Raw genomic sequence first — 142,993 nt, 5'->3', positions numbered from 1 at the left:
ATTGATCAGGTATGTTTTATGGATTTATTTTTAAAAAGGAGAACGCACCTTGATTAAACTGTGCTCTCCTCCAGGCTTTTCAGTGGACCCTCCTCCTGAAGTGGCATTAATTGGAGCTTAAAGGCAGGGGCCTGGCTTCCCCACCACTTGCTCCCAGAACTGGAGTTAACCAATTCCGTCGCCTTAAGCTCTTCACTTAATCTTTCAGCAGCCTTTGTGAAGAGAGGATAATGGCCATTCTCGGGGAATTACATGGCAAATTAGCTCAGGTTTGTAAAGTGTTTTAGAGATGAGTTCCCATCTTAAATCGCTTTGTAATTTTTGGTGTGATTTAAAGAAATAATGAGGGTGGTAATTAATTATCTTAAGTGTGGTAAAAGAAAACAGAACTGAAATGTGTGGAGTAAAAGCTTGGATGAGGTACAATGGCTGGGCGAGTGAGAGCGGGCACGGATGAGAATAAAAGTCAGATGAAAACTTTAGGGTGTGTATCCCTTACCCACACAGGGGCTTCTTTTTAAGTTTTAATTTTTTAATGTATTTTTGAGGCTGAGCAGGAGGTGAGGAATCTTGGCCAAAAAGACAATATTCTTTGCAACATTAATTAGAATATGAATAAGATGGTGGAAAAGTCCTGGAAAACTGAGGAATGATTTTAGCAAAAGCTCTTCCGTTTGAGACGGTGAGCTGACAGCGTATTGCCAATTATGTGAGCATCTTCCTGCAGATCCCAAATAAAATTCTCCAAAGCTGACTCAACCACATTTAATTTAAGGGGGTGGGGGGTAATAGTACTCTGGTAATTTCTAAGGCTTAAGAAATGAACAGACTAGATCGAAATACTGATTAAAGTCAAACAGTTTTGAAATAACTTCTAGAAGCAAATGTTACCAATTTTTACCTTTAAAAGTCAGTTGCTTGTAGCAAATCAAAATATATCAGAGGGGAAAACATATGTTTTTTGCATCATCAAAAGTGTAGGCAAAGGAAAACCTTAAGGAGTTGGAGAGGGGGAAGGGGAGGGGGGGACTTCCCCCTGAGGCTGGAAGGACCTTCTTAAATGCTGACAAAAGGCCTGTTTAATTGTTTAAGAAAGTAGATTATGTCTTTGATTTTTTTGGAGGAACCCAAGCTCGAAATCAGTAGTGAACATGTGGTTTATGTTGCGTTCACGTCAATGCGATTCGTTCCAGGTCCTGCATCTCCAGCCATCCCGTTGCTGTCAACACCGGCCTCCGACGGAAAGGAGTCACGGGCTCCCTATCTCAGGAGCAGAAGGTGGTACCCAGGACGTCCTGTGACCTGGGCCATGCCCTGTGGCGATGGCACCCCCCGCATTAATCCTCTCCCTTCCTAACGTCACAGGAGACCTGCCTGCGCTGAGCTGTTGCTGAGGAGGTGCAGAGCTGTCAAAGGCAATTCCTGTAAAATAGGGTGTAACCTTCCAGCCCCAGCCCCTGAGACTCAGCCCCAAGGGGTCCAGAATGTTCATGTGCCCAAGGACACTTGCTGCCCATTATAGAGGATTAGTGGGGGTCTGTCTCGCAACTACCTTCTGGCTCTGGTTTTGTTCTTTTGAACATTAGCTTAAACCTTCCCGGGGTTCCTCCCAGGTTTACAGTTTTCTTGACCTTGCTCTTCTGTTTTAATGAACAGCGAGTGGAAACGCAGCTCAGGGTTAGGAAGTGCTATTCGCATATTTGCTGGAGATGTTGTTTACATGGCTCTTTTAGATATGTCAGGAAAGGCCAGTTTTTCAAAGGTCATGGGCCTGTAGCTTTCATTACATCGTGAATGAAATGGGCATGTCGGTGGCATGTGCCTCGCTTCAGGAATGAGCTCCTCGTCTGATGTTCTCTGTCAACAACGGCCGATCACAAAAATAAAAAGAAAATGTATGTATGGGGGGAGAACAGTTTGATTCCAATATTTCTTATGGTTCTTGCTACTGAATGCCTTGTCTCTGGGGCATAGACTTGTGGCTAGTCATTAAAGAGAGTCACTAGTATATAATGAATATTAATAACTGTAAAAGTTTAAGTGTTGAGATAACATTAGGGTCCAGTATGACGTATATTTTAATGATCTGACATCTTTCACAGTTTGGCTTTTATACTAAAGAACTTGGCCAGCTGGGATTTTGTCTTTCTCAGAATATTTTTATGTGTTTTACGTAAGCAAATGGATTTGAATTGCAAGTTAAAACTGAATTCAACTCTGGAAATTCTTCACACTTTTTTTAAAATCATTAATTCTCATTCACCGATAGATTCCCTGAGCGGTCGGTTGGGAGGTTAAGGCTTAGTTGCCTGAATAACGTGCAGAGACAGAGGCAGGAGGGGCCCTCAGTTTGCACACGGCCCCCAGCTCAGGGAGAGAAAGCTTGCTCTCACCCCTCAGTCGCAGCTTAGACCCTTGTCACCTGACTAGTTCCTTTAATGTCAGCGTCACATGTTCTCATAAATGTAGCCATTGGCTATCGATGGCAAGAGAGGTGAGATGCTGAGGCTTCCATTTAATTCAGCTTCAAGAAATATCTTTTAGTTATTTGTTTACTTATTTTTTAATCTTACCGTAGGATATATTATTTTTATTGATCTGAGAGAGAGAGAGAGAGGAACATCAATGTGAGAGAGAAACATTGATGGGTTGCCCCGTGTGTCCTAACCGGCAATTGAACCCACAGCCTTCTGGCGTACAGGAAGGTGCTCCAGTACACTCAGCCAGCCAGCCAGGGCCAAGCACTGTCTTTTAAAGCCAGACTTTAAGTGTGGTGCCTTAGCTGCCCGGCGCACACCGTCTAAGTGTTGACCACGGGTTTGGAGGCCACGTGCTGCTTCTCTGTGTCTTCTGCAGACGGGGGTTAGCGTGTGCCCACCACGCTGAGGTGAGGACCTAGGTAAAGCTGGCCTTTCCAAGGGAAAATCGCACAGTGCTTGACATTTCCCATTTTAGTTTCATCTTTACGTACGTGTGTTACTGTGGGTTATGAACACTTGCCCGTATCTCCACTGAGTTCCAGCCAGTCACACTCCTGTCCCCTCCCTGGGTAATTTGTAGTGGACCCACCGTGGGTCAAGGGATGAGCTGCTTGTGATTAAAGCCCTCTAGATTTTTCTCAAGTAAACAGTATGAATCACTTTTGAAGAGAGTACAGTATTATCTCAACTGAAAGAATATATAATTCAAAATGCACCCCTATGCTCATTGCAGCATCATTTACAACAGACAAGATATAGAAGCAACCTAGGTGTCCGTCCACACATGCGTGGGTAAAGAAGCGCTGCATGGACACCGTGGAATATTATGCAGCCGTAAAAAATACTGAAAGCTTGCCTTTTGAGACAACATGAGCCCAGAGAGTGTTAGGCTAGTGAAATAAGTCAGGCAGAGAAAGACAAACACCATGTGATTTCACTCACATGTGGACTCTAAAAAAATACAAATGACTAAACAAAATAAAACAGAAACATACCCATAGATATAGATATAGGTCGCAAGCTGCTGGCTGCCAAAGGAGGGGGGTGAAATTTTTTAATAAAAAGAGCATAGGCCGATGAATTGCTGCCTCTGGGAGCTGTGGAGATAGGAGGCTGTGGATCAAACAAACAAACAGACAAACAGACAAACAAAAATGTGGGAAGAAGGCGGCTAGAATAGCACGGGAAACTGTCATGACAAAAGAAGAGATTACGAAAAATGGAACCAAATTCCAGGTTAGAGTGAGTTGTTTCTCGGATGTGTCTACAATTTGTCTGAGAGCTTGTGCACCGTCTATACAAATATATTCTTACCACGAGAATGTCATTTGTTCGTGGAAAGTGGTTGCAGGCAGTGGACCAGCGCGGGGGCCCTGGTCCATTCTCGGCAGCTGCTTTCACAGTTTCACCACCGGCGCACGGAGGCGGCCTGGGCTGGTGACTCACGGGGGACCCCAGGATTTGGAGTGGAAAACAGAGAGAGAAAGTTCCAGACTGAGGGCTGCAGATGAGCAATGACAAGGACACAAGAGCGGAGGCTGCACTGTGAGAAGATGCACCTAAGGGACAGGGGAGGAAATGGAGAGAGGGCTGCTTGGGCCCGCGAGAGAGGGGCTAGGCCCCCAGTCACGGTAATGCACGAATCCTTCAACGGCTATTAACACGGTGTTTACAACAATGTAACGGAGGAAGGACGGATCTGGGAACTATTTGCCATTTATTTGTAAAAAGATTGCTAGAAAAGACGAGGTCCCCTCCACACTCCTTGTCCCAATAGCCTGACACCCGCATGTGTGGAAGCCGTTTCCCTGGGTCCTGGGAACTTTGGGGAGTGAAGGCTGTGCAGACTTCTAGAAGCTCGAGCTCTCCAGGGAAACCCCCTGGACGGCAGCCGCAGGAAGGGCCCTTGGGGTGGGTGTTTAGATGCCGGCCCATCAGGTCAAGTGCCATATTTACTGAAATTGCTTCCTGTTACCTGGAGGGAGCAAGAGGAAGAATTTAGTTTTAAAGTGATAAAAACTTGCCCAAGTCTGGTTTCAGTGACCTAATCTAATGGGCGGTTTATTTCTGAAAGAAAACCATTCACACAAGCATAACAAAAAACTTAATCATTGCTTTTTTTACACCACCAAGCAAGGTTTATTTTATTGAAGTAGATATGGAACAGCACACTATAAACAACACGCTGTGCGCTGTGCCGTTTCCAAAGACGAGCAGTTTCCCTCGCTGAATACTGGGAAACGTTCACTGCTGTGTTCTTCCAGGAGGGGCTGCGCGATTTTGTGCTTAACACTTTTAGGACAAAAAAAATGTTTGCAGATGAGTAGAAGAGAAAGCACGACAAATCACCAGCGGCTTCACACGCAGTCGATAGAATTGGCAATCACTTTTTGGTGACTTTTAAAAAGTGAATTTTAAAATCGTTGCACGTTTTACACATTGAAAGGTTTTAATTAGCACAGAAAATCAGCCTCAAAACTTTCTTCAGCAAGTGTGCCGTCAACTATGGACTGGAAAATAGATGGGCATAGCGGCTTTTAACCGCCCAGCTGATACCTTCCATGGGTGCTATGGTCTGTATAATTCCACATTAAAATAAAAACGCGTGTATTGGAAATGAAGCTATCTGAATAAGTAACTTTGGGATTTTGCACTTTTAGTCCTTCGAACGATGGGTGACATTTAGACCGTTGGGAAGAAACCAATAGGCACGAACTTGGTAAAACAACACTGAGCTGTGGATTTGTGCACGTGAGGGTCTGTATTTTACTTTTTACGAACTTCTCTGAATCCAGGGTGGTGACCTAACAGAGACAGGCGCTGGCACCTTGGCGGCTGGCGAGGAGAGAGGGCAGGCCCGGCTTGCGCGGAGCCTGGCAGGAGGCGCCTCTCGGTTTTTTTGTGCGTGTAAAGAGCAGGGCGGGGCGGGCTGTGCGGGGCGGGCAGGGTCCAGGGAGGAGCAGCCTGAGGCTCGAGTGAGCCTCGTGGGTCAGGGCCGCACGCCCCACTGGCGGAATCCGCACGAACGCACCTGCCGCATCTCGCGCGTGCCTCTGGCACCTCAGAAGCCCGGGGAAATTTATTTTCAGAATCTGTTTGACTCGGAATGTAGAATTTTTTTTCCCTTAAGAAAACCCTGACACTCGGTCGTGGCTTCAGCAAGCGCTCACGGCTCCTCCTGAGCTTCACAGACGCGCGGGCCCGTCTGCGGCGCCCAGGGCCGTGGCCGCAGGGCCAGTCCTCCGGGTCCTGGCCAGGTTTCCCCAGGGTTAGCACTTAGTGTGGATTTATTAAATCCACAAGCTTAGAGATGGGCTGCGATGGTTTAGGAAACAGATGAAAGACAGAAATTATAGTATTCTGACAATAACTTTATTAAAAATCCATCAATGTTTCATTCATTACATGAGAAATGTACTTGATACAGCGTATTTGGTTTAAATCCTTTCTCAAATCTTCATCACCAGATTAGCTCCACAAAGATATTGCATTTTACAAATTCCAGGAGATTAAAAGAGGGCAATCAGACTGGAGAGAGAAATGCAATATAACTTGTTTCTCGTACAGGATCAGATTTTCAAAGGGATCTTTTTGGTGAAGTATCGTTAGGGTTAGTTGGGCTTAATATCAGGATCCATATTATGAGCCACATTACTGTGGCCTGAAAGAGCTTCTATTTCTTCGAAATGCAAACTGTTTAGTGTCTATTTATTGGCAGGTTCTGATAAATGGTCCCCGACGTGCTTCAAATTTTTCTTATTCTATTCCTCTCACTAGAGACAGGTGCTTATGGCGACTGTCACTCACACTTAAGTGACGGAGGAAGGGCAATAGGAGATGGTGGTACTTTGTGATCTGTAAGCCCTGGCAAACTAATACAGTGAGTAAAAAAAAAAAATTGAAATCAAGAAATAAAAACGTACCGATTCCTGGAACCTGCTAGAGTCATTCACTTTTGGAATTCAAAGGTGGCTTAGAGACTGGCGGTCCAGTTCCCCCGCCCGCAGCAGAGGAAACGGCTCGCAGAGAGCACTGCCCGCAGCTGCGCGAGGCGTGCGGGAAGCAGGCAGGCCGTCCCTGAGGCTCCCGCTCCTGGTCTTCTCTCAATCGGTTACCGCGTTGGGAGAGGAAGCGCCTTAGAACCAAAGTCCAGAAAGGCTGTACGTAAAGCGGACGGCGTATGTGCTATTCGGCTGAGACAGGCTATTTTCCTGGGAAGATCAAGGAGAGGAAGTAAGGTGTGTGTGTGTAGTCTTGTCCGTGTTTTCTTCAGTGTCTACGTGTGTGGAATCCGCGACACTGGTAGGCAGAGCGGTGAGAGGAACCCATTTCAGTGGAGCACCCTGGGGCGGGGCAGGGAAGCGGGTGACAGTTTGGAAAAGGGGAGGTACCAGCGTGAAGGCCAGATCGGGTTTTTCTGGAGGTTTCCTAGTAAGTAGCCGGGGAAAGCTGGCAGAGGCCCCGCTGCCAAGACGCAGGGTGCGGGGAAGGAGGCCATGCTGTGTGGACAAGCGACACCAGACCTCGCTGGGTGCGGGAATTGGCTTTGATTCTGGGCCCAGGTGTCCCTTCTGTCGGGATTCATTCCTCTTCTCCCCGGCAGGAGGTATTTGCCGATGGGTAATTCAGATTTGATTATAGTAGCATCTGGGATCTGCTATAATTGTTTGCCTGCTTTTGGTTTCTCAAAGCTGGTTACTTAAGTGGATACATAAGTGCTTATGCATGGATGTACACAGAGAGACCCCCAAGTGAAGCCCCCAAATATTATACATTTGTTCAGAAGGTGTCAGTCTAGCCCTGGCTGGTGTGGCTCAGTGGCTGAGCACCATCCCATGCACCAGAGGTTGCAGGTTGATTCCTGGTCAGGGCACATGTGCGGGTTTTGGGCTTGATCCCTAGTAGGGGGCATGCAGGAGGCAGCCGATTGATGTCTCATGGATGATTCTTTCCCCCCGCCCCCTCACTCTCTTCTTAAAATCAATTTTAAAAAACCCCAACTTTTTAAAAAAAAGTATCAATCTATTCTAGCTGATCTCATGCCTTTCTGAGCAGTAGAATGTCATGAAAACATGAAAAGTAAGCTACAGTCCTTAAGGGGGTTTTGTTTATCTCTGTACATCTATAAGGGGGAAAATATTTTTACAGTTTTACATTGTGTAAATACTCCTCAGTAGTCATTTAAAAATATATATATCTTTATTGATTTCAGAGAGAGGAAGGGAGAGGGAGAGAGAGAGAGAAACATCAATGATGAGAGTCATTGATGGGCTGCCTCCTGCACCCCCCTGCTGGGGATGGAGCCAGCAACCCGGGCATGTGCCCTGACGGGGAATCCAACCTCGATCTCCTGGATCTTAGGTCGATGCTCAACCACTGAGCCATGCTGGCCAGGCTCAGTACCCATTTTTTTTTTTTTTAAATATCTTTATTGATTTCAGAGAGAGGAAAGGAGAGGGAGAGGAAGAGATAGAAACATCAATGATGAGAGAGTCATTGAATGGCTGCCTCCTGCCTGCCCCCAACTGGGGATCGAGCCTGCAACTCGGGCATGTGCTCTGACCGGAAATGGAACCCCGATCTCCTGGATCATAGATCAATGCTCAACCGCTGAGCCACGCCCAGCTGGGCTCAGTAGGCATTTTTATTACATGGGCACTAAGAGTTCTGGCAATGTCTGTGCACACACTTTACGTTTCGTGTGCCACCTTTGCAGCTCTCCTCAGGAGCCACTTAGAGCGTGTCAGAGATGTGCCCTTTCTTCACATCCATGTCAGTCATGACAGGTGAGGTGTTAGTGACTCGATGATTTTTTAAGTTGCTGTGTGAGGAAAATAACCAATCTTTGAATCAAGGACTAATTGAACTCAAGGTAAAGCAATAATACTCTTTATCAATAACCGCTCTGTCCTGCCTCCTACCCCCCCATTGTCAAAGATGTCACAAATATTAATTTATTCTCATTTTTTCAGACTATTATCTTTCTCTTTGTAAAGAAAATATATGGGTCAACTTAAACCAAAACTTTAATCTTGCATCCGTAATTGCATTTGCACCTACAGTTCTTAAGGCCTACGGTTTCCTGGACGCCGTATGTCCACTGTGACTTGCACGCTGGTGTGTGATGCGTTTAGGAAGGTGCTATGCTCTGTGGAGTTATGGGCCCAAGTCCTCGCATCTAAGTCAAATTAAAACTGCTCACAAATAACCGAGAATCAATTTAGTCCCCAGCGTTTATCTCTAAGTTACAGATGTTTTCTTTCTTCATTTTTGTGCCTTCAAATGTATTAGACTCCTCGACTTTACAATCGGAGTTAAATAAATCAAGGTTTCCATGGGGAAACAGCAGGCTTTCAGCAGCTGCAAGCTTCCCTGCATCGGTAAATTGATGTTTATTCTGGAGTAAAACAGTAATGTGGGGCCCTGGGCCGAATTCAGAGATAAATGGAATCCGTTTAATTGGGCGAGTTCAGCCTGGGGTCCTCTGTCCTTCATAAAACTGCACTCGCGGTTTACGGTCCCAGCGAACCTCCGAGCCTGGGTTTCTGGCTGGGCTCAGACTGGGACTTGCCATAGGACTATTCAGAAACAAATACCCCGACCGGGGGCAGTTCATCTCTTTATAATGGGATGTTTAATTTTACAGGGCCTAGAAATATTTGTCAAAGAGGCAAAAAAGTGGTTTTTCAAAGACCTTTGGTCCTTGGCTCTTGTTTTCCAAGGTAATTAATGTAATAATGTTTCAGTTCCTTTGACGGGAAGGCAAGTGTTTTCGGAGGCGGTTCGGAGGGAGGCCGAGGCTGTGTCCAGGTGAATGAGTCCTGTTGGACTTAGGGCTCTTTACTTGTTTTCTGCCAGCCCCCGGGCCGAGTGTTTCTCAGGCACATTGGCTGCGGACTGGGAGCCCACAGATAGGCCCACCCTCAGGACACGGCTGAGCACGGACTGTGCATCTTGTTCTCATTAAACGGAAAGAGCAGGAAACTGGCATTTTTTGAGCACCAACTATGAACAAACAGTACTCTGTGGGTCACAAATATTAATTTATTCTACACTCTTTCTCTGTATCTCTCTGTATCATATGTCTATGTTATTATAGATCTATTACAATATATATGATTATTATTACACATAATGATATATAATAGTATATATAATTATATTTTATTATATATTATATTAGGCTTCGTATACTAGATTATATATTACATTATCATACTGTATAAATGCTGTCTATATTTTACTATATATTAAATATAGTTATATTACATAGATTATAATATATACATTAGCACCCTTATTTACTGGAAGAGGAAACTGATGACAGACATCAAATAACTTCCCCACGTGGAGCTGGACTCTACAGCATGACCTCTGCGGCTCCGAAGCCTAGCCTCTTTTCTTTCATTTTCACCTTTTAAAATTACATCTGTAATGAAAACCCCATCATCCTTCCTGGAAAAATCTAGAATACTACGGCTGAAGTCCCTTTTAAAACCAGCTTTGATTCTCCCTCCCTCGCCTGAGATAAACCATTTTATAACGTTTCACGTGTATTTTTCAGAACTGTGCTTACATACGTGTACCCATAAAATGTGTAGCACGGCTTGGTGTGTTTTGTAATTTTTCATACGAGTGACACTCTGCCCACGTAATTGTACATGTCGCTTTTCTCGCTGAGCATCATGTACGGGGGACACTGGGGTCTCCCCGATCTGTTGAACCTGCTCTGTCCCTCTGTGACTCTTCATAGTTGAATGTGCTGTTGCAAATGACAGTGAGCACGGGGACAGCACATTCCCCTCGAGCGCGGGTGGGAGGGTGGGAGCCTGTAAGCAGAACTGCTGGGTTCGAGTGTGTGCTCTTTTAGGTTTAATAGATACTGTTCAATTTCTCCCCAAAGGGCATCTCCCAGTTCACCCTTGCACAAGCTGAGGGTGCGAGCACCCATCACCCCACACGCCCGTCACCAACACTGGGGCCTGTGCTCAGCGCTTACATTTCTGTGTAACCGATGGGATAAGATGTGATGTCACATTGCTGCAATTTTTCCCCCTGGTTACCATAGAAGTTAATCATCCTTTCAATGGCCATTTATATTTCCACTCCTATTCATTACTTTTTCATTTCTGTCCATTTTTCTATTAGGTATTTGCCATTTTCTTACTGATGTTACCTCTATTACAAATATTTTTCTTAGTCCACAGTTTGTCATTTAATATTGTAATAATTTCTTCAATTGTTCAGAAGTCTTACATTTTTTAAAATTTATTTTAGAGAGAGAGAGAGATTTGCTGTTCCACTAATTTAATGCATTCATTGGTTGATTCTTATATGTGCCCTGACTGGGGATCGATCCTACAACTTTAGTGTATCTGGATGATGCTCTAACCAACTGAGCTACTCAGCCGGGGCCAGAAGTCTTAAATTTTGATGTACTCCACTGTATTGTTATTTTACGTTAAACTTTTTATTCTTGCCCTGGCCGGTGTGGCCCAGTGGGTTGGAGTGTCATCCTGTGCACCGCAAGTTTGCTGGTTTAATTCCTGGTCAGCGCACAGGCCCCGGGTTGCGGGTTTGTCCCCGGTAGAGGGTGTGCAGGATGCAGCTGATCTATGTTTTGCTCTCACATTGATGTTTCTCTCTCTCCCCCTCCCTTCCTCTCTCTATGAGAATTAGTAAGAAATATTTTTTAAAAAGCATAGAAATACAGTGGTGCCTCAGTTTGCGAGTGTGACCCGTTCTGGAAGCCCGTTCGGGTTCTGAAACATTCGAGACCCGAGGGACCCACAGCCCACAGTCGGGCCTCAGGACTTTGTCCTCAGCGGAAGCCACGGGGCCTGTTCGGCTTCTGAGGCGGGTTCGAAAACCGAAGCATTTCCTTCTGGGTTTATGGTTTTTGTGACCCGAAAGCTCGTCCACAGAGATGTTCGAAAACCGAGGCAACACTGTACTAAAATATATCACATGTAATACAGATATTTCCAAAAAAAACTTTATCATAAAATCACTCACTCACTCACTCAATAATAACATTCTAGGTTCGGATCTTTTCTTTTCCTTTGCCAGTGACCAGTTTTACGGTTTTGCTTCACTGCCCTCCCGTGTCCAGTATCGCTAACGAGAGGACTTGTGGGAATCGGATTCTTGTCCCCATGAGCTGGTGTCCCATTCCTCTCTCAGGGTGATTTCTTTGCTCACGTCTTCTGAATTTAACTCTGATGTGGGGAGGTACTCAGTGGGCCTTTTCAATCTGAGATGCTACAGCGGTCACAAGATCGTCTTGTTAGCTCCTGACAAAACCAGCTCTGCCGACTCAGCGTCGGTCTCTTTATGTGGGCAGCACAGGTAAGGAGATCTTATAGATTTTATTTACAAAATTTAGTCCTGAGACAAGAGCAATAGTACAAAACTCCCTAGTTTATAAATAAAGAATGATTGAATCCAAATCGTGTTTCTGGCGTATGGAGTAAGTTAAGATTACTTGCTTGGATGGTGAAGGCTTTTTAGTAATATTTGTGGGGACTTTTTGATTTTTCCAAATAGCTCCTTTTTTCCCTCTTCTGATGAGACCCATCTCCCTAAAGTTTGCATTTCAAGAGATGGCTCCCAGGTCCTGCAGAAGACATGGCAGAAAGTTTACCTCAAAGGTACAGAGAAACGGTACATTTTTTCCAAGGAGTTTCGGGGCATAGCTGCCCATCCTCAGAGGTCTAGGGTAATCACTCTGTATGTTTTCTTCGTTTTTCCTAAGCTGAGGACAGTCCTGTTCCCAACGTCCTTCTATTTTACAACGTAAGAAGCCTGGATGCTCCCGAGGGGCTGACTTGTACTCTCACTACATTTGCTTCCATTTGCTTTATTACATCAGGGAGATTTCCCACCGAGATGGAGAGCAAAAGATGGTGTTCTAGAGTCAGAACTGTGTGTCTTTGGGATGTTTCAATAAACTATTCCACAAAGGCTGCCGAATGTTTTCTTTCCTTCTGGGCACATGGGTCCATTGTAGCTGAGGAGAGAAGTCCCCTCAACCAAGTTTCTACCAGGTTCCGAATATCAGCTTCCAATCAGGCCAACTTCTGACCATTGGGCTCCTTACTTAAAAAATCCTCTCAAATATCTTAGTATCAGGCTTCAGCCAGGATGGACAGTAAATATTCCTGGCAGTTCTGAACATTTTTTAAAATTAAATTATTGTTTTCCCTTTTGTTTTAAATCAAAATATGCTTATCAAGCGACTTGAAACCAAAACCGATAATCCTTTTATGACAACCGTGGATGCAGAAGGCATCTCCACAGAGGATGTAAGGATGTGGTCCTCCCAAGATCCAGAGCAACCCCAGGGGTAAAAGGAGAGTCACACAATCCCACTGCGAGCTGGTAACAGTCGGTAGGATGCTAGGCCTCAAATAGGGTGCAACACATATTTCTGACCCAGCCATATTTTTGGGCCCCAACCTGAACACTGAGTTACCTGCACATGCCAAGCCCGACAGCCTGCGCAGGCAGAAAGCCAAGCCTAGTCCTCAGGACACAAACTAGACAAACAGGAAGCAACAGCTGTCCCTTGGAAGGAAAAGATCAATAACCAATGGGCTCCCCAAATCCAAACTCACAAGAGTCACAATTCAAAGAACTGATTCTTACATGTCCCTCAGCTCACCTGAACTTGGAAAGGTCAAGGTGGACGACCTTCCTGTCTCAGCTGGCACCAGGCAGAGAGCCAGCAAACCTGTGACAAATTTTTGTGAGTTTATTTGAGCCTAACTGTGGACAATTGCTGGGAAGCCAAACCTCAACGGATTGAAAGAATGCTCCCGAGAACGGCAGTCTTGCACCTTGCTTTACAGATTACAATCAAAAGACGAGATGTAAGTGGGTGACATGAAATCCACTGGTGATGGATTAGGGAGGCGGGAGAAAGGAGAGTGGGGAAATCTCTGGGACGGGATAAAAAATAAAATGATAGACACACTTCTTTTACTTAGGTGGGTGCTGGATAGTTAACAGTCAATAATTAACTTGATGACAATGAGGGGCTTTGTGGTCTCTGCAGGGCCATGCCTGGGCTTTGAGGGGTCCAGAGAAAGGAAAATTACTGACATTCCAATGATATGTGATCGTAGATGTAAAAAGACAATAGACAGGCTCAGTTAAGGTAAAGATTGACCTTTGTCAGGGGAGATACCAGCCTAGGACATGACTACCCACCATAAACAGCTTTTAGTTGAAAAGTTTTAATTTGAGACCATCCTTTGTGGTTACTTTGGGCCTCTGAGTTTGCAAGGCTGCCAGGCAGGCCTCCCCTGAGCTTGTGAGGTTAGCTTGCCGGCAGCCTAGAAAGCGACCCCAAATCTAAGCCTGTGAGTGCCTCCAGGTTACGAAGCCAAAGCACCAAGGACACTAATCACAAATCGCCGAGTAAGCTTCAACTAAAGCTGCCCCTGAAGCCCTAACCTCACTGCCACCTTTTCTCCCCCAGGCGTCCCCAGCTCCTGTCAGCAGCGGCTCCTAACCACCGCTGGTTTGCTGCTGCCCAAGGAGGATCGATTTTTGCTCAAACTCTTTAAAAAACAACTACAATATGCCTCAGTTTATCTGTTAGCGGGCGTCAGAGCAAGAAAGGATTCCTTCCTTTTCACCTAAATTGGAGGGAAGGAAAAATAAGTTTCCCTCTGCCCTTCTGAGTTCTTGGCTGAGACGTTAACGAGAGACAAGCAAAAGGAAGGGCATTAACACGTCCACCTCACGTCCACGTGGGAGACACCCGGGGAGACTGAATGACTCTCCAGATGGCCCAAGCCTCCACCTTCAATTCCATCTTCGGCAGGAGACAAAAGAAAGATGTTCAGGGAGGAGTCGAGAAGCCAGTTAGGGGAGGTGACCCGGAAAAGTCTGGGAGAGAGCCGGGTTTGTCATGCAGATTCGGTCCCCGGCCCCTTCGGCCGAAGGAGTTTCTCAGTCACCCTTCCTTCCTGGTACCGAGAGGGAGGCGTCTTACAAATGGAGATTTCCTTTATAGATGTAAATTTCCCCACAGAAGGGTCCCTGCTGCATTTTCAGAGCTTCTCCTGCGTCTGTTGTTTCTCAGAAGAATCAGCCCTAAATAATTCTTTGTGCCCCAAAGGGATATTTTTGGGTAGTATATCCTGCCACCCTTCAGTAGGAAAAAGCCAGAGGCGGCTGCGAACTATTGAGAGACTGTTATAAAACATTAGAGAAATGACACAAGAAAGGTAGAAGTCATGCGTGAGTAACAAGTCCGTGCTGTATGCCAGCTCCCGATCACAGTGACTGGGGACCCGCCTGGGGGCCCTTCGAGCTGTGCAATGCCTGGCCAGCCTCTCTGAACTGCGCCGCTCTCCTTAAAGTGGGGTTCTAGATAAATGAGATAAAATCAAGACATAGTTGCGATCTTCAAAGACCTTGAAATCTAATTAGATAGATATGAGAAACACACAGATCCCCCCCCCCCCCCCCCAGCAATCCCAAAGGAACCGAAGACAAACCACTGCTATGTGCACAGCAGGAGAGATTGCCTTCCATTGTGATCAGAAATGGTCTCGTGGAAAAGATGACACACAGGTTGGCCTGTGAAGGATGATCGAAGTTAAACAACGATAAAATACTAGAGAGGGCATTTCAAGCACTGGGGAAAACGTAAGCACGACTTTGAGCCGGGCTTGATAAAGTCCGAGGGAAGAGAGGCGGAGTGAACGCGACCGAATGGGGGATTCTAGAAGAACAGGGGAAGGCCAGGTGGAAGGGGCGGCTGGGGCCAGACCGTGGGCAGCCTTTTGACTTCGGGGTAAGGATTTTGGGATTTCCACTTGATGAGGGCTATTCATGCACGCAGATGTCTGCAATGCACTCAAGCGGGGAGAAGCTATTGTAATGCTGGGGGGCTTTGAGGGTCTCCACTCTGGGTAGTGCCAGTGACACCGGAAGGGGCAAGACCCGACTGAAACAAGTCTAAATCCAAGCCAGCGGGTAGGCACGGGCGGAGCCTGTATGCCAAGTGCGGGTGTTAGCAGAACTGTTTCTAGACCTGGATGACTGAACTTATTGGGGCCGTGTCACTAAAGGTCTAAAACAAACTTTGGGGCCATGAATTCAGTGAAAAAAATGATTGAAATCAGTTTTTCTTTTAATGGTTTAGTTTAGTTATTTACTCTTTGTCTCTATTTTTAGAACCAATGGTAGAAATTATCTGATTGCAACTGATAAAACTATATTAATCTATATTACAAGGATCAAAACGGTCCTTCCTAGTACAGGCAACGGAGCTTTTTCAGATTTCACTTCCGAGTGTCATGTGGAGTGTTACTGGGCTAGGAAATGCTTTTCCTTTGAAAAGTGATGTTGGCATGAATGAATATTTTTTGAATGAAGGAAGCACTGTTTATTAGATATGTTCTTTAAAATAAGTTAGAGCTCTTCAAAGCTAGTTAAATTAACAACCTCTTTTAATTGAATTTTGTTATATTATGGGGTTTTAATGTCTTCCTTTTGATAGCCCTACAGTTGCTATATAATCAGAAGCGTAAGAAATATTTTACTTACCCTGCAATAATTTTAAATTTCGTGGGTCACATTTTCTCCCCTCAGATGTACTTTGCGTAACTCCCACCGGAGTGAGTGGAATGTGGTTGACTATCTGAGGGCGAAAATTGGAATCACATTTGCAAAGATAGTGACTTTTTCCTGATTCATGTTTTATTGAGAAATTGGACATTTAAATTGGCTAGGATTATCTGTAATAGAGTATTTGAACGTGCTGCCATGTAGACAGGTTGGGAAAAGAAGAAAAATAATGTTTTACTGCAAGTTGCTACCTTTCAGATTTTGACTTTCATTTCCCATGAAAAAACGTAAACCCGGAGAATTAAACACCCCCACATTTTCCCTATTGGGCTGGAAAGTTGAAAGCATTGCACTTGCATGAGTAAAATATTTTTTATAGTATATAATAACACCGAGCTGCAGGAGACTGGCAGGAAAAGGTAAAGAAAATAGAGGCGAATGTGTGTGAAATATGGGGCCCAGGAATCCAAAATAAATGAACCAAATAGTTTTAAGATTAACTCATATTTTTTCATTTCTACATTCTCATTGTGTGAAAACTATTATGAAGATTTCAAGCAGGTTTCTTTTTTTGGTGTTGACTTTAATTATCTTTTCTAAATATTAGCATAATGGAGTATGTGTACCCAGACCAAATTCAGCCTTCGGTAGACAGAAGGGGGTACATTTTGGAGGGCAAAACGCAGGTAGAGGTCATTCAGTTCTACGGTTGACAATTAATTTTGGAGGAATTTTTTAGTACCTAATGAAAGATTTGTTCGAGACGATGGTGCCCCTCCTCTCAATGAGAAAATCCTCCTACCAATTTGCCATGTGTCCAATTTACTACTTGTCCACTCCGTGATGGGTTCCCGTGTTTGTCCATGTATCCGGAGCTGAGCTGGGGTGTAAGGAACCAGTTCTGGCCCCTGCGCACCCTCCCCTGTGTCTGTCAGGTTCCCCGTGTCCCTCCCAATTGTCCTTCAGGAGCCAGTCCCGTCTTTCTCATGCACTTGGCTCAGACACAGTGCTGATGCTGGGTTGTTGTAGCTGATGCGCAGAAACGGCTTCGGTCCTCCCCCTGAGCTCTGCGAGGCCTTTACCGTGTCTGTGCGAGACCACAGCGCCATCTCTCTCGTGGCTGCTCCGTGTCTGTGTCCCCTTCTGATTAGTAAGCAGATGGGAGGCCTTCTCCGTGGTAGGGAGACTTTGTTTCCCCACAAACTCACTCCACCTCCAGGCTAATTCCTTGCGCCTGGCACATCGCTGCAGGTTCTATAAATACGTGTTGCAGGAACATATGACCTTAGAGATGGATGACCATAAAGATTATTTTTTACATGGACATCACGTTGAGTTAATAATTGAAGAACTTCCTTTGAACTTTTAAATAAATTGGCAGCGTTGTCATGGACTGCACATGACGAAACCTGTTAGCACCCTTTACCTGCGGGCAGGTGTGCTTTCCCCTCCAGCGGGAGATGCGGGTGGTCTGGGGGCCCAGAGAACCGAGCTTCCCGCACGCTCTTGCGGGAATCGTCAGGGGCCTGCTTGTCTCTGGAAGCATCGCTGTCCTACAGCCAGCAGTGTCCAGATGCGAGCACTGGCATTCTTGGGGGGCAGGGCTGGCCGGGGAGCACCATGTGCCACGATGCAAGCTCATGACTTGCTTCTGGTTCATTATGGCAGAACCCAGGCGGCTTGGCGAAGAGCATGGACCTGCGACCATGAAACCGAGCCCTGACCCGGAGTAGTAATAGCAATAACTCCCATTTATTAGGAAACAATTCTGTGCCTGGGGCTCTGCAGAGTGGGCATTATGACCCCCGCTGTAAGACAAGGAAACGGGTGTTAGAGTCGCTGTTCACCTTTTCTGTGGTCTCACGTTAATACTTCTCAGAGCTGTGAGGCCAAAGCCATTCTCCTGGCTTCCCAGGCCCTGCTGCTCCCGAGGCTCCTCACCGTCCAGCAGAGCCCAGAGACGGGGGAGCACCTGCGGACAGAGCCCCCCGGCAGGAACGACGGGGGGACCATCCTGGCAGCTATGTCTGGAGAAAGAGGTTTCCAGAAGCCATTTTTGTGCACAGCCTGTATGATTTAGCACAGACTCAGCATGGTCTGTGTGAATTTTTAAAAAGTCTTTTGCTTCCTTCTGGTCTAAAGTTCTTCATGGTAAAATTTTGTAGAAACGTTCGGAACTGATGACTGGAGGAATCAGTCCGATGCCAATTTTTTCTTCACAGCTGCCTAGTGGCCTTCAATAAAGGGAGACGTAAAGCGACCCGATTCCTCAAAGCGAGCAGCAGCGCAAGGGCGGCGGGCCGTAGCTCACGGGGGAAACATCTGACCCAGTGGAATGAGAGAATCTGTTATTTTTGCCATATTGGATTATTTAAATTTTTTCGGTATCTTTTCTCCAGAGACTACACCTGTCACACAGCCAAAATTCTTCCAGTTTGGTTTCCCATATGCTGACAAGTTTCTTATAACAAAGGACTGAAGTCACCTCAGGGCACACAGTCCTAGTCACTAACAGGATGGAGTGAGAAGCTCATCTGTCTGAAGATGAAATGCTACGTGAAGCTTCCAGCTGCCAAACACAAGAAGGGGACAATCCGTAGAGAGGAAGCCATAGGGAGGCCCCGATCCAATGAGAATGAGGTTGCTGGCTGTGTACGTGCCCTTTTTGTTGAGAGCTCATCAAGACATCAGCACTCACTGGCATATTTACTTGAAATAACATTTTCTATGGAAGAAGTTAGTTCTTGTCTCTGTGCTAAATAATTAGTAAGACATTGTTATAATAACTATTATTTTTACTCTCTACATAGTTTCAGAGTTTATAGAAAAGGCTCACTTAAACTAAGATTCTTCCTTACTCATTTGGAAGGGTGACTTAAAAAAAAAAAATAGTTGAGCCCTGTTTAAATAAAACCACCTATTTTATTTTATTTTATTTTATTTTATTTTTTTAGTATTTTATTTGTTTTTGTCACCATTTTTTTTTAATAAGGGAAAAGGGAAACTAGTAAACAAATTGTGATGTTTTGACAAACATAGGAGCATTGGCATTGCCTTTTTGATTAATTACCAGTTCTTTCTAATATTACCATTTCTGTAGATTAAAAAATGTGTGGATGAGCTAGGCTGTAGTTATAAATAGGTCAACCACAAAAACCACAAAATATCTGCCAGATTCAAAGAAACTTTCTGTAAAGATAAGGTCTTATCTTGCAGTCCCTCTCTGCAGAGGAGACAGCCTTGAAGAATCACAGGACTCCCTCTCCTCTTAGGCACAGTTGATTGGACCAGACTGGAGCATCTGACCATGACCTTGGCCAATCATATTGTCTTCCTGGCTTTAGGGGAAGAGTTGGAGGAAAGTTGGGGGGGGGGAAGGGAGTGAGAGAGAGAGAACTGGAGAGCCCCATGTGTCCTGGAGCCTCTGCTAAGCCTGGAGGGAAAGGTCACTGGAAAGTGAGCGAGTCTGTCAGCTGGATCTAGAACAGGGGACACTGCAATCAGCCAGTCCTTAGTCTGTGTCACCTCCACCACTTCGTGGATGCATGAAACCGCCTAAGATCCATCACCTCTCTGAGATTGTTTCCTTGTGTATAAAATGGGGCTAAGAAAATTTACTTTGTGCGGTTGTTATAGTTGGGCCATTAGGGCTTTAAGATCCAAAGAACCCTGACCAATCTCTGGAATACATGAGACTCAATTCATGGAAACTACTATCCTTGTTGGTTCCCTCCAGCTTCCGGTTACCCCCTCCACGCTCTCTCTACCAACAGTGCTGACATTTGGGGTGCGATGACCACTGATTTGTGCTTCGGTTTCCCTTTTTATAACATTACTCACTCTAGTCCCACGACTTCTAGGTTTCTTCTAATTAAAGGAAGCTACGATTCTCCTCTGGGTTCTGTGCACGAGTCATTGGCGTCATTACTTAAAACGAAGAGGTTCTGGGAGATCCAGTGCTCGGACTCCTTCAGGTGTCGGGGCACCTTCGCACGGTGCTCAGGCTACTGTGGAATCCACGTGAAGGAGAGACGGTCTCGGAGCCAGCATCCAACTTGGAATTTTATTTTCAAGGCTTTTTTTCTTTCTGTGAGTCCCACCAAATAAATCTTTATCTTTTTCTGCTCAGGAAAGTTGGTTTTATATCCATTCACTACAAAATCCTTCTGACTCTCAGGAAACTAAAGACAAATAAGCCTCAGTGTTTCTACCAGCCTTTTATTCTTACAGGACGGTTGGAAAGAGTCATTAATAACAGACACAATCAAAAGAATGTGATAGTATCTGGGGTAAAATAATTAATATAGAATTATAATTCATGTCTTTCTTGTAATGAAAAAACAAGGCCTGCACCAGTACACACACTTAATTCAATAACTAGAGCTTGCTTTAGGCATATCAATAAATAAAAAAAATTCTGTCAAAAGCAAACTTAAAAGGAAGGAGATATGAGTCATTTCTCTTGTGTCAAGTAGCACAGAAGTTTCTAGAAGAAGTAGATCAGGAGCATGGTAGTGCTTTAATGTCAATATTTTGATTTCTTTTTTTTTTTTAAGGTTGGGTTTAAACTCCTGATATAAAGCAGACTTTTAATTTCCCATTTTTCAGAGATAATACTGAAAGGTCACTTTCTAGCTTTTAAAGTTTTAAGAGATGACTCACCGTAACGCCACTGTCTTCCAGATTTCAAAATCAAATTTCCGGCCCCTCTTGTGCCTCTCAGTTTGGCAAACATGTATCCGTGTTGCGTGTTGTAACAGAGATTATTTTTATTGCTGGTTTCCACATTTTAGGTAGTGGATCTCCAGCACACTCCAGCAACAGAGAAAAAGAACATCACATACTTCAATGAAATATACTGTTTGCTTCATAAAAGATCGGGAAAGTTTCTCAGCTTATTACTTTCAGATTTATCTTCACCAACGGATTTATTTTTTTAGTTTCCTTATTAGTAACGATGACTACATTCGGAAAGATGAGCATTCTTGAGCGAGCTGGCAACTTTGTTCCCCAGAAACACAGTATGCAACCGACAGGGAGCTAGGCCAAGGCCAGGGTCATCAGGGAACAGGGACTGTGTCAGGCTAAGACCTCTCGCTCTCTCTAGTGGTCAAAGCCGTGGACACTTCTGTGCCCAAAGAGACATGGCAGAGCATTGGACTGAGAAGCCAGTGTGGCTTCAGGGCAGCAGCTGAACGACAGTCTTTTGATAAAGTATCGTGTTCCGGGACAATGCCACGGGCCACCCTCTGGTCTGGTTCCACTGGCCCAGTGGGCCTGGCCTGGCCTGGTGTCAGCACTGGGCTAAAGGCCCCAAGGAAGGGCTCCTTAGTCCAGATTCTCTGAGGTACAGCAGTGAATTCTGGGCTTACTATCGACTAGTCTGAAAATCTCAGCTTAGCCTCAAAATCCACTTTCAATTAATAAATATTTATTGAACACTTATTATGTGTTTCAAGGCCATCGAATTTCAAATTTCCCCCCAACAAACTTTGTGTGTATGCATTGATTCATTTCCTCCAACTGAAAGTTGGATAATATCTTCAATGGTGGGTCAGAAAGGTCAAAACTTAGAGAACCATTAAGGCATGGTTCCTCTCACCCCTGGCAAAGCTTCCCTGAAAAATCTGCTTTAAAAGCGGTCATTTGTTCAATTCTTTAAAATCTCCAAATATTGCCCGGCCGGGCGTGGCTCAGTGGTTGAGAGTCGACCTAGGATCCAGGCCATCGGGGTTCGATTCCTGGTCAGGGCACATGCCCGGGTTGTGGGCCCGATCAATGACTCTCTCATCATTGATGTTTCTATCTCTCTCCCTCCCTCTCCTTTCCTCTCTCTGAAATCAATAAAGATATTAAAAATAAATAAATAAAATCTCCAAATATTGCTATTATTGATTTTCCTCATAATGCTTAAAAAAACTTTTTCTAAACTTTAATAAATTCTTCTGCTTAGGAAATTAGGAACTGTTTGTGTTCCATGGCCTTCCTTCGTCCTGAAGGAATCGTTTCCATGGTGTGTGCTGTGAAAAACATGAGGACAGGCCCCAAATGGAGTCACTTATGCTAAGCCCTGCAACCAAACTCAGACTATATTTAGAGTCTCGGCTCTCCTAGAATGGACTCCTACCCAAGCCAATCATGACTTGTCTGACCAGCACTAGTGGGGTCATCTGCCTGACAGAGCTCTGCCCTCCCCTAAAAGAAAGCGACCTTGCCCTAACCAACCTGCTGTGCTGCCTGACTTCCCTATTCCCGCTCCCTTCTGCCTACAAAAGTCTTTAATGTTGTAAAGTTCCTCCGAGGGCCTATCTGCCAGACTGGATGCTGCCTGATTCATGGATTGTTAACTAAAGTCAATAAGATCTTTAAAATGTATTCAGTTGAATTTTGTTTTTTAAGGGTGTGGCCTTTAATTTTGCCAAAGTTATCATTTTATGGGAACATCAATGGTTTCCAAGAAAAGGCCTCAGGTAGAAAATTATCAAGAGAAAAGAGCAGAAAGCTCCTGGCGGGTCCTGAAGGGTGAAACAGCCCCTTAAGTCTCTCCTGAGCACCCCACAATACCCGCTAACTGTACTAAATACACTGAACAAGGCTGTGGCTGGCTTGGGCCTTCCCTGCCACGTCCCACAGCCCCAGGTCTGCTTGCGAATGTCAGGTCAGGAGAGTTTCAAGCAAGAGGCGACCCAGGAATAGGGTAAATCCTGAGAAGGTTAAGTACTAACCAGGGGCAGGCACACACAAAAAAGTAGTTTCCACGCCATTTAAATAGTACTTAAATAGTTGGCGATTTTGAATTAACTGGAAATGGCTTGGGTGCAGGGGGTGCGCCCCCTTTCTCTGTAAGTTAAACAACCTACTTATTGGCCCCCGAGGACTCCAACCCCCTCGAACAAGCGTGAAAACACGAAGTTGCCCCACTCGGACGGGAGGACCCCCGCTTCCCGGCCCCCAGGCGTCTGGAGCCGCGCCAAGCTGCTCCGGAGGATGCCCGCCTCGCCCGCGCCCAGGAGCCACCCCGCCCGGCCTCGGGGTTTCGGAGGCGCGGACCCAGAGCCGGACGGGCGGGGGCGCCGGGCGGCCGGCGGGGGGCCCGGCCAGCGGGCTGCGGGCAGCGCGCCCGGGCGCGGGTCCGAGCCGCCACCTCGGGGCCAATCAGCGCGCGGCGCCCGGCGCCCCTGCCCGGCCGGCCCGCGCCCCCGCCGGGGCGCACAGGCGGCGGCTGGGGCCGAGCCAGGCCGGCGAGGAGGGGCCGAGCCGCGGGGGATCCTGGAATCGGCGGGGCGGTGGGGATTCTGGGAGGAAGGCTCCATTTTCTCCGGCCGCCGCCGCCCCTCGCCCGCACCCCAAATTCCCAGCGCCGCCCGCCGCGGCCGGAGAATGCTGGGCATGTACGTGCCGGACAGGTTCTCCCTGAAGTCGTCCCGGGTGCAGGACGGGATGGGGCTCTACACGGCCCGCAGAGTCGCAAAGGTGGGTGACCGGCGGCCCGCGCGCCCTGCCCCCCGTGCGCCCTCCGCAGGCCGGGCGCCGCCGCTTCCCGCCGGGGGGGGGGGGGGCGCGGGGCGGCCGGGGCGCCGGGGGGAGGCGGGGGTCCCGGGGGCGGCCTGGCCCGCCGGCTCCCGGCTGCAGCGCCACGTCAGTGCCGGCCGCGCCCGCTCCCGCGGCCCTGCGGCAGGATGTCTGTCCTCCCCCTGCAGGAAGTGTCCCCGCGCCGCCTCCGCGCCCGGCTCCGCGTCCCCGCGAGGGCTTCGCGGGCGGGCGGGGTCCCGGTGCGCGCGCGGCCCGCCGCCCTCCCGCCGCCTTCGGGGAGAGCCCGCGCCGCCCCGCGCGCGCCCGGCCCGAGTCGTGCAGGCGCCAGGAGCGCTTCCCCCGCACGTCCTGGGAGGTGCCAACTGCAGGACCTTTCCTCCGCCTCCGGGTGTTCCTCTGACCGGGTCTCTCCTTCCAGAAGGACCGAGCCCTGGAGCCGGCAGGGCGAGCGCGCTGCGCTGCACGCACGGGGCCGGACCGGGTCGCCGGGGGTGAAAGCGCAGGCCGGGGAGCAGACAGGACCGCGAATCCCAGCCCTTTGGACTGGATGCTCTTGAGTCATAGCCGTGTCCCAGGATACGGAAAACCTGGGACCACAGAGGCAGGGGCGAGGTGCCCAGGGTGGTGGGAGCCAGTTTACTGAGCACATACTCTGCGCCGGGCGGCACCTGGTACGCCGCCGGGTGAGAAAGTTGCCGAGCGCGCGCCGAGTGCGAGGCGCGGGGACAGGCACCGCAAGGCCTCCTTTCCCGCTGGGCTAGTGATTCCTGCTTCAGGTCCACGGCTTCTGAATCAGGAGCTCATGTTCTTCCAGATGGTTTCCTGCCAGCTTCCCAGCACCCCCTCTCCCCCAGCCCCTAACAGATATTTTAAGAAATGGAGGTGTGGGCAAGAGCAGGCTTGTGCAGGTTATGCATGCTCTCCAGAGGGTCAGGGAAGCCCAGAGACCAGGATGCATCCTGAATATAAACCTCCCCCAGCCCTCACCTGAGAGCAGGGAATGAGGTGGACAACTCCTCAGAGGGCCTCCCCAACCTGACCTGACCTGAAAGCGGCCTCCAGGGCATAACAGACAAAGGAGCCCACATCTCTCTCAAATGAGAGTTTGGGAGACCCTCAGAGGTGCACACCAGGAGTGAGCACTTTACCTGAGTTGGAGGTGTACTGAATAGATGCTTTTGCCAAATGGATGAATGTGAAAAATCAACGTTTTTTCAAAGCAGAAGTTGAAATTCTGCTTTTACTTCTTTTTCACAAGATATAAAAATGTCCCAATGGATTTTTCTTGAAGATCTCAGGCCTAAATGTAAACATTTAAACATTATTTTGTTTAATGTTACTAATAGCAAGATACTAAAAAGTTGCACGAATAGTAGAATTATTACATAATTCCTATTTTTTTACCTTATATTATTTAGGGTTTTAGAAATAACTGGATAGTGCACTCTCTTTTGATATATTTATTAGTTCCAACTTATTTTTCCACATCATTGATTATTTGGAAGTTTTTATTATTTTGGGCATAGAATGAACAGCTTCCAAAATCATCCGAACACTGCATTTGGCTATTGCAGTACCAGATACACACTTATGTCTTCTTGGCTCCTGCTCCTTCAATAAGTAAAACACAGATTTCATCCAGTCAAATCTAGAATGCTTACCTATATTTTAGGCAAATGTGCAGATGTTTGCAGTGAATCCAAATGACATTCTGTGAGTGACAGATTCGTTGTGATCATAAGATACTGGATCATAAGGCCATTGGTCACAGACAGGTTTACTGGTGCCAGGAATGACCATGAAGTAGGCTCCCTCACCCTTGCCTTCCCCAGGCTGAGGAGGGAACTGAAGCTGGATTCAGATTTGAGCGGTAAGGCCAACGCTGAGTACATGTTCTGCCTGTTGCATATAGGTCCTTGATAACTTACCTGTACTAGGCCTCACTCTGGCCATAAATCAAGGGGTCTGAGAAGAGACTATTTCAGCAGTTAAATTAAGGACCTTAATTTAAAGTTTTCATATTCTCTAACCAGGTTTTGGAATAGGTCACTTTAGATATTTATGCTGGTTTTACAGACGTTTAATCGCACTTTCAAAATGTGTGTGCGCGTCTAACACCTCTGTCCTAGAAAAAGAATGTAATGAAGCCACCTGTTGACTTCAAATTCAGATGTGTCCTGAGGTTCTGAGGTTCTGGATCTTGCTGGAGGCTCCACCCCACTACATTTACCAGGTTGACTTGGGATTCCCTTACCAGTGGGACCCCTGAATCCTGTTCTACACCCCCCCTTTCTGCGAGGCCTGCCTAGAGCGGGGTCCCTGCAGAGAACTGCTGAATTGCGGGCTCCCTCAGTCCTACAAGGTGTTTCCTTGGCGGTTACCTTCTTTTGCAGGCCTGCTGCCTCTCGTTTGGGGGTGGGGAAGGGTGAAATGTATGTAGCGACGAGGAGGACTTTCCTTTTCTTTTGCTGCCGTTTTGGAAATTGGATGAGGAGCGGCATCTGGTAGCTAGTTCCCTGTAAGCCATGAATTGTTCTTGGAGAAACAATCGATGAGAGTCTGTTGGGAAGCCCTTCGGTGGAGCAAGCAGCCGCAGCTCATTCGCAGTCAGGTACACTGCAGTTTGCTGGTGACAACAGTAATAGAGTGGACACTTTTCATGCCATGTGCTGGCCCCTGTGCTGAGGGTTATCTCATGAGCACAGTTTAATGCTTCAATGAAGATATGGAATTATAGGTTACAAAGTATTATGCAGATGAAAATAAATATTGGTTATTCAAAGCTAATACATTAAGTATACGTACAATACAAACACTTCCCTACATTACATTATTTATATCATGATCATTTTTTCCCTGGCTGGCTTATCTTTGGGGGACATGGTCCAAGACCCTGAGTGGAACCTTGGATAGTACTGAGCCCTATATATACTGTGTTTTTCCTGCACATACACACCTATGGTAAAGCATAATTGATAAATTAGGCACAGTGAGAGATTACCAACAATAACTAATAATAAAATAGGGCAATTTTAACAAAATACTGTAATGAAAGTTATGTGAATGTGCTCCCCCTCACCCTTCCTCCTGTGATGCCTACCTGGGGAGATGAAGGCAGGTGGGTGACTAAGTCCTGTGACCCTGAGTCAGGCTGCTTTGGCTTCTTTACATCTGTAACCAACACTCTCAGCTTCTCCTTGGCGTGTCCAAATCGCCAGCATCATTTCTCTGTGCTCAAAATCAGGGAGACCTGAACACAAGCACTGCGACCTCACAGTCTGTCAGAACCACGATGGCTGCTTGGTGGCTACCAGCTGGGGTGTCTATAGTTGGAGACACTGGCAAAGGGGTGATCATGTCCCACCCATAGAGCAGGACTCATAAGCTTGGTGGCTACCAGCTGGGGTGTCTATAGTTGGAGACACTGGCAAAGGGGTGATCATGTCCCACCCATAGAGCAGGACTCATAAGATCTCATCGTGCCCCTCAGAAGGGTGCCCAGTTTAAAATGTGTGAATTGTTTATTTCTGGAATTTTCCATTTCATATCTTGGAACAGGTTGACTGCGGGTAACCCAAGCCAAGGACAGTGACACCGAGGGACAGGGGAACCACCGTGTCATGAATCAGTGCGTGGTGGTGTTTGACATTATGCTTGAGCCCAGAACGTGGAAAGGCAAACCATAGGTGCCTTCAAGCTCCCGGTGCTGTGATTTTACGGAGAGAAGGAAGGAGAGAAATACGCCGCTGCCCACCTTCCCTCCCTTTGGGCCCATTGCAGGCTGTTGGTTTTCCTCCCCTCTGACTTTGTCATTTGTTGCGGGCACTGTGCCAGGCACTAGGGATACAGGTGAGCAGACCGACAAGGTCTTTGTCCACAGGAGCTTTGTCCTGTGTGGGGAGCTAGGTGGTAGACGAGTAAAGGAAGCTCACCAGGATCCTCTGCGCGTGTGGACTGGCTTTGCTGGGCACCGAGGCAGCGGTGTTGCAGAATTACAGTCGTGTTTTGTCCGGTTAGGGAGACGGGGCGTAAGCAGTTCCCATGTAGTCCAGCTAGTGCGGTGATGGACGACATGTGAGATAAGGCCACGGGAAGTCATTAGAAAATGCTGGAGGTTCCTGGAGGCTCTGGGGGATTTGAATTTCATGGGGGCACATTATTAGTATTAATACTGCCCCTATTACTGAGCGCTTGACCTTTATAGGCAGGATTTTACTTTACTCTTTCATTACCACTGAAGTAGGTACTGTTATTACACCCTTTCTCAGTGAAGAAGTCGAGGCAGAGAGGCTGGCCAGGGTGACGCATTGAGTGTTGCCTGGGTGACCCAGAATTGGGTGGCCCTGTGATGCCGATGTCAGTGAGTCGGCCCGGGCTTTGAGCTCTCGGTCAGCTTGGATGGAATTGAGTATTTCCTAGGTAGAATTGTTGGAAACCCTTGGAAATTATGGGCAACCTGAAAACATCATACACAGTCACATGTCTGAAGTCTGGGTTTTCTGTTTACTGTGCACTTGCAGGTGTTGTCTCATTTATTGTACGCCAGTCTCTAAAGCTTTGATATCGTGCCCGGTTTACAGATTACACACTTGCTCAATTATTACATCTTGTCAAAATGTTTGCGACCGCCCTATGTTGCCCTTTACATTTTTTCTGATTTCCAGCTCATTCTTCATAAGTGGGCTGAACCTTACCTGATCTTCAGGTGCATTGTTATTTCCCTTTATATTTAGAAACCTTTAGTGTTCATACCCTTAGCATAGCTGAGCTGGGTTTGCATTTTTAAATAGAACTAAATACTAAAAGGGAAGCTGAAGAAAAGCAGAAAAGGAAATAACTAAATATAAATAATACAATAGGGCCTCTCTCCCAGATATTGGGTGCTTGATTCCACCAGCAGCAACGAAGGGCATTGCTGAGTCCCAGGTGAACTTGGCTGAGCTCACACCAGGTGCCGTGACCCAGCTGGGTCCCTCTGTTCCAGCTTCCTTCCCTCCCACCCCTGCCTTCCTGCCTCCGGGGCTCCTGTGGCCATGAGCCCTCCGGCTGCTCCCACTACCCTGGGCCCTTCTCAGGAACAGGTGCAGGTTCCTCCTTCAAACTTGCCACATCCTAGGTGGTTTTCAGGGCAGAACTTATTGACAGCCCCTCGTATTGTTTCCCTGTCACTGCTGTACCAAATGCCTATAAGTTCAGTGGCTTAACACATGTCCTGGTTCTGGAGAATGTACATGGAAAGTGGGTGGGCAGGCAGATTCCTTCTGGGACTCTGAAGAGAGGCCCCCCTCCCATCCTTGCCTGTTTCCTGGAGGCTGCCCGAGGCCTTTGCTCAGGGCGCACACCCCCAGCCTCTGCTTTTGCCCTACTGCTTCCTCTCTGAGGATCCTGGTGATTATTTGGGCCACCCAGTCAGGGTAATCTTCCATCTCAGGACCCCTAACTAGCCACAGCCAGAGTCCCTTTTACCACGTGAGGCCACACACTCCCAGGTTGTCAGGATTGGGGTGTGAACATGTTGGGGGCTGTCATTCATCCTACCACAGCTCGGAGGTGCAGTTCTTCCTCGCCTAGATTTTGTGGGACATTTTACAGTGACTAGCTAGGGTGAGTCCCCACCAACTGGTCCTGATCAAATGTACCCACTGCAAGCCTACCGTGTGCACGAATATTCCGCGCTGCTTTCAGAATTGGCTCAGGCCGGGCGGACAGGGCCGGTGTCAGGCGGTGGCGCCTGGGTGCCCGGCCCTCTTGCCAAGAGGAAGATGGTATGTACGTGAGGAGTCGGAGGAGGAGATGCTGATGGTGTTCTCAGCCGTAGTGAGCAGGAGACTTTAGCAAACTCAAGTGCACAGTCTCCTGCTGCAGATGAAAACCCTGGAGCCAGAGCAGCGGCGCGCAGTCTGGCGCTGACAGTGCCTCTCGGGCGCCTCGCCCCCCACGGTACCTGCGCCCCCACAGTACCTGCGCCCCGTCTTTCGAAGCAAGGCCAGCACCTTGCTAAGGCGTTTGTGGTAGAGACACGCGGTAACAGTACCTGACTGACATAAAGGTTTAAATTTGAATCTTTGAAGATACAATAAGCTAAAAAAAAAAGGCAAGGTGGAGAGGGTTCGAAAAACACGGGAAAGAGGAAACTTAAAAGGAAAAGTAAGTAGAGGCATAGAGGAGAAAACACGCACGGATGCTCGTGCAAGAACACGAGCTCAGCTCGGAAGGTGACTCGGGAGGAAACGGCGGATCCGATGCAGGCTGCAGTTCGCCCGATGTTTGCCTGTGTTTCCTGGGGGCTGATGATAAGGACCCTGGAAACAGAGGGAAGCAGCCACCGTCCCGGCCACCACAAGCACTCTTTTCTGTACTCAAAGGGGGTCACTCCAGCCAGCTTTGTATGTCCTGGCGTTATTACAGATTTTTTTTTTTGTTTTTTAAAAGTGTGACTAATCCGCTTAAACTAATGTTTCCTGAGAAACTTCATATTTTGTTTATTCATGATAATAACAGCTACAGTTAATTCTTTCGACAAATACTTATGGAGCTGCTGGACTTGCTAGGCACTGGGCTGGTTGCTAGTGACAAGGGTGAGTGACAGAGCCGACAGCCACTGGCTGCGTTACAGTTTGTATAAGCCCTACACAAGGGGCTAATTATTGTCCCTGCTTTATGGATGAGGGAACCGGTTTGGAGGAATGTTGTATCAATATTAAGTGAATTGGTCAGAATTGGAACTCAGAGCATTCCATGTATACTTTTCCGCAAAACAAAACCCTTCAGTTTTTCTCTACTCTGAGGAAGCACTGTATGCTGATATACCAAATCCAGACACCCACTCAGACACTTTTAAAACATTTTACCAAAATGAGATAAGAGTAAACTCATTTCATCATCTGGCATTTCTCACTTAACAGTATCTTTTGGCTTGAAATTATTATTATTATTTTAAATGTGTCTGTTGATTTCAGAGAGAGGAAGGGAGAGGGAGAGAGAAATAGAAACATCAGTGATGAGCGAGTCACTGACCTGCTGCCTCCTGCACACCCCCTAATGGGGATCGAACCCGAAACCCTGGCATGTGCCCTGACCAGGAATTGAACTGAGATCTCCTGGATCCTAGGTCGATGCTCAACCGCTGAGCCACACCAGCCAGGTGAATTAATTATATTTGATGACTGAATATATTTCTGTGCCGTGGATGTGCCATACTTTTCCTTTATCCAGGTCCTGTACACGGTTATTCGGGACACCTTTACCTCCAGGATCTGTGTGAGCCGTTTGGAACATACTAGTGAACCAAATAGAAATTTTGCTGCTGCGGAGCTTGCGTTCTAGTGAGGGCAGAAAGTAAACACTGAACGTACCAGGCGAATTTTATCCTGTGCTAAGATGTGATCAGTGCTATGGAGCAAAGAAAAGTGGAGCTGGGTGTGGTTTGCTTGGCAGAGTGTGTGGGTGTGCGTGGGGGATGCTCTTATAAATGAGGCCCGGTCAGTGCTCCCAAAGCAGGGGACAACTGGGCAGTGACTTAAAGGTTGAGAGGAAAGTAGCCAGAAAGAGCACTCTAGGCAGCAGCTAGAGCAAGGGCCCTAGGAAGGGAGTTCACCTGCTGTGTCCAGACAAGGAGGCCCGCGAGGCTGCAGTGGGTGAGCCAGGGGCCCGAGTCTGGGGGAGTCAGGGAAGGGAGGGGTGCGAGCAGTGGAGTCACACCTCTCAGGCCCTTCAGGCCGAGGTTGGCTTTTCTGGGAGTGAAACGGGAGCCACTGCAGGACTGCAAGCCGAGGAGTGACGTGCTCTGTCTGACCTGAGTTTACCGGGGATCACTGGTCGGCTGTTGACAGGCGCGCCCGGGGCAAGAGGGTGAACTGGGGGGCCCGTGAGCGTTCTGCAGCAGTCCACGGGAGAGGGGTTGGTGGCTCAGGCCAGGACGCTGGCAGTGCTGGCAGACGGTGGTCACAGAATATGCTGCTGAGATATGGGCGAAGGAAAGGGGAAGGTCAAGGCCATCCCAACGATTTTAGCTCGTGAAATGGGAGGGCCGGATTTTCCAGTTCGTTCCTCAGCCCCCTGGAGAGAGAGCCTCCCACCAGTTCTGGGCGGGACCGAGGCTTCCCCTCACCCAGCCGCCCGAACACGCGAGCCCAGTGGTTGCTCATGAGAAGCGAGTAGCGTAGGGTGGGGGTTCGGCAAACGGTGCTGCGTGCAGGCCGCCAGGTACCCAGAACCTTCCCTTCCTCACAAGTCCCCCGCACTGCCCATTTCATATTCATGTCGTACGTGATGCGTTTCTTAAAGTGTCCTGGGCACGGGTGCGTTTCTTTTCTGTGACTCCCACCAGCACAGCAGAGTAGCAGAGGCAACTACAGTGACCTAAACCTTCGGGACCATCTTCTCTTCAAAACACGTTGGCAGTTGGGCCTTGCTGTCAGCTCAGTGGCTTAAAACGTCAGGGTGGGGCCCGGCCAGGTGAGCTCAGTGGTTGAGCGTCGACCTAGGATCCAGGAGATCGTGGTTCGATTCCCGGTCAGGGCACATGCCCGGGTTGTGGGCTCGATCCCCAGTCGGGGGCGTGCAGGAGGCAGCTGATCAATGACTCTGTCATCATTGATGTTTCTCTCTCTCTCTCTTCCTCTCCCTTCCTTTCTCTGAAATCAATAAAGATATATTAAAAGCAAACAAAGAAACAAAAAACAAAAAACACGTCAGGGTGGGAGACTTTGCAATTCGCCTGGCCTCAGGAAGGCAGCTTTAGCCCCAGCCCTCAAGCTCTTATTCCAGGTGGAGAGAAAGAGGCCACCAAGGCTTCCCAGCTAACTTCGCTCTCATTGAAGAGCTGCCGTGGTTTCTGCTTGCGCGTGTGGGCTCTCCTCGCTGTCGAAATGGGAAGGTAGGACATGTGGTTTTTCTACCTGGATGCATTGGTACCCTGAACATGCTCAGCGTCCCAGTGCTAAGGAGAGTGGGTGTAGGGAGGCAGTCACAGTGGGGAAGGAGGATTGGGGATTTTTCAGAATTGCACTTGTAGAACTGCACTTCGTTGAAGATCTAATTGTATTGCAAGGGAGCACGCATTTTACCATTGAAATACAATTATGTTCCAAGTGGGGACTCTAGGCTCCTTCTGTGAAAAGTCATCATTTTACATATAAATGATTCAGCTGCAGGTCGATTCACTTTAATGTAGTTCAGCTATATGTATATATTTTTTATTTGCTGAACCATTTCAAAGTAAATTACAGCCTTTATGACAATTTACTTCTCAATATTTCAGCATAAGGGCATCCTAAGTAACCATAATACCATTTTAACATCCAACAAAAATAACAGTAATTTCCCAGTGTCCTCTAATTCCAGCCCATATTCAGATTACTCCAGTTACCTCCAAAATGCTTTTATAGCTTTTTTTTTTTTTTGAACCAGGATCCAATCAAGGACCTCCTATTCCATTTGGTTGTGTCTATCAAACCTCTTTCAACAGCCTCCCGTTCCTGGTCCCTTTTTTCAGTCACAGTGACTTTCTGAGACCAGGCTCTTGTTTGTCGAGACTCGCAATCTGATTGTTTCCAGGGCTTTATTAACATGTCTCTCCATCCTCTGGATTTCTTCTCATCTGGAAGTTAGACACAGATGATTTTACCTTTTGTCTGTTTTTACGCACTGACACTGTGTATTAACTCTTCTTCCCATCCCGAGTTTGCTTTCTCCATTGCAGTAAATGGTGCAGCCTTCAAAGTGGGAACAGGAGGGAACGCAGGAAGCAGACACCTCCCTTGCACGCGTTTTATCCACGTGCTGGGCCTAGGCAGGCAGCAGGACCCCCAGGTGCGGGGTGAGAGACAGCCCGGGGAAGAAGTCTGCACGTGGTCTCGCTCCTGGCCTCTGGAGGAGCCCGGAGTCAGCCTGTCTGGTGCCCTGGCAGGCGGCGGGCATGAGGGCTGGAATGGTTCACTTCCTACTGCACTGAAGCAGGGGGTGCGTCCCGTCTGGTCTTCCCATGATTAGTACTGTGGGCGCTGGGTTCGTCTGATTTTCATATTGTAAAGGTGCCTTGTGCTTAACCAGTAATCTGTGAGCTGACACTGCACGGATTTCTATTTCACTGTCAATCTTTGGCCCAATGGTCTTAGCATCCATTGCTAATCCTTGGCTCAGTTATATTATTACGAATTTCAAAATGGTGATTTCACCCAAATGCTCCTCTTTTACTTGTAAGCTGGCACGAGGCTCCTCCATAAAGAATTTTCCTTCATCGCTCGCTGCTGTCTGGTCCTGCACTAGGGTTATTATGAGAAGGTAGGACACATGCCTGGTTCTTTCTCTCTCATTATTTTAGTAAGTTGTTATCCTCTAATGATGGCACTTGAGCGTTGGTTTTTTTGTGTGTGTTTTTTTTTAATTCTTTCTCTTTCTGACAATCATTATGGACTTAAGAACTTGCCAATGCGTTCCAATCAATTACACTGTTGTCAGATTCTTAAACAGCTCTAAACTTGGCAGATGGGAGCTCTTTCTAATAGAATTTAAGAGCTAGAAGAAATCTTAGAAATAGATCCCTAAGTCTATAGGTGAGGAAACTGAATCTGAGAAGTTTGTGACGTCCTGATAGGTCACTGCTGATTAATGGCAGACAAGGGTTAGGACTTGGTCCTCTGGAAGCCTCTGCTGGTGCAGTCCCCACCCTTCGAAGGGGTAAACTGCACTAAATCTTGCTTTCAACTAAATCTTGCTAATTATATTGAGCAAAATAACAGACAATGGCCCACATGTTTGCAATCACACATTTCTTGTTTATTAAAAGTTATTGTCTAGCCCAGTGGGGGGTGAATTGAATGGATTCATGATCTGCTTTGTCCAGAAACAGAAGAACAGCCGGGTTGTAGGCTGGGCATTGGGCGAGGCCAGTTTGGGACAGTCTGGTGTCTGTAGGTTGAATTTGTTTTGCCGTCACATTTTATTGGACCTGCACCAATTTTGAATAGTTGGAATTTATCTCCAATATAGAAAAGTAGGGATTTTGCATGCACACTTGAGTCATCAGCTTCCCTAAAATACAGGGTGTCCCAAAAAATGTATACACAAGTCAGTGTTTATTAACATACAGTTCATTTTCAAAATTAAGTGAGTTATCAGCTGTTAAAGTGTGTATACATTTCTTTGGGACACCCTATATTTGCAGCTATCCGGTAACATTGGGCCCCCATGGTGACAGGGCAGCTTTCAACCCAAGTGGAAAAACTTGAAGTGGGCATGGCCTAGGAGCCCCCCCCCAACCTCCCCCTGACCTGGCCTTGGCATACTTGTGTCTGATGTTCCCTCCTGCCCAACCTTGTAAGCATTTGAGACTGTGGCCCTTGAGATAGTCGGAAGGGAGGAATTCTAGGAGGGCTGTGCCGTGAACTCGCAGACTGCAGGTCAGATCAGTAACGCAGGCGCATGGGAACGGCTAGAAGATGGTAGAGCTGGCACTTCCTGGGCTCCTGTGAGAGCTTCAGCCGCTTAGTCCCAGAAGGTAACGCCAACAGTGACAGGAGTCAGCTGGAGAAGTGTGAAATTTTCAAGAAGCTGGCTTGAGACATTGGTTTCCTTCCTGTCATTAATTATGAACCTCACCTTAGGTGTTAATATGGTAGGCACATATATATGTACAGTAAAGCCTCGATATAACAGACTCATTCGGGTGAGGGGGTGTCCGTTAAAGCCCAAAGTCTGTTACATGGTAAAGTAGGTTTTCTGAAAGTGTATGTTAAAAAATTGACAAATTAGTTTACGTGTTTTTACTTATGTAGACACATTTGTATAATTAAAATTAAGTATGTACGAAGTTTAATTTCACAGAAAAGTTTTCTATATGTATTACAGTAGTTTTAAATTTATATTGAATAGGTCTAGTAAATGCCTGCATTCACCAGTCACTGTGAGTAAACAAATGCACTCGCTGGGGTAGGGCTTAGTGCACAGGTGAACTTTGCCACGCACACGTTAAAACCTGCAGAAAGTCACCCCACCCACAACAGAATGAATTACCTCTCAGGATGCGGTGTGATTTCCTGCTGATCATTCACTGAACAGTCTTTACAACTGGTGACTCTTGATTTAAATATGTAGGCTATAGTTGTAGATATGTAATATTTATTTATGTCGGCGAAATTACGACTGTTTTTTTCCAACATATAGCCTTTTTGCTAAAATGTGTTAAAAATAACAGTGAATTAATAACAAAAAAAAATCCTATTAATTTAATTGTAAGCAAATCTTGGTTCAAAGCATTTTAAAATTAATAAGGTGTTAATTTTCACGTGACATATGGACCGGAAATTTGGTCCGTTAAATTGAGGTCTGAAAAATCCAGGGTTTACTGTATAGATGTAATTTATATTATAATGAATCATATAAAAACTTTCATTTTTGTAGGTTGAAAATGGTCTAATTTTGACAATTTCATATGTTTTAACTAAAAGAAAAAGTAATTATATGTATAATATATATAAAGTGCCCCAAATCTCCTTTTCGTAGGTGTGTTACCCAAATTGGTTTGAAGCCCACTAGACAGAAGGGGCTTACTCTGAGGTTAGAATTTCCATAGGAAGAGGTTAGTGAATAAAGCGGTATATACAATAAAATTATAGTGGTAAGAAAGTGCTGCTTGTATAGTGGAAACCACAGTGAACAGAGTTGGAGGAGGGGTGGGTAGCAGGTGCCGGACCCCTTTAGGGGACGCTTGGGAAAGAGTGGGTCTGGTGAGGATAATAAGATCTTCACCTGAAGCCAAATACCAGTTTTCATTTTCTGCTGTCTCTCACCACCAGATGACGAAGAGTTGGCTATTCACATTTTTATAATCTTGAAGCCACAGAAACTCCGGTGTATTTGATCAGATTATCCTCACGCACTCACTGTGCACTTTGAAGGCCCTCTCCTCAAGTCCGGAGAACTAAACGTTCTCATACATGCCTCCTCTGTGTAGGTTTTTATGTCCACTTTTTTTAAAAAAAATATATCTTTATTGATTTCAGAGAGAGGAAAGGAGAGGGAGAGAGAGAGATAGAAACATCAATGATGAGAGAGTCATTGATCAATCCTGCAACCGGGCATGTGCCTTGACCGGGAATCGAACCCTGATCGCCTGGATCCTAGGTCAACGCTCAACCGCCGAGCCACGCCTGGCCGGGCATGCCCACGTTTTTTCCAGCTGTGGAGGTAGCCTATTGGTGAGTTGTGAAATTAAGTCACTGGGTCAAAACTAGTATTTTATCAAGAGTGATTGAAGTAGAGTAGGCAACATGGGAGTGCATTGTACAGAGCGAAGGGAGTATTGCTTCAGGAAATTTCTAGTCTAGTTTTATATGTGTGTGTGTCTCTCTGTGTATATGTGCATATGCTCGGCCGAGATGCAAAATGTATTTCTTCCTATGGGTTGAGGAAAGAATGAAAGCCGGATTTCTCGTAGTTTGGGTTACGCTAGAGTGATTGCCCGCTGTGGAGAGCGAGGCTCTGAAATCAGGGTTTGCTGCTGCTTTGAAACAGTCAAAGCTGTAAGTCCTCTAGGGCGTGTATTTGGGTTTCCTCCCTCTCCAGTCTTTTGCGGAATTTACCGACGCATTGTTTTTCCTCCAGATTTGTAGATCGGTTGCACTGGAAAGTGTGTACACAGATGATCACCTGCAGTTGTTAAAGGCCGAACACGTGACCAAGGGGAGTGAAAAGCTGAACTATTTCATGAATTCATTACCAAGACACTCCTGTTTTTTTTGTTTTTTTAAAATATATCTTTATTGATTTCAGAGAGAGGAAAGGAGAGGGAGAGACAGAGATAGAAACCTCAATGATGAGAGTCACTGATCGGCTAGCCCCCAACCCGGGCATGTGCCCTGACCGGGAATTGAACCCCGATCGCCTGAATCCTAGGTCGACGCTCGACCGCTGAGCCACGCCCGGCCGGGCATACACTCCTGTTTGTTGGCCTGTCTTCCAGCTTGGCCTCATCTTCCGTCGGTTTCCCCATTCAGCGCAGCCGTCAGGTCAGCGTGTTGAGCGACTGCTGTGAGCAGGCCCCTGGCGGGGTAATGACTAAACTTCGTCCACTGGGTCCTGTGCTTATCTGCCAGCGTTTGAGGGGTGGCCTGGGGAAGGGGACAGTGCCTGAGCCCTCCACCCAGAGTAAACCACAGGTTCCCAACCCTTTCTCTGATCTTTGTAGGCGAGTGACCTTAAGCAAGCAAGTGGTTTAAGCTCTTGGAGTCCCAGTTTCCTTCATCGTTAGCCGGGGCATCCTCACGTAGGATTGTTTGGCGTGTGGCACATAGCTCAGTAGATATTAACTCCCCTCCCTCCCCTTTCATTTCTTGTATAGCTTTTCATAACCGCCATTCAGTACTGGTGAGGTCCCCTGGTCAGGTGAGACCCCCTTTTATAGAAGCGTCTTTGGGGCTGTGTGTCCTCGGAGGAGTGATGCTGGATGTCGGTGTCAGCGCGAGGTGGCCCCCGAGGCACGGAGGCTTCCCGCTCTCTGCAGCCTGGTACCCGAGCCCTGGGCCAGTCCCTGTGTGTTACTGTAGAGAGCCGTGTCCCTGTGCCTCGGCGTGCCTGTGCGGGGCTGGTAGTCTCAACCTGAGGAATCTCGGGAGCGTTTTTCTGCCCCCAGGTTCACATTAAAGACCGGTCCTGGCTCTGCCATTGTCCTTGGCTTAGGCTTCGCAGGCCCTTTTCTTTGTCTGTAAAATGAGGGGCTGGGTCAGCTGGTTGTAATTCCTTTAAGCTGTAACATTTTCCTGTCCCAGGGGCTGGGTTTTCTGTTGTTCATTAAGCAGTTTGTATTCCTTGAAACGTTGGTGGAGGTTTTGGTGGTGGCTTCTCCTGCGCCTCAGTGGGAAGGGCAGGTTCTCCTGAAGACCAGGCGCAGGCGGGCTGGGAGGGGCCACCGGGGCCGTTCCCCTGCACACATCTCTACGGGACATCTGGCCGGCAAAGTCCACCCCACTCCCGCCATCTCCCCGGTCCGTGCTTCGTTGCCTTAGTGAGAAAAGTGTCCCTCACCCGTTGACCTGCCTTGCAGGTCCCCCCAGGACCGACTGCAGTCACTCTCTGTGCACCAGGGTTCTCGCAGCTCCCCGAATGCCCCTTCGGGAGCCTTTGATTTAACAAGCCCAGGGCCCTGACCCCCAGGTCCCATGCAGGTGGGCTGCAGGCGGGCACGCAGGATCGCTGCTTTCCGCTGTGCCCCTTGGCTGTTTGAAGATTGGCAGGAGAATTTAAACTTTATTTATGAAGTCTTCCTCTGAGAATGGCAAGCCTACTTCTTTCTTCTTCATAATTGGGGTGGACTTAGGACTTTTATGGAAACCAGGCGATCTTCAGCCTGGTGGGCTTGTCTCTCACGCCAGGCAGAGCCAGTGCTCCTCATTCCAGGACCACTGGCCAGAGGCAGGGACTCAGCTGCCTTGGGACTCGAATGTTATGCAACGTAACCCTTTGATCTTGGCTCCTGTATTTTTGGATTCAGGATCTTAGGCTAAAAACAGATTTAAGTTGGATTTCAAATATGTAAATGTTTTGTGTTGTATAAATTAGTTAATATTTTAAATGTGTCTCAATCATGGGGCATGAAGTTTCAGAGAAAAAAAGTTTTCCAGAAGAGAAATAATAGCTTATGTTAAGTAAGTGGATTGTCGAACTGATGCCTTTTCGCTGAATGGTCACTACTCAGGGTGAGAAGTTCGGACCGTTCGCTGGAGAGAAGAGAATGCCGGAGGACCTGGACGAGAGCATGGACTACAGGCTGATGTGGGAGGTGAGGATGGGCTGCTGTTTTAAATATTTAACGTATATTTCTCTTTATGCTGTTTAATGCATTCCCAAGGTAAGTTAATATGCATGGACTCCAGGTGACTGTTACAGCTTTTTAATGTCTCGGTTTAAGGAACCTGAGTAACTTGAAATTTTAGCATTGGAAGAAAAATACAGTTGAACTATCTTACTAGACGACCCCAGGACTCTGTAGTTTAGGTAGTTCATCACTGGAAACGAAATTTTCCGGGCATGAGCATGTTTGGATTTTCAAATAAGCTTGTGCTTGTACTGGATTTGGGATTAGATCACTGTACCTGAAACGACACGTTTCCTTCATTTCTATTTCCCAGTTGTAGTTCCGACGTATAGAAACAATCCTGAGCTCCAGGTCCGAGTGAGAAATCGCACCTTCAAATGTACCTTCCTTGAAAAACATGGTGCATGTGTCTATCTCAGCACAAGGACATTAGGGAAAAAACCAAACAGGATTTAAACTTTGCTCATTAAACAGGTCGTGCTGTTTCTTACTCTCCAGTTACGGTGTTGTGAGGATTCCAGCTGTTACACATTGTGGGCCACTCGAGGTACTCGGAGAGCAGTCTGCTTCCCTGCCTGAGCCCGACGTAATGGCAATTTAGAAGTTTTACATTTGTTTATTTTTCTAAATCTCCCCCCTTGGGGACTGATGAGGGAAACTGTATTTTTGATATCTGAGGCCAGTGGAGTTACCGGGCAGCTGGTCATTACAGTCTACTAGGTGGCTGCATATTACATAATGCAGCATACTAAAACTTCATGGCTTTGTTTACTTTTGCCAGCAGAAAAGATTTTGTGCCTCTGGCTAAATAACATGTTTTCAAAACTGTTGCTACCAAAATATATGATTGCAAGATTTGCAGGTGTTTTTGTAAGAATTGTTAATCTCTTATGATTATAGAAAATTATTACTTCAAAATAAATGTACATACCAGGTGAGCTGGGACCCTTATGGAATTGGGCTTTAAAACAATAAATAGGGATTTGGGGGGAACTTCCTTCCCATCTCCCCTTCTCCTCTTCGCTTACACACTGGGGTGGCTCCTCTCTCCTGGCTCCAAACCAGGGGAGACCTGGTGGAAGCGTAGTTCATGGCTGCAGAAAAGCCGGACTGGAGAAAGTGACTGGCTTCCGAGGCCAGAGTGTGGACCTTGTCCTCTGCTGCTTCTTTTTTTGAATCCTCACCTGAGGATACTTTTTCATTGCTTTTCAGAGAGAGTGGAAGGGGGGGCGGAGAGAGAGAGGGGGGTGCAACATCAGTGTGAGAGAGACACATCAACTGGTTGCCTCCCTCATGTGCCTCGACCGGGGCTGGGGAGCGAGTCTGCAGCGGAGGTCCGTGCCCTTGGCTGGAATAGAACCCGGGACCGTTCAGTTTGCGGGCCGGCGCTCTAGCCACTGAGCCCCAGCGGCCAGGGCTGTACTCCGCTGCGTAAATCTTGACCTCTGTAACTCGTGCGGCAAGAGCTGGGCCTGCCAGGTAGGTTCTGAATGTATTTGTCCATCCCTTGCGTGGAAACTTGTGGCCGGACTCACATGAGGACTCGAGCGAGCCTGCCCAGGGTCAGTCCCGGAGGAGGCACCCCGGGGGGGGGGGGGGGGGGCTGGGGACAGAGCCGTGACGGGAGGCCCTCAGCAGTGAGCTGAAGGGGAGCCCAGCGTCCACTCACTCTAACTCAGCCCTCACGGAGGAGACGGGCTCAGAGAAAGGAGTGGGCTTCTGGCCCGAGAACACGGGCGTGGAGGATTCGCGCTGCTTTCCTCTGCTGCAGAATGAGGCCGCTGCTGGGAATTCTTCACAAAGCAAAACCAGGCCTGGTAAGTGAAGCATGAAGGCGTGATAGGAAGGGTTAGCAAGTTGTTGTTTTGGTGGATTCTGAAATGTATGTGGAAATCCAGAGGACCACGAATTACCAAAGCGGCTTTGAAGTGAAGGGATAAAACCGGAGGACTCAGAGTGCCGGATATCATGGCTTATTATAAATGAATTTTAATTTAATACTGTGGTGTTGGCACAGGGATAGACAAGTAGCATTGTTTTTGACAGAGATGTCATTAACAATATGGTGAGGAAAGGACGGCGTTTACAATAATAGTGATCCTTGTGGCTAAAAAGTATTCTGACCTCTAACTCACATCACATATAAAAATCAGTTTAATATCAGTGTAAATGCAAACATGTCAGGTAAAAACAATAAGCCTCTAGAAGGAAATGTAGAAGATTTTAAGGTAGGTGGAGGTTTCTTAAACAGTAAGCAGTACACACTGTGAAGGGGAAAATGGTAAATTGGAGACCAGTAAAATTAAGAACTGTTTGCTAGAAGATACCACGAAGAGCATGAAAAAGCAGGTAACGGGGAGAAGAGATTCCTAATGCATTTGTCTGCAAAAGGATTTGTGTCCAATATATATTAAGAACTACGAATTGATTTCAAAATAGAAAAATGGGCAAAACACTGGATCAGGCTCTTCCCACAAGAGGATATCCAGACGGCCAATAAACGTGAAAGAGGCCAAGTTCATTGCCGCCTGGGACATGCAAACAGCAGCAGAATGAAGGCATCGAGGGCATTTCATCCGGAGCCCGATGTGGTCTGTTGCCTGGGCGAGGAGAGCCCTGGGCCTGCTGTGCGGGGAACGGCCGAGGGAGCAGGAGTCTGCAGGGGCCCGGGCAGGCAGGCGTCGGTTCTGTGGTCGAGGAGCGATGCGACGGTTGCTCGGCCTGGGCCTCAGCAGCGCGTTGGTGAGAAGTGGCCCGTTTCTGGTTGCGAGTGGTTGGAGGTAACGCACACCCGTGGGGCTTGCAGATGCATTGGGGTTGAAAGAGAAAAGTCCAGGACGACTTGGAAATGTTTGGCCTGAGCCACCTGGGTGGAAGGTGGTGACGCATCTGAGATGGGCAGTTGGAGGGTGAGGGTGAGGGGGTGGGTCAGTGAGGGGACTGCTGCACCCTGACCTGAAGACAGGGCGTCTTACTCATCTCTGCTTCGGGGTATCTAGAACATCAATATAATTGGATAAAAGTGCGGGTTATGTCCTAGTCAATAGTTAATAACTCCTTGATGTTCAATAAACATAGTGAATAAATGCATGTTATTTCTAACACTGGCATTCTTAGACAATGTAAAATTTAAAGGTTAAAAAACAACAACGGCTTATCGATTCCCTTAGTACTCTGCTCCCTTGGGTTTCCTGCTCTGTGGATGTTTTGTTTTTTGTGAAGATGGTGATTTGACTGGAGGATGGTTTTAGAGAAGCTGATCGGTTGGATATTAAGCTGGACGTTTTGTTTAGATGTTTTCCTCTCTCTTTGCAGTTATTTTGTGATTACAGCTGCTCTGCTGTTTGGGAACTTGATTCAGCACCAGGTTTCCAATGTGTTTTAGTTTTTGGGAAAAATGTTTTCAGTTGTTTAAAATCTTTTATTTTCCGTGATTGTTTATGGAAGTCTTTTTAGGTGTTTGGAACAAAGAATTGTCTTCACCAAATGTTTTTCTTTTGCAGACGATAACATTTTGCTTTAGGTTCCGAATGGAACCACTTAGTGTGGACATCAGTGGGCAGATACCACCCAGGAGGCCCCGTGGAATGCCGGGAGTCCCCAGGCAAACCCCGTGGCCGTTCCTCCTGAGCGGTCCTCCGGGCGGGATGAAGCAAAGCGGGGGGGGGGGGGGGGGGGGGTGCTCTGTGTCTCCTGGAAGTCCTCCATTGGTTTCGTGGTTGTCTTTTTCTGCTTTTCACAAGAAGGCTCCTACCAGAGTATGTCAGCCGACTTCAGCCATGCAGTCAAACCTGACTTATGATTAGAGGAATCCTGGGAATCCAGGTCAAGTAGTTTAGTTAAAAATACAAGAAACACAGCAACATCTGCATTGTTGGAGAACTTTCACTGTATTTGTGGCCCTGATCACAACTTACAGTGCTATAGGAATTTTATCAATAGATGCATTTGACTCCAAAAAACAGCAGCCTCATCCTGTTTAAACAATGAGGACTATGTAGAATAAGAGGAAATTCAATAGTGTAGCGGGCTTCAGGGATGGTTGATTAATTAGCATGATGTTACCCACTGTCTTTCCTCCTTGGCGCTTTGCTGACCTTGGCAGTGGCTGCTTCCGCAAGCTGGTGTCAGGTGCCAGGCAGGTGCAGACAAGGCAGTGTCCTTAGGGCCCAGGATAACTTCTCCAGAGCCCTTGCTTGCCTTCTAGCACATCTCAAATACAGGGGGGGCCAAAGTAGATTTACAGGCGTTCATATGGAAAATAATACAGCAATGAATAAATAACACAAGAATGAACTGTGTTTCGCCTACTCACAAGTGTAAACCTGCCTTGGCCCCGCCTGTCCACCACAGAGTCAGTCTTGACCTGGCAGGCAGTGGGGTTGCCCTGTCCCCGGCGGGAGAGGCCTGGAGCTGGGGAGGGCCTCGTTTAGGGGGGGAGGCCACGGGAACAGTTTTGTTCTCTGGGGAAGTAGGATGGGTGTCTGCTCCCGGGCAGTGTGCGCTCCGTGAGGATGATGCATCTGTTGCTTGTTTAATCAACAGCTACTGTGTCTTGTGCTGGGTTTACCTGGAGAGAGACCCCACCTGGCAGAGACGGTGAAGCTCAGTGTCTGGAAGGAGCCCCGGGTTTGTGTCTCATTGTTTCCCTGTTCCCCAGTGTCCCTGTTGGGGAGCCTGGAGAGCATGCCTGGTGAAAGTCTGTTTGCTTCTTAGAACCTCCTAGAAGAGCAGCGCTTCTGGCGATTCTTTCTAAGGATGGGGCAGGTATTTCCAGTACAGAGAGTGTGAGTGGAGGCAGGGAAATGTGGGTGAAGGGAGATGCGGGCATCAGCAGGTCCTTATGCTTCGGAACACTCATTTTCATTACGCGTCACCTATGACGACGTGATGCAAACAGCAACGGGCAGGAAGTTGAAGTCCCACATTCTTGTGACTCTCTCTTGCAGATCACTTTGTGCACATTTCCTGGCATATTTAACACCAACAGGAACTATATGAGTTTTGTCTTTATCTTATTTCCACATAAGCATAAGAAATGTTGATATTGCTTATCTGGCTTGTGGTCACTGAGGGAGCCATCTCTTCTCCATAATAGTTTACACAAGAGTGTCGGAGGCCTTTGTGAATTTTTTATAGTGGCTTTATTGAGATTTCATTCACACACCATAAAATTCACCCTTTAAAATGTATAATTCAGTAGTTTTCAGTGTGTTCATAGAATGTGAGGTCATCACCACTAATTTTAGAATATTTTTATCGCTCAAAATAAAAACCCTGTACCTATTAGCAATTGCTTTTGCATATTTTATGTAAATATTACATTTTTATATAATACCTCATGTAAATTACATTTTAAAGAGCCATGCTCCTCTAAGTAATTTTTGAACGCGATATTCCCATGTTTTCCTCTGAGATGTGACTTTGGCTCTGTCTTCCTGCATGGCCAGCTTTCTCATGGAGGGGGATGAGCCCCTGCTAACCTGGCCTGGCCCCCAAGACCACCACCAGCCCTGCTAGCTGCTCAGCCCAGGGCCCGACGGCCACCACTGCGCTGTTGGAGTTGGCATGCAACTCGAAATCTTTTCCCCGTCTTTGTTTTCATCTGTTTTCTGTATTTGTGTGGTGTCGGCCTTGGCTTTCAGGGTGGCCCGACCCAGGGCCCTGGGTGGGCCAACAGGAGATGATTGACCACGTGCCTTAGGTCAGCAAATTTGGTCAGCGGTCCACTTCAGATATTCCCACCAGTTCTTCAGGGGGCCAGCCAGTCCCTCTTGACGTCACCATAGGCTGAGAGCCCTGTGCATCTCTGCCCAAGAGAGAAGGGAGCTTGTCTGCCGTCCAGCAGTGGGACCTCCCGCCCGAGAGCCTGCAGGTGACATGCGCCCTGCTGCACAGGCCACACTTAGAACAGGAGTCTTCTCCTCCCTCCCTACGGGCATTGCCAGAGCCTCGTGAGCAGTGGCTGGCATCTCGGCCCACGGAAGGACATATTCCTCCTGTCAGGACCAGAAGCTCAGCTGCTTCAGAGAGACAGCAACCTGCAGCCAGGGACCAGTGTCCTCAGCACCCATGCTCCGCAGTGCTGTGTAGGGAAGGGACAGCTTGCGTTGATTGCTTTGACGTTGGCTAGAATTTTCAGAACAGTGAAATAACAGTGGTAGTAATGAGCAATCTCGTCTTATTCCTGGTTTTAACATTAGTGCTTGTGTGTCTCACCGTTAAGTATATTGGCTCTGATTTAAATTGGCTATGGTTTTCATATTAAAATAATATCTTTTATTCTTAGTGAACTAAGAGTCTTTATTAGGAATGTGGTGAGAAGTGAAACCAGTCAGATGGAGTTACTTCAGATGAGGTTTCTTTGGCTTTAATCTTCTCTTGTGATTCTGAAGCAGAAATCCCATTTTTAATTATACGTATTTAATCTTGATTTCATCTAATAAGTAAAGACAGAAAGAAAAGATCACATTTCACTTCTCCTGCTCCTGCTCCCACTTTCCAGGCTTTGTTGATCTGGGGTTAAGTCATTATTACAGACTTCACATATTAATCTTCTGTTTCAATAATAGAATTTTTTACTGTTGGGATTTTTGAGTTCCTGGTTTTGACTCCTTGGCCAATTGATTGGGAAAATCTTCATTAGTGAGAGTGACCTAAATCTGGATAAGCCTTTTATAAAGTACATAACATTTTGCAAGGCGTGCGTCAGAGCCTGAGATGCCGGAGGAGCTAATCGAGCACCTATTTAAATCAGATCACGTGCCCAGTCTCTAGGAAAGTATGTGCTTGGGTGCTGGAAAAAAAACAAAAAAAAGCTGTTCTTGCAGAAACTTTGTGTTATTTTTTGAGACATCATGGAGAATAGAGAAAATGATGTCTCCGGGGGGAAAAGGTAGATTTTGGAAATTGCCAAGTTCCTCAACGATTTGAGTGAAATACCAGACACATTGAGAGTGGTTTGGAAAGTGCTGACCACTGGAAGCCCATAGGATGTAGCAGAGTTGGAGGTAAATCAGTAATAATTTTCAAGCCCGTTAGAGCCCCAGGGACATAAAAACTTTTGATTTGAGTGAAACATTTGACAGTGGCTGGGATGGTGACTTTGTGCACAAGATGGTGACAGTGCAGCTAGAAGGGTGGACGGATGGCTGACCGCTTATAAGCCAGAGTGCTGCGGGTTTTAATCAAAAGGTAGGCTCTGCCTTGGCTCTTCCCGTACAGTGTTTTTATCAGAGACTCTTGGAAATTGAGTACACGCTCAGTCAGATCCCAGGTAGGTAGGAGCTGGGGGCCAGGTAATATTTATTCACTTCTTTTATTGTGGTAAAAACCATAAAATTTACCATCGTAACCTTTTTGTAAGGGCACAGTTCAGTGGTGTTAAGCATGTCGACGCTGTTTCGGAGCAGGGCTCCGGGAGTTCTTCATCTTGCGAATCTGCAACTCTGCACCCGCTGATCCGCTTTCTTTGCCCCTGCCCCCAGGCCCTGGTAACCGCCGTTCTACGTTCGGTTTTTAGATTGGGCTGATTTGGAGACCTCATATCGATGGAAAATACAGGGTTTGTCCTTTCCTGACTGGCTTGGAGTAATGCCTAATGTTTTCAGGGCTCACCGATGTTGTAGCCCGCGTCGCGGTTTCCGTCCTTGGCCGAGGCTGCATGTTGTCGCAGGGTCTGTCTGCCCGCCCCGCTGCCCCGGACACTGGGGCTGCTCCACCTCGCGGGCATTGAGCCGGGTGTGCGAGTATCTCCTCGAGACTTTCTTTCAGCTCTTTGGGCGCATACCTACAGGGGGACCCCTGGGTCACACTGCGGGATCTGTTTTGAATTTCTGAGGAACCTCCCTCCCGTTTTCCACAGCGGTTGCTCCGCTTTGCAGTCCCACCAGCGGCGCCCAAGGCTCCGATTTCTCTGCACCCTCGCCAATACCTGCTGTTTTCTGTTTTTTGTTTCTTTTAAATAGCAGCCATCCGGATGAGTGTGAGGGATCGATAATATAAGATATACAGCCAGTATTCAAACACTGAGTAACTAGAGTGATGCTTACGTGAGGAAATGAAGCGCGGAGAAATGTAAAGTCAGTTTCCAAGTTGAAGGTGGGCACCGGTTTTGACTCGCAGCAAACGCCTCCAGGCTTACGGGACTTTTATGGACATTCTGGTCAGCAGTGTGGCTTGGTGGCGAGACCGAGGCCCCGGCTGCAGTCAGAGCCGTGGAGTGTCGAGGTCACCGGAGAGGAGGGGCGCTCTCGCTGCCGCTGCGCCGACTGGACCAGCCTCGGCCGAGTCTGGGCCCGGCCGGATCTGGACGCTGGCAAGCGGCTGGCGCGGCGCCAGGAGCAGCTGAGCGGAGGAAGGGCCTGGAAACCCGGGGCAGGGGCCGGCGCACAAGCAGGTGTCCTCTCCATGGGGCGGACGGGGTGTCATGAGGGGGCCCGAGGCCTGGCTTTCAGTGAGGACAGAGCACCAGTCATCTCGGGGACGCAGAGGCCAGTCCACTCAGCCCGAGCAACCCGCCCGGCGGGCCCTGGGCTGCGGGTCAGCACGTCGGGGCCTGCGGCTGTGCTGGGGGACAGGGCTGCTCGGACCCGCAGAGGTGCCGGGGGCTGGGCGGCCTCCTCCTGCTGCTCCCCCTGCTCCTCCTGCTCCTCCTCTTCCTCCTCTTCCTTCTCCTCCTGCTCCTCCTCTTCCTCCTCCTCTTCCTCCTCTTCCTCCTCTTCTCCTCCTCCTCCTCTTCCTCCTCCTCCTCTTCCTCCTCTTCCTCCCCCTCCTCCTCTTCCTCCTCCTCTTTCTCTTCCTCCTCCTCCTCCTCCTCCTGCTCCTCCTCCTCTTCCTCCTCCTCTTCCTCTTCCTCCTCCTCTTCCTCCTCCTCCTCCTGCTCCTCTTCCTCCTCCTCCTCTTCCTCCCCCCGTCCTCCTCTTCCTCCCCCCTTCTGTGGCGCCCTCTCCGTGCACAGTGCCCCCCTGTGGAGTCTGGGGCTCTGTGCTCTGTGGGGGTCCCCTCACCCGAGCGTGTCCCTGGCCCACTGCAGGGATCCTGCCGCGTCCAGGCCTCCCGGGTGCGTCGTGAGGGTTCGAATATTTTCAAGGGGGCAGTGAGGCCCCAGCCTACCTTGTTCAGCCTCCGCATTCGCCGTTTCGTTTGCTCGCCCCTCCAGGTGTGTTTTCCCGCGTGTCGGCCTGTCTCCGGATGCCAGCGTCCGTGGACTCCGCTCCTGCGGCAGCGCGGGTGCGTCTGTAGGCAGGGTCGTTCGGCTTGTTTGCCAAGACCTTTGCCTGCTGCTACGCAGCAAATGAAACGCGAGCGCCGCGGGCCGACTGTGAGTCCGAGCAGCTTGCTTTGTTTGGACCTGAGTATATAAGCTGTTGCGTGGTTACTTAGTTTTTGGCCTGTTTTAGTAACAAATTGTAGTGCTAATTTATATTTAGTATAAAAAAGTGGATTTAATGAATTTTTTCTAAAGTTACGTAGGGTATTTTATATAAGTCAAAATCCACTCTCGCACATGCACCTACTTTGCGTTCACTGGACGCCCTCCAAGCTGCTGGAAGTTTGCATCGATTTCTACCTGAGGAAGTCCGCGTTTTCATTTCCCATAAAGAAGATTAATGTTTGCGGGCTTGAATAAATTCCCTTTAATGATTTCGCCTATAATTCCCTTGCTGCATGATGAATGAGTACTCTGAAAGTGCTTTGTTCTTTGAAGAATTTTTAGGACGGCTCAGATAATTAATGTTTTGATGTGCATATTTGTTGCTTTTTAACTTTTGATGAACGAATCATGTTTTTATTTTATTTTAAAGGTTTTAAATTGAGTTTTAGAGACAGAGGAAGGGAGAGGGAAGGGGCAGGGAGAGAGAAAAATCATGGAGAGCAAAACATTGATTGGCTGCCTCCTGCATGCCCCCATTAGGACTCGAACCCACAACCCAGGCATATGCCCTGACCCGGAATTGAACCAGCAGCCCTTCAGCGCATGGGATGATGCCCAGCCAACTGGGCCACGTCGGCCAGGGCACAAATCATGTTTTTAAAAAATCGTTCCTTCTGACAGGCCCTAGAGATCAGTTGAAACACGTACATATTATTTTCTCATTGAAGATGATAATTTTGTATTTTTCAACCCCAGACATTTCAAAACCCAAAGGAGGGTTGTATTGACACACTGCCCAGGTCTTGCATTCGGCCTCCAGTTTGCGTATTAGTGTCGATTGCAGGTGAGCAAAGGAGGGCTGTGTTCTTACGTGTAGAGGAGACTGTAGGTCTTGGTGCTCTGAGCCTGTCTTGAATCTGTGGGCTTCATGCCAGGTCAGGGAGCGGTGGGCGATGTTTCCACCAGGATGCTCCTTTTCAGGAGCGTGTGTGACCAGCACTGTCACAGAGCGCCTGCTGTCCACGCAACCCACCAGACTCAGCACCGTGAGGATCTCTGTGGCAGGCCAGTTAGCCTGTTTTTCTTGAATTCTGCCGCGTTGAACCTTCCCTGGGAACCGCCGCCGACCACCTGCCCTCACTTCAGTATATTCATCTCATCTCCATGGAGCAAAAGGACCCTGATGGGTTGTCTCATCTCTCATTTAACCTCTGGGGTCAGAGACACTCACCTGAACACCTGAAATCCAAAAAGCCCTGAAAGACACATTTCTTTTAAAAATAACATATTTAGCAGCAAACCCTGACCTTGAACCTAAGTGAGGCTGCTTCGTAGCCTTTTGTTTTCTTCCCCCCTGGAGTTACAGAAATGGGAACGCGTTCGGCTGTGGATGCCGCTCCAGCCCTGCAGAGTGTTACGTAAACACAGGCTGTGCACTGTCACCTTCCTCAGACAGGTTAGGGAGTCCGTTCTCCACAGCAGCGGGCTGAGCGGTTGTGATGTGTAGGAGCATTTCCCGTTCTGTTTACGTAGAAGCCCGAGAACTACAGGCACATCTGAAGGAGAGAACCATTGAGGGCAAGTGTAATAGGGTAACAGTGCTGAGTAAGGCGGTGGGTTTTAGAGTCAGGAAGGGGCCCTTTGTCAACGAAAGTAAACGTCATGTGTGTTCATGAGACAGATGTGATAACACCCACGGGCACAAGTTGTCCTGTCTTCCAGGAGTTCACGGCAAACAACATGCGGGCATTGTCCCCACACACCCAGCGAGACATTTGGAAGGTGGAGTCATGGGTCCAGGGAGTGGTCATTAGAGCTTAATACTAGGGCATTTATTTTGTTGTTAAGCCTCCCCCGAGGATATTTTCTCCATTGGTTTTCAGAGAGAGTGGAAAGGAGAGAGAGAGAGAGAAACATCGGTGTGAAAGAGACATCGATTCATTGCCTCCTGAACATGCTCCGATGAGGGGAGGGTTGGTGTGGGGAGTGAACCTCAACTCAGATACTGCCCTTGGCTAGGAATTGAACCCGCAGCCCTTTGGTGCTTGGGCTGACACTAACCACTGAGCCACACCGGCCAGGGCAATGCGAGGGCTTTTACATTGCCCAGGACAAGTTCCAAGTTCTTCTCATTCCTGTGTAACAGCTGCCAGTGAAGTGAGATGCCTGTGTACAAAGAAGGTGCTTTTGTCACTTTGTGATTTTATTTTATTATTTTTTATTCTTTAAAATATGTCTTTATTGATTTCAGAGAGAGGAAGGGAGAGGGAGAGAGAGAAGGAAACATCAATGATGGGAGAGTCATTGATCGGCTGCCTCCTGCAGGCCCCCGACTGGGGATCGAGCCCTGACCAGGAATTGAACTGTGACCTCCTGGTTCGTAGGTAGACACTCAACCACTGAGCCGCGCTGGCGGGGCTGCTCTTATTTTTTTTATTGTTGACAGTTGTCACTTCGTAACTTTAGATGACTTCTCTTAAAAGGTAGTTTGTTGCAAAATTAAAAACACTCTCTTAGGGAAAGTCCACTTTAAAAAACTCAAACCAGTGTCACATAATACCTTTTGAGTGTCAGTTTCCCCAGCTTTGTCTCTCGGTTGTGTTCTCCACCTGTACTTTTAATGGTTTCTTGTGCCTTTATGAGATGAAAATGTAATAGAACAGTATTTATGGTCAATAGTTTCCTTATGTGTTAAATTCTTGATGTAAGTTTGATATCTCTATATACACTAGTGAAAGTATACTCAGGCAGCCCTATAATATAAAAAACTTAAGATTTGGAGAAAACTGATGAGATGGGAACTGTAGAAACATATATATTTTTTAATCTTGTAAGAGGAACTGATTATAAATAATCAGAGCTAAAATTCAGAAAGAACATGTGCAGATCCCTTTCCTACTCATTCCCTCACCTTCCTTCATTTAATATGACTAAATCCCTTACACGAAAAGTGCGTCTATCTTTGACTTAAAGGCTTTTGCATTTGCATTTTTTTACACAACATGATGTAGGTTATAAATCATTTATCGTGGATTCTGAAGGGAAAGAAGCAGGGACGTGAGGACCTCCTGGGTCCCACAGCTGCAGGGACTAGAGTTTTTCGGTACCCGATGGGCCCAGAGGTGGGTGCCTGCACCGCCTTCCCATAAACTTAAGCAGAAAGCCAGTCAGGCCCCAGGCTTCTGACCTGTAGACGATGGGATGAGAATAGCATTGTTTTAAGCTCTTCTGTTGGAGGTAATTGTAGCACTGAAGCAACCCAATGGTAATGCTGGTTCTGGAACTGGGAGTGACTGTTGTTGCCTATGACAAATTACCCCAAACTAAGTGGCTTAGAACAACACCCTTGTTCTTTATATTGCAGTTCTGTAGGTGGGACAGCAGGCGTGCTGGCCAGGCTGGGTTCTTACCTGGAGGCTTGAGGACAAGTTTACTTCAAGTTCCTTCAGGTGGTCGGCTGAATTCAGCTCCTTGCGGTTGTAGGACTGAGGTCCCTCTGCTATTGCTGGCTGTTGGCCAGAGACTGCTTCATTCCCTAAATCCCTCAGGGGCCACGCTAAGGCCGTGTGTGACCCATCCACCTCAGCAGAGGAAAATCCCCCTCCTGTCGACATCGTCTCATGCTTCCAAGCTCTGTAACTTCTCTGCCCACTGGCCAGAGAAAACTCTACTTTTAAACAGCTCCTGCAGTTGGATTAGGCTCCCTTAGGGTAATCTCCCTTTTGTGATCCAACAGGATCATAGGAATGATACTCCTATGGGTTCCACCCACACACAAATAGGAGGGCATCCACAGGAGTGATGGGTCATAAGGAGTCACTCTCACAATTCTGCTCACCAGGTGGCACCTGGTGGCCAAGGGTGTAGGTATATTGAGGTAAGATGACAGGGGGGGTCTGGAACCAGATTGTCTTGGTTTAAACCCTGGCTCCAATGCCTTACAAGCTTCAAGACCTTAGATAAGTTATTTGTTCTGTTTGTGCCCCAGTACCCTTGTCTGTTAAATGTAACACCCACCTCATAGGTTTGGTTAGAGGAGCAGATTATATAATACGTGCAAACAGCTTGTCAGCACAGAGCTGATATAACATGTTAGTTATTGTGACTATTACTGTTCTCTAAAGCAGGCTCTCTTTGATGTTTTAGTTTCTGTAGAATGAATTTAACCAAATGAAACCCACGCGTATGTTTAGTAAAAGTGACATCATTGTGATGGAAATGGGAGCCCTTCGTCCTCATGGCATTGGACTCACGGCAGCACCTCTCTGGCGGGAGTGTGGGCACATCCCTGCTCCAGGCACAGGGTGCGTGTTCTTAGGTGGTCTGGCCAGCCGTGTGTGTGTGCACCTGTCTCAGCCTCAGCTTAGTGGTAGTGATGCTGTGGGTAGAGTGCCCGGGGCGCTCACCTGGCCCCCACAGGCCTCCCCCAGCCAGAGCCAGTGCTGCGGCTGGAAGGGCCCTGTGGTTACGATGCCAGATGCTCCTCAGCAGCAACCATCGTGAGTGGTGAGGGCACCAGGCCTTTGTCAGGCACGGACACTGGCACTGCAGCCAGAAAGGCCCATGTCAGCGCTCCCATCACCTGTGCGATGCTGCTGCTGCGGGAGAGGTCGAGGGGCTGAGTGGAGGAAGGACCCGTCGGGAAGCACCTTGTATGCCACACTGGGGACTGTGGGCCCCCGGCACGCAGGGCAGCTTCTCGCCAGGCGCTGGTGTGAGGAGGTGGGCAGATGCCCAGGAGAACTCGGGGCTGTGCGAAGGACGGGCTTGGAGGCAGGTTTGGAGTCAGTGTTGAAAATACTCAGTATGAAAATGCTGTTGATACTCAGGTGCTAGCCACCATCAGACCATGCCCCACATCCAGGAGCTTCTCTTAACGCCTCCGCCAGGACCTGGAGGGAGCTCCGGTGGAGGAGAGCTGGGTCTGGGCCGGGATGTCCCGGGGCTGCCCTGGTCAAGGGCTGAGCCAGAGCAGGTCCAGGCTCGAGTGAGAGTCGAGCCCAGGGGTAGAGGTGCTCCCAGGGGACCCGTCCGTGGAGCTTCTGCGTCGAGGCGGAGGAGCCGTAGGCCACCATCCCGGTCACCGTCCCAGAGCAGTGGACTGCTGGCGGGAGGCGACAGGGAGTGAGGGCAGGGGTGAGGCAGATAGTCTGCAGTGGTGTGTGTGTGGGTGTGTGTGTGTGGGGGGGTTGTGTGGGTCTGGGGCTGTGTGGGTGTGAGTGTGAGTGGGGTGTGCTTGTGTGTATGTATGTGTGGGGGTGGGTGTTGTGTGTGGGGGGTAGGGGTGTGTGTGGGGTGTGGTGGTGTGTGTGCGTGTGTATGTGGGGTGTGTGTGTGTGTGTGGAGGGGTAGGGGTGTGTGTGAGTGGGGTGTGTATGTGTGTGTGGGTGTGTTGGGGGTATGTGTACACAGTGTATGTGTGGGGGTGGGGGTTGTGTATGTGGGGGGTGTGTGTGTATGTGGGGTGTGTGTGTGTGTGGAGGGGTAGGGGTGTGTGAGTGTGAGTGGGGTGTGTATGTGTGTGGGTGTGTATGTGGGTGTGGGTGTGTTGGGGGTATGTGTACGTGTATGTGTGGGGGTGGGGGTTGTGTGTGGGGGGGTGTGGGTCTGGGTGTGTGGGTGTGGGTGTGTGTGTGGAGGGGTAGGGGTGTGTGTGTGGGGTGTGTATGAGTGTGTGTGTGTGGGGCGTATGTGGGGGGGGTGTTTGTGTAAGTACCAAAGCAAGCAAGAATTTTAGGCAGAATCCTTTGAAAAATCAACAGTAAAAAGAACCACGCCCTTTGCTTAGAAACAGTAAATCGCGACAGTTTCTGGTGATGACCTGGTGTCTGGAAGCGCGTCTCTTGTTTGAATCTGACCAGAGCGTCTCCCAGAATCGATTACTTGAGCACACTCGGTTTCTCTTGTTCCCAAAGATATTCTGAAGCCTGGGTAATTCAACGTTGAGCGAAGGCACCTGGCCTCGTTGCAGACAATGGCAGAAAGAATGCCCGCGATTTAAGCCAGAAGCTGTGACACATGACGCTCTAAAGACACCCCTACTTCACATCTCAGTGCTTAACTCTGCCTTCTTCGCAAAGCCTCGCTGACGGATGGGGAAACGCACTTTCTCTAATAAATAAATTGTACAACACAGCATTTTGTGACGTCTCATCGGGACATCATTGCTGTATTATGGGGAACTGAGTGTATTTCACTGCCATTCAGTTTTACCGTATATGAAATAAGATTCTTTTGGTCACATTGGACCACGTCTGGGGACAAATCCGGCTGATGGCTTTGCCCTGGGGACCCTGCTGACATTTATGTGGTGAGTGATGTGTCTCATAATCAAGTGGATAACACTGTAGACCCCTTTCCTGTGAAAATTAACCATCCAAGTAATAAACATGCTTCTCTGTCTATAGTTCACCCAGTTTCACAAAGGAAATATTTAAATCTAAGAAAATTTGTATTGATTACCTGTGTCCATTTTTTCTGTTCATTTACCTGTCAGAGTGTCCTCTTACTGAGCTGAATCTTTCTGTGATTTCCTCTCTCCTTTGCTGGGCAGGAAGATGAAAATCAGGGGTGACTTATGTTCAATATGGTCACCTTTGGTCTGGAAAGGGACAGACCCAGGGCAGCACTTCCCCTGGACACTGGCAGAGTGATGTCAGGAGCATTTAACAGAGAATAAGACCTGTACAGGGACACTTGCCATTTACTCTAAAGTGGCAAAGTCACAGCGACGTGGGCGGCTGTGCTGAGGCCTGCAGGTTCTCATCGTCGCGGGAGGTCTCTCTCCTACTTTAGCTGACTTCTTTGTGGACCTGGCCCGGGAAGCCCGAGCACGTCAGGCAGAGCCTGGGATTTGGGCCGTTTGACGGCAGATGAGACTGTTGACTTCATTACGGGCCCAGGTGTGCAGAAGGCGACCCTCAGCAGGACAGCAGCCACTACGTTTCGTTTCCATGAAAATTCAAATAAAAAGAAGATGGTATTTGGAAGCTGAATTCTGATAGGAACAAAAAACACGCTTTGGCTGCAAAGGCTGGTTAGATGCTGGAACATGATACTAAGAGGAACTTTGAATCTTCTTTATTTGTGAGACTTTACAAATGGTTTGTTGTCTCAGGGTTTAAATTAAAATAGATAAGTGGAGACTTTAATAACAGCCATCTGCGTGGAGCGTTTGGATTTGGTTTCTCTGGAGAAAGGCTGGGTTAGATTATCTCTAGATGTCTCTTTTAGACATTTCCAGGAGGGGAAAGCTGCAGGTAAGGCAGGATGATAAAAGCCCTGTGAGCAGATAATCGAACAGCTTGAGGTGACTCCATAGGCGGTCTGTGGCTGGTGCGCGATCTCGCTTGGCCCGTCCGTCGGACGGACCTCGGCGCCCGCCGCTTTCTCCGCGCTCCTTCTGTTCCAGCCTTGGCCTCGTTGCTGTTCCTCGAACAGGCCTTTCTGCCTGCCTCGTACCTCTGCTCCCTCTGCCTGGACGCGCCTTCCCTGCCCTTCATGTAGAACTCGCCTAGCTCACCTGCTCGGAGAGGCTGTGTGTGACCGCCTCCCCGACAGAGCCCGTGTCCCCGCGCTCCGCCGCCTCCTGCTCTGCTCTGCGGGACTTGGCGCTTACCTGCACCCGAGGCTGTAGTCTGTGCTTGTCCCTCAGGTGCTGGGACCTCGGCCTTCATCTGCCTCGTTTGCCGAGAGAATCCCAGGCGATAAGCAATTCCTGGCACATGGTAGAGGCTCACATATTTGTTGAGTGAACGATTGTCCAAATTTATCACGGAAATATATTTGCTGGGCACATGGTGGAAACTCAAATGTTTATTGGATGAATGAATGATTGTCTAAATGTATCATGAAAATATATTTACTGGGCTGGTTGTGCTTTATCTTATACAATAAAATTTGAGAAGTCTGGAATTCGTTTTTCATACCTCACGTCTGCAAAGGTGAATGTATAGCTTTTGTCCCTGTTACTCGGTGTTGGAGACCTGGAGAGCCGGTCACTCATTACTTCTCCGTCCCCTCCTGGCTTCTACTTGCGTATCGGCACTAAATGAGCCTGGGATGGACTGGTGAGTGTTTTATTAAGCAGAGCGTATGCCCACTACCTACAGTGCTGGGGTTTCAGAGAAGGCAGATTTGAAGACCTGGATTCAGGAATGTCAGTGTAGTGCCTGCTTCTTCGGCAGGTCCCCCTCCCTCCATTGGAAAGCAGAGTAGATCTGACAAGGAGGGCCTGTGCCGTGAAGCCCAAAACAGCCACAAGCAAGCCAAGAAAAGAAGGTGGAACTCGGTTTGTTCACACACTAGTTAAAGGTGGGAAATGGAGGCCCGGTGGGTGAGGCGGCACAGTCCCCCGTATGGAGAGGAATCAGCCGGCGGGGGGAGGAATGGAGAGGACGGCTTGGCTCCCACCCCCGTCGGGGCGCCAGGCAGGACGCCCTCTCCTATGGAGCAAGAGGATGGGCTGCACCTGTGGTTGTCCCCTCAGCAACTGCAGTTGCCACACGTGCATTCAGATAAACCTACACATAAATAATGTGGCCTGAGGAGAGCTGTCAGCATAGGACGCTTCTGAGAGTTGATTGAAATTGTGACTCACTGGACATCTGCCAAACGAAACAGCAGGCTCGGCCGGTCCGTATGTTTCTGGGGAAGCAGGGGTGTTAATCCAGGCCTGTTCCACACCTGTTAATAAGAAAGCAGACACTTACCCCAAAACGCCGTGTTCTAACCTGATGCTTTCCGAGTGGCTGCTGCTGGCCTCACGGTAAACACGGGGCCTTTGTGTTCCAGGTTCGTGGGCGCCAGGGGGAGGTCCTGTACATTTTGGATGCCACCAACCCGCGACACTCCAACTGGCTTCGCTTCGTCCACGAGGCGCCGTCGCAGGAGCAGAAGAACCTGGCCGCCATTCAGGTGAGCGGATTTGCTTCTCATGTGCGCTGTGCTCCGTGAGGGGCTCGCCCTCATTTCTGACTGCCCCCCGTTTCCAGATGATCTCCCGACGACCTGCTTCGGAAACAGTAAGTAGCTGAGAGAGCAGAGCCATCTCCGCCGTCGGCGCGTGCAGGAGAGGGCGCGCCCGGAGTTGACCCAGCTCCCTCTTTATGGGGACTCCGGGCGATGAATTACAGGCTCTCATGCTGTCAGGCTCCGTAAATTCATTCCCTGAATGTTTACTGGTGCTGTTTTAATTTGGTGGCTTATTTGGCTCACAGCACAATAGCCTGTGTTAGTGTTTGGTAAAGGCTTTACTTGGGTGTATCCCCACAACTAGACTTTGAACTTCTTAAGGATAGTGTGTGTGTCAGGATTCTCCAGAGAAACAGCCAGTAGGGTCTATGTCTGTCTGTCTGTCTGTCTAACTTCCTAGCTCCCTACCTAGAGACAGAGAGAGGCACAGAGATTTGTTATAAGGAATCGGCTAATGCGGGGATGGAGGCTGGCAAGGCCAAAATCCGCCGAGCCGATGGCCCACTTTGTGTCCAGAGTCCACGGGCTGCTCTGAATCCAGGAGGAGCCGATGTCCTGCTTCTCAGGCTGTGAGGCTGGAAGGACAGGTGTCCCAGGGGGGTCATCAGGCAGGACAATTCCCCTTACTCGGGAGGATCACCCTTTGGTTCCATTCAGGCCTTTCACTGATCGGACGAGGCCCACTCACACTGTGGAGGGCATTCTGCTTTCCTCAAGCCCATCTATTTAATTGTCAGTCTCTTGCAAAAATATCCTCACAGAAACACCCAAAATAATGTTTGGACAACTACCTGGGCACCCAGTGGCCCAGTCAAGTTCACGCAAAATAACCTCCCATCCCAGGTGGGAACCGTGGTTTTTGAATTCTGTGTTCCCCTCGTCTAACCTAGTGCCGCGTGTAACGTTAGGCCCGATGCAAAGTATGAGTTGGACTGAGGTGATGCCTCGGTGGGAATTAAAGAAGAGAAGATGGTTAAGGCGAGAGGTTTTCGGAGGGGCTCTGTTATTAAAACTCACTGAGCAAATGATTAGGAGAATAAGGAAATTATTACCTTCTGCTGAGGAATCGGTCATGATGAAAACCCAGCTCCTGGATTTTAAACTGCAGAGGAGAGAAGGGAAAAGACTAAGGGAGCTAACATTTCTTTGAGTATTTACCTTATGCCACGTTCTAGAAGCTTCACATACGTGATGTCATTTATTCCTAAAACCTCTGAGGGTTTAATATTTACCGAGCCTTATGCTGATGTCACTCAATTTCAAGTATAAAACCAACAGTGGCAAGAGGAAAAATGCACAGAATTAGGTTTAAAAGTAATCAGAAGACACACATAGAGAAAATTCCATTTCCTGATGTCATTAGCTGTCCATGTTTTTTCAGTCCAAATAGTATTGGATAACCAGTGTGGTTACCGTCTCTTTTTGTGGAAAAATGAGAGGTGACTCTTTCTGGAGGATTGGCTTGGGTGGAAAATAGGACCTTTTGGCAGCCAGATATATTCAGACCACTTTTAAAATTATTTATGACTTCATTAATCTGATTGATCCAGCCACAAATCTACATGGATCTTTTTTTAATGTGTAGACATTCATTTTTTTTCAAGTACCTTACATGTTTTTTGTAGTTGCCTGAGGCAGACTCTTCTCCCAGGATCTCAGTTATGTCATCATTTTAATTTACACAATCAGTCTGTGTTTCTTCCCAAATGTTACTAATTTCAAAATTGCCTGTAGAACTATGAAATTTACTTTGCTAACCTGTTGTTCTGTAGGTTTCTTAATATTGGGCTTTAAATAATATTCTTTTCCAACTAGATTCTTTTCTCCTTATGCCCACACTGATGTCGAGCTTTCCTTGAATTCCTTTAGTCGAGGGAGGTTTTCCTCGTTCCTGTTTTTTCCCCGTGGCATTGGTAGCTCTCACATTGGCCTGGACTTCAGGGTGCTACGTGCTGAGCTTGGAGTTTTGCTTCAGAACCCCGCAGGCCACCCTGGTCTCCTTCACACATTTCCTCATAGTGACCCCTTCGGAGAACGGATGCTCTGTCAGTCAGTTTGCGTCTAGCTCCATCTATTTCCCACAGTTACCCCCTTGTATTCTTTATTTATTTCGTGATACTGTAACCTCCTACAGGTCTATCTTTTTAAAAAATTTATTATTATTTTTAATCCTCACCTGAAGATATACTCATTGATTTTATTTATTACTTAAAAAATATACCTTTATTTATTTCAGAGACAGGAAGGGAGAGAGAAACATCAATGATGAGAATCATTGACCGGCGGCCTCCTGCATGCCCCGCAACCCGGGCCTGTGCCCTGACCGGGAATCGAACTTCGATCTCCTGGATCCTAGGTCGATGCTCAACCACTGAGCCACACCGGCTGGACTTTACTCATTGATATTAGAGAGAGAGGGAGGGAGAGAGAGAGAAACATAGATGCGGGAGAAAAACATCGATCGGCAGCCTAGGTCTGTGCCCTGAGCGGGAATTGAACCCACAGCCTTTTGGTGCATGGGATGGCGATCCAACCACCTGAGCCACCTGGCAGTGGCCGGTCTCCCTGAGTAACCCCAGATTTCAAGACCTACCCAGTGTTCGTGTTTGTGCAGTGCACCCGGGCAGTACTTTTCTTCCTCTGTATCAGTTGTGCTCCTTTCCTTGAAGAAAACAGGGGTCGAGAGAAGACAACTCCCCCACGTCAGTGCTCCAAGAGATTACTGCTCCACCTAGGGAGGGGGTGAGATGGGTGGGATCAGAGGCTCTGGGAAGCTTCACACTTGAACTTAATTAGAATCTACGTCTGTTCAGAGGCATGTCAGCGTCTTTGGTGCGGAAGCGATGACAGAGCCTTAATTCCCTTTAACCCTGTTTTGCCCTTTGCTGGGAGGGAGGAGGAGTGCACTGTGACCGCGTTTCTTTCCATGGAGCAAGATGTGGATCTTCGTTAGCTCCCCGGTGGCCACGTTTTCCCTACCTGAACAGTAGCTGGAGTAGCAGATTGCTCAGGGCTCAAAATCACATCCGCCCTGGGGGCAGAGAGCTAAGATTTGGGTCACATGGCTGACAGTGGTCAGCCTTCCTATTGGTGGGGGCAGCCTCCTGAGGGTTGCATTCCAGAAACACTGAGCTGGTAAGAGGAGATCATAATGTGTCCTGCATAACATTATGAATCACTCGCTTTCCAAATTGCATCTGAAATTTGGGGTATTCAGGAAATTTTTTATTTGAGCTGTGTGTCCCAGGAGTGGCGTAAATGAGAACCATTTGTGGCTATGTGGCTTTCTTGATGGAAAACGTCAATACTTGGTCCAATTTTTTCTGGATGAGGGATTAAGAATTTGAGGTCTGTTTTCGCAGAGGATTGGAACTTCTTTTTGGGGACTCGGTTATATTTCTAGCTTTGCAGTTATTTGATTTTGGCAAATTTGCTTTGGAAATGATGACTGAAAACATTTGAGTTATTGACGAGGGATCTGGTAGGCAAGCAGTGCTACCCACTGGCACACATCTCAGAATGATCAGGTGAACTGTTTGTTCAGACTTCTGAAATCAATTTCCAAGTAAATCAGAAAATTCCAGCTATGAAAGATGTGGCTTAAAATGAACCAGAAGAACCCTTAAGCTCTATGAGAAATGGGTGATTCTTATTAAATGTTAATGTTACTCTAAAGGGAAAATGTATATGTAAGATTTGAAAAGATACTTGACCTCAGCGTTTCGCTGGCTTTCAAAAATTTCTGATCTTTAGTGACAGAAGACTATTTGCTTAAATACGGAATTAGGTGAAACTTTGAATTCTTGGGACATTTCAGAGAGAGTGTTACATCTCCTGTGTTCTTAAGTATATATTTTCCAGATCTTCCCTGGGACGCTTTGCAAAATCTTGTCAATGTAAATGAAACGTGGCTTGGTGTTCTAAGAAAACGCAGCCTGTGGAAAACCAACTGGGGCACGGTCGCCTCGTAAGGGGTGTCAGGCTGCAGGGATGGTCTGAATGAGTCGAAAGGGCACCGGGCCTTGTGGTTTCAGCACGGCTCCACCCCAGTTCTGAAGTCAGTTTGGATCCCGTTACCAGGAGACCTATTTGATGACTTAGTATTTGCCGTCGAGCTCTGTCTCCTGTGAGAATGGAGACTCAGGCAGTTTTCCCAGCGCCTTTTCTGGCGACATTTCAATATGGCAGAGCTGGGAGGTGGACTGCGAGTCTCCACACAGAGCAGCAGTGTGGATGCTGTTGAGCACGGCGAGGACTGTCTCCGTGGTCATCAGCCCCGAGGTCCCCCAGGAGCGTCCATGCAGAATTCAGGTAGCGGGGTACCAACCACACAGCCAAGCAACCAGCCGACAAAAAGAAATATCAGAACAGCCCCAAACTATAGTTGCCTCTAATTGTTTCTTTTCTGTTTGTTTCTTAACATATTTATACAAATACATTTCTATAATATTTTCTAGATTGTCTTTTGTAGAATAGTAAGATGTAACTGTCTAGTAATTTTCTTCAATAATACCATAAAAATATCAATTAAATAGCTTGCAGATCTGCCTTTTTAAAAAAATTTATCTTTATTGTTGAGAGTATTACAGAAGTCCTCTTTTTTCCCCATTGCCCCCTCCACCCTGCACCTGCCCCCCGAGGCCTTCACCACGCTATTGTCTGTGTCCATGGGTTATGCATATGTGCATATAAATTATTTGATTAATCTTTTCCCAATCCCCCGCCTTCCCTCTGAGATCCCCCAGTCTGTTCCATGCTTCTATGTCTCTGGATCTGTTTTGTTCATCGGTTTATTGTTTTCATTAGATTCCACATATGAGTAAGATCATGTGACACTTGTCTTTCTCTGACTGGCTTATTTCACTTAGCTTGTGATATCTTCCAGTAAGGTGCGGATTTGTCTTTCAGTAGGGTGAAAGTTAGCCAAAGTAAAGTTACTAGCACTTGGGTCTTACGAGGTTTGAAACACCAGCCCTGCTGTGGTCACATGATCCTGCGGGGAGTAGGGGAACTTCATTACTTATCAATTTATGATTTTCGTTCAGGTTGCCTCTGGTTTATTGGCAGGGCAAATGGAGTCTCAGTGGTTTAGAGCAACGCAGGTTGATTTCCGTTCACATGAGTGTGGGCTGCTGGAGGCTGCCCCCCTGTCCACAGTTTGGGTCCTCATGGCGTCGGAAGGAGGATCCCCAATCAGGGACAGAGGGGAGGGAGCGGTGGCCCAACCTTGAGATGACCCTTCAAGCTTTCGCTCCAACATAGTTCACTTTGCTCATAGTCCCATTTCATGGGTCAGTGCAAGTCACCTGCTGAAACCTGATCTGCACCCCCCCCCAAGTGCTGAGCCACCCCTGGGAGGGGGTGACCATTGGGATGCATGATCTGTTACAGTGTGTGTCATTTTCAAGCGTTTTGCTTTTATTGTTAGATAAATATTAATAGGTCTACATATATCATGCTGTGGAAATGATTTTTTCCTGATGGTTATTACCTCTGTTGAGCTCTCTACAAATGATACTACGATATCAGTTGAGACAGGAGGGGTTTTGTAGAGTTAAGTGAGAGGCTAGTAAATAAGAAATTCTTACTTGCTATTTTTGTGTTTTTCTTTTCTCTACCTTCATCAATTGTCTCCTCTATTGAAGTCTAAACTCCACCCCCCTCCCCCACAGTCTCGCGAGTGTGTACATACACACACACACACACACACACACGGTCTGGATTGTTTAAATTCCTAAGCCCAGCAATTGTTTTGCAGATGGCTCCTTTTGTGTTGATTACCCATTCGTTCAGTTGAGTAGGCTAGAGTTTCTCCACCTACCACCTTTTCAATACAATGCATTGTGCCTTCGCCAGCTTCACAGTCCTGCTTTTCCTTACACCGTCCACATGTGGCCAACAGCCTGCCAACGAGTAAACAAAAGCGAAGCTATGTCTCCGACAGACGCAGCTGAAATACCAAGTCACCCGCGGCCTCTTCGGGAGGTACATGCCTTTGCACGTGGTGGAGGTTAGTGTTTCCTTGCAAAACAAGGGACAGTTACTTTTGCTGTTTTGAAACAGCAGAGCTGAGCCTCCCATGCATGAGTCCCTGAGATCTGTTCTCGTGAGGCATGGCAGCGGAGAAGGGGCGGTGGGCAGATGGGTAAGTAACGCCAGGTGTGGACAGGAGGGAGGGAATTTGAAAAGCAGGTTCATCTCCTAGACATCCGAGGGTCAGTGTTTGGAGATAGTGTTAGGATCAGAAAGAACCGGACCGGAAGGCATGGTGAGTTCATTTGGTCCTAACCATTGCCCCGTGCAGAGGCGGCCTCGTGAACAACATCCTATCGAGTGATGCTCTCGTTATCTACGTAATTCCCTTTCGGAGAAGGGGCCCCAACCTTACCAGGTCGTGCATTCCAGCTTTTCATTGACGTCCTAGTTAAATGTTTCTTTAATTTCAGTGGGGGAGGCCTGAGAGGGAGCGCGATGGTCACATCAGCAGTCTATGTCCTACCCCTGGGATCCCTTAGCCAGGCGCTCACTGTGGTTGGCTGGCTCTGGGGGCTGAGCCGATACCGTCCAAGGTCGTCACTTCACAGATGAAATAACAGGGTTTCAGAGGTGGTAAGAGACTTGCCCAAGGCGACGGAGCCCCGGAGCGGGGAAGGCAGCGCTGAAGAGCCGTGGCCGGTGCCTAATGAAGCGCTCGTCCTCTCGTCTGCCACGTGTCAGTAGCTGCTCTGAGAGCGTATTAATGTCAGATGCAGATAGTCAACGGAACATAATTTCCTCTCATGCATGAGACTGAGGCAACACAGTAAATAACAGGTTTTGGGCCCAGTGTCTGACCAAAAAAGGAAAATTATTTTGTGAGTCACTGAAAAGTAAACAGAAAGGGTAAAAAATTACATGGAGACAAATTCCCTTCAGCTCTTAAATGCACTGGGTTATTTTAGGCTTGTCTGGGACATGTGTTATCCAGTAAAGCTGAAACTGTAGTTGCGTAGACAAAGTCTCCTTCATGCTGACACAGCCGCCGGCCGCCCTCAGCTCTAGACTGGCTCTAGGATTTCCTGGTGTGATCTGTACTATTTATGTTCATCTCTGAGCCTCAACATTCCTGTATGTAAAATGTGAGCAGGTTGGGAGGCGTTCTTGTTGCGTTGGACACTGTTGCTGACCGTCTCCTCTCTGCCTGTTGCCCACCAGGCATACTTTCTACATTCTGGTTCCTGAGGTAGGTACTGTTGACCCCACTTTATAGATGAGGTACCTGGGACTTAGGGAAGTTGAGGTAACCTTTCCTGAGGCTACAGCTAGTGTGTTGAGCACTAGGATCCCAGGTGGAGTCTGTCTGCCTCCAACGCAAAGGTGTCTGTCCACTGTACCTGATGTTTGCATCTGTACCTTGCAAGGCTGCTGTGATGACCGGGGGAAACCAAGTACATGAACAACTTTGGAAAACTGCATAGTGCTGTTAGTGTGAGATACTTCTAAGTGATTATTTCATCTAAGTGATCTCAGCCACTTATCAGAAATTAGCAGTAAGGTCCAAGACATAAGCCAGTCTGGGGACATTATATTTTCTGCTTCACAGATGAGCCCAAGGCCTCAGCGATGAGGAAGAAGCCTGCATATCCAGTCCCTGCTGTGGCTCTAAAGCTCACCTCTAGCCCCTCTTCCTGTCCCTCTCAGCCCAGGTTCTCGCTCCTGAGTGCAGGCTGGGGTTCCGTGGCCCAGGGACTGGCTCCTGTGGCGGACCTTCCCAACCAGTGTGCTCAGAGGCGCCGGTGAGGTGAGAATAGGTTACTCGTGTGGGATGAGACAGTGATATTGATGAGAGAGTTTTCAATGAAGGTGATTTACATAAAGTTAACCACTCAAAATTCCTGACAGTTGAATGCTAAATGTATTTATACAGCAACTCTTCTATATTTTCTGCGTTCAGAAATGATTGCTGTGGTGGGTAAGGATTTTGGTGGAGTCCCTGCCCCAAGGGAATGCGCTTTAGTGACCAATGTGAGTTTCATAATATGTGATGTAACCGGAATGATGAGTCTAATAAAAGCCCAGCCACTACCATTCTCTCCAGCTTCATTCAAATAAACATCAGAATTCTACTATACCTTTTTTAAAAAATTTTTATTTATTTATTTTTAAAGTTAAATTTATTGGGGTGACATTGGTTAATAAAATTATACAGGTTTCTCGTGTACCACTCTGTGATACATCGTCTGTATATGGCATTGTGTGCCCACCACCCAAAGTCAAATCTTCTTCGTCACCTGTATTTGACCCCTTGTACCCTTTACTGTCCCTGCACCCTTCCCTCTGGTCACCACCCTACTGTGGTCTGTGTCCATGAGGTTTTGTTTTTCTTATCAGAGTGTGTTAGCTTTCCAGAGGGGGAGCTTTGCAATTGTTTTGTGGCCTAAAATAATTTTTTTGGTGGGGGGACTATGAGCAAGTCTTATTTTTCAGATCGGTTGAAGAACAGTCATTAGCTTAAAAACAGCTGCATTGACTTGAGCACCGGAGGAAGGACCACATGAAAATATATTTATGTAGAGAGGAGAGAGTCAGCACAAATCTGTGGTTGGTGTTTCATTTTGAATACTTGAGAAGAGTGCCTAGTACACAGAGTAACGCCCGTGACTGCCTGAGGGGCACTTCACCTTGGACTTGTCCTTGACCCCGGCTTCGCTCACGCCCGTAGACGGTCTGTCAGAAAGCGGCGTCTGCGTCCTCTTCAGTCCTGCTCAGGGTCGGGGTACATCTCAGCGCCCCCTCTGTTCCCTGCTGCAGCCCTTCCAGGTCACTCTCTGTGGCTGGATTGTGGCAGCAGCCTCCCAGCTGTAAGTATGAAAGGGAAATACTGGTAAACGATTTCCTGATAAGTGCGTTTCTTCTATAGACCTGCGTGGGCACTTGAGTGCTCCCGTATGCGATCCTCATTCGTAAACTGAGCCGCTGCCTGAGGGTGGTCAGTCCCGTTCACTGCCTCGAGGAAGTCATCTTTTGGGACATGAGCGCAACACGTGAACAGGTCATTGATTACATGAAATGGGTGACAAAAGCAAAGAAATAAATAAGCGCCCAGCTGAGGTGTGAATGCAGGGAGTAGTGACTGTGTTCAGGGCAGTGACCCACGAACCCAGCGACTGGACGAAGCAGCTGAAATAAGTGACTTTCCAGATCTGAACGTTAAAACGGTCATCAGGGAGTAAGTGGCGGGGCTGAGGACAGCAGGGAGTTGATGCTGAGTCTGAGGCTGGGTCAACGCACCTTGAATCCTTCCTGTCCAAGGGCAGGAGGTGGGCTGGGAGGAGCCCGCATGTCCAGGAATCTGGCCGCTTCGGACACTGGAGGATCCAAAGAAAGATAATAGATGAAGAGTTGTTGGGAGATTAAATCAGTTCATTGTAGTCAAGGATGCTCCTTAAAACGATTGTGGTAGCAAATGAAAAGGAGGCGGCTCTTGGTCTGGACAGCGGTAGGAATTAAATGTGGAAAGATGTCTAGATAGTTCCCTTAAGTAAATAGATTGGAGTCACAGCTCTAGCGACGTTCCTCCTCTCGTCACACTTGTGTCCCGTAGATAGACCTGGAGTTGTTCTTGGAGCCCGCAGTGCTGGCCTTGCTCTTATTAAATTGAAGCTTTACCTACTGGATCAAAATTTTCTCTTATTTCAGAGCCTGGAATGGGCATGCTGTGTCTTGTGACCATAGTTTCAGCTAATGTGTCATGTTTTAGAATTAAAAATCGCTGTCTGTTCTCGGAGCTTTGAAGGCCGTCACAACATTAATGACTAATATGTAAGGTAGACATTTCAATTAACTTTCTTGGATGTTGATGAGATAAGCACTGAGATTTATGATTGTGCTCTGAAATCTTTATTAAGTGAGCTCTCGTTGCTTTGGGTAACTTTGAGCAAGTGGTTTCTGAACCCCAGAAAGCACTGCTTCTGAGCTAAAGAGACCTCTCTTTTGCGGAGGGTCTCCAATGGTTTTTGCTTGTTTGTGTTGCACTGAGAGTCACAATTGTATGGAAGTGAATTCGCGGTTCTTAATTAGACATAACTTTTTATGCTTCTGGAGGCCTGGAATTCAGAGCCTTCCAGGAATGCTCTGGATGTTACAGGACCCTCCCTTAATTAACTGTGGCCAGTGGTCAGGTTTGCTTCAGGGCTTTGAACTTGGAATCGAGCCTCCCTTGTACAGTATTTGATGAATATCATCATTTCTCTCTTCCATGGCAGTTTCTAATATATATTATTTTTAAAATTACAGAGTAATCTGTCTGTGGGAAAAGAATCTGAAAGAGCATTGAATATAGACAGCCCCTTCTCCCAACTGAAAGTGAGAACTGTAGAACAGTTTGATGTTTGTGTGTACGTGTGTGCATGCATGTATACATATGTGCACACACACACACACACACACACACACTCCCCTTCCTCCCTGCTCACCTCCGCCCCTGCTCCCGGTCCCATCTCCTCAGCACGAGTGCTGTGATGTCGCCAAGGAGAGAGGCCGCGTGCGGGGCCCTGTGCTTTGCTGAATTCCGCTCCTGGTGGAGGCCTCGCCTTGGCCGCTCCGCCCCTGCCCGTCGCCCAGGCCCCCGGAACTCAGGCTGAGCTTTGCTTCTCTGCACCCCCGGCAGCCACAGCCGGAGCCACCCTAGCAGATCCACAAGTATGTGAGGCAGCCCTTCTGGGGGCCTCCCCGGGGGGCCCACGGCCCCGCCCGCTCCCTGAGATCGGCCCAGCCTGGGGGCTCGTGCTCCACCCATTTCAGCTCCAGCTCCCCTGGGGTTTCCTTGGGAAGAGGTTCTCTGCAGCCTCCCTCTTCTTTCGGGTCGAGATTCTGCAGTTTTCTGTTGTTTCAGCCCCATTGGTTTGTGGGTGGAACTTGCTTTCTCCTCTCTCCTGTCACTGTGGTGGGATTCGGGCGCCGCCACGACTCAGTCGATGCTCTGAACCCTCCAGGTGCCTGGTCTTTTTTCTGTTTCTGGTCCAGCGCTTTGGAAATTCTGTCAGGGCTCACTGTCGCTTGCAGTTCCTTTGGTTTGTGTTGAAACTTGCAAGTTCATTTTTCTTCCAGTTTTGCATTATATGTTATTCAGAATGACACCCCTGATGTCTCCTTGCCCTCTTCCTGGGTACGGAATGCCTCTGTTGCTTAACCAAGTACTTTCTACCACATTAATGGGCCTCACAGGGTGGCCTGCGCAGGACAACTAATGATGCAAAATTCACTTTTAGAATATTAAATAGTCACCCTTGTTTCATTTGATATGTATAAATGTCACTGTCCGGAGGATATATTTGTATTTTACTTGAAGGTGACTGAATAGTGCCGGTTTCCTTTTTCAGTATCCAGATTAATTGGACATATAAAAAAGTAATGGTAACTTCCTAGGGGCGTGTGGTCCTCAGGGCGCCTCGCAGTGATTTCTTCATTGCCAGGAGAAGCACGTGACGGGCTCAGCGGCTTTGTTATTATCGAGATATATCTGTCGTACAGCACCACGTTTCTTTAAAATTTTGCCTCAGGAAGGAGAAAATATTTTCTATCTGGCGATTGAAGACATAGAAACAGACACGGAGCTGCTGATCGGCTACCTGGACAGCGACATGGAGGCCGAGGAGGAGGAGCCGCAGGTCCTGCCGGTGACCCGGGGCGGGGAAGGCCGCCGCGGGCCGGGGGAGTCGCCGCCAGGCGGGACAGGTACAGCCTCGCACCCGGGCGAGGGGGCCGGGGGGGGGGGACAGCTGTGGCGCGGTAGGGCTGTGTGGGCCTGGGTTTCCTCAAAATGCAGGTAGCATTGCCAGCGCTGCTCCCCGGGGGTGCCCGGCTGCGTGCCCGCCTTTCCCCCGAGGGAGGAGCGCCTGGGCCTGGCTGCCAGGTGCGCCCTGCGTCACTGCCACGGTCGCAGGGAGCCCCGCTCTCCGCGTGCAGGGCAGCGAGGGCTCCTCTAGCCCGGATCGGCCGCGTGCCCTGGCGGGCCACCGCCTCTCGCCCGGTGTGCGGGGGCCGTGCGGGGCCGTGCGGGGCTATTCTCGCCCTTGCTTGAGAGTCTTTGAGCACCCGGAGCTTCTGGAAGTATCTTTCTGCTCTGAAGACGGAGGCCTGCGGGGTTGCTGGGCTGTCCTGGTTGGGGATGACGTAGGTCAGGCGGGCTCAGTCCTCTTGCAGTCCACCCAGGGGACAGGTATCACTGTCTGTCACGCACGGTTGTCGCTGGGCCCCGATTCCGTTCCCGGTGTTGCACTCGGCTGGGGCTGGAGGGCAGTGAGATGTCACAGGAGCTCACCCTGTGACAGGCTGGCACTCACCGTGGAGTATTTCTCCCTTTCCTTTAGCAAGGCCACTGCTGAGGTGACAGCGGTGCCTCCAGTCACCGTGGAGTAATGTCTTTTAGATGAATTCTCTGCCATTGGCCGAGAGGGGTGAGCCTTCTCTCTCGGCGTGGCCACCGGGTGCGTCCGCTGCTTCATTTTAGTTGCATTACTTTTGGGCGAGCCCAGGACAGGCTGGCTGTTGTTTTTCAGACACACGTGATGCTGTGAGGGGGTCAGATGTTGAGTGGTGGGAATCCTTTTGTATTATTCTGCGTTCTCTGTTTTTCTGTTTATTTTCCATCTCTGTTGCCCCCGGGACGTGCTGTTATTGTGTCCATTGTTAGACTTAAAATCTCCTATTTATCGGTTACTGCCCCCTATTTTTTCTTTAGTTAACAAAATATTAATTTCCATCGTTTTTCTGAAAAGAGTCAAACTTAAGAGATTTTTAAAAATCTGAATGAGGTACTTATGTTGTTGCTATTTTTATTTAGAGTTTAGGGTTTTGTTTACAAAAACAAAACTTCAAACGAAAACCAAAACAACCAGCCAACCTGCAGAGGGAACAAAGGAAGCCGCCCAGATGTCTGACAATGGAAAGTTTTGTTAAATAAGTTATGGCACCTTCATTAAAATTTTTTTTTTTTGCTTTTCCATGTTAAATGGAAAAAAAGAGCAATATGTAACATTGCACATAAAGTGCATAAAATATGAAGGCACAGAACAGAGTCAGAAATAGATCGTAGTGCTTGTCTCTTCCTTATGGGATTATTGGTGATTTTTACTTTCTTCATATTTTCTGCATTTTCTGAATCTGAGCTCATTTGAGAATCAGGAACAATATGTAATTTAAATACACACTGTGAAACATCCGGGCAGAGCGGTGGCAGTTGGGGCAGAACTGACCATCCGGTGGCGGAGGGTCTCTGTCACCTGCTGTCAGGAGCCTGTTTTGTGACCTGGGCGGCATTCCCCTTGACGACCGGTTTCGGGAGAACCTCTGCTTTGCAGTTCGGCACGTGTGATGTAGCAGTCTTTGCCGTGATCAGTTAACATTGCAGGGAAAATGAAAAATTGATTTTGTAATAATTCCATAGAACACAAGTGAAATGATTTAGACAAACAAGTGTATTTCCCCCTAGTAACATTTTCTGTTATTTTTCACGGGTAGCACTGTTAATATTCATGCAGATGATAGGAGTTTATAATTCTGATACCATGAAACACGCTTCATGGGGTTTTTAAAATGAGGGGAAAACCGAGCCTTTCCTTTCCTTCCGTCCTGGAAACCTGTGCCCTCATACGCTGCAGACTGCCTTGGCTGTGACGAGGACCACGCCTGTCCCCAGTGCGAGTCCAGCTTTACCAGCGAGGAGGTCCTGGCCGAGCACCTTCACACGCTGCACCAGGCGCCCACCGAGGAGGAGGAGTCCAAGTGCGGGAGCTGCGGGAAGGAGTTCCCCGTGCGGCAGGCCCTGCGGCGACAGTGCGTACCCCGAGCGGCCGCAGGTCCGGGCTGCCGGTTCCACGCGGGTCTCACCTGCGCGCGTGTGCAACAGAGAGAGAGAGACGGAGGGCGGGCGGGTCGAGCTTCCGATGCCGTTGTCATTAACGCGTCTTTTCTCCGGATAGCGTGTTGATTTTTGAAACATGCGGGCGGTGAATTTGACAGGTAAACACCGCTTACGGGAATCAGTCTCTGTCCATTTCCTAACTTGCCGTTAGCTGTCCAGCTCATTAGTTTACTCACCTGAAATTAGACACGCAAAATCCGGCTGGTGCTTTGAGGTGACAGGTCACGCTTCAGGTGTCTGCGTCCGTAGTCCCACTGGAATCAGTACGAGGAAATGTAAGGTGCGGAGAGAGGTCAGAGCGTAAGGAATACAGGGACACTGTGGGGAGTGCCTCTTTCCCAGCACCTGCGGAGGACTCGCTTGAAGATGGATGTGTGAGGGTGTGACAGATGAACCAAACGGTCCCACCCGCCCCTCCTGCATCACTTTACTTATACATTAATAGCCTATAAAATTGTTCTTTCCCTTAAGCATTTTACTGTATCATAACTTATCAAAAGTAAGAAAGTAGGTACATAGGAACTTTTATTTTTAACAGAATGTCACTTTGCATATGAGCAAGAAAGTTTTAACATAGGCTTAATGTGTCCTTTCTTTATTCATTACAGTAAAATTCTGAAATAGGCTACGTTTCTTAGTAAGACTATTGCCACATGTTACATACATCCACTTTGGATCATGAAATTTGAGATGAAAAATTTCTGTTCAAAACTTAAAACTTTAAATATGTTAAAATTTTATACTAGCAAGAGATTAAGCATTTGGAAATTCTCTAGTCTCTTTAAAAAAAAACAAGGGCTCTATACACTTTAAATAGATGTTGAAACTGCATTCCAGCCCACTTTTATGAATTTAGTATTACATGGTTCTACACCCAAGACACTTCCGCTGAGCTGCTTCTCACGGTTAAATTAGGAACCACTAAAAGTCTTAAAGGGCCAAAGATGAGTGAAGAGAGAGGTCACTCCCATGACTGTCGAGAGAGAGGCCTTTTCCTGCGTTTCTGTCTCCGACTAGCCGTGCTGGCCTTGTCCTTTCTGCCTCCCCGCAGTGTCCTGCAGTGCCCGGCCAAGAGCAGCCTGAAGGATTCCCCCCGAAGTTTCCAGTGCTCCACCTGTCACTCCCCCTTCGGCTCGGCGTCCAGGTGAGTGTCTGAGCGAGCAGAGGGCTGCTAGGTAATTGTGCTCTTTCAGGCCTCTCAGTGATTCAGGATCCTTGGCTACGGGTTTGAAACGCTGTCCTTAGCTGCCCAGGTGGCACATGGGGCGACCCCAGCGGAGGCTGGGGGCATGCGTTACAGAGGCCCCCTCCCTGTCCCGCAGCTGTGAGCGGCACCAGGAGACTTGCCGGAGCAAAGCCAGGTTTGTGTGCAAGGCCGGCAGCTGTGGGAAGAGACTGAAGAGCCGGGATGCCCTGAGAAGACACCAGGAAAACGTCCACGGCGGTGAGACATCCCAGGGGGCGGCTTGGAAGGGCTCCCCTGTGGGCTGCAGCCATCTATGTGTCCTTGTCACCGCGGAGCGGAGAGCTGGCCTTTCTCGGAGCGCACAGATGGGGGGCTGTGGCGATGCCTCCTTTCACCCAGCGCTGTTTCTTAAGATTTCGAGTTGATTTCAGCAGAATTTGTATTTTTTCTGTCCGAGTTCATCAGAACCAGAAACTGAAAGCTGGGATCTAGCGTGCGTGGTGGTGGTGGTGGTGGTGTCAGGTGCAGGAAAAATCAATATTTTTTGAGTAGTAATTACATTTCATCCTACGGCATGCCCTTCTGGTAGATGGATGTAAACTACCGAGTGACACCCTCCCTCCCGCCTTCATATTCTTACAGTAAAATTCTACTTTTTAATGCTTCTGTGTCTCCCTCATTGGAGAATATTACCGGCCCCATTTGCCATGGGAACTGACTATTCCAATTAATAAAGCGGATACTAGTTGAAATTTTTTAGTGGCTGGATAAGCAACGAAGTAAATGTAAAGTGTGACTGTCGCTTAGGTGTCATCTGCCTGGCACATGTTTTGGTTCAGGGACCGAATCCATTGCACTGAGCTGAGCAGGCGGCTGCATTGTCAGAGCTGACTCCCTGGGAGACTTGTCCCTCGAGGAGGTGGAGGGTCACGGAGCCCCCGGCCGGGTGGCCTTGGCTGCGAGCTGCGGGAGGGGCCCCAGTCCGAGAGGATCGGCCTGGAAGCAGGGCTCAGGGCGGTGCCCGCCGCTCAGCCTCTCCAGCTCCGGCGTCTCTCTTTCCCTTAGAGACTGGGCGGTGACCTAAGGAGGGGGTATTTTTCTGCACTCACTGTCCTCGGGCCTTTCCTGTGCCAGCCGAAGGCAGGCCTGGCTTGTGGACAGACCTGTCTTCATAGCTTTTTTTCAAGCCGTTATGTTGAACTGCTGTTCGTAATTTTCTCCGTGTATGTCTGTGATGTGTTATAACAAATCTTCCTTGTCGTTTGTGAAGTTAACTGCTGAGCTAAGTGGAAAGCCAGATGCCGACACCGGCTCTGGAAACCTGGGCTCCCGCTCGTCACTGGGCAGGTCGCCTCCAGGCTGTGCTGTGTCAGCGTCATTTCTTTCGAGCTTCTTGTGATTGGCCTTGGAGACTATGATATTACTCATTCTGGGAACTCATGGTGATTTTGTAGGAAATAGTTTACAAAACAAAGTGCTTTGCTCTGTTTTGGGCCATAGAGAATGTGGGGCTTACGTTCTCCGCCGAAGGTCACCATGCAGTCCCTCTGCTGGGACTGGCCTACGGTCTGTCTCACCCTGAGCCTCCCTCCTGCGTCTCCCTTTGCTCTGTGACCTGGGGAAAGAATATCCCATCTTTAGAGGCAGAGCGGAGTTCACACATGTGGTGGTAGAATCCTTTGCTAGAAAGGCAAATATTACAGGAAAGAGAAGGTCTTGCAGTTGTTACCACTGATGCTGACATATGGTCCTTCTTAGTGATATGAGTTAAAGATGCTGAGAAGAGAGAAGCTGAATTTTTAAATAAGCATCACATATTTCCCTGGAAACTGTGACCTGTGGTGGATAGGTCCTCAGACCAGCTCCTAGGAGCATACTTAGCCCGACTGTCCTGAACCTCGCAGGGACCGAGCGACCAGGTGTTCAGTCCAGTTGTATTAATGTCTCACACAGCTCCTACCTTTGTAACTGACGTGCTCCTGAGTATTTTTGAAAATGGAATCTGAAAGTCAAATATCAGATTTACTTGAATATAGGCAGGAAAACTACAATACTAGTCTTTGGCCTAGTTTTGGCTTGGTGGGTGCTGTTGCCCTTGACCCAGGGATGCTGGTAGGAAACAGAGAGCGAAGGGGGTGACGTCCTGACCCACTTCCCGCCTTCCCCCTTTGCCTAGGTTCTGTGGATGCTAACTGTGAGATTTTCCACGTCCAGGAGATAGCATTTATCTACATTCTCAGGTGGACAGTCAGAAACTGTCCCCGTGTTTCTTCTCAGTGGAGCTAGGACTCCAGTTTTAGAAGGAAGACTAGGAGATGTGAGGAGAGAAACACTGAGAAGCACGACTTCCGATGCTCCTCTGAATTTAAGTCATGTTGGTATTTTGTTTCTGTTTCAGGAGATCCTAAGAAAAAGCTCATATGTTCAGTGTGCAATAAAAAGTGTTCTTCAGCATCCAGCCTACAGGAACACAGAAAGGTCAGTGAGATAAAGATGAATGCTCATCAGAGTATAAGATATTTTTAGTCATTTATGGTGTCTGCCATGTACAGCTGAATTGATTTTTTTATGTTGTAAAGATAGATCTTGTCATTAATTTAAATACAAACATATTTTAACATGCAAGACTGAGATGTAGAGGAGTAAACTCTTCCAAAAGATGGAGATATATATATATATGTGTGTGTGTGTGTGTATATATATATATATATATATATATATATTTTTTTAAAGTTTTGTGTATATATTTTTAAAAATATATCTTTATTGATTTCAGACAGAGGAAGGGAGAGGGAGAGAGAGAGAAACATCAATGATGAGAGAGTCATTGATCGGCTGCCTCCTGCACGCCCCCGACTGGGGATCGAGCCCACGACCCCGGGATGTGCCCTGTCTGGGAATCAGACTACGATCTCCTGGACCCTAGGTCGATGCTCAGCTGCTGAGCCACTGCTGAGCCACACCAGCCAGGCAGGACATATATATTATAATCCTTACCTGAGGGTATTTTTTAAAATTGATTTTAGAGAAAGAGGAAAGGAGAGAGAGAAATATTGATGTGAGAGAAACATCGATCAGTTGCCTCCCGAACGCATCCAGATCCGGGGATCGAGCCCACTTTGGACGCATGGGACAGCGCTCCAACCACTGAGGCACCCAGTCGGGGCTCTTCCAAAGAATGTTTGGGTTATTATTCAGAATCAGTAGAAATATTTCTTGAATGCAGTGTCATGTCCAGCCGATTCCTTCACCTGCAAGCTTTTCCAGTTGCTGTTGGTTCAGATCTTGGTAGATGTAAATCCTGCCAGGTGGTGGTAGAATACAGCGCCTCTGTTGTCTACAGAATATAAATACGTGACGGATTAGCTCAGTGTGGCACTTCCTCCGTTACAGCGTAGCTCCTCTAACTTGGCCTCTTTGAAGCTCCAGGCAGCTTTGACTGACTCCATATGGTTGGGGACAGTTAATGTCTAATCGATTTCACGTTGCCAGGAGGTGGTGCTTTAGGATGAGGCCAGATTACGTTGCTGCTCAGTGCAGTGCCCTACATTACGGTATCTATCCTACATTCCAATAAGATATTCTGTGATCCTTCTTGAAAATTCTTTAGTTTGGGACTTGAAATTTAAGCTGTTACCCTCCATATCAATTTGGTACACCGGACATTTTACAAAACGTACGTTCCTTAGCGTTAGGCATAAATAAATAGCATTGCCTATCGTGTTCACTTTAAATGGGATCGTTTTATTAAACTTTTTTAGGAGTTTTGAAAATAGCTTTGGCCTGAATTTTCCACTATAAGATTTCAATGCAAAAATGCTTTTATGCGCAGTAAATGCTCTCTATTTTATAACTTGGGGAATGTCAGTTCAATTCAGTCTTTAACAATGTTTCATGTTTCAGAAGCCATGAGAATTATAAGTAAACATATATTATTCTGCAGTATTTTTAACAGTTTCCATTTGAGATGTGCATTCATAATTTTTTATATTTGATATGCTAATAAAAGTTTAACATGAAAAAAGAGAAGAAATATGATTTCATTTATATATGGCTGAGAAGCCTATCATCCTTTTAGAGCATCTTGTTATTATAAAGGGTATTATTATGTGTTACAGAAACATAGAGTTTAAGAGTGTAAATCTGTTCTTCCTATCTTTGAATAACCAGTACGTGTCATAGCGCAGCTCCTCACTGTAGCTGTCCAGCCGGAGCCTCTGCGGGTCTCTGACGATGGAAGAGACTGCCTGTCAGATGCCTCAGGCGGGAGTCTTTCTTCTGCACCGGGCGGTACTTGCCTTCCGAGTACTGTGCAGACCCTGCCCGGCTCTCGAGGGGCTGTAGAGCTCTCTGGACTCCACACATCCCCTGGTCAGATTGGATGCCCCTGCATCGAGGGATGTACGTCAGACTAGTGGGATGACATCTTCTGCTTCTACCTTTTCCTTGCTTTTCACAACTGAGTTTACCGACTCACCAAGAGTCGGCTCTGACCGAAGCCAAAGGCTGTTGGGCACAGAATTAAAGCCCTGACTGCAGCCCTCAGTTCTGTGTCCATACCTTGTGCCCTCTTTTCAGGGCCACTTAGATCAAGGGAGCCAATTTCTGGGAGACAACAGTCTTCCCCTCATTGCTCATGGCTCACGGCTGTACCAGGTCAGGGCCTTGTGCCCTGCCAGGGCCCTAGCTGCTCTGCGGGGTGGCCGTGGTGTCCTGGCTTCCTACACAAGCGCCTCTGCTGGCCTGGGACTGAAACAAAACCACGGCTTCACCAAAATCATTTTTAGATCTTCGGCCAAACCCTGTGGTGCTCTTGTGTGTTGGAATGATCGATGCTCCTGATACAAGGCTTCATCCAGTACACTTCTGCCCGAACTTTGTACACTGTTGTTTTTTTTAAAATCTTTTTTAAAATAGATTTTTAGAGAGAGAGAGGAAGAGAGAGAGAAACACTGATTTGTTGTTCCACTTATGCATTCATTGGTTGATTCTTGTATGTGCCCTGACCGGGATATTGAACCTGCAACCTTGTATCAGGACGATGCTCTGACCAACTGAGCTACCCGGCCAGGGCTGTGCATCGTTTTTGATGATGAACCTGGACTTTGTTCTTTCATTCCTGCCATCCAACCTCCCCGATTTAGTGTCTGCGAGGGAAGGACCTAGACCTGAGATGCAGCTGTAATTTCCACATTAGCCAGCTGTTTGCTAAAGTTATCCCCCCTATTTATTTTGTTTTTTTGATCTTTTTTTTATCTCGTGCCCTCCTGTTGTGCGAGATGTTTACCGTGAACTAATTGTTTTTCAGTCACATGTCTTCTCGTCTTTCATGGTTATCAATGTTGTGTCTGTACCACTTACAGTTAAGTCTAAAATACTGTTGGCTGCTGTAACAGGACTGTTGTTACCTGCAGGTCACTATTTCCAAGTCTAAATCTGTGTGTAGCAAAGAGTTAATACAGTATACTGGTATAATTGTTTACAGAAAGGGTACATTTAATATGCACTAGATAGGTCAGCAATCTCACGTATTTAAACAGTGTGCAATCTTTTCTTTTAATGACATGTTTTTACTAAGTAACTTATCTCATTGCAACTTTAGTATGTATAGGGTAGAATGAACAGGTTAGGGCTGAATTATAATATATAGTTTGGTTAGTGCAGTAGCAACTGCCCGCATATTTATACTTTTACCTGAGCTCTGTAAAATTCATTTGGCTCTCACCGTTGATTTAACTGTCAATTTAACCTTTTGCAGATTCATGAGATATTTGATTGCCAAGAATGTATGAAGAAATTTATTTCAGCAAATCAGCTAAAACGTCACATGATCACCCACTCAGGTAAAACACATATTTTTTAAATTTACATTGAAATCACCACAGATATTCACCTTGTCGTTTTCAGGAGCTCTGAGAGTGGTCACTTGGAGGGTGGCTGTTAGTTGTAGCTCAGCCCTGCCTTAGCCGTGTGGTTTTACACAAGTTGCTTTACTTCCCTAGACCTCAGTCTGTTTATGGAGCAAAGGTGGCTGTGCTAAATGATCCCGAAGATCTTCAAAGCCCCCATTTAGTTTGCTAGTTGGTCTTGCTGGAGCCTCAGTTTCTGTGGTCTTCGTCTGTGAAATGGGACACTGGCTCCCACCCAGGGCTGCTGTGGTGAAATGAACATTTCCGAGCACAGCCAGTAGGGGGCCTGACCCAAGGAGTGAGGCAGCAGATGCAGTGCCTACGTCTCAGGCGCTTCTCCGGCTAATAACTGAGGTCCAGATAAACATTCGTGAGTTTACAAGGACATTTTGAGAATGTAAATTTTCGAAGCCATAGTTTCATTTTAAGCAGGTTTGCATAATAAATAGGTCTCTGATGCAGATTTTTAAAAAATCAGCTCTGAAAATAATTTTTGCTCTGCGAAGTCTCTTTCTGGGGTTTAGAATGTCAGTGACTTGAGGCCGGTAGTCACAGTACTGCTGAGTATCCGCCGTGTTTGGAGCTAGGTACAGCTATTTCGGCAAACGGTCGGAATAGGGCCATTCAGCTAGGCTCTGTTTGAAACAAGTGGTATCTTTTTACCTCATTGTCAACATTACATGGATATTGTGCACATAGGGGTCTACACAGCCACCTCAGTGTGGGTTCTGAGAGACTCGAGCTCCCCCTGGGTGGGGCTCCCTGGGCTGAGCAGGAGCAGGGCTGCCCTTTCCATCCATCGCTGTTGTCAGTTGTCACTGCCGGGCCTCTCCTAGTGTCGGCTATGGCCCTGGTAGAAACTCACACCTGTTAGCATGTTTTTCATTTGGAAGTAGGGTTTCTTCATTGACTTTTAACTTGATCCTTATATCTAAGCTACTTCACACATTTAGTTTCCAAAGCGGGTCTGTAAAGAGCCAGCCGGCCTTGCTCTGGTGAGCAGGCCCACCTGTCAGCGTGGATGGACTGGGCGTTGTCCAGGTGTTTCCATCAGGTGTGTGTTGACGTTTCCATAGAAGTAAAGGGAGGTGAGGCTGTTTCTCTTTCCAGCCTTTACTTTATGTAGATACGGGGTTGTCTCCACTCGTTTTCCACAGAGAAACGACCCTATAATTGTGAGATTTGTAATAAATCTTTCAAGAGGCTCGACCAGGTGGGCGCCCACAAGGTGATCCACAGCGAGGACAAGCCGTACGAGTGCAAGCTCTGCGGGAAGGGCTTCGCCCACCGGAACGTGTACAAGAACCACAAGAAGGTAAGTGCCTGCTAGTGTGGTTACCGTGGCCGCCCGGGCGCCGACGTGGTTTCCAGTTGTTTCTCCCTTAGCGACGTTTCCGTCTGTGTGGGGCAGGCCGCACCTGGGATGATTAGAGAGGACCTCGCTGTGACTGAGTCCCGCACTCGGCCATGGCCGCCGCGACCCCGACTTTGTCTTCATTCTCTGCTGAGACCGCTCTCTGCGCAAGCAGAGTGTCCCGCTCCCCAGAGTTGTACCCGTGACGCCTTCCTCCTGCGAGGGCGAGGTCGGACCTGCTTGTTCCCATCCCCTCCTGAAATTCTCTTCCCTGCGGTGTGACGAGCTCTCTCAGCTCCGTCTGCCACCAGGTTCTCTGCGGCTGGTGCCCCTCCCCGGGGGCGGTCTGGGGGCTTTGCCTGGACCTCGTCTGTCTTCCCTGTGTCAACTCCAACTGCAACTTCTGCTGTCAACTCGATACTCGTGAATGCCACAGGATTTAGTTTTTTAATCCAAGCTTCAGACCCACACTTGTGACTGCTTATTTGATACATAATTGGGCATCTTTTAAAAATTTTATTTATTTATTTATTTTTTAAATGATTTCAGAGAGAGGAAAGGAGAGGGAGAGGGAGAGAGAGAAACATCAATGATGAGAGAGTCATTGATCGGCTGCCTCCTGCACGCCCCCAACTGGGGATCGAGCCCGCAACCTGGGCATGTGCCCTGACCAGGAATTGAACCCCGATCGCCTGGATCCTAGGTCTGTGCTCAACTGCTGAGCCATGCCCGGCCGGGCTGGGCATCTTTTTGACGCAGTGAATTTCGCATGTCCCAGAATGACCTCTTCTTTCTTTTTGCCCCAGATTTAACCTCTCTTTTTATTAGAATTTCCTATTTCTGTTCATGACAAAAGCATAGAATTATCCCCATGTCTCTCTTTAGTCTCAGCCCCGTTTTGAAATCAGAGGCTGTTATTAAAGATTCTCCCCCGTGCACAATCCCACGGCCTTCGCAGTCATAGGCGCTTTACCGCCCTGGGGACTGCTCATCGTTGCCACCTTCGTGCCCGTCTAAGGAGGCTTCTGGTCTCGCCCCTCCGCCTGCAGGCCCCGCTGCCAGGTGAGCCGCCGGGCAACCTGGTCTAGCCCTCGGCCCTCATGCTGTTAGCAGACTCCCGGTGCCCGATGAGCAGTGGTGTGTACTCCCCCCCGTCATCCAGCTCCCTCCACCGTGACCTCCGCCGACTTTCCCGGCCTCTGTCCTTCATTCTCTGCGTCACCACACCTGAGACGGCCTGACATGCTCCTCATTCGGTCACACCTCTGACTGCCGCTTCCTCCTTGCTGATGGTCTCTCTTCAAGCCGCCCCCTCCTGGTTTTCTCGGCTGATTTTTGCTTTTGTTTCCTACACTTTATCTAGTTCTTGTTTTGGAACCTATTTGTTTTACCTTACCTACTTTGTGTATGTAATAAATAACGTTTGAATTGAATTCAGAAAATTTGTCCAAAGAGACTCAACCTCTTAGAAAGGTATGTTAAAGTCCTTCTGATGTGATAAACATTTGCTCACTGATGTTGCTTGATAGGAGCATGCTCTTAAGTAACGTCATGTATATAATATCTTTTAAAATAATTTGTCACTCCCCCCCCCCACTCTCAATATTCCATTAGATTTGTACAGTTGACCCTTGAACAATGAATGAGGTGGTCAGGGGCACCGACCCCCGCAGAGCCGAAAATCTTATATCGCTGCTGACTCCCCAAAAGCTTGCAAGCTGATAGCCTGCTGTTGAGAGGAAGCCTTGTAGATAACAAACAGTCAACACGTATGTTGTATGCTACATGTATTATGTACTGTATTCTTCCCATAAAGTAAGAAGATGAAAGGAAAGAAATGAAAAGAAAATGTTAAGAAAACCATAAGGAAATGAAAATACATTTATAGGATTTATTGAAAAAAAAAAAAAAATCCGCATGTAAGTGGACACACCCAGCTCAAACCTGTGTTGTTCGAGGGTCAACTGTAGGAATGTCAAGATTTGTTGGGACTTTTCAGAGACATCTCTTTTGAAACCATTTGAAAAGTTAGGATTTCAGTTTCAGTCTAAAAAGGAAAAAAGAGGCAGATTGACCAAAGAACGGGCAGGTTTGATTGATGGCGTCTCAGGTCGCCTTGCCGGGCTGCCGCCGCCCGATGCGCCCGGGCCCGCCGCGCTGGGATCGCGTGACTGGAACACCTCTCGCCGGCCTCCTGCGCCGCCTCTGGAGCTCTCCTGTTCTCTCTTTGATGAAACTGATCTACCCGCATTTATGAGTTTTTCACAGTTTGGCTGCTGTTATACGCCACGTGGGAGTTTTTCCCGGGCTCTCTGCACCATCTCTCATACTTTTGGCCATAAATCATATGGAAGTAATAATGATGTCTCGGGAAGAACAGAAACAGGGACGCCTGGAGTTTCCAAAGTGGGGAGCACATTCAGTCCTTCTGCGCAAAGAGCCGCTTGCCGTGTTAGGGTCCTAGCGTGTGTTTGCTGTGGTTTCGGGAAACCGCCTGAAGTGGCCTCCAAGCATTATGGGGAAAAAGCAAGTCGCCGTTGTCTTCTGTCATTCAGGAATGGCCAGTTAGGAAACGGGAAAACGGGGAAATGTAAGGAAAGCAGGAGAAACCATTAAGAGTCAGACCGATGGTCATCATTTAGCGTGACCAGAGGTGGTCATTTAAAACAAATTAACTCTTCTGTTGTGTTTTTGATTAGGTAGCCTGTGCATTTTTATTATAATTATTTGATTTATTGGAGGGTCCGTTATTTTAACATTTAGATTTGCTCGGAAAGGGGATATTCCCTGCGTCGTGGTTGTGACACTACCTGGCGAAATGCTGAAGGAGTGGTTTCTGAGTCTGAAACCGAGTGGCCTGCTTCCTCCTGGTGCCAGTGACGTGGGTCAACATTAGTTTCCTTCTGTCGCACCCTTGGTCCCGATGAAGTCCCGAACGAGCTCCTGGGGGCAGAGGTGTGTGTCTAGTCTAACAAAAGACCCTTTTTCTTGACCCTTTACATAACCTTCCAGAGGTAGACTTTTACAGGCCTGCGGGACCCCTAGTCACACGCTCTCACGGAGTGATTCCGTGGGGCCTCCTGCGATAGTGCGTCATCCAGGGGTTTCCAAATTCTGGGCCACGACCGCCTTGTGGGTTTTGAAATCAGTTGCGGGGCCATGAACAGCCGTTACAAATAGCGCAGGAGGCGTGAGAACGAGGGTCGTTTAATGAAAGAATGTGTGTCTGCGCAGGTGCTTGTGTGTGTGTATGTGTTGGGTTTTTGTTATAGAAAGTGTTCCTTTGGTCATGGTCAAACAGCTTGAAAGATACTGCAGATCAGACTTTGCCCAGGTGAAACTTTATCAGACCTTCAAGGAAAGGACAAGTCTTTCTCTAAACAGATTGTGGATTAGGTTCTAAAACCATAAAATAGGGCCTAAATTTTACATAGTAACAACAACAGAATCCTTGACAATCTCTTAAGAAGTTCCGGGTTGGAGAATGTGCCATGTCAGTCACCCAGTCATTGCATCACGGCCACTTTTACTCCACATTTACACCCGGCCTCTCTTCTGTACATGCGCTGTAGTAGTGAGTGTTCATTGAAGTGCCTGGTTGGACCGTGTCCCCCTCTTTGTGGGCTAGAAAGTTGGAGATGCAGCGTGTTACCTGGCCAGCCGGGGAGGAGACGCGGTTGCTGTTTCCATGTATTCAGAGCTTCACTGTGGAGGAGAGAATGCGCCCTGCGAGGCTCCGGCAGTCACCGGCGGCCGCTGTAGAGGGCGAGCTTTTACGTTAACGGTTGTGCAGTGAGCCGAGGCCCCGTTGGAAGCCGTGTCGTGAGAAGCGTCCCTGGTTAGAAACGTGAGACGGAGCCTCTGAGCAGTGTGGGAGGGGGCACGCTCCCTGGCGGGAGCCCAAATCGCTGCCCTCGAGGAAGAGGCCTTCCATAGGTAGTCTCTGGGTGCCCCTTCTGTTAGCAAGCTCCCCTTGCCCTCCTCGGGGCACCCCGATGGCCGAGGGGATTTTAGCAGTTGGCTCCGTGGGTTTTGACTTTGTACTAAGGCAGTTGTGTCTTTTAAGCAGTGCAAGGGGCTGGGCTTGGCCATCCAAGGCTATAATTCTGTAAGAACATCACCGAAATTTCATAATTCTAATTCTCCTTGGGGAACGAGCTGCTTTTTCCTGTTGAGCTTAAAGAAACTGCTTTCTTCGGTATCTCTCCAGTCGCCATTCATTTCTGTGAGCAGGAGGCCTTGTAAAGAGCCAGTTATAAAGCTGACAGTAAAAATTTAATTCACAGACCTTGTAAACAGCCAGATGACACACATTTTATGCGGCTTTAGGTTTATTATGTGACCCAAAGGGACAGTAATATGCTTATGATATGCAGACTTGAGACTTCGACCACAAAACTCTCTTTTTAAAAAAACAATACTTCTGACACACATAATCCCGGAATATTTTCTCCATTTTTGTTTTATCTCTGTGTGTACTTCTTCCGAATTTTATGAATGTTTTCTTGCTTTGCCTTGTGACCCAAAGAAGAGTACCATTTCCAGCAAGTACTGTTCCTGCGGAGCAGTAGATAGTACTGATGGGTTGTCACTTGTAATTGTGAATGGCCCTGATGAACTTTCATTCTGCTCTCATGAAATTCATATTTGGTCTTTGTGGCTAGAAATGTACTGATTTGGTAATTATTATATAAAAATTATGCTATAAACCTTCTGGAGCATTTTTATGACATTTTATTAGATGTGATAAATACTGTAACAGATTTTCTCACTTGTTTTCAACATCTGCAACGGTAATCAGACGTGGTGCATAAAAGGGTCTGTTTCCTCGCACGGGTGCGTGGACTCGTTCACGGTTATAGGGGCAGATGTTGGTGTCATCAGTGACTTGGCATTTACACAGGATGTGCTATAGCTCAAGGGTTATGCAAGTGATGTCAGTGAAAAGTGTGTCTCCCTTTAGAGATGAAAAATGGAAGGCCGAGGCACCTTTTAAAAAGCGAAGTTTTATCTGGTAGTTGTAAAATGCATCTTGGAGACCGAAGTCGTCTGTCCACACATGGCAGCATTTTCCCTCCACCTCCCTTCGCTCAGGTGGCCTCCGGGGTCTTCCGAGCGATTGCGCGTGTGGCTTCTCTGCTGAAACGTGCAAACGACAGGCCATCGTAACTGGGTGGGTGGTGTCACAGTCCTGTGACAAAGGTGTCTGTTCACCCGGCTGTGCACTCACAGATGGCCACTTAGGCCAGTGTCTCCATGTGGTGGCCCTGGTTTGCTTAATGTAGTTGCAAAGCATTTTGCCGTCCCAGGTTCTTTCATAACCAAGCTACTAAGTCATATCCACAGGTTGTTTTGTGCTGGATTTGGAAAAAGAGGAAACATGAGCTAGGGTGGGATATAATATTTTTGGAAGCCTGAAGCAACCCTGTGTTTCAAACCTTTCTGCCTTGCATTTTAAAATTTAATTTATTCTCTCACGAATAGCTGGGTTTCTGACATGCTTAGAAAGCCTTTCCCCACTGAAGTTGTATATACACGTGAAATACAGAGCGCCTGGTGAACATGCCTGTCATCCTAGTGCAGGGGCCACGCTCATCTTCTCTGGTGTAATTTTAGTCTGTGCTCCACCTTTAAAGCGAGCACCAAAAATTACATTAAAATTTGCTTATATTTTCTTCTAGTAGGCTTAGGGTCTTATTCCAAGCTTTTTAAACAACACCTGAATTCATATGGAATTAATTTTATTGTAAAATCAGATAAATTGAAATAGGTGTGAAAATACACCAAATTCACTTTTTCCTGAATGTCCATAGAGTTGCCTAAAACCATTTACTAAAATTTTACTGTTTTTGTGTCCATTTGGAAAGCTGCAGTTTCCTATACTAAATGTTCATATATTTTATGTAATAAAAGAAACCTATCCTTTTTTCTATTTTATTGATCTGTTTATTTCTACCTATCATTTTAAATTTCTGTGGCTTAAATAACCCATTTGAATATCTGTCGCTTATCCTGATTTTTTTAGTTAATCCCCATCTGAGGTTATTTTTTCCATTGATTTGTTGTTGTTGAGAGAGTGGAAAGGAGGGAGAGAGAGAGAAACATCAATGTGAGAGAGACCCATTGATCAGTTCCCCCCACATGTGCCCCGACCGGGGCCAGGGATCGAACCTGCAACCTACGTGTCTTTGACTGGGAATCGAACCCGTGACCCTTCAGCGTCCAGGAAGATGCTCCCATCACTGAGCCACGCCAGCCAGGGCTGTGCTGACTTTTTAAGTGTGTGTCCTCCCATCCGTTCTCCATATTTTTCACAGCTGAAAACAGGTGTGATCATACCTTTCTCAGCAACGTTATGTTTATAGGTCACGCTTGCATCCTGAATAATATAGTGTCCGTTAGACTAAGAAATGTGTAAATCACTGTTATGAATAAAGTGGCTTTCCTTTAAATGATTTCCTTCCTTTTTATACCACACGTATCATAAAAACCCTTGATTAAATGATTTATTACAGTAATTGCGCAGTGTCACTTTGGATATTAGGGGGCTGTCTTGCCACCCCTGGCGGAATAGCGTTCTACCCGCTGACCCGTGCCGGGGGTCAGGGCTGGGACGGGTCTGGACACACGGGTTGCCCCGAGCCTTAGGTCGAGCAGGTGGTTTGCGGCTATTTCTGGTTATCCGTGTGTTTTGTGGACCCGTTTAATGATTCTTGCTGCATCTCTGCTGTTTGACATTTGGCAAATGACTGAGACTCTTGGAGCCTTCGTTTTCTCATCTGTAAATGGGGACAGTAATAATGTTTTTGTTCACTGAGTTGCTGCTAGAATCAGGCGAAGTAATTCGTGGAAGGTGTTTAGCATCGGGCACAAAGTAAACATTTAATGCATGTTACCAAGTGTTAATTACAGCGAGCGAACGTTCTGGTTTAATTTGGGGAGAAGCACCACTAGGATTAACGTTTCTCTGGAGTTTTTCATTGAAGTTGAGGGGAAAGGGCGGGCACGGTGCCCAGTCCCCTTGGGTGGCCGGCGCTGGCCAGCGCAGGGAGAGCCGCGGCCTGGGGGCGCCCGGGGAGCCTGCGAGCCCCGCGGGTTCAGAGGAGCGTTCTGTGACTTCAGGCGCAGTTGCCTTCGGCATTTATCAGATGTCTAACTGTGTGAGAATCTGAAGGGAACTTATTTTCTCCTGCGAGTGGTTTGATGGTGGAAGATGGTCACCAGAAGCAAGATGCTGTCCGCGTCGCCGCGTCACCGTCTCTCCCGGCCCATCTTGAACCCGCTCGTTTCCTGCGTGGACACGAGGGCTCTGCATCCCCCCGACTCAGTTTCTCTGCCCGCAGACCCACTCGGAGGAGAGGCCGTTCCAGTGCGAGGAGTGCAAGGCCCTGTTCCGGACCCCCTTCTCCCTGCACAGACACCTGCTCATTCACAACAGTAAGTCACCCAGGCGGCGGGCGGGCACGGCCTCCGTGTGTCCTCACGCCCGGGGGTGCAGGAGCACGCACGGGGGAGCTGCACGCGGGGCCGGCGCCTGCCCCCCGCCTTCCCTCACCCTGCCCTGTCCCCCCGCAGGCCGGTGAGACGTTTCGTTGTATGTCGCTTCTTCCGCTGTTTAACGTTTGTGTGGAACAGCGTTCCCTGTGCTCAGTAAGGCATCTCCCAAGTTTGCTTTGAAGCAGACGTTTGGGTCCCTTTCAAATGTAACAGTTTGCATCTGGGGGAGCTGAAACGGTTGATCCGTTGACCTGAGCAGCAGTCGGGTGGGTTTACGTGCATGAAGTCTCTCCGAGGTGTGGGCGCCCCCGGTACAGCATAATGCGGCGATTAGGGAGACGTCAGACTCGGCCCGTCTCAGGAGCTCACAGGGCCTGCAGTTACATCTAACGTCACCTCTGAGGTGACCCGGGCGCAGAGAAGCGCAGGACGGTCTCGGCTCCAGGAGTCCCCTGTGTTCCCGCCCGCCTCGCCGCCTCCCACTTCCTACCCCGCGGGCAGGGCCACGGTTTGCCTTTCGGTTTCTTGTGCACACCCACCCCACGTAAGTCCGCGTGGCAGCCACGCTCAGGGCTGTGCTTACAGCACCACGGCGCGCACAGCCCGCCCCGAGGGAATCGCTCCGGCGCAGCCGAGGAGGTGTCGCCGCGCCGCGGAACGTCAGAGCGGGCGCGCCGTCCAGGTGCGAAAGCCAGCAGAGGTCCCCACGCTGTTGCATCTAAAATGAAAGGAAAAATAACCTAGTCGTGGTCCTGCTTCTTGCTTTTCAATGAAGTTGTTTTCTCAGTAGAACATCCTCTACACGTGAGATTTCTGTTGCTGGTTAAATTTTTGATATTTCCGAGGAAAGCAAAATAACTGCCCATTCTTGGCAGTTGATCGTACGGATAAGATGGTGTCTCGGAAGACGTTTTCTCTGGTCCGTAGAAGTACAGGTTCTGTACCTGAGGGTGGTACAGGTTTTACCATTTTTATGAGGACTGAGGGTAATGACTGTAGTGAAACGTATCTTTTCCCGTAGAGAAGGCCCCGCTCTGACCTCAGGCCCTCCTGTCGCCTCGCGGCCCTGGAGAAGCTCTGAGCACGAGCCCCCCGCCTATTTCACAGGCGGAGTGGGTCGTGCGTCTGCCGTCGCTGGGTTAGGAGGGGCACCTGCTGGGGGGCGAGTGGGCGTCAGAGCAGGGTTTAGGCCCGTGGGCCTCGTTCATGCTGCGAGACTCGGAAACGTGGCCTCACGCTCAGGATGTTTCTCTTTGGATAGATGAAAATTTACTTTTAATCCCAGCAGAGGATTTTTAGGAGAAGGAATCAGATACTTTTGATTTCATCCTATTGGTTCTCATCAGTTTGAGGCAAAGGTGACAGAGGCTGGCCCGCGCTCGTGGCTTGACCATAACGTCGGTCGGCGCGTTGACCGGGGCTGATGAAGCTGCATCAGGACGTTTGGTAGAAAGATCAGCTCTGGAGCTGAGTAGGGAGATGAGTGACTTGAGGTGACGTGAGACGCCAGGTGAGGCCGGGGAGCCGGAGGATGGGAAACGAGAAATGGCTCAGGCCGAGGACACTGCCAGATCCTGCCCACACGGCAGGAAGATCAAAAGTCTTAACGTCACAGCCCGAAGGCCGTTGTTAGAAACTTACGTCAGCTCACGAGAGGAGGAAAACTTGCCGTAATTATCTTGGAAATTATTGTTGTTTTCTAATACTCTGAAAACCAAAAGCCAGGTGACTAGCCAGCCTCTTGGTTTTAAAATAGGGGAAAATCCTGATTAATTTAAGGCAAAGGAATCTGGTAAAATCAGATAAAATCTCATATCAGAATTTTAAAATTCTGATAAACGTTCAAGCCAAGAAAGCTGGAATTAAAGCGAAGCAATGAAGGCGAGGACGCCCTCGGTGCAGCTCGGGGAGGTTCGGTTCAGGATCCGTGTTTCGATTCCCTTGACAGTTTAAGGAAAATGCTTTGATAGGAATGATCTTGGAGGATTGGTTTTTAATTTCTGTCAGTGCCTGAATAACATTTGGTACAATTAACTTTTGTAGCCTTATGCCAGCTGACATTTCATTTTACTCTCACTGGTTATATATTGTATACAAATAAAATACTCATATCTCTAAAGAGATACATAGAGACAAGCTGGGTGGGAACAGTGTCACCCACAACACAGGCGCATTCCCAGTGGCTCCCAACTGTCTCAAACGTCGCATTTCAGCAGGCCCCTGAGACGGGGTGCGAAGGGAGGCCGTTTGCCTTTTCGCTTTTCCTCTTTTTCTCCTTTGTGTCTGTCCTTAAACCTGCTGTGAAGAGATGCTAGGACCTCACGTCTAACCGAGTGCTGGTGCTGTTGTGACGGAGGGAGTTAGGAGGCCGGAGCTGAGCTCGTCTCACCGAGACGTAGACGGTTGGTTACCTGTGTGTTTTGTCTCAGTGAAGCTGAGCCGTGCTGACGCCGTTCTTTAAAGAGGGAGAATACGTCCAAGTGCTCGTCTGCCTCACGCGTGATCGTGGGCTGCGTGCGTTTGTAACTTCCTGAGGGCAGCACTTGAGTCTGATTGTGCACACTCACCGCGTAGAAAGTACTGGAAACGGCCACTGCAGTCAGACGCGTGTGTGGCGCAGAGCTGCAGAGAGCGTCTGCGAGCGTTTAGAAAGCGCCGGGACGCCCTGACCGCGGGTTCCGGAGCTGCTTTCCCTGCAGGCCAAGGCTACGGAGCGAAGGAAGGCGCCTGGGCTCTAGGGTATAAACCGGGAGCTGCCATTCTGGGGTCCCCTTCCCCCCAAACTGTCTCAGAGCCCGGGCGGAGCCCCTCCCCCAGCTTTTCACCGCCCACTGAGGACCACTGTAGGGGCCTCCCGTCCGAGCACCTGAGACCAGGCACCTGAGACCGCGCTGAGGCAGCGAGGGGGTTGAGGCCTCCCCTGTCCCCCTCTTGACCACTCCGCCCTCCGGGCCTCCCCCGCCAGCTGGCTGCCCGTGACCAGGCCTGCCTGTGTCCTGCCCCCTAAAAGCCAGGGGGATAGCTGTGGGATTGAGGGAAGAACAAGGGGTCTCCAGTGCATCTCACTCTTCTCGACAGAGGCCTTTTGTCACCACAAGAATCTGTGCAGCTCAAACCCCAGCCCCTGCCCCGGAAGCTTTTAAAGAAAGTTCATGGTACCTCAAAAAATTAATTCAATCCCCACACTTTGCAGTTGAGGAGACTGAGAATATAAGGGTGAAGGGCTTCCCCTGGTCACACAGAGACTTAGCAAATATGCAACCAAAATTTGTTGTGGAAACGTTACCTTTTAGGTTGTGATAGGTTGTTAGAGCTATAAAGCTAACTAGGGGGGGACAAGACTAACCAGCTAACCAGGCGCCTGAGGGCAGCGGGCAGGGCCCGGCCGTCGCACCTTACTTCTCTCTTCTGTGACTTCTTGTTTCCAAGGCGAGAGGACCTTCAAGTGCCATCACTGTGACGCGACCTTTAAAAGGAAGGATACCTTAAACGTTCACGTCCAGGTGGTCCACGAAAGACACAAGAAGTACAGGTGCGAGCTGTGCAACAAGGCGTTCGTGACCCCCTCGGTGCTCCGGAGCCATAAGAAAGTGAGTGGCCGCCCGCCGGAGCGGAGCGTTCCTGGCCCCGCGCGGCCTGATCCTCTCGGCGGGGGCTCCGTAAAGGCTTCAGAAGTAAACTGCAGTTATTTTCAGATTAACACGAATGCCTGATGCTAAGGGTTTGTGTGTTTTTTTTTAACCGGTGGGAATACCCATAATAAGTGGTTTAAAATCTCGTTGTGATGTTAAATCATTTTCATGAAACATAACCGGGGAAGAGGGTTTCCCATGGGCAGAGGCCCTGACTCGCCGGCACCTAACTCCTCGGATCGACCCTCAGCCCTTTCTGTCCCGCTCCATGCAGACACACACGGGCGAGAAGGAGAAGACCTGCCCGTACTGCGGCCAGAAGTTCGCCAGCAGCGGGACACTCAGGGTCCACATCCGCAGCCACACGGGTAAGCACCCGGCCGGCGGGCACGCCCGCTCGGAGGAGCCGGCCCTCCAAGACAGAGTATCACGCAACGCCCCCCAACTAACAGTTCCCCTGGGCTGCTTCCTCTCCTTTAGTGTTTTATAAGATCCGGTTTCTTACTCTAGAAAAACTTGGGATACGCGTACTTTCTCAAACTAAGTGAAATATCTCGCGTGGAAGTAACTTGCGGGTGCTTGGCTGCGACGCAGCTGCGATTTCATCCACGCGCTGTCCTGATGGACAGGGAGGGAACGGGGAGGTTTGCTTTCTTCGGAAGGCCGGGGGCTGCTCTCGAAAACCCTCCTGTAAAGCGCAGAGCGCGGCGTTCCTTTAAAGGCCAGTCCCGTGGAGCCTCCAGCCGCCTCAGTGGACGTTTCCCGGTCGTCACGTTCGCATCGGCTGGCGTGCGGGGACTGCGATCTTTCCCCACGCGTGACGCGTCACTCGACGCACAGGTCACTGGGAAACGGCTCACTGAGCCACCTGGTCGTCCCCGGGCGCTAACCTCGTCGCTGCGCTCACTCGGCGAGCCCACCTTCCAGCGCGTGGTCTCAGATCCAGGTTCCCCCCACCCAAGTTCGGCCTGATTTCTCTCACTCCTGCGTTTGGTAAAAATCCCTCCCTCCCTCCCTCCCTCCCTCCCTCCCTCCCTCCCCCCCCCCCTCTCTCTTTTCTTCCTTCCTTCCCTCCTCCCTTCCTTTTTGAAATGACAGGCTCACGTCTTTTATATTAAAAAAACAAATATCCACCAAGTACTCAAGTCCAAATGGCCGTAGTTTGTCAGTCATTTTGTTTCAAGGGCAGATGGGTCCCAGGAGAAAAGGTGCCCGCTCAGCACCTCAGTGGCCGCACCGCCCTCCGCGGGTCCCTTGCGTCCCAAGCCTCACAGGCGCTCACGTCCCGCCTCATCCCGGAGAGCGGTGGAGAGGAGCCGTGGTTCTGGGGGCGAGGCTGACCCTGCAGGGACTGGATGGTCACGGACAGTCAGGCAGCAGGTCCGGCCTCCTGCTGGGGCCTCGTCCAGGAGACGCCGGGAGCCTCCTGTTCGTCCCGCCCAAGTATCTCCTCTCAGTCCTGATGTGGAACTTTGTCCGCCCGTCGATGCCGCCACTCAGGCCGAAGGGCCGGCGGAGCAGGTTTTACTCAGGTTGCGGAAGGAGGAAGCCCCTCAGGTAGGACCTGAGAGGACCCCCCACAGCCGGCGAGGCAGGTGTCCGAGGCCCTGAGTTCAGGGGGCGAATGACCCGCCCAGTCGGGGGCGTGCGAGGATGACCTACCCGGTCGAGGAGATAAAACCCAAGTCTTGACTTCAGCTCGTTTTATGCTTGTGCTGTGTCTGAGCTTTTGCTACACAGCTGTTGTCATTAACACAAGAATTACAAAACGCTGTAAGTCCTGCAGTAAAAACCTGAGGAATGAAAATCTCAGTCTCACATTATCTCAGTAATTTAAAACTTTTATGCTTTAGAGCCAATGAAAGGTGTTTAAGAAAATTTTTTTAACATTCCCGTGTTCAGTTACTCCTGCTCCACCTTGATAGTGGGCAGTGACATACGGAGAAAATGATTAAATTGAGTTTCACCAGATTGCGTTTATTTTTTAGAGCAATTTTAGGTGCACAGTAAAATGAAGAGAAGGTACCGAGATTTGCCCGTGTACCTCCCCCCAACATTGCCCAGCCCCCCACTGTCCACACCCCCGCCAGAGCGTGTGTCTGTCACAGTTGCTGACCCTTCCCTGACACGTTACAGTCCCCCGGCGCCCACCGTGTACGTTAGGGCTCCTCTGGGTGTGGCACATCCTGTGGGTTCGGACGAATGTGTAGGGACATGGACCCCTCGGAGTGGCCGCACGGCCCTGAAACGCTCTGCGCCCTGCCCCTCGCTGCACCCGGCTCCCCGGCAACCACCCGAAGCTTTTACTGTCTCCAGTTTCCCCAGCATGTGACATAGTTGGATAGGTGGCTTTTCCATTTCTAGGTGATTATTAACTGAGAGACCTTTCAGTGAGGCGATGGACACTGAGGTTTTTATAGAGCTCAGAGTCTGTTCCTTGTTTCCCCGCTACGTTGAAGGAGTTGGTTTCATTTCGTTTTTATTGTTTCAAACTGTCCATCAGTGTTTTGGGAAGCGGGTTCCGGCCTGGGCCTGTCCTTCCAGCTCGCCCTCCGGCCTGCCCGTCACTTCCTGCGCGTGCCGCGGGCGCGTGAGGTGCGGCGTCCAGGGCAGTCGCCCGCTCAGGGCGGGGCTCGTGTCGCTGGCCCTGGACTGGCGGTCATTCTGCACGGCAGTGAGGACTTAGCTGTTGACTTACAACCTGTCTGTCCCTTCTGGGAGGGATCTTAGTGTTTGTTTTCTCTGTTGAATTTTTTTAAGAGTGTTTAAAGGAAACCTTTAAAAAAATTCCCTCTGGGCCCGGCCGGGCGTGGCTCAGCGGTTGAGCGTCGACCTGGGATCCAGGCGATCGGGGTTCGATTCCCGGTCAGGGCACATGCCCGGGTGTGGGCTCGATCAATGACTCTCTCATCATTGATGTTTCTATCTCTCTCTCTCCCTCTCCTTTCCTCTTTCTGAAGTCAATAAAGATATATTTAAAAAAAAAAAAAAATTCCCTCTGGTTCTTCACATGGTGATAGGCTTTGCCCTTTCCTGTCTGAGATAACCACCCCGATGTATCAGGTGTGTCCTTGCCTCACCTTCTGCCTTCTCTGTCCCCTCCCCCCATCCCCATTACCACCATTCGTACTGCTGGGCGAAGTCGGACAAAACTTTGGTTTTTCCTCTAACGTTGAACATATTTTCATAAACTTTGTCTCTACCTTCTAAAGTCTGTTCGTGCTTCGTAACTAGGGCATGTACGGCAAGTGTGCATAAGACATTTGCTTTTATACATTATTAAAATACAATATTCTTTTTAAAAGATATTTTTATTGATTTTTAGAGAGAGAGGAAGGGAGAGGGGGAGAGAGAGAAACATCCGTTGGCTGCCCCCTGCACCTCCCCACTGGGGATCGAGCCCGAAACCCCGGCATGTGCCCTGACCGGGAGTTGAACCCGCAACCCTTCGGTGCACAGGACGACTCCCAACCAGCTGAGCCACACCAGCCAGGGCAAAATATAACATTCTTGACTTTTAGAAGAGAAAGGGATTTCAGAACGTTTCTGGTTCAAGCCTCTTGAACTCATGCCGATCAAAATACAGTGATTTGCTGAAGTTACACAGCTGTGTGTGGCTCACCCAGAACGTGTCTGAGGCTTCCCCTTTTTCCAGGGTGTCACACAGCTGGTGTTTTTTTGTTTTTTAATATATCTTTATTGATTTCAGAGAGAGGAAAGGAGAGGAAGAGAGAGAGAGAGAAATGTCAGTGATGAGAGAGTCCTCATGGATCGGCTGCTTCCTACCCGTCCCTGGCCTGGGGATCAAGCCCGCAACCTGGGCATGTGCCCTGACCAGGAATCGAGCCGCGATCTCTAGGATCCTAGGTCGATGCTCAACCGTTGAGCCAGGCCCAGCCGGGCATGGCTGGTGTTTTTATTTCCTGTTCTTCAGCGATGCCTCCTAACCCTTCGTTGCTCCTGAGCTCGCCGTGGGGTTACACGCATTCCTCCCACAATGTGTGATGATATCATCTTAGTCACCAGCCGGCTGAGGATACTGATCTCGACTCGGGAGCTTGAGGTGTCGGGGGTGTTACTCACGGTCTAACTGAGAACTAAACTCCACTCTGGAGAAAGGTCCCCACCACAAAATCAACTGTCCGTGATACCTTATTACCCCGATGCCAGTTCATATTGAGAGCAAGGCTCCGGGGTCAGATCACCGGCTGCTGAGGTCCATTTTACTAATTTCCTCCCTGCGTAAGCTTTAGCCAATTGCTTAATATCTTCAAAGCTGCGTTTTCTCATCTGAGAAACGGGTCATATAGCGCCAGCTCTCAGTGCTGTTTTGAGGACACATGAAGGTGTGTGCAGGGAGCGGAGACGGCGCCCAGCAGCGGGTACGCGGGTGCCACCTGGCTGCTGCTGTGCTGACCCCCTGGCCTCGTTCCTGCTGTTAACCAGGATTGGGTCACAGGCGTGCACACACAGGATCCACCGTCCGACCCTCTGTTCCCAGTGTCACCGTCACTGTCTTCTTTTGTAACCTCTGGCAGCAGCATGTAGATCATCTGTGAACATAGACGAGGCCTCTGCCCCACAGGGCTGCCGTGGGGTGAGTGCGGTGCACCTGCCCCCGCCGGCCTGGTGCCTGTTGCGGGCCGTGCCCGGCAGGCAGCTCTTTCCTTCTTCACGGGGTTTCCTGGGCCGGAGAGATGGAGACGGCGCTCCGAGCGTCAGCTGGAACAGCGGGCACTGGCTCCTGTCGGTTTACAGCTTGAAGGGTCAGCCAGGACTGGGGTTAATTCTGCGAGGAATCCTGGGGCGGTGGCAGGAATTCCCTCAGTCGTTCATAAATTATGAAAGAAATTCCGGGAACGGCTTTTGGGGTTTTAAAGCTCTGGGCCAGGAGGTTAATTACCTGCCCGCAGTTCCACCGCTCTCCCTGTTAACAGAACCGGCCGTGGGGCGTCTGCGCTGGGCCTGCTGCGCATTGTTGTAGCAATAAATCACTGTCCTGGGAAACATTCAGTATGTTAGGAAATCCCTGCGATCAGCTTAGGAATAAAGGGTTGGTATAATTTAATTTGATTCTACTTGGATTTTAGCCACTGAAGGAATTTATTCATTTGTAGAATATCTGTTCACAGTTTTAAAAACAGTAGCAATAAATAACTATAAATAACTATATGACAATATGACAATTATTAATAAACAAAAATAGACAATTAACAAAGCAATTATAAACACAAACGAAAATTTAAAGCACGTTTTTCACATTTTTATAAGAATTAGATAACCCTCAGATGATGACAGGGAGTTAATTTTGCTTTATTTGTTTTCCAAGTGGTTAAGTACTAACCTTAGGCCAATGGGATCTTCCAGTACCTGAGATGACCTGAGGGTTGACAGGCCAGCTGAATGCGATCTGCACGGAAGTAGGCGATTCCTCAGCTTCAGACCTGCAGAGCCTCAGGTTTTCCCTAAGAAGTCTTACAGGGAAAGTCTGGGACTGCATGGTTTTTGTTTTTTCTGTCATTTTCACATTTCAAATAATTTCTGCCCACCCACCGGTGGAATATACTGTTTCTCCCTCTCTTTTTTTTTCCTGTGCTCAGCTCCTCTCAGTTGATTTTGGGTTGACTGTAAACCGATGTATGTAACGAGAGTGAGAGACATTTATTTTGACTTTCATAGGTCATATGGTGATTATTTCTTAAGTGTCAAAGGTGCCCTAATTTTTTAATGCTTCCCTCAAGGTGTGTGGTTGGCTGGGAGACGAGAAAGAGTGAGGGGTAACATCTGTCTTGGAAAATAGTGCTATGAGCAATCACCAAAGGAATTAACAGCATGGTCACGAGACTCTAAGAAAATGGGTAATTTAAAACATACCATCATTTATGTAATTCTGTTTTATCATTTCTCCATTTCTTTGATATCCTGGGGCCCCCCCAAAGTGGAAGTCGCCTAGGCAAGAGTTTTCATAACTGTATATAAACAGCATTATCTATTGGTAAATAATTAGATACTGCAGTGATTGTCAGCCGGTGTGCCACGGCACACTGGGGCGCCCCAGGAATGTTTAAATCGTGTAGTACCTGACTTGTCAGGGGCACTGACCGCTTTTCCCCTTGATTGTCAACTAAAAAAATGACAGCCAGCACAACAGTAGCCGTCTGGTATGAATGAATCAAAATTATACTTTTTTTTTTATCAGATCCGCAAAAAATCTATTTTTTGGAGTGCCGCAGAATTTTAGTCATGAGCTCGTGTGCTGCCCGAGTTGGACAGGGTTGGGCATCGCCGAGGTACTGTCAGTAGCTGCCTCGAGTAGATTCGGGGCACGGCCGCTTTCCTTGGGTTGGGGAAGCGAAGGGGATGTGACCGCGCCTGACGGCCCTGCCCTGCCCCTGCTCACAGTCCCCCGGAGCAGCCCCGCGCGCCTGCAGCTCCGAATTGCGCTGCGGGGCTGGGGGGTCCCCTGGCCTCCCCAGTTTGGGGAGAGGGGGTCCTGTTCTGGGCCTCCCGCTGCCCGGAGGTGCACGTTCTTGGTTCTGCCCACTGGCACTTTAGCAGGCAGCCCCCTGCCGGCACCCGAGCCTCCACTGCTCCGTCCCCCGTGACGTGACCGCTGCTCAGTCTGTGCTCCTCGTCCCCGGCTCAGTCCCACTCCGGTGGGAGCTCCTTGCGGCGGGGCGCCGGGCGAAGGCGTCACTGATTTTCCTCCGCAGTCGGGCTCCGAACAAGGAGCCGGGCCAGTGGCCGCCGGCCTCCCTTCACGCGCCCACCGGGCCCAAAGCGTCCCTCCTGGGACAGCGCGGGCGCCCCCGCGGCTCCCTCTCGGGCAGCGCCTCTGAGCTCTGCGGTGTCAGCAGCGTGCAGGTGCTCCCGTTAGTGCCGCTGTCCCCTTTGCCTCTGTCAGCACCGGGACAGGGCCTCCTGGGGGTGTCACCCCCGTGCCCCCGACGAATTACATGTAACAGGCGCCCCCATGTACCTGCTCGGCCAAAGCCAGAGTGTTCTGAGAGGGGAATCTTTTACTTCCTCTCCCTGGATAGTTACATTTTTAAATTGTTCCCTAACTCTTGTTTTTTTTATCCCGAGTCCCATATTCTGTTTTGTTTGCATCAGTGAGACTCAGCTTTTGTTTTGCTCTCAACCCGTAAGCAGGTCTGGCTCTTCACTCCTGCGTCCCACGAACCTCACCTCCCGGGTTTTTGTTTGTTTTTTAAATTGATTTCAGAGAGGGGAAGGGAGAGGGGGAGAGAGAGAAGCATCAACGAGGAGAGTCAGTCACTGACCGGCTGCCTCCTGCTGGGGATCGAGCCCACAACCCGGGCACGTGCCCTGACCGGGAATCGAACCGTGACCTCCAGGTTCATGGGTCGATGCTCCGCTGCGGAGCCACGCGGGCCGGGCTGAACCTCACCTCCTTTGATTTGGCTTCTCTTCGAACGAGCGCGGGATGCGTGTCTGTAAGCTTCCTAAGGAAAAGAAGCTGTCTTTCCTGTAGCTCCATCCGTAGACCCTTGCATTGAAAAAATACCGGATTTGTTTTGATTCGAGTGGTAAAAGTATATTGAGAAGTAAAGGTCCCTCGTTCAGTCACTTTTCGATTTTCATAGTTTATTGCCCACTTTCTTACAATAGTAAGCTCTGTAAACTTCAAAAAGTAGAGAATCTCCGTAAGTATTTCAGGAGTGAATGTCAAGTTCAGATTTTTGTTGTCTCTTTTTTTTTTTTTTTTTAATATATCTATACTGATTTCAGAGAGAGGAAAGGAGAGAGACAGACAGACAGACAGAAACGTCAATGATGAGAGTGTCATTGGGGGTGGAGCCCGCGACCCAGACATGTGCCCCGACCGGGAATCGAACCCCGATCGCCCGGATCCTAGGTCGACGTTCAACCCTGAGCCACGCCCGGCCGGGCTGTTGTCTCTCTTTCAAAACTGGTGTCCTCCGGCTTCACTTCCATAAGTGACACTGCGGGGTCGGAAACGGGAGGTTCCCAGAGTAACGCGTGGGTGCGGCGAGGTCAGGGCTTCACGGCCTTTCGTGTTGCAGGAAAATAAAGTATTTCAACTCATAGAAAAGTGCTGGGAGTGAACTTGAGCTGCTCCCACTTGTCAGTTAGTGGTTCACGTCCCTCTGTGGTCCCCTGTCATCTGTTAGGCGCCCCAGCAGTCGGGGGGTGGGGGTGGGGGTGGGACGGAGGGGCTGCAGTGGGGGGACTGGAAAAGGAGTGGGTGGAGCTCGCAGAGTTGGAGTTTTGGGCTTAATTTTCATTTAGAATGAGCCACTTTGATGTTTTGTAACAATTTCCTTAGTCCACAAAACAAAATAAGCCAGTCCGGTGATATTTGTGGAAGACATATAAAGTTCTTCTAAAGAATTCCCATATAATGCATGTATTTTATAGTTCAGCTACTTGGAACCATCGTAGAGTATTTTTTGTGAAGCATACACTATTGAGGGTCTTTTTTTGTTCATTTGGAATTTGCCATCTCTAAAATTGATTTTTGTTAGAAAAAAAGTAAAATGTAAAACTGTAACTCCAAATTCTTTAAACATTATTTAATTTAATTGCTTAAACATTATTTAATTTGGAATCATTGGAAGTAAGAGTTTTAAGGTTATTTCATCTTAAAATTACATTTTCTGTGTATGTATATCTTTCCATCTTTTCAGAGAATTATGAGAGCTCTCTGAAATCTTCAAAGCTTTTAAAAATATACTGACTGACAAAATAAAAGTTAAATTATTAAAATGCTGTCTGAAAATGATCCATTTTTAATCAAAATCTCTTAAAATTTATACATTATGTATTAAGCTTTCTGCTTGCTTAAAAATTTTTCAAAGCATAGGGCTCATTGGCTGTACACTTTTATTTTTAAATTCTCATAAAATATACATAAGATAAAATTTATAAGTTTAACTATTTTGTACATGTTTTTAATCTTCAAAGTTGATTGTGGCCATTACTGCTCTTTCTTAGTCTGTTGTATTCAGTGTGTTTATTAGTGTGACGTAGAATTTGATCTTCTGAGCCTTCTGACTGAGTGATCAAGTTTATTTCTTAAATTAAATCCTTGGTCTAATTTAAGAACATCAAGGTTTACAAGATTTTTCTTTACTAATTTCATGGTATCTCAACATGAATCTTTAGAAAGGATTTGTGTCAAGGTGTTGGTCCCTGAGGTGTTTTTGTAGCAGTAGATGGATAGTCAGTATTCAGGGGCTTCAGGATCCTTGTATCATGAACACACATTATGGTCTTCATGTCCTCCACCAACTTAAGATGCTGTTTTAATTTTCATATGTTAATCGTTTGGTAAGGCCAGAGTTCTCATGTCTTTAATAACAGTACATTGCATCAAATAATGGTGACGTTGATAAATTATTGTTCTAATGGCATACATTACGCGAGAATCTGATTTCCCCCCAATTGTTTTTAGCCATATTTGCCAGATCATGGTTGTTGTCATAATGCAATTTCTTTGTCAAAGACTCAAGGCAGCTTGTTTGGGGACTAGGCCAGACTCTGGCATCCAGATATCCCCTGTGGAAGCACAGCTCCCGTTTTCTGGAGCCCTTTTCTGAACATGGGCCACCTTTCCTCTCCCTTTCGTAGTTAGCATATTTTAAAGCACTTCCCTTTCGGGTGTGCCAGCAGTGAGAATACGGAAGCACGAGCCCCGTGTGATAAAATAATTCAAAGATGAAGACTTACAGATAGTGTGCTCAAGTAATGTTACATTGTCGTTAGGGAACTACATTCCTTCAGGTCTTTAGCCTTTTATGATGACCTTAGGTTCTTCTGCCCACCCCCACGAAGGTCTTTCTTAAACCTGCCTCCATCAGTATCTGAAACTATTGTGCAATTTTTCTTCAACATTTTCATGTCTCTCTCATTACACTAGTAAAATTGAAGAGACCATGATTTTGTGAATGTTATTTTAACTCCATTTCCAAGCCTAGGACAGTAGCTAAGAAGACGGTAGTGCTCCAAAAAAAAAAAAAAAAAATCTATTTAACAAATGAATATGTTCACTTCAGGGAGTCTCTACTTCATGGCAGCTTTTAAAATCAGCCTAAAATCAACCCTTTGCAGTTGCCATCGTGTTTCTCTTTGTTCCTTGATGTGCTTGAAGAAAACACAAGTGGATGTCAATGTTTTTGAGAGTCAGAACATAATTTAAAGAAAGAAACAGATACGAAGAGCTCATCTATTTTCTTAGTTAAGTGAAAACGGTTTTGCTGTTGTACACAGGTCAATATTGCGTGTGCTGCTGTGCGCTTTAAATCTGACTGCTGGCGGCTGTGTCTCAGTGTGGCGTGTGGTGGTCTCCAGTGCTGTGTCCCCTCTCTGTCGAAGGTGATCACCTTGTGTAGTTCTCAGGGCACAGCCTCATGGGGTGGCAGGACCTGGTTGGAGACATAACACGCATTCCTCCCCCGCCCCCACCCTGTTCCCTGTGCGCCTTGATAACTCAGAGCGCCCCCCTCCATCTCCGGGGCAGAAAGATCTGGTTCATGTTAACTGTCATTTCAAGGAGCAGGGCTTCCATCAATCACTTTAGAAAGTCCCGCCTGTTACACAGAACACTAGCCCTGTCATTAATGAACAGGATTAACGGCATGGAGTTAGGGGTTAAGTTCTGATTCCACCACCCAACAGCTGTGCCAGCTGATCCTCTGTGTCTGCCTTTCTCCTTCTGTAAACCAGGGATGCGAACACCTCGGTCACCATGTTGTGGCCAGAAGGAAAGTTGCTGCAAGACTCTGAGCACGGTGCTCAGCAAAGCAGAGGTCAGTAGGGGCCTCATCTGTGTCAGCTGTTGTTAATTCTTCGATGAGCTTTCAGCTTCATTTTCTTACCTCATTTTTAGATTAACTAATTTTCGTGTTAGCCAGAATTTAGCCTAAACCAAATGAAGTCAGCGTCTAAATCTACCAGGAATATTAGCAAATAGTAGCGATTTGCACTTGCATCACGCCGTACTTGGCTTCTGTGACCAGCAGTGTCCAAGTGAGAAACACCCGCCTTCCTAAGAGCTTTCTCAGACCGAAGCTTCGGTCCTGTTCACACCAGGAGAGTGTCCCATTTCAGGTGGCTGTCCTCACTCCCAGGGCCCAGTTCACAGGGAGCCTCCTGGGTGCCCTTTGAGTTGAAGCTGGAAAGTGCCCTGTGCTGCGGCTCCCATAAGACGCTACTGGTTCAAACATAGTTCAGTGGAACAGAGCGAGGTCGGGGGCCATGGAACCAGGGGGGCAGCTGTCCGCCTCTGGAAGCAGGGCCTGATGAAAAGGGCAGCTCCTTGTTGACCCAAGAGGGGCGGTCACTGGAATGATGCCAGTGACACTGGATTGAAGGACAGTTGTGATCAGATAGGGCAGGAGGGACACACTACTTCAATCTCAGTGGAAGGAAAGACAGAGTTTTGTATCTGCTAAAGGCGAACATTTCATTGTGCTGGTCTTCGGTTGCAGCTGGGGACCAGCATCCACGTGAGTATGTGGTTAAAGGAAAGAATAAATAAGTGAATGACTTTGAGTTACTGTCTGTCCTACAGGTAGGCTTTGGAGGGCAGCTGCAGATCCTCTTGCAGATTAAATTTTGTCATGTTTGTCATTTCACAGTAGAATTTTTTTAAAAAAATGTGACGTGTATCTGTATGCTTGCGTGTGTTACAGAAAGGCTTGGTTGTTTCTAAGCAGCCTCTAGGTGAGAGGCATTGGGTTATACCAGAAAGTGTGGATCCATTGTTGCTTAGTTTAACTACCGGTGGTTCTGTGTAACACACACCAATTCTGTGAACTTCTTCTGAAACTCATCACCCTGAGAAAGGATATGAGATCTTTTCTTTAAAAGCAAAGTATCAGTGAAATAATTCAGCCTTTGCAATGAGCAGTACCGTGCTCATTTATTAACATAGCTCATTAATAAATAGCTTCATATAGCCCAGCGGAGTGGCTCATTCGGTTGAGCATTGTCTTGCGCACCATACAGAAGGCGACCGATCACCGTTTCTCTCTCACATGGATGTTTCTCCCTCTTTCTTTCTCTCCCTCCTCCCCTCCCCCTCTTTCCCTCTCCCTCAGCATGTCCTCTGTGAGGATTACAAACATTAGTAAGTCGATTCCTATAAAATCTTTTTCACAAATTCTTAAAATTAGATTTCATGGGGTCTCAAGTATTAAAAGGGACACCGTCAGGCCTGCTGCTGGGGACTGCGCTTGTTGCTGAGCCCTGGGCGTGCTCTGGGCCAGGAGGGAAGGCCGGTCCGCTGGGCGCGGCGGGGACCCATCTGAGTGGGAGGAGGAGGGCACTGCTCGCCTGTACCCCATTTTTCTGACACGGAGCCTTCCTCTGTCCGCAGGCGAGCGCCCCTACCAGTGCCCTTACTGTGAGAAAGGCTTCAGCAAGAATGACGGGCTGAAGGTGCACATTCGGACTCACACGCGGGTAAGACGGCGCCCGGCTCGCTCCTGTGCAAGTGGAAACCACACTTGCTTAAAAGCGCTTAGCTTTACGTGAGAAAACGGCCTGGATCTGACATTACATGTTTGCATTTATGATGGACACTGGGGGGTACAGCTTTTCAAAGACAAAACTAAGAAACAGAAATCCACACCCAAAGGGTCCCCATTCTTGGAACTGTGACTCCGTTTTTAAAGAGTCGTAGGAGTTATAAGTGACAGACTTCCGAATAAATAGGGGAAACATTTTAATACTAAAAAATATGAAGATGCTGCCTTGCTGAGCATCTGCTAGGGCCACCCCGGAGTAGTGCCTATTGGCAGGTGGCCATTCATGCACATGAACAAGCCTGTTTGCAAGAGAGAAACTTAGGTTGTTGGGAGAGGGGGGGCAAGGACCCCTCTCTGTTTGTCAGGCACCCCTGGTGTGCTGTCTGTCTCCTCCCCAGGCACCCTCTGTCCCTCACACCTCTGCCTGGACTGTTGTCACCTGTCACAGGTGGCTTTTCTGACACAGCCTCTGCCGAATATCCAGCTTAGTTCTCAGCTCACTGTTCAGTCTGGGACACAAGTAGACACTGTGTGTGAACGCCCACCTGACAGTTGGGGGTTGTTTCCAGGAGCTCTCCTGGATTCTTGTTTTCCCTGTGGCCTCTTTCTCGCAGTTCCTTTGAAGTCTGGCCTTTATAAAGTGCTCATGGCCTGTCTATGAATGACCTACTTTTCATACTTTTTCAGATTTTAAGAACTGGCCCGATCCCCTAAGAGCAATTCGAATTCAGGCCACTCCTGGCTTTCACGTCTTACCTCACCTGTAACATAAAACTTTAGGGAAAACACATCATAATCATAACATCCTTTCCAGTGTAATAATCCTCCAGCCTCCTGCTGCAGCATCGCTGGGGAAGATGCCCTCTGAGGCCCCTGAGGGCAGCCTCCTGTTCTTGTGACAGACGAGAGGCGAGCTCTGTGCGTTAAAGCAGGTCCTCCCGGGTTTGGCTTCCAGTTCGTAGTGTGGTGCTCTTCATATATGACTGTGAGGAACTGGAAGACTTCCTACCTGTAAAATTACCCCTTCAACAATAAAATGACTTAAGTACTGTATTCAAAGTACGTATTTCACAGCGGGCCTTATTAAAGGGCGTGAGCTAGTGTTAGTGTAGTTTACTCATTTTTTATGTGTCCAGTTCTCACAGATGTGCCAATAATGTGTTTCAAAGATGCCAACACACAGGCAAAGGGGCCTGATTCCTCTTATCAAAACCAGCGATGTCCCAGCCCCTAGGCGTGTGGGCGCCGTTCCGTTTCCTGCGGTGACTGAGGACAGACAGGATTATACCACAGAGGGGCTGTTCGTCCCTGCGGGAAAAAATACCTCTTGGGTTTTCCCCAAGAAAGTGGGGTGTACTTTGCATTCAGCTAATTTGTTTTTTACTTTTAAATAAAAGTTTATGAATGACAATAATAAAGATAGTTAAAATAAATAGAGACCACTGACCACATGCCAGGTCCTATTTTAGACCTTCACACTCGTTAATTCGTGTGAGCCTCACAGTAGTTCACTGACGCATTTCATAGCGCATTGCAACCACTGCGAGGCAGGTGTTACGATCCCTTTGTAAAAGTAAGAAACTGAGGCACAGGCCAGCTAGGGGCAGAGCTGAGATCGGAACTCAGGCCGACGGGCTGCAGAGACCAGCCCCTTACCTACGACACATTTACCTTTGATTCAGTTAAATATTCTCCTGTCCCACAGACTCTGATCTGCTCTCCTATATATTTTCAAACTAAACAAACGGCAGCAGTAACCCCAAATTTATAAATCTCATATTCATTTGCAAGCGGCCCGACCTTGGCTCCTGGAGCACCCGGGGCCGAGGCCGGGAGGGAGCACAGGACTTCAGACGGAGTCCACGCGTTAGTGCCGAGCAGCAGCGAGGTGCAGCTTTCATCACACAAGCCTTGCGGGTTTTGCCTGCAACTCTTCTTTAATTTTTCTCTTTCATGCGTTATTTTTATTTGATCACAGACAGCTCTGGTTTTGAACCTGTTTGCTAAGCACTGGATAAGTACAGGCATCCTTGCATATTAGTGCAGCTTTTTAAAAGTGAATTAAGATTATCAGGTGATGCAATCAAATTAATATCAAGAACCTCCAAAGGAGACAGAGGAACAATCTCTACCAGCTCATATTTTCCCAATATTATCTGGGTTTTAAAAGACTCAATTCAGAAAAGATCCCATTACTCTGGGACCGCCACCTGCCAGTTTCAGTTTCTACTCTCATTGCGATCAGGACCTAGATAGCCCCCGTTCCAGACATTTGTTTGGTCCTGTTTTGAAAGCTAATTTTTAATTCCATGACAACAGTCACAAAAGCCATTTTGCTCGGCGCGTCACATCTTCAAGAAATTTTGCTGGTCCGCAAACACCTTCTACCCCAGATTCACCGTCTGTGGCCTGGCCCGGACCCCTCCAGGAAGGCACGCACAGCCCTCTCCTTCTGGGCCTGCTTGTGGGCGCAGCGAGGGCCCCGAGTAGGGGAGGCAGTCAGTCCTGCTCAAGTCCTGCTGGGCTAAACGGTCACTTGGGCTTCTACGGAGAGCCCGGGGTTGGCAACGCATTCATTTCCTTCTGTGTATTTTCTTCGTCTCTGGTTTTCGGCATGTGACTGTGCCCTTTCCTTTGCATTTACCTATGTGGTCTGTGGTTTGTCATCAGTTAATAACAACAGTTTCACTTGCACCCACTTTGGTGGCCTCCTTGCTCTGACGAAGGCAAGGCAGCCCTCGGGTCCTTCTTTGCGACATTCAGTTCACCTGCTTGTCTGGTGACCTCAGTCCACACCACGCCTGGCGGCGTTAGGTTCAAGGCAGTGACATACTGTCCAGCCTAGGGTTGTCGGCTCACATCTGCCACTTAATGGCTGTAGATAAATTTTCTGCTTGGGAGCAGATAAAATAGAAATTCTTACCCTCAGTGTCCAGGTAGCACCTCCCTTCCGTGAGGGAGGCCCCTGTGCAGGCCCTGTGTGGTCCAGGCCCCTGTGGTCCAGGCTGTGGGGGCGGTTCCTCTAAAGGGCTGGGTCTCCTGGGTGTAGGTGGCCCGGCGGCTGGGGACAAGGACCTTGGTCATAAGCGTTTCTGATCTCTCTCCAGGCTCCTCCCGTCCCACGCATGTCCCAGGCTCTTCTCGCTGCCCGGGTGATGGAGGACCCAGCTTTCTGGGGGGAGTAGAGCCTCTCTCAAGGGCAGGCTTCCCACCTTGGACTCTGTGGCTTGAATCAAAACCAGGCTTTTAAAACAGCCTCGAGAGGCAATAGGAAAGTTCCCAGGGCCTTTAGGCTAGGAAATGCCCTGCACACTGCCAGACACTCCCGTCTGCACCTGCTCTGCGTCTGCAAGGTGGGCCTCGCTTCCCAGATCTGACCAGGCAGGTAAATGGCGGCTGAACCCCCACGAGTACTGTCTGCAGCCCGTCTCTGAGCGTCGCACCGGGACCCGGCTCACCGGGGAATCAGGGGCCTGAGCCTTACGTCTGGGACACACTGAGCCAGCATGCTCCCTGTGGGGGGTTGGGGTACATGCCCCTAAGTAGCCATTCTGTAAACATTCAGTTCAAAAGGAACTATTGTTTGTAACCATTTACCACGGAGAGTTTCACGTCTCCTTTAATCATTTTTGATTTTCACCATGAGAAGCTCCTGGGCCAATTAGAAAGTTATTTCAGAAACGCTGCCTTTGAACAACACTTAAGACTCAATTAGCTGCATAGGTTTGAGGGGCCCGAGTCCACAGCTGCCTCCGGCTCGCGTGCGGGAACAGCCAGGTTAGGTCTTGCAGATGTTAAAGTGCAGTTAATTTCCAGTCTTTATATTGTTCTATATTTCATTCCTTTTCTTCCATGAAACTTCCTGTCCCCGGCCCTCAGGTGTGTAGAGTGTTGGAGGGTGTGGCGGACGTGTGCGCTCTGCACCCTGTCCTGAGGCCGCGGAGCCCACCCGGGGCTCCAGCCCCGCTGCAGCGGGTGTGGTCCCGGGCCTTGGGCACTGCTGTCTGCAGGCTCTCGGGGGGGGGGGGGGGGGGGGGGGGGGGGGGGTAAACTGATGGAACAATCTGAAAACTGTGCAAAAGAATCCTGCCCAGGGCAGCCAGCTGGTGGAAAGGATGTGGGCACCCATGAGGTGTGATGCTGAAGGGAGGTGTGGGTGCCACAGGAGCCTGGTGTCGGGTTTCTGTAGCCCGTTGAGATTAGGAAGGGGTCCTATAAGGGAGGGGGAGAGGGAATGAGTGTGGTGTCCTAGTGAATGCGCAGTGAGGCCTGAGTGAAAAACTCAGAGACCCATGCGGGAGCCGGTGTGTGGAGTCAGGCTGGGGTGGCATTTCAGTTGAGCTCTGAGGAAATTGGAGGAGCCTGCAGGCACATGTAAGTCCCCAGGTCACACGAGAGAGGTACCTCCAGCTCCGGCCAGGGGTCCACATGGCTGAGTGTGAGGATGCGTGCGTGGTCTGAATGCAGTAGATGTCGGCTGCGCTGAGGACCTGATGTGAATCCGGGAAGCCTGTTTTGCCTGGTGTGGCGTGTTTCACTTTGAATAGGGGAGTGTCGCAATCAGCTCTTTTGGAAGGTTGCCCTGAAGTCATGCTCAAGGGGAAGGAAAAGGGCCTGAGCTGCAGCCCGTGACCGGATGGGAGACACCTTTGACATAGCATTGACAAGGTGTGGATGCGTGGTGCCTGTATTAGGTGGTAATTAGGAGGGAGGAGTCCTGGATGAACCTGGGGTTCCCAGGAGGGGCACCGTGGGGCGTGGAGGTGTCCCCGTAGATTCAGAGGGACAGGGAGGGCTGAGGACACCTGTGTAGGGTAAGTGCTCAGTTACTGCTTGGCTACTTCTGTTTTTATAACTAGGTAAGAGGAAGAGACAAAGACAAATTTAATAACTTTTTTAAAAGCTTACTGTGATTTCAGAGGAAACTTTTAAGTTTATTTTTACTTTATAGTTTTCTAAACTTCATCAGCCTTTGTTCTGTGTGGACCAGAGGACATGGCTCATGGCCATTGTTTGAAAATACCTTTAATTTGGTTGTATTGTTTCTAGAACTCATGTATTTCTTGGGGGATTTTACACGCCTTGTAAATGAATCATTTAAGATAAATGGCTTCAAGATACCATTGTGTTTTATTTGGCTCAGGAAATATACCTGTGTGCAATGGACCATTCTTGTCCTACACAGGGAACTGCTGGTCCTTTGTGAAAGGGGAGATCGTACCCCGTGAACAATAACTTCCTTCCCAGGGACTGGCGGCGTCACTTTCTCCCTTTGTCCCTGTTTCATCTCTGAAACTTCTTTGTGATGGTCATCAACCCACTTGGCAGAGTGACCGCTCCGCTCCTTCCTCTGCTCGACTGTCCCCGTGAGCAGGTCCGCCCTCTGAAGTCGCCCGCGTTGGGAGGCTCATTCCCTGCTCAGGGACTTCTGTGCACCCCAAATGCTGCCCTAACATGAGGGCCCCGGCCCAGGCTTTCTATAGCTGCCGAGTGCTTCCTGACTTTCCCTGGGCTTCGGGAGTGAGAGGTGAAAACTGAAAACAAATTGGATTTCATACTCTTGACAAATTTATTGGGTAGGCAGGTTACCCTGTAGGAAATCAGACAGATTTCTTCTGTGGAGTTAAACGGTTCCACTATATTTAGGTTTACAAGGGTCGAGTTACGCCGATGTGAGGGGCTGGACCCAGGCATGAAATGTGATTTTTCGGCCACATTTTTTAATGGCACTTTTATTTTCATTCAGTATTTCTGTGCCTAATTTGATTTGGGGGTGGGGGCGGGGGAGAAAGCTGGTCTTGTTGATCTAAAGCGTGATGTGCACAACAAGAAAGTAAAATTTAAAAAAGAAAATAAAAATTAAAAAGACAAATAAAAAGTTTAGAAATGAACAACATAAAAAGAGAAATGAAAAAAGAAAACAATCCAGCCTCTCCACCCCCCAAAAAACAACAAAAAGTAAAACAACGCGCGTTAATTGGAATAATGGTGTGGTAAGGTCGTCTCAGGTGGTTGGGTCCTTGCTCTCCTCCCTGGATGCTGCTCTTTTTTTTTTCAACATGTTCTCACTGATTTCAGAGAGAGGGAGAGGGAGAGAGAGACAAACACCAACGATGAGAGTCACCGATCGGCCGCCTCCTGCACCCCCCCCACCCAGGCCTGCACCCCACCAGGAATCGAACCTCAACCCCCCGGGTCACAGGTGGACGCTCAGCCTCCGAGCCGCGCCGGCCGGGCTGGGTGCCGCTCTTCATGTCCACAGGCAGCCTGGCTCCAGCCTGGCTGCCCTTCCTTCGCACCGAGGCTGACACAGTGACCAGGTCGACCAACAGAATGAAGCAGACGTGATATTCCAGGGCCTCAGAGGCAAGGCCGTGAGAGCCCTGTGTCTGTGGACTCCTCTCACCCGTGTCTGTGGAACCAGCCCCCGTGCTGTGGGGGCCCCAGGTCACAGGCAGAGGCCCCAGACGGGCACTGCAGGCAGCAGCCAGCACGAACCCAGCTGAGTCTTGTGATTCCATCTGCAGCTACAACCCGGCTGCAGACGCAGGGAGGCTCCAAGCGGGACCATGGCAGGGCCCGGTCAGCCCCCAGAGCCGTGAGAAATGACTCAGTTTAGGTCCCTGCGTCGGGGGCTCTCTGCATTTGAAGTGAGCCACTGTTTCTTTAGCAACAAATAACTAGTCTGGGTGCTAAATACTGCACAGTGGCCAGGCAAATAAAATGTTAATTGTGTAAAATGCATCTAAAGTGACCCACTCTTTCCTGCCCTGGTGGGGTACAGTGGCACAGGGATGGGCACAGTGGCACAGGGATGGGCACGTGGAGGTGCCTCTCCATTTCTCATCCGCCCCATGACCCTTGGGCACTGTTAGCGCAGCTGGGATCAGCATGCGATTGTAACTGAGGCGTAGGGGAGCTTTGAGTTCATTAGCATTCGAGCTGATGAGTAATGTAAAATTTAGACAGGGTTATGTCTGTAGGGGTGACTTATGTGGCTGTTATCCTGAACAGTAGGAATAAAATCGGATCCCGGCGTTGTAAGTTGCAAAGACTTATGACATGTGACTTTCTTGATTACCTCAGATAATGTCTTAAAAATGAAACACAAGAGAATACACCTTAGGGGACTCTGAGACAGCTCCTGTTTAACTTGCTTAGCAATGGCTTCAAGCAGTTGTTGGGTGTACGGAGAACTCCTGATTGAAGAGACCGTCTTGACTGGGGCGGTGTGTTCCTAACTGAAACCCTTAAGATTCAGAAGGGCGCACGTAGGCTCCCGTGGCCCGCTGTGTCCTACTGAGCCAGCTTCTGTGACACGTGTTGTTTTCAGGGAGTTCAGGCCCTTCAGGATGCTGGGGGAGGAGCTGACCACAGAGCGTGGCCAGGACCAGGGAGAAGTGTCCCAAGGGTGCTGTGAACCGCACCAAAGAAGCACCTGGCTCACCTGGGACAGGGCGTGGGTGCGGCAAAGAAGGGTCAGGAGAGAGGCGAGAGGTCGCTCTGCGGGAGGAGGGGGCCCGCCGGCGAGGTCACGTGGAGGGGACAGGGCTGAGCAGCAGGAGGCTCCCGGGTGGGGCTGGGGAGGCCCAGCCAGTCTGCTCCGCGTGTCCCCGGAGCTCGCTGTGGCCTCTCCTCCGTGTACAGATGAGACAGTGACAAGGAAAGGCCGGCCTCCTCCTCCTCACCCCTCCGCGCCTCCCGGCCGGCCCCCTCCCTGCCTGGCCATCCTCAGGGACACCCTTTACCCCGTTAGCTCAGCTCCGTGTTGCACCTCGGGCCGTCCTTCCCCGTTTCGTTCACTTTTCCTGGCGTGGCTCGTGTGCTCGCTCATTCAGCGGCGGAACAGCCCGTCATTCCGTCTTATCTGTACTGGCATTTGTGTGTCTTCTGTACGAATGGCCTTTCTGGAGAGGTCCAGGTGACGTGGAAGGGACGTGGCTGCTCAGAGCCGGCTCAGCCCCGAGTGCTCGCATACTCGGGAGAGGGACACTTCCGCCGTTAAATTAATCTTTGTTCAGGGACAGTGACGCAGTGTGACCGGGACATTGGACTGTGGGAAACAGCAGCTGACAGCCCAAGGGGACCGGGTAGTTCCCTGAACCAGCTGGACAGGGTCAGGGCGTGAGGACGGGTTTTCCAGAAGGAGCCGAGTGGAGGGCGGGTGGGACCCGCCAGCTGGGTGCTGTGCGCGCCGGTGCCAGGCTGTGCTGTGTGGCCGCAGGGAGACCCAGGGCTGAGTCTGAGGGGACAGGACGGGAGCAGAGGGCGGGCCGGCAGGCTCCAGGGGACGTGGGCAGCTTTCCCGAGATCAGGGACGTGTTGGGTCTGTGGTGATAACCAGGCAGCACAGGAGTTGTTTGTTGCCCTGTAAGGGGCTGAAGGAAGAGACTAGCAAGGACCCTCGTGTTCCCTGCTTATTAGAAATACAAATAAAACAGATACTTGCTCCAAGCAACTCTGCCTTGAAATAACTTCCCACCTTTTTAAAAAAAATTTTTTGAATTAAAAAAAAATTTTTTTTAATCTTCACGCATGGATATATTTTCCATAGCTTTTCAGAGAGAGTGGAAGGGAGAGAGAGAGGAAACAGAGCGAGAGATGGAGAGATCTGGGAGAGACACATCGATTGGTTGCCTTCTGCACACACCTAGCCTGGGGCCGGGGATGGAACCTGCACCCGAGGTACATGCCCTTGGCTGGAATCGAACCCAGGGCCCTTCAGTCCGCAGGCCGACCCTCTAACCACTGAGCCAAATCAGCCAGGGCAACTTCTCACCTTTTACATAATTTTTTCAACATTACAGAAATTGTCTTACAGGTGAAGACTAATAAAGTTGGAACTCGCTGCTAAGTCCTTAGTTGTTACTGTTCCTACCGTGGGATCAAAACTTTAAGGCGCAGTCCTGGTGGATTTGGCTCAGCGGTTAGCGCGTCGTCCTGCGGACTGAAGGGCCCCAGGTTTGATTCCAGCCCAGGGCGTGCACCTCGGTTGTAGGCTCGATCCCCGGCCCCATCGGGGTGCATGTGAGAGGCAGCCAGTCCGTGTGTCTCTCTCACATCGCTGTCTCCCCCGCCCCAGCCCCCTGAACGAGCAATGGAAAAAATATCCTCAGGTGAGGATTAATAAAAGACAACAAAACCTTACGGCACATATTCCTAACGTTTCTCCACAGGTTTCTCCAAATGGCCTGTTGGGCTATTTGTTGAGCACCAGCCGGGGCCCAGGGGTGTCAGGGAGCAGCCTGGCCACCCAGCTGGGGGGCCCCATTTCTAACGACCACGTAGCTGCTTTCACGTGACTCCGAGGTGCCCCCGGAGCTCCGCCGTGAACCTGGTGTGTGCACACGGGGCGTGTGTAGAGCAGTTTGCAGATGGAGCTAAACTAAGACCCTGCGAATATTAGCACGTAGGCTGGGAGCTGCCTGGCCGCCGCGGTGTTATCTTTAGACTTTAATCATATGCTTCGGGATTTAAGGACGGTGCGTGCCGCCTGAAGCAGAGAGAGTTTTCTTTGTTTCTAGGATAGGCGATAGACAATTAATCTTTTAAAGTGGGACTGGTATTCTTGGGAAAGTGATATATTTTCTGTACTATTTTCTCTCTGAACAGAATTTTATATTTATCTTGTACTCCATTCACGGGGTTTAATGACTAAAGTATCCCAAGAGTCTTGAAATAAAGGACCGTCTATTTATATGAAGAATCTTGAAATAAAAGACCATCTATTTATATTAATGGGTTTCAAGAACAGTGCTAAATTGAGAGATTCATGCATAATTCCCTTTCTCCATAAAATGATCGCAGTTATGTTTTCATAGACTGTGCCCTTTTCAGTTTGAATTCTATTACTCACGTGCGCGTTGCTAATACAGAGAAGAGAGCAGGTTCATGGAATGGATAAAATACCCGTATTGAATTCGTTACGGGCCGAGCATTATGAAAAGCAAACCCTGTGACACAGGCATAATGTCCTGTGTTGCCAATGAAGGAGGTGGGCTTAGAGAGGTCGGGAGGCAGGTCCTGGGTCACACGGCCAGTCACGGGCAGCATGGAGGTAGGTGGGCAGTTAGATCTCTCCATTGCTCACGGCTGTACTCTTTTTTTTTTTTTAAATCCTCTCCCAAGGGCATGCTTAGAGAGAGGAAAGGGGAGAGAGAAACATCATTGTGAGAAAGAAACCTAGATCAGGAATGGAACCAGCAACCTTTCCATGCACAGGATGCCGCTCAGCCAGCCGAGCCAGCTGGGCCGGGCAAGGCTGTGGTCTTTATTACCAGGTAAATAGCCATCAAGGTGCTGTACAGGGTTATGTTCCATATTGTATGAACCGGTCTCTTACAGAAATTCTAAGAAAACGGCTGTTGATTTCTTATCTCAGGGTCTCCTGAGTCCCCTGGACCCCTCCGTCTTTCTCCCCCACCCACTGCAAGGAACCCAGGACTCAGGCTACAAAGTGCCCGGCAGGAGAAAGCTCCAAGGTGACTGTCACGAAGACACCCTGCTTAGAAAATTATCCAGCGGTCCCTGTGTGACCTCCACAGGCATTTCCCCTTCAGCTGCACTTTTTAAGCCATTTTCAGTAAAATATTGTTAATGTAAAAGCCACCAGGGAGGGCTATCTCTTGCCCCTTGTAATCTATTTTAATAAGTGAAATTTTAGTGTCTGGAGGTTTGCTACTCACATTTTACGTGAAATTCTCATGTTAAAGTTTCTCTGCATCCTTGGAAATTAGAACAGCATTGTCAATGTCAGGACCCTTCAGATCTTTGCAGATGGCTCTTTTAGGTGTAATATTTTCCCAAGAAGATTCCTCTAGGCCAGGAGTGACTCGCAGTAGGTCACAGGCAAGTCCCTATCAAGGGCGGTGCTCAGGCCAAGGGGATTGTGGCTTTGAGGGACCTCCCTCCTCTCAGTCGCACTTCCTCCCTCGAGGAGGTTGTGAACAGTTTTTAAATGATTTGATCTCAGTATTTCTAGGTATTATCAAGAAATTTATTCATAAATTCGTGAAGGAAGCAAAGGGCCTTTAGGAGAGAGGGCATTTATTTTAGTTTCAGTGTAAATTACAGTCGTGGCTATTCCTTTTTTCTCCATAGAAGAGAAAATCCTTACTTTTTCCCTCTAAAAGAGGCCGTTGGTGGTCCTAAGAACATGAATATATTTTACAAGTTGACCCAAATGAGACTTAATCCTGAGGTCATATCTTACCTAGAGAATCGCAGCGGCTCTGGCTACCCTGTCTCTTCACGCTGAAGACCCAGTCCCAGCGCGGTGCCCGCGGTGGTTTATCAGAGCGGAGGCCGCCTCCTCTGGGTCTGCTCCTGGCTCCCCGGCTCCCCGGCTCCCCTGCTCCCCGGCTCCCGGCGCCCAGCTTCCCTGCTCCCTGGCTCCCAGCGCCCAGCTCCCCGGCTGCCCGGCCCAACTCCACTCCTCGCCTTCCATTCCCTCCTCAATTGCGAAGGGCCTTTTTCGTTTTTGGTCACAGATTTGGGTATTTTCCAGTCATTCATGTTTCTTGTGTGTATTTTCTAGTTAGTTCATCTTATTATGGGAAACATGTAATGCAATGTCACCCTTTCCTTGTGGCTTCAGTCCTCCGAGAAGGTATTTAAGTGTGAGTATTATGAGGTTAGCGCCATGCGGCTAATGCCGCGCAAGGCAGAGTTTGGACGCGGCGGATGCTGCTCGGCGGGGAAGTGAAGGACGGGAGCTGGGCACAGTTCGAGGATGTCACGCCCTTGCAAAGGAAGGCGGGCATTCACCTACGAAACACCAGTTGGCCTTTTTATTTTAATGCATATTTGGATGTTATTAGATATAACTAAGTGTTCTCTGAAATCGTCATTGTGTGGAGTCAAAATCAGAAAGAATGTATACATATATTTATAAAAACATATACACTATAAACATATAGGAAATATGTATATAAAATATATAATTTCATTAATATATAAATATGTGAAATTTCATAATTATGTAAGTATAAAATACAGACATTAAAATATGTAAATATGTAATGCTCATATATACTTACATGTATTTTTTTGTTTAGTTTCCTATATCATTATATGCTCCAGATTATAAACTGAAATAATGGGAACCAGAATCCAGAGCCATTTCTCACATACATCTCTGCACTAAGCGTTACTTACACTTGAAGACCCATCAGACGATTGCTTCCCTCAACTGTTCCCTTTCCCTTGTGACACCCTGGTTTACGGTGGCTGTGCCTGTGCCATGGCTTGTGGCCTTGACGCAGGGTCGTACCTGGGCCACTGGGAGATGCCTGCGTTGAGGTTTGGTGATCTGGAGGCCACGAAGCGGGAGGAGTGGCCAAGGGGCTTTGGGGACTGGTAATCAGACCCCAGCCTGTCAGTGCAGGGTCAGAGGTTGAGCGAGGGCAAGCTGTGAGTGACATAAAACACTGGTCCAGGGACCGATCCTTATCATGAAGGAAATGGTGGCCTGAGCTCCCACAGGACTGTGTTTGGATTGCAGAGCATTTTCGGCTCCAGCAAAAGTGGCCTTTGACATCAGGATGACCCTTGAGGCTCCTCGAGTGCCTGGCCACCCAGCCCTCGAGCCTGTGACCCAGGTCTGGAACATCCCAAAATATTCATGCCAGACGCAGGCTGGACCCTGGCCCCAAACTCGGCTGGTCACTGGGGCAGTTCTAGAGGCCCTCCCTGGAGTAGTCTCACTAGTCCACTAAATTCATTGGAATGAATTCCACTGAACTCAAGCCTTTGTCATTATATGTGTCACACGTGAGTGTGCAGGTCTGTCGCATGTACACTCTCTTGTATGTGCAGCTCGCTGATCCAGCTGCTCCCTTTTGACAGCGGATGAGCGTAGCTGGCTCGCTGAGCCAGTACAGGTTAAAACAGTTAAAACGAACATTTTCCTGGAATGTGATATGCCTGCCTGCTTTGGATCTATTTCGTATGTTGGCTTTGTAGAAGCAACAGAAGTAAAGGAATTGAAGTTAACATGTGTTTTTAGACATGTAAGCAATGTACCGAGTCATTGCCAAGAGGTGACATTCCAGCTACAAAACAGTGTAACGTGCAGCACAGTTTAGCGCCAAGTAATATATGGCTCGATGGCTGTATTTTGCATTTTTTAAATATTAAGTCTTGTTTGTATTTCTCCGTTGGCAGGACATGAGTGAGTTCTCTGACATCTGTCCTGTTGAGGGCGGTGGCCAGTGCTGTGGCCACTCAGGCTGCACGTCTGTTTTTTTCATGCAATGTGGGGCTCAGGCCCCAGAGACCTCCGTCACCCCCAGCCTGCCCTTGTGTGTGGCCTGAGATGAGTGTGTGTTCTTTCATCCTGTCTGGAGGGAGAGCTTTGAGGTGGCTCTGTACTCAGCAAGAACGGGACATGTGCAGTCATCAAACGCTAAGCATTGGGGCTCAGTGCACTCATCAAACGCTAAGCATTGGGGCTCAGTGCACTCATCAAACGCTAAGCATTGGGGCTCAGTGGGGCTCGGTTCCTCTGTGTGCAGATAAGAATTACATTAGCTGACTCTTCTACCAAGTGTGCTCTTGATGTTGACTTGACTTAAGAGGATGGCTATCTGGCTGCTGGAACTGTCACTGCAAATATAGACAAGAGCGAATTTCTAAGAGGTTGTATAGGCTGGAAATGCCTCTCTTACGTGTTAGCACAGATCTCAAGCAAGGAACAAATGCAAAGAATTAAACAATCAAATAGTATCATCTCAGAATGCAAAGGAATGGTTCAGATTGAGGCCTGTGATTCCATTCGGGTCTCTCTTAGAATTTACCAAAAACAAGGAAATCACTTCAATTCAAAGTCTTCTTTTACCCCATATGTTCAGAGAGAAAGAGCTGGACAGTTGCTGAGTTAACAGAGAGAGTTCCTAAGTCACTGTCCTTCTAACAAAACAAGAAACAAAAGCTTGGCCCTTCCCACTGAAGCTCCACTCTCCTCACCCTTCCACTGGCCCCGCCTGGGCCCCCCGTTCTCGAAACTTCAGCTGCAAGGTGGGAAGCCAGTGTTCTCAGCGGGGTGGTCCTTACTTTTCCTGGGTAGCTGAGTTCATTCCGCCACTGAGACTGTAGACCCACTGGTGAGGCACGGACGGGAGAACAGGAGACAGGCCCCGGGGGGCTTGGGCAGGCCCTGTGTTAGTAAGTGACAGCTGATGAGTTCAGAGGATGCACATGGCCCCCCAGGTGGTATCCAGCTCACAGTAACAAGTCTCAGCTGTTACTCTTTTTTTTTTTTTTTTTTTTAAGATTTTTTTATTGACTTTTAGAGAGTGAGGAAAGGAGGGGAAGAGAGATAGAAACATCCATGTGAGAGCAAAACATGGATCGGCTGCCTCCTCCACGCCCCCTACCTGGGATTGAGCCACAACCCTGGCATGTGCCCTGACCAGGAATTGAACCCGCCACCTTTCAGTGCTCAGGATGACGCCCAGCCAACTGAGCCACACCAGCCAGGGCCACAGCTGTTACTCTGAAGTTCAGGTGTTCCTGCTCCTATAGAAACGGACCTGGTCCCGCCTTGCTCTTTGCCCCACACTGAGGGTTTCCCTGGGATGTGGAACTTTCAGGGCTGACACAGGGCTGACCCAGGTAACCAGGGACAGGTGGGCAAACTAGTCATGGTCCCTGCAAGGAAGTAGTGAGGAGTCCCCTCTCCAGGAGCACACCGAGCCCCAAACATTCAGAAGCTAGTTGGTAAAATGTCACTACTATTTTCTTTTTAAAAAGTGAACTCTGATCTGTTTCTGGTTCCGGTTGATGATGGTAGGTCCTTCCATTTTTTGGGTTGGAATGGGATTTTGCAAAAGGTAGCACCACCAGAAATTACAGTTTTCACAAAGAACCTACCCTACCCATTTGTGAACGAAGATTGAGCTCAGATTTACTTGCGGGACAAAACTATCAGAGGAAAAGGTGAGAGGAAGGTGCTCATTGTAGGAATAAAACTTAAGTTCTGCGGTTACCTCTAGGATTAAAAACTGTGGACAATAGTCGAGTTTGGAAATAGAAATTGGCCCACTTCCTCCAGTAATCCTGCTGTGTCATTGTCTTTTTCTTCTATTTTTTGACCTTGTAGGCTGACTGATATTTTGTCGAAACACTTTATGCCCTGAGCACGTTTAAATCTAGCAAGGTCTCTGCCAGGACGGCTCTGGGCTCCTCACCTGTGCAAACAGGTGGTGGTTTTCCCAGCATTTCTGAGGTTTGAAAGAGCAGTTTATGCTACTAGCTCCCTGCCATCTGCAGCACGGTGACTCAGAGACGTAACTTATATGGATGAGCTGACATCCTCCGACTTCTGCCCCCTCCTTGATGGCTTTGTTTTACCCGTTGACATGAACTTGGCTGAAACAGACGCTCTTGTGTCTGTGGGTGAATTAGTTGCATGTGTGATGTGTTCTTATTATTTTCAAAATTGTGTAATGGGGTAAGTATGTCATTTCTTTAGAATTAGATGTCCCTTTTCCGAGGCTACACTTTCACGTAATTCCTCTTTCCTGCGGACCTCCGCGTAAACCTGATGGTTTTATTGGACGATGGATTGCGCTTGCCGCCAACACATGTCAGTCGCAAAGCACGCTTGTTATTTTTGGAAGGAGGCAAGTTGAATTAAATCAAGTCTCTGTGGACTGATTGGATTTTCCCCTTCAACGTAGGAGCCTGTGACTAGACCGTGTTCTCACTTCACATCATTCTCTGTACCCCAACGTCGTGCCCCCCAAATTGGTGTGTCCCATACCCTAGTTACTGAGTAGGCACGAAAGCTCAGGTCGATGGGCAGGTGCACCGGCCTCCACCTGCCCCTCCGCCTTCTCTTTGCACATCTGGGGACCCCTCTCGAGGATGAGGGCCACCTCTTAAGCTTTTGTTTCCTGTGGTTCCTAACATCACGTCTTGCTCAGTAGGCACGGCCACGTTTGCTGACGGATTTCCCTCCGGCTACGTCATCTAATGGTGGGAATTCCCTCCACTGCTCTCAGCTCACTTTATCAGTAGAGCTGGAAACTTCTAAATTAATTGATTTGTCAGCCAAATATGCTAGGTCGAATATAGTAAAGGACCTTTTCAGGGGAAGTAGTCAACGTTTTCCTTCCTGAGTTTGCCTTTGCTGGTGGATCACTGTGTCTGAGACTATCAATTTTCAGGATCATTCCATGGAAAAACAAAGCTCCTTGGAACATGCGAAAAAACAAAAACAAAAACATGAAGGCTGTCCTAAACTTGTAAGACTTCTCTGATTTTCATTAGGGGTTTTTAGGACACAACCAACAAAAATGTTGGAGACGGTATTTGACAAGAAAAGAAGGCAGGTGCATTAGCCGCTCGACAGGCCTTCAGTGTCTCTTCCAAATGGGCCAAATCCTTGAAAAATGTAACACAGCCCTTTCGGCCACAAGTTGCCCATGTCATCTCTGCCGAGGTTCATCATGTGTCCAACGGGAGGGAGTCAACCACAGCTGTGGCAGCTGGGAAAATATGAAGCCAGAAATGTACAAAATTTCTGTTTTTTCAGACATTTATGTTTAGGAAATTCATACCAAATCTCTGCTTCATAAGGTCATTTTAAGATTTTTTTTTAAAGTTAGAAAGCCATCATTTTTGTGAGCTCTGATAGGGTCAATATTTCTAGCTGTATAATACTTTCAGCTGGAAAAGGTAACCAGGTGAGATTAGATCCTAACGTGTGTGGGGGAGAGAGAGAGAGATTTATTTCTACATCTGATTCCTTTTTAGTGAATTTCTTCCCCCAAATTGTATTTGACACCCAAGTGGCTCACATGGAAGCTAGTGTAGTTCATTCCCAGTGGGACACTGGCCCTGTGAGAGCGCTGAGCGAGACAGACGAGGGGCTCGTCCAACCACTGATTCACGTAGATCTAGGCCTAGGAGCCTGGCTTTTGCTTACAAATGGAACCTCCCTTTAAGCAAACGGTGTCGGTACCATTCAAAACGCCACAGGCTCGGACAGTTCCCCGCGCACACTTGTGCCTGCTTTCTTTTCATTGCCTCCTAATTTTCCTTCCTTTATTCTGCCGGGCTCAGGCCACCACTGCCATGAACATTTATTTATTAAGCGTCATTCTTGACTTCCTGACACCTTTACCTTGGCCTCTGACTACAAGGGGAGGGCGTTCACTTGTTAGATTTTCTGTTTCTCTTTGTGGCCTTGCGTGAAAGGGACCGTAGGGGACTTAAGGATTCGTGCCCACAGCGTGTGCATAAGCTCCCCGAGACTGGTCTTGCCTTTGGGCAACTGTGCCGTGTGTGGGGGGTGTCTTTCCGTCCCGACAAGCCATCCTTAGCTAAACGAAAGGGAAACCCCAGTCTGATGAACTATTCAGAGAACTTCAACGTGCCGAGCCCTCCGAGATTGGTAAAAAATGCTTGGTTTCTACAGAGCCCTCTCAAGTGCTGTTGAGATTTACTAATTCAGCTTATGTTGCAAGAATACAGTTCTTTTATATAGATGGGCAGAAAATTATGACCTTTTATCAGCTACATCAGAAGGGGCAGGGCCCCGAGCCCCTTAAACCCTGCAGTTCAATCAGAGCGGGACTGATTAGACTTGAATAATCGGCCTTTGGTAGGTGACCAGTGTGACTGACAGGTAGATTGCCTCCACCTGGTCACGGTCCCCCAGTTACAATGACAAAAGACAAGCTGTTTGTCAGTTACACTGTCATCATTCAGAAGCAGGATTAATGAGGAACCTAATCCCTGTGTGTCTGGTTGAATCAGCTGACGAGTCCGTTACACGTGTAACTTGTCCTGCGGTTCCACTCAGAAAGAGGTGTAAGCAGTGCCCACCATGCTCTAGTGGTCAGCTCTGGAGCCCAGATGAAAGATTTTGTACTTTCAGGGGAGGCAGAGGAGTGATGGCGTGAGGCCGCGGCCGGCGTTAGTGACGATGGTGCGGAGGCTCTTCGGCAGTGTCCGGGCTCCTCACGCTGTCCCCCTGTGTCCCTGAGAGCTCCCAGGTCGCCCCGCCCGGCAGGAGGAACTCAGCCTCCGATGGCTTCCTGAGCTTTCTGTGTCACCTGTCCCTTGCCGAGTCTGTCACTGTGCAGTCACCTGACCTGGGTCCCCCTCAGTGAACCTGTGGCCGGGGAGGCAGTGAAGGGTAGAAACAGAAGTTCTCTTGCGCACAGCGTGGAACTGTGGGCCGGGACGCTAGGCCCGTACACAGGATGCGCCAGAGGCACAGAGTTTTCACTGCTGTCAGAGAAGGGGCAGGACAGGCGCAGGCGTCTCCGTGGGAGCGTGCCCCGTGCCCCGTCTCCGTGGGAGCGTGCCCCGTGCCCCGTCTCCGTGGGAGCGTGCCCCGTGCCCCGTCTCCGTGGGCGCGTGCCCTGTGCCCCGTCTCCGTGGGGGCGTGCCCTGTGCCCCGTCTCCGTGGGGGCGTGCCCTGTGCCCCGTCTCCGTGGGGGCGTGCCCTGTGCCCCGTCTCCGTGGGAGCGTGCCTGTGCCCTGTGCCCCGTCTCCGTGGGAGCGTGCCCTGTGCCCTGTGCCCCGTCTCCGTGGGAGCGTGCCTGTGCCCTGTGCCCCGTCTCCGTGGGAGCGTGCCCTGTGCCCTGTGCCCCGTCTCCGTGGGAGCGTGCCTGTGCCCTGTGCCCCGTCTCCGTGGGAGTGTGCCCTGTGCCCTGTGCCCCGTCTCCGTGGGAGCGTGCCCCGTGCCCCGTCTCCGTGGGGGCGTGCCCCGTGCCCCGTCTCCGTGGGGGCGTGCCCCGTGCCCCGTCTCCGTGGGGGCGTGCCCCGTGCCCCGTCTCCGTGGGGGCGTGCCCCGTGCCCCGTCTCCGTGGGGGCGTGCCCCGTGCCCCGTCTCCGTGGGGGCGTGCCCCGTGCCCCGTCTCCGTGGGGGCGTGCCCCGTGCCCCGTCTCCGTGGGGGCGTGCCCCGTGCCCCGTCTCCGTGGGGGCGTGCCCCGTGCCCCGTCTCCGTGAGGGCGTGCCCTGTGCCCCGTCTCCGTGGGAGCGTGCCCTGTTCCCCGTCTCCGTGGGAGCGTGCCCTGTGCCCTGTGCCCCATCTCCGTGGGAGCGTGCCCTGTGCCCCGTCTCCGTGAGGGCGTGCCCTGTGCCCTGTGCCCCATCTCCGTGGGAGCGTGCCCTGTTCCCCGTCTCCGTGGGAGCGTGCCCTGTTCCCCGTCTCCGTGGGAGCGTGCCCTGTTCCCCGTCTCCGTGGGAGCGTGCCCTGTGCCCCGTCTCTCTATGAGAGTGTCCCCTGGGCCCCGTCTCTGTGAGAGTGTCCCCTGGGCCCCGTCTCTGTGAGAGTGTCCCCTGGGCCCCGTCTCTGTGAGAGTGTCCCCTGGGCCCCGTCTCTGTGAGAGTGTCCCCTGGGCCCCGTCTCTGTGAGAGTGTCCCCCCGGGCCCATCTGAGAGCGCCCTGTGCCCTCAGTTTGCTCTCGTGCCTGCTGTTACCAGGTGAGGGCCTCCCTCCAGCGTGCGTGAGTAGGAGAAATGGGAGGAATTAGTGAGCACGGGTCCGAGGGGTCCTCTCCGAGGCGGATGGAAATGGGTTCACTTCCTCCGCTTTCCGCCCCTTCGGTTTGGTGAGACCCCGTGTGGCAGCTGCTCTGAGCAGCAGTCCCGGCGGCCGCGCTTTACCCACGGGCCGGCGGAGTCCCTTCGAGACGGGCGTGAGGTCCTTCCCGGGAGTCCTGGAGGCCGTCGGCCAGTGTCTGGCAGGAATCCTGTCCCTTCATGTCGCTCAGGCAATTACCGTGTGTTGTGTGGGGAGGACATTAAGCTCTGGTCTCTTAGCAACGGTCAGGTGTCACTACAGTGCGCCTGACTGTGACCACAGCGCTGGGCACTCGGTCTCCCAAACTTACTCTTCTAACTGCAAACATGCGCCCTTTGACCAGCAGCTCCCCGGTTCCTAATTCCCTGAAACTTTCATAGCTGTGCTAAGACCACATTAACTATAAGGTGCAATAATCATTACAGACAAAGCAGATCACTTAGGATGCTCGATGGTCCTGTGTTTCCCGGGAGCACCTTAAGGTAAACTTGCACCCACTCGTCCAGAGAGGGGACCCAGTGGGAGTCTCCAGTTTCTAAGTCACTGACAACATTGTCCCCCAGGATGGGCAGTGCCTCAGTCACTCTGTGGAGCTCTCCGGCTGGTCCTAGAAAAGTCGCAGGAGCAGCCCACTTCTGTGCCCAGAGAATGACCGCGAGGCCTGGAGGAAACAGGCCAGCTGGTTGAGGGTGACATGCAGGCGGCATTCAGAATGCAGCTGTGCAAGGTGTGGCTTCGTGAGAGACGTGCAGGCCACCTGAGGTGGGGACGGGACACCTGAGCCAGGCCTGCACACTGTCCAGCAGACTGAGGACTGCTGTTTCCCGAGAAGGGAGAATCATTCAGTGTGCCCAGGAACTGGCTGCGGCACCCGCCCCGCCCTAGGCAAGGGGGCCCTGGCCGCTGGGACTCATGGCCTCTCCTTCCCTGCAGGAGAAGCCGTACAAGTGCTCGGAGTGCAGCAAGGCCTTCAGCCAGAAGCGGGGCCTGGACGAGCACCGGCGGACGCACACCGGGGAGAAGCCGTTCCAGTGCGACGTGAGTGGCCTCCTCCTTCCTGTCTGGGGCCCCCACCACCAGGAGGGTGTGTGTGTGCGCCTGAGTGTGTGCGTGAGTGTTGGTATGAATGGGTACATCTGTATATAAGCATGAGTGTGCATGTGTGTGTGTATGTCTGTGTGTACATCTATGTGTACATCTATGTGTATGGATGAGTGTGCATGTGCATGCATCTATGTATGCATGTGTGTATGAGTGAATGTGTGTGCATCTATGTGTATGTCTGTGTGTGTGTATGTCTGTGTGTCTTGAGTATATGTTTCAGTGTGTGCCTGCATGTCTGTATGAGTGTGTGTGCATCTATATGTATGTCTGAGTGTGTGCGTGTCTGAGTGTATGTCTGTGCATGTATATGCATGAGTATGTACATCTATGTGTATGCATGAGTGTGTATGTGTGTGTGCATCTGTGTGTATGAGTGAGTGTGTGTGCATGTCTGAGTGTGTCTGTTGTGTGAGTGTGTACATCTATGTGTATGCATGAGAGTGTGTGTGTATGTCTGGGTGTGTATATGTTTGAGTGTGTGTGTCTGAGTGCATCTGTGTGTATGCATGAGAGTGTGTGTATGTCTGAGTGTGTATGTGTTTGAGTGTGTGTGTCTGTGTATGTGTGTGTCTGAGTGTACATCTGTGCACGCATGAATGTGCGTGTGTGTGTCTGAGTGTGTCTGTGTATGCATGAGTGTGCGTGTGTGTGTCTGAGTGCATCTGTGTATGCATGAGTGTGCGTGTGTGCGTCTGTATATATGTGTGTGTCTGAGTGTACATCTGTGTGTATGCATGAGAGTGTGTGTGTGTCTGAGTGTGTATGTGTTTGAGTGTGTGTGTCTGTGCATGTGTGTGTCTGAGTGTACATCTGTGTGTACGCTTGAGTGTGCGTGTGTGTGTCTGAGTGCATCTGTGTGTATGCATGAGTTTGTGTGTGTATGTCTGAGTGTGCATATGTCTGAGTGTGTGTGTCTGAGTGTACATCTGTGTGTACGCATGAGTGTGCGTGTGTGTCTGAGTGCATCTGTGTGTGCATAAGTACACCATTTATGCCGTTTAGACTCCGAGGCATTTTGTGTAAGAGGTTTAATAGGAAACTGTCAATGCAGTCCATTCTGGGGAGAAAGATATTCTTTTGGGGAGTGGCCCCCGATGATTAAATACAGCGGCTGCAGGGAGGGAGGGAGGTGGGCGTGCAGAGCACACCCATGAAGTGCAGATGACTCTTGGGAACTGAATTAACTTTCTTCACCCTTATTGGGTGTTAACGTCCACTCATTTCAGGAGCAGTGCTGCCTGCCGTCCATCCTGGCGACAGGGACGGGCACCGTGTCCCTTGTACAGAGGAAGGACGTGTCACGTGTCTCGGTCTCTCCTAGGTGTGTGACTTGGCCTTCAGCCTGAAGAAGATGCTCATCCGACACAAGATGACTCACAATCCCAACCGTCCGCTGGCAGAGTGCCAGTTCTGCCACAAGAAGTTCACCCGGAACGACTACCTCAAAGTGCACATGGACAACATCCACGGCGAGGCCGACAGCTGACGGGGCGGGCGCCCCGGGACGGCCCGCGGGGCCCCGGCTGCCGCCCGGTGAGCGGCGCAGAGCCGCCCTCAGCCGCCGGCCTCCCGGCCTTCGTTGCCAGCCTTTAGGGTCCGTAGACACATATGCAAAAAGAAAAAATTCTCCTTTTATCAAGAAATGTACACATGGAAAAATAACTTTGTAGCTTTACAGTATACGGCTTGTGCTCTGTTCTTATAAAACGGAAAAAGAGTCCTGGCTGTCCTTGGCCGTGTCTCTACTGAGGTTTAGCAGCACCCTCCCTATCAGGCCTTTTCATCTTAGTTATTTCTGTGTGCGTGCGCGCATGCGTGCGTGTGTGTGTGGTTGTGCACGGGCTCGGTATTGCAACTGGTCATTACTAATGCAGCCGTAAAGAAATGAAGATTTCCCAGACACATCACTGCAGATACGGGCAGGAGTTTCTAGTGTCTCAAGCATGACGACCGGATGAAACGCTGTTACCAGGTTTTGTGAAACAGACCAAAAGTTGATCTTACTTAACATCTCCCTACACCAGGTTGGTTTAAAGTAAAGAGCCATTTAAGAACTAAAACATCTACTGAGATGTTGCTCGTTTTCAGCAATTCTTAGGAAACGTGACTGGCTCTCGTCACTCAGATGCGGACACTCACGGCCTGGAATACCTTGAAAAGCCTTCACAGAAGTGACCCTAACAGTTACATAGTCACCAGGCTGGGCCTCCTGAGCTCCTACTAGTTCTCTCTAGAAATGAACAACACACAAACTCATACAGCTGAAAAGGGAAGCAGGACAGGCCGTCCGTGTCGGGCCGGACAGCAGCAGCCCTGAGTGACGTGGGGGTGTTAGTGACGGTGACCCGGCCCTCGCCTCTCGCTCCGCAGTACAGGACACGTGCAGATGCCGGTCCTCAGAGCAGTTACATTCTGTTTTGAAAAAGACATTTTGCAGAATCTTGGCAGTAGCCGTTCTCAAACACTTTTGAATTACCCTCAATTTTCCTGTGTTACTAGGAATCAGAATAAAAAAATAAACCTGCTGATTGTTGGGATTGAAATGATCACTGATGCTTAAGGGGAATGAAGCGGGAAGCTTTGTTTCTTGTTTTAGGTTACATTTCAGTGAAACATTTAAGAGCAGCCTGGAATGAACAGCTTGTTGTGGGAGAAGACACGAGGACACACGGTAGTGGTATCAAGTGGCACGTAGAGGAATCCAAAGCCAGAGGAAAATGGACGTGAAGCCCAAATTCTGAACCGTTTTGCGTGGAGCCCACTCCACAGGGAGGAAGTGTGATGCTGGCGGGTAACCGGTTCTGATGCTTTAGGGAGAAAGGTTATTTGAAGACAATGCTTTGAAATCAGGAGTCTTGTTTTAGAGTTCTATTCATGCTCAGTTCCAGTTTTGAAAAAAAGATTCAATATAGATATTTAAGCTCTGTAAAAATACTAAATTTGGAACTCACCAGAGATAACTTTAAGAAAATGTAAATTCCCAGATTATAATTTAGGAGATGTCTCAGTGTGCCTCTGTAGCATTTTGTATCTGAAATTACAGACTATTGTATAAGAACGGATTTGGGTCTCGTTTCTCCCGTGTCATTTGTTTCAACAGCGTATTTTTAGATCCAAGTGTTTCAGTTTAACACGACAGTGCTCGTATCGTCTGAACATAAAAGGACAGCTGTAGAACTGGGTCTGTACGTCATGTAACATGTCTGTGCGGCCTGAGGGCTGCCTCTCTAGACGGGATGCGTCCCATCCCGATGATGGGACCAGTGTGACGTGTGAAAGAAGCCAGATACCGATGTTGTGGGATCTCAGCACCTCGACTGACTGGGCTCTGGGGAAGTTACCCGGGAAACCAGGAGCCACAGCGCTGCGGAGTCATGCGACCTGGAAGCGGTGGGGCCCTCAGGCTGGAGGGGCATCTACCATTGAGGAAAACCTCAAAAAAGGGTGTGGCTAGACCCCTATCCTGCCTTTTCGAGGCACTGAAACCAAACCCAGTGCTCCTGGTCTTGTGAGTGTGTGTGCGTGCGTGTGTGTGTGTGTGAGAGTGTATTCATGTATGAGTGTGTGTGCATGTATGTGCATGTGAGTGTGTATGTATGTGTAAGAGTGTGCGTGCGTGCATGTGAGTGTGAATGTGTGTATGTGTGCACATGCACACTCATGCACTTGGAAAGCTTTATAAAGAAATATCCTAAGAGAGTTTTAAGTAACGCTAACCATTTTCTTAGGTTCTTATTCCTAGAAAAATTATAATGATCTCAAAATGAATTTCACATACTGCATTTCAGAGAACCAAGAATTTAAACCTGCCTTTTAAAACAACTCACAAGATCCAGGCTAAAGTTAATTTTAATGTCCTTTCCATGTGCGACATGACAGCAGAGTTCACAGCTGTGAGAGTGTGTGGGTAAAGAGAATTTGCCCTGCCCAGTTTCAAAGGGGCATCCTGGGATTTTTCCCTCTAAGAAATTTCCAATTACTAAAGTCAATTGTTTTTACTTAATGTGACATTTAATTGGTAAAGAGAGGGGGCTGCTCAAGGAGTCACTGGCTTCTAATATTGAGATTCCATAGAAAACACAAATAGTAGGTTCCAGAGCCAGTGCCCCCACCGGCAGCCGCCTGCCTGTGAGCCGAGCGACTGCGGCTGATGGTCCCGTGTCCAGATGACGGCCTTGCGTGTACTCGTCCAGGGTTTCCTACTGAGCCATCGACTCGAACATACTCATGCCGAAAACTTCTGTGGTCGTCCATTTGATAAGTTTCATAGTTTTTAAACAATAACTGCTTAACTAGTGTCGATGAACCTAAAAGGTCTTTGCGGATATGATTGGCCGTTTGGGGATAACCTGTGCTGGGAAGAGGCTGAGAAATCCCAGACGGTCCGTCGGCCCTGGGGTTCTGCCCCTCATGGTGGGACCATGGGACGCGGAGCTCCAGTCGCCCCCCTCCGGCAGATGGCATCCAACTGGGCAGTGGGTGCCGTCAGCACCCACACTCCTCCCCTCCTCTACTGGCCTCTGTGCCGAAGACACGGCTGCGACCAAGGTGGGAGCTCAGCTGGTCCGTTCTACCCTGGCCAGCGTATCAGTGCTCGTGACACTTCACTGTCTGTTCAGACAAAGCGCAGACGGGCAGACGTGTAAAAGGTGATCGCAGAGCTATCCGGGTTAGCTCGCAGTGGGAGAGCGCGGTGGCAGAGATTTCCAGCTCACAGTAAAGCAGAGGACCTCTGCGTGTTGCACTGCGATCTCTAAGTTTGATGCAACTGGACACTGCAGGGGTGGGAGGGGACACAACATCCAGCCAACGCTGGGAGGTCATAGTGGAGGTGGGCAGAGGCATGACAGGTCTCCAGGGGTGCACGACACCGTCTGGGAGCCCACTCGTGCCGTGGGGCAGGTGGGGAGCGGCCCGAGTGAGGTGAGTGTGACTGTGGACACAGCCCAGAGACGAGCCCAGAACAGACTGGAGGATATTGGCTTCGTGGACTTGGGCTGACGCGGAGCAGACCCGAGCCGCTGAGCTAAGGTTCGGGGTGGGACATCAGCAGCCAGGTGGTGAAAACTGGCCGGAGGTTTGCAGACAGTGTCCTGCTACGAGTCAGGGACAGAGCGTAGTCCTTCGGATCCCCAGGGGTCGTGTCAGGCTCGCATCCCTGCTACCGTCTCTTCCAGACCATTGCCAGGACACGGTGTCCGGGGCCGCCCCATCCTCGGACCCCACACACACGGGGAGACCGCTGTCAGGCCGTGCAGGTGGTGTAGCCGCTGCACCTGACACTCCACCGGGCGACTCTGCAGGCTCCGGACCTGGCCTCCATCTCAATCCTGCATTTTCTGTCAGTGCCCGTCGGCAAGTTTCCAAACGGCGAAATTCTCCACCACGTTCCACCCCCGTAATGCTCTGAGCCCTCCTGTCCCTACCGCGGCCCCCGCCATCCACATCAGCCACCCCCAAACTCTTCTGGGGACCTTCTGAAACCGCGGCTTCTCTGTTCCCAGCTCGCTCTCTGCAGCCCCGTGTTTCTGCGTGTGCTTCCCTCCCACGTCCCTGGTCCAGGTCTCCCGTGGTGGACGCTTCTCCTCCCCGGTCTCACAACCTCAGAGTCGGGGTGGGATCGGTGCCCAGGGGTGCAAGGTTGGTTTAACATTCAAAAGCCAACGTAATTCACCATGTTAACAGTAAAAAAGTAAAGATGATGTGATCATCTTAATAGGCACAGGAAAAGCATTTGACAAAATTCAGCACCAATATCTGGTATAATTCTTGGCAAACCGGGAACAGCAAGGAGACTTTCTCCAGCTGGTAGAGACCATGAGCACAACTCGAGTTCTCGGCCACTAGCAGCGCCCTTAGGACGGAGGTGGGAGACAGGCGCCTGCCCTGAGCTCAGCAGTGAGCCCCCCGCTCTCGCGGCCTCCAGTCAGCACTGCCCTGGAGGCTCCATCAGTGCTGTTTGCAGACAGTGGGACCAGCTACTTAGAAAATCCGGTGGAATCTGTGGAAAGCAACTCGCTAATTAGTGCCCCCGGCCAGGCTGTAGGACACACATCATTATACGAAAATCAACTGTTTCCATGCGCAGGAATGAATAGAATAGTCGGAAACTGAAATAGAACAAAGCCAAGTCATTTAGAAGAGCGTCAAAAATACAAAATACTTTGGGATAAAGCTAATAAAAGATGGGTAAGATCTGAAAACGTCAAAATATGACTGAGAGAAACTTGACAAGATGAAATAAATGAAATCACGCTCTGTTCACGGGTCGGAAGGCTCCATGTGGCTAAAATGATAACTTCCCGAATTGACCTGTCCAGGCAAAAGTTTCAGGAGGCATTTTGGTTTATTTAGAAACCAAGATGATGATTTTGAAATTCATGTAGAAATGCATAAGATTGGGAAAAGGTGAACGACTTTGAAAAAGATTAAAGTGAAGGACTCACACTACCTACCTGCAAGTGACAGGAGCCTGGACACTGCAGCATCGACGCAGGGATTAGACGGAGCAACGGAACAACACAGAAACAGGGACACTTGTTTCTGATGAGGGTGCAAAGGAAATGGGTGGGAAGAGGGGTGTCCTTTCATCAAGTGGTGCTGGGCCACCTGGATGACTGTGGAGACCATGAGTAGGACAGCCGAGGGCCGGGCTGGCCCAGCTGTGCTGTGCCCTGATCGGAAGGCCACGGCCGGCACTGCCGCCTTCAGTATGACATTGAGAAATGGCGAGCAACTCTCGGAAGACTTCCGAATAAACAAAGAGCGAAGCAAAAGAAAGCAATCACCCCTCAAGTGGCAGCGATGTTCCTGGGAAAGTCGGCATATATTAAAACTATGCAAAATGACTTATGTGGATATTACTGATGAAATTAGGCTCAGATAAGTAAAAGAGGGGCTGGTGTATAGGAGAGGAGTTCCTGAGCGGACCTAACGAGAGCTGCTTTCTGACCTTAACCCCTAGTCAGACTCCTTCCACCTTGAACTTCAGACCCTCTCACAGGCTGTGAAGGGAAAGGGGGAAATGCCTCAGATCTCACTCATTCGTCCAGGGGTCTGTTTTACTCTGGGAAATGAACTAAAAATCACGACTATCTTGCCTGGCTGGGCGTGGCTCAGCGGTTGAGCATCGACCTAGGATCCAGGAGGTCGCGGTTCGATTCCCGGTCAGGGCACATGCCCGGGGTGCGGGCTCGATCCCCAGTGGGGGGCATGCAGGAGGCAGCCGATCAATGACTCTCATCATTGATGTTTCTATCTCTCCCTCTCCCTTCCTCTCTCTGAAATCAATAAAGATATATTTTTAAAAAATCACGACTCTCCAGACTCGTCTTTCCTGTGATATGTAAGCTGCAGCAAAGTGATGGGGTCCTGCCATAGCTCGGGCTCAGCCCCCACAGGAAGACCTGCCCTTTGTCTGCAGGCAGACACTCTCTCTTCCACTTAAAGGCAGCACGTTTTCAAAATAACTGGGAGCCTCCTTAAGGCTTTCATTGAAATGAATTAACTCACAAATTGCCCGGAGTCTGTCCTCAGCCTTTGTCGCTAGCAGCCCGCAGTCAGTCGCCGTTTGTTCGCTGCCTCCTGCGGGAAGTCGGGCAGCATCATTAACCAATCTGGGTGCGTTTCCAGTCCCATTTCCCCCGGAGAGCAACCGCATCGGTCTGTGTATTAACTATAAATATTCCGATTACCCTGTTCTCCATCCTGAACTCCTTGAGGCCTAAATTTCACTATTTCTTTGTCTTTCGGTACAACCACCAGATTCGATCAAACAAAATGCACAAAAATCCCAAGAAATAAATTTTATCATGGAGTAGTTCATTTGTTACATCATTGTTGGGGGGGGCGGGCACCACTATTCTGGAAATACCCCAAACACCCGGCAAAGCCCAAAGGCCCCACGTCCAGGGCATGGGGCCCCAGGGGCTCCGGATATACACATGGGCCGCAGTAAACGTGGAGTCAGGGCTGCAAAGCGCAGCGTCTTTATTTTTATAAACCTTCCTTTCTCCAGCGAGGATTTAGGTGGCTTAGGGGGATTTTGTTAGTGGGATGTTTGGTGGAAGGTAGTGGGAGTATTAAGTGACTGAGAACTTCACCGAGGCCGGGCTGGATGATCCTCTATGCGTCATCTGCTGGGTAATGTGCGGTTTTCGTCTCCCAGAAAGATGATAGTAAAAAGGTTCCGTTCTAAGAGGCTTCACATCCGAGGGCATGTTGTCCTCCACGGGCCACCCTCTCATTTCCGCTGTTTTCCTACTGCCGGCCACTGTCAGTTTCTGCTGAAGCTGAAGCGCCCGCCGGCTCCCGACTCGGGCTGGGGCGAGGCGCCGACACGGACCGCGGTCCCTTCCGTCTGGCGGGCTCTGCGCCTCGCGGCTCCCGAGGAGACCGGCTTCGTTTGCAGCGTGTCTCTCTACTAAGGCACTGTTTTCGCCACTTGCTTGTGTGTCATTATTTCTACCGTCGTCAGTGTTTCCCTCCAACCCGCAGGGAGGCAATCCTCCAGCTCTGACGAGGACCTTGCTGGGCCACACTGCGGACAAAACAGATGGGGAAGCAAAGGAGTGGGTGACAGAAGACATGCAGAGACTTGGGCCCCTCCAGTTCGTCACGGTCACAGCTGACAGGAACGTGACAGTGATTGATGGGACCCTGTGTGAAACAATCTGGAACGTCAGCTCCCTGGGAAACCGTGTTCATTTTTGCTCAGCTACTACGGAATTAATGCCTGTAATAAATTGCTGCTCAGCGGGGCACCGCGTGAAGTTACAGTTTCTGGGACAAGTCCCACGCCATGAGACATCCCACGCCATCCGTTTTCTGGCTTCTCCCCATGCAGTGTGTGTCACCGGCGGAAACGAGCACAGCTCCCAGGTAAGCGACGGGAGCACTAATTCATCTGAAGGGCACGTTGCAGGGCAGACAGCTTCATAACTCAGGGGGATCCCCGAGGTGAAGCCGGTAGCTGGAAATCTCCGAGCTCGCTGCCTGTGCTGGGGAAATGCATGGTGTTGGGACCCTTCATGGGCCCTGCGACTGTGGGACCTGCAGCCCCGCCCTGTCAGGTGCAGCCTCTGTGGAGGTGGCCACCCGAGAAGGCGGCGGTCCCGGGCGATGCGGCACCACGCGCGTGTCCGGAGCAGGGACACAGGAAACACGGCCCACCGGGGTTGCGAGGAAATAGCGCCGCGTCTGTAGACAGTGCCCTCTTAACTGAGAGGGAAGAAGCCCAATTATTCTTCAGTGCAGAGGGTGACACCAGCCTCCTTACTCAGGCCACACATCCGAAGGTCACAGGTCACGAGACTCCCACGCGGTGGAGAGATCTACGTGGCACCCGCACTCGCACGCACTGTCGGCGAGTCCCGGGGCGTAGTCACACAGACTGCGGGACTGTCATCCATCACTGCACCTCACAAAACAAACATGCGGCTTAAATAATCTCTATAAATAAATGGTGCATTCGCAATAACACAATAATGCAAGTGAAAACAACTCACAAGGAAGCAGTCACCTGACGCCTCCTCCTGCTCCCGTCTCCGTAGCCCACGTTGCAGGAGAGGAACAGTGATTGTCTCATCGGGTCTCCTGAGGTAAAGGCCACAGCAGTTTGAAATGATCAAGAAGACTGCTGGCCATCAGCATGTACATTCACTGTCATTAACTATTGCTAATTAAAGCTTAAATGCCGTATTTCAAAATTAACTCCTCTCTTTAAGATTCAGTTTTGCATATTTTATAATGTGTATAATATGTTAATATGGTAGGATATGTATGTGTTTGTGAATAAATAGAAATTTATTAAGTATACATATTAAAAATATTTAAGAGATTAAAGATACATTCAAATAAATATGGATATATTTTTCATATTAAAATAAAAGTGTAGTCAAGTATGAAGAATGGGTGAGGTTCTAAGTACTTGAGGTGTATGGCTCTGAAGTTATATCATTTTCAGTAACACTTTAAACCTAACTACGGAATTGCAGATTTGTTCGTTTTTTCCATCTTGGGAACCTAAGGAGCTGTACAGGAGCCAAAGTCAGTTTGAACAAAGGTATTTGCTGGTGAAGGGACTGACCGTTCACTTAGTAACTTGCCTAAGAGAAGAGAGAAGACCCCTGTTTTCCATGCAGAACCCTCACCCTATGTTCAAACCAAAACCAAGCCCAACACTGTGACCACCAGCACCTTAAACCCAGGACTGTTTTCATGGGAACGTGGGAGGATGTGACCTAGGTAGGGATGGAGTGAGGTGCATTGCAATGTGGTGAGCATTGGACCAACCACCCCCTAACACCATCACCAGGAATGACAATGCCGTCACCTGCATGCAGGCCATGCAGTGAAGGTGGAGTGGAGCCTGTGTCCCGGGCACGTTCCATGTGCTAACACTCATGTTACCCTCACACCAGACAAGGAAATGGACATCGCTGTGTCCATTGCACAGATGGGGAAACCGACAAAGTGATAGACGGATTTCACGGGCTGATAAATTCACCTCTAATACTGGAATCCATGTTAGGAATTCGGTTCAGAAGCAGAACTAGATGTGAAATTCATAGACACAGATATTCCTCCAATATTATAGAGGGCTCAGAAGAACTTGGTCTGTCAGGGAGTGGAACAGGGTGCTTGCAGAGGGTAGCGTGTCTCCTTCTGGAGATGATGATGGAGTGACTGGCTCCAGTGGTGATTTTATGGGGGGAGCTCAGCTGTTATGTAGGCTTGGAGCAGGTGTCATTCACGGTCCTCACTCTGTATGCCATGATTTTATCCCACGAAAGTCTTTCTGAGGTTTCAAAGTTTTCTGAAGCCAAGGGGATTATATTTATTATTATTATTATGTTTATTAGTATCACCATGCACACCAAAGCCCAAAACTTAAAATTATAATTAATTAGCTAACACAGTCTAAAGGAACATTTATTTGCTGTGTCATTTTGACAAAAAAGGCCTATTGTTTCCCTCTCTCTGAAGCTCAGGGACAATTATTACCATGATAATTAGTAAGGAGCATACCTATAGAAGACAAATGAATTTTTAAAATAGTGGAATGAGATTCTGAGTTCTGCCTTTATAAATAGCTCATACAAAAGTAGGCACTTTTTGTTCAAGTGATGAAGATACAGTTGTCATGGTACAAATTATAAAACAAGACTTTTGCATATACCTTTATCCATAACAGTATCTATTTGTTACACACACACACATAGAAGTAGGTAAATAGGTAGATATTATGCATACATGCACACATTCACACCTATAACACCTATGCCTTTATAAAAGGACCGAAAACTACCTGTCAAACACTTCAAACACTTCAAAGGGTCTAAAATGCCACCCTTCTTACAAGGTGACAAACTAGCTTGCCCGTTTCACAGATACTGACAGAAGACTCGAGACTCCTGGGTCACATACAAAACACAGTTTATTACTCATAACAATAGCCAGAGTATTATCGTTTTTGCCTGAATTCTTGATCCCCAAGTCGTATGGGACAATGGGAAGAAGGCCAGGTAACACCTGCATGTGCACCAGGTTGTGTTAGAAAAGATGTACCCTGAGCTTAGGGAACCCAAGTCTTTTATAGTGGGCAGTAAGTCTGCCTGCCTGAGCTCCAGGACAGACAGTGCTTTCATTGGACTGGACCGCAATCAAACCTGCCCTTTCCTCTGGAGGGGACGCCATTTCTTTGCTCCAAGGCTGCTTTGCTGAACCAACATCCTTGGGAAGATATTCCAGAATGAAGGACGCCATGCCTCTGTTTGTAAGACACACAGATATGCAGGAGACTCTTGGAGAGCTGTCTCCCAACAGCACTAGAAATACTTATTGTCAGCATTTGGGTTGAAAAGGGACACATGGCACAGTGCTTGTGAAAATCATCTGGCCTTTGATCCCATGACCGCCAAACAGAACATGACGTACGGAGTTTTCCACATCACGTCTCCTGGAGAGCACATGTTTTCTGTTCAGGGGTCACTGGCATGTTTGGCAGCGGAGAGCATGGCCGCTGATGCGTCTGCATCGCCTGCTGCCCGGGAGCCGTTCCGCCAGCCTGCCGCCTGAGCCCGCCCGAGGGTGAGTAATGGAGCATTAAATGCCAACAATCTGGCTCTCACAAGGGCTTAATCGCTTTAAGCCCCACAGGGATCTGGGCAGCATCAGAGTAAGCACGCCAAATGTGGCTTCCACGGCTCCAGGCAGAGAGGCTGAGCCCGGTGCGCGCACATGAGCTCAGGACTGTGTGTCTATAAATCGCGTATTAAGACATCTCCCTCTAAGGCAGCAACGTGGGCGAGTCCCCAGACCCCGCCCCAGGCTGCCGCGCCCTCCCGCGGGGCACAGCCAACGGAGACCTACATGGAGACAGTGTTTGAAAAGCCCACAGCCAGTGAATCCACCCAGGACTTTACAGACAGAGACCTAGAATAGAAATGGTTTTAATTTCAGCTCACGTTGTAGTCTTTGTGATGTTTTTAAAAAGTCTGTTTTACTTTGAGTGGCAGATGATCGTGCTGGTTGGGTGCCGCGGGCATAGTTATTTTTTTGATTCCTATGGCCTCTGAATGGGCGCGGGGTCCAGGGAAGGGAGCAGATGGTCTGAACTGTCTGGGGTTTGAATCCTGATTCTAGGCAAGTTACTCTTCCTTAATGAGCGTCAATTTTCTCGGGTGTACAAATGTAATTATTTATTCACGTAGGACTGAAGATTTAAGGAGACAGCACATTTCAAACTCTATAGAGTATAACACACAGTTGATACTTAATATATAGCCTGTGGGGTGGCCCAAATCCCAAGTGCTGCCTCTTGGTTGAGTTTGGGCCACTAATTTTTTGGGGCTGTAGGATTGTGTGTCCTGGGCCATGCCAGCTAACTACTCAGAAGGCCCCATTCAGACTAGGCTTGGGGACAACAACCGCTGATAAAATCTGCCAGACCAGCCTCCTCTCCTGAAATGACAGCCTCTGCTCTGGGGCTTGCTGGGGCTGTGATGTTGCTGCAGTGAGTGGGGGAGGCAATGTCGTTTGAGAGCAGCAGCCCCCCGGGTAGGGGAGGCATCTAGAGAAATGTACTGATGAGCGGAATCCGTGCGGGGCCCCTGGTGACAGATGGGCCCACCGGCAGCGAGACCTGCGTGTGCATGATCAGCAACGGGCTTTGATGCGGATATAATCACCACCTGCCCACGGAGGAAACAGCGTGTCCAGCCCCAGCATCTGCCAGCACTTGCTGTGTAAACTAAACAGTGTCACGGACTGCGGCGGATGTCACCAGCACAGGCCCTTCCGACCTGGAGCCACTTTGGGCGGTTGGCTGGGTGGAGCGTGTTTATAGACGCATCTGATATGGTCGCACGTGCCTGTGACTTTAAGGCTCTGGCTTTGCACAATTACTGTTCTTGGTAATTTATTCTAAATCGCCATGTGGGAAAAATATGTTTGGATGCAGCTTATTGGACACGTTTTTTAAAGATGCATTAATGAGACCAATGCAGTTCCAGTGTGTCGGCACCGGCCCCTCAGGAGACGGTTTTGATGAACATGGGTACACGTCCTACATGTATATGTAGCATGAAACACACTCCATCATTGTATTCTGGATGATTACGGCCCGATCCATCTTTTTCAAATTATGGAGGCACAATATGAAGTAAAATAACTTAAAGAAATGAATGAGCCCAACCGACGTGGCTCAGCTGTTGAGCATCGACCTAAGATCCAGGAGATCGAGGTTCGATTCCCGATCAGGGCACATGCCCGGGTTGTGGGCTCGATCCCCAGCAGGGGGCGTGCAGGAGGCAGCCGATCAATGACTCTCTCATCATTGATGTTTCTCTCTCTTTCTCTCTCTCCCTTCCTCTCTCTGAAATCAACAAAAATATATTTTAAAAAAATGATAAACTTCATCCAGGCTACAATATTGATATTCTTCAATAAATCAACTCTGAAATATTTAAAATGTCTGTTGTCAAATCTATTGACACTACCTTCACCTAAAGCTGGCACAGCTGCATCTAAACAGGAGCTATTTTCCGCATGTACTTTTTTGCCCTAGAGCACACATGCTCCAGGGCCTTGCACTAACTCCATGCCCTGCAGGACATCTGGTCTGGTCCAAAGCATCCATGGAGACATTCGGCCCATGCCAGAAGGGTGTGGAAACCTGGTCCTTGGAATGAGGTCCTGTGCCAAACATCTAAGGACGCATTTGGTCCACGCTGACCTGTGGCCGTAACCCTGGTGCCAGGACCAGCCAGGCTCCTGAGGCCAGGAGGGTGATTATTAGCAATACAGCCACAGCACAATTATTGGACCAATAAAACATGATAGTATTTTTTATGTATGAACCCTCTAAACCAAAAGTATAAATATCGCCATGGGCAATTTAACGCAGGGATGTTTTCTAAGCTTGGGCATTTTGACAGGACCACATACAAGGGCCTTTTGGTGGGAACCGATGTCTCCGTGTCTCTGTGGATGTTCTGGATGGGACTCAAGGCCTGCTACTCAGTCTGCGTTCAAATGATGAGGCAACGAGCGAGCATCCAGGATGAAGGTTAATACCCACTAGATCTCTCCACCTAGCTCTGACCTGCGCTGCAGGAACACGTCGCACAGAGGGCCTTTCTCTGGAATTCCCGCAGCCTTTGTTGGTGGCGGTGCGACTAAATCCTCACGGTGTCGCTACATCATTTTGCCTCAACGTCTTCCTTTCCTCCTCTGTATTTTCATATTTACCTTTTCCTCCACTCTTCCATCCCTCCCTAGGCCCAGGTCCTCCCTTCATCCCATTTCCTGGGGGCCATCAGCCAGCACACAGTCCGGACACGCGAGCAATGCTGGGGACACTGTAGGTGGGGAGGAACTGAGCCCTCCTGCCATCAGCGGTGGAGTGGGTCTCCCTGAAGCTGGGCCCTCCAACCCCAGTCAAGCCTTCAGATGACTGCAGCCTGAGTGATATCTGATTGCAACTCACGGGAGACCTCAGGCCCAAACTGTCCGGCCAACTAGCTCCCAAACTCCCAACTCACGAAACCATGCACAGGCCATTTCAGGCCCTGGGTTTGGAGTAATTTCTTACACAACAGCAGGTGCATTTTATGAGTTTAAGTGTATTGCCCCCAAATCCATGTGTTGAAACCTTAACCCCCCCAACAGCAAAATGTGATTTTATTTGGAGATAGGGTCTTCCCAGAGATGATCCAGTTAAAATGAGCCAGCAGGGTGGGGCCTGACCCATAAGACTGATGTCCTTATTGAAGAGGGAGATTTGGGGACAAATGTACACAGGGGAGCCATGTGAAGGTGAACACAGAGATGAGGGTGCCGCTGCTTCAAGCCCAGGGACACAGTGGAAGCTGGGTCAGAGGCCCGAGTAACTCCCTCTCGCGGTTCTCAGACGCCAGCAACCCTGACACCACGAGTTCAGATGTTTAGCCTCCAGAACTGTGAGGCAATACGTTTCTGCTGTTTAATAATAATAATAATGGTAATAATAGAAAGTCACAGCAGGCCAAATAGTATGCCTTGTTACTCATATCCTCCAACCGTCCTCGCACGGAACGGGGAGAAGGCCTGGAAATGGCATGTCCCAGACTCCCTCGCAGGCAGGTTCCGTGCGTTTCTGACGGTGAGAGGCTCGCCCAGGTTCATGGAGCGAGTGAGGGCTGCAGTGAGGTGTTCCGCGGTCACCCGTGGCCTAGGTGGGTGCCTGGCCTTGGGCGTCTTTCTGAGAACTGCCTCTCAGATGCCACAGGCAATTGAGGCCCTTGGTGGTGGCTTCCCCGCAATCTCTGCTTTCCACTTGGGGAGTCGAGTGCCCTCCTCTTTTATTCTGGCTCCTAGGATCCCTCTAGTTTTGATTGCTGCTGCCCAGCCCTGATACTTATCCTGGGTACTATAGTTGTCATCCTCTCTAACAAATACTCTGAATTTTCTGAATGTAAAACCTTGCAAAGATCACAGTTTTAGTTTTAAAAAGTACACATATCCATTTCCACCATTGATTAACTACTTTCTTGAATAATAATAGTGTTAACGTTACAGTGCATTTCTTAAAATGAAATACTGTCCCTAAGTTATTCTTTACTTTCTTTTGTTGTTGCAGTGGAGTGACTCACCTAAAAACTGGAGTTATTTATGTGTGATGACATTGAGATTCCCAGAAATATATCCTAAAGCATTTCCCACAGAGCAACATGAACGTTCCAACTCCACCTGCCCAAGGAGCCCTTGTCCTCTATGACACCAATGACCTAGTCTTTCATAGAATATTTTGAAATACGGGTTGCCAATAGCCCTGTATTATTTGCACTGCATAAAATGCTTATCAGTTAACAGCTAGGATATTAAAATATACTTCATAGAGAAGCAAAGGAAATTAAATGAAGCAACTCCTCATATGTCCACCATTTTTGGAGATATTATGTAAGTGAATTTTCTAGGACTAGTATATATATTTTTTGAAGTCACCAAATAAAAAATTATAACTGTTTTGATGTTTTTCTTTGATTCTTGAATATTATCTACTAGAACCATTGTAAGAGTGACACTGAATTGTACTCTAAAGTCCTCTGTCTAGTCCCATGGCTGATCTGCTGTTGACAGTGTCACTTGATGACAGCTACAGACTTGTGACTCGCTGCCTCTAGTTTGTTATCATTCGAGAAATCAAATTTCCAATATTGTTTGAATTAAATGTAAGATAAGAGACAATATATTCTGAATGATGACCTTGAGGCCCCTGTAGGGGGCCTGGGACATAATGTACAATTATGTTTTAACACTGGCTGTATTAACATATGTCATTTGGTTTCTAGTCGTTAAGTACACCATTTTAGCACTGTGATTTCTTGCCCGCCTTCTGTTGACTTAGAGATGCCTTGGCCCTGCCATTCCTCCTTTTTCTTGGTTCCTGTGAACTTGGTAAGTCTTTTAGACCACCAGGGTGTGTGTGTGTGTGTGTGTGTGTCTGTGTGTGTAAAATGTAGTGAGTATTGAATGTGTCTACTTGGATGTGTGTATAGTGAGTGGTTGAGAAGGGTAATTTTTATCCATTAAACTATTTCAGTTTACCATTTTATTCCCAGTTCTTCTACCAAGAAAATGAAATATGTTTCTATTTGTCATGAAAGTGATGCTAAGGCACCTGCACCCCTAGATGTAGCACTTTGTTTCTTTGAGAAGGTTGAGATCTAGAATTCTGCTTCTTAAACACTGCGTGCCTCCTTCAGGTACAGCCGTGCCGGGAAATCGCTGTGTCACAGGGAAGCTAAATGACTGCGGGGAAGGAACTCGAGCCTGGAAAGAGCCAAGACACATTAGACAGAATGTATTGATTTCTGATAGAGCGATGGCCAACTAGAGGCCTAAGTACCTTAGTTTTCAGAGGTTCCTTTTTTTAAAATATATACATCTTTATTGATTTCAGAGAGAGGAAAGGAGAGAGAAAGAGAGAGAGAAACATCAATGATGAGACAGTCAATGACTGGCTGCCTCTTGCACGCCCCCAACTGGGGATCGAGCCCGCAACCCGGGCATGTGCTCTGACCGGGAATTGAACCCTGATCGCCTGGATCCTAGGTTGACGCTCAACCACTGAGCCACGCCCGGCTGGGCTCAGAGGTTCTTTTTAATAGCCCAACTAGTAGATAAAGTTTTAAAAAATTCAAAGCCAATGTTACTGATCATTTGAGTGCAGATATCCCAGTCACGGGGTCACTTGTTGCACGTTCGCCTCTGGTTAGTGCACTTGGCTCTGCCTGTTGGGAAGAGAGAGACTCGGTTCAGAGTGACAGAGTCACAGGCATCCTCCAGCCTGGAGAGGGGGAGCAGCTAAGTAAATACTCCCACCCTTTCCCTCTCTCTGCTGGGTGCAGCAGTAAAACACCAGTATGTCCTTTAAGTGGTACTTTCTCAGACCTAAGGTTAGAGCATCTGATTTTTCAAGGGAAATTAGAAATCCAGATTTCACATACATGCTTCTATTTTCAATGCTCTTTACCAATTTATAGATTTTACAGCATTTCTTGGACCAAGCAAAACATATCCATGGGCTGGATATGGCCTGTGACCTGCAGATTTTACATATTTTTTTAAGGGCCTTGAATCACAATGAAAAACCAAGACATAAACACTCTTCTTCTAGTCGCCTAAGCCCCCATTTAATAATAAGATAAACATCACCTCCAAAGACAATGGGTAACACGGCCCAGTGGTTTGCAGCTCAGACTATGGAGTAGATGAGAGCAGGGATGTGACCCAGGCCTTGCCACTCAGCGCTGTGACCTCGGGAAGGCCAGTAGGCAGGTGCAGGCCCTCGGGAGCTGCTTTGTAAGGTTCCATAGGACATGTAAGCACTTCGTGCGGGTCAGCGACTTCAGTTATCAGAGGAACTGCCAACAAGGATGGCTCCCATGTAGAGGTCTTGCAAAAGGAAACTTTTTAATTTAACACATTAGGTATTTATAAAATTGTTTTAAAATCAGAAACAAGCTCTGTTCTGTTCTCTTTCTTCTCACTTGGAGTTTATTTTCTGGTACGTAAAGTGGGGCTGGTTTAAGACTGATGTAAACTCTGG

General features: G+C 48.8%; 1 protein-coding gene and 1 pseudogene across 1 annotated transcript; one reads left to right on the top strand and one right to left on the bottom strand.

Moving 5' to 3' along the window:
• Nucleotides 1–23,317: 23,317 nt before the first annotated feature.
• On the top strand, nucleotides 23,318–127,459 carry PRDM5 (PR/SET domain 5). Its single transcript, XM_087816221.1, has 16 exons — nucleotides 23,318–23,537; nucleotides 39,292–39,375; nucleotides 57,581–57,703; nucleotides 69,301–69,475; nucleotides 71,401–71,575; nucleotides 72,715–72,807; nucleotides 72,986–73,107; nucleotides 75,248–75,327; nucleotides 78,608–78,692; nucleotides 79,916–80,073; nucleotides 87,456–87,549; nucleotides 91,039–91,199; nucleotides 91,516–91,609; nucleotides 103,606–103,691; nucleotides 124,231–124,335; nucleotides 125,723–127,459. The coding sequence occupies exons 1-16, from the start codon at nucleotides 23,445–23,447 to the stop codon at nucleotides 125,885–125,887; spliced, it is 1,893 nt and encodes a 630-aa protein (XP_087672347.1). The 5' UTR covers nucleotides 23,318–23,444; the 3' UTR covers nucleotides 125,888–127,459.
• Nucleotides 85,651–85,749, bottom strand: LOC148093169 (U6 spliceosomal RNA; annotated as a pseudogene).
• Nucleotides 127,460–142,993: the final 15,534 nt, after the last annotated feature.

Source organism: Miniopterus natalensis, chromosome 4 (assembly GCF_054644295.1).
Source record: "Miniopterus natalensis isolate mMinNat1 chromosome 4, mMinNat1.hap1, whole genome shotgun sequence".
NCBI classification, from domain to species: domain Eukaryota; kingdom Metazoa; phylum Chordata; class Mammalia; order Chiroptera; family Miniopteridae; genus Miniopterus; species Miniopterus natalensis.
The sequence above is the reverse complement of the archived record's forward strand: the minus strand, read 5'-3'. Positions and strand labels throughout refer to the sequence as shown.

Excerpts from the sequence above, each read along its gene's own strand:
- PRDM5 (XM_087816221.1), top strand. The coding sequence starts at position 23,445 with ATGCTGGGCATGTACGTGCCGGACAGGTTCTCCCTGAAGTCGTCCCGG. Across the intron at positions 87,550-91,038 it reads ACACCTGCTCATTCACAACA|GCGAGAGGACCTTCAAGTGC; the intron begins GTAAGTCACCCA and ends CTTGTTTCCAAG. Across the intron at positions 103,692-124,230 it reads ACATTCGGACTCACACGCGG|GAGAAGCCGTACAAGTGCTC; the intron begins GTAAGACGGCGC and ends CCTTCCCTGCAG.